A 144,179-nucleotide genomic window follows, 5' to 3' on the forward strand; every position below is an offset into this window, starting at 1 on the left:
AAGAGTCAATAAGGCTTTCCACGCGGCGTTTGATTGGTCAGAAGGTCAGGGTTCACATCGGTCCTATTGGCTGTTGCAGTGTCCTGTTCAGCTATTTCGGGAGCCGTTGTTGATAAGGCACATTGGCCGGCATGTTCGCCAAGTTATTCAAAATGGGCAATCACAGTGTTTTTCGTCAAATGTTGGGGTTCACAACTAAAGTTGGTCACTAAGAGCGTGGTACGCGCGTGAACAAGGTCGACAAGGGCGCGAGCAACGCAAACTTGCCGAGACAGTAGCAGCGACTTATTCGCTTCGGCAGTGCCCCGAGTACCGGAGCTGGTATCACACTGGACTGTGACAAACTTGCTTGCTCTCGGCGGTATCGTTGTGTGGTCATCAGAGATGCGTAATGGTGCTCTGTGCGGCTCGGGGTCGATATCAACGGCTCGCTGTGTCGAAAACGATACCAATTGCTCGTGCAGGTTGATGACCGCCCCATACTGTTTAAGGAAGTCCATGCCGAGAATCAGTTCTTTAGAACACTCTCGTAGCACGGCGAAGGAGCCAGTGAAAGTTACACCGCGGATCTTTATACGGCTGGTGCAGACGCCAACCGGCGTTACCACATGGAAACCAGCTGTGCGTATCTGCGGTCCATGCCAAGGCGTTAGAAACTTTCTGAGGGTTGCGGCTAGGTTACTACTCATGACAGAAAAGTCGGCTCCGGTATCGACGACTGCAGATACGTCATAGCCATCGGCGGTAACAAGAATTTCGGCGGCGGAAACAATTGTTTGACAATTTGTCGCGAGGTTTTTCATGCCGTCGACGATGGGGTCGTCGCTGAGGTCGTCGGTGATGTCGGCGGTGGGATCGTCTTTAAGGTCGGCGGGTGGGGTCGTCGCATAAAATCGTCGGATGGAGGCTGTTCACTGTCTGCGGCAGCGGCGGTCCTACCCCAGAGGACGCCGTCTTCAGTTTTCCCGACGTGGGGACGTACCTCTGAACTGGCCAGAGGATGACGGGCGGCCGGGCGAAGAGAACCGCCTTGGGGATGGCGATCGCGACTGGCGTCGCTGCAAGGTTGAAGATTGCACGTTTTCAGCCAAGTACTGTTCGATATCCCGTGGTCTTTCACCGTAGCGTGGTCGAGGTGAGTCAGGTGAAAACCCCCTTAAACCCATCCTGCGGTAGGGGCAGTGGTGGAGGATATGGCCAGGCTCTCCGCAGTGGTAACAGAGCGGCCGATTGTTTGGCGTACGCCAAACGTGCGCTTTGCTCACGGGGGGCCTGAACTCCTGCGGCACGGAGGGTGCTGTTGCGATTAGCTCCTCCAGTTATTGCACAGGAGCGATGGGGGAAAAGGCTCGCATCGCTGGCCCGGGACTTCGTAGCGCCTCGCTGTACGTCATAACGAAGGGCGCCGGGTGTGGAGCTGGGGATGGCTGCACAACTCGTCGGATTTCTTCGCGGACCACGTCCGTAAAGGCAGCGACGCTGACCTGTGGAGCTTCAAAGCGAAGTTTCGCCAGTTCCTCGCGGACCAGGCTTCTTACAAGTTCCCGAAGGTCCTCGGCGGGCAGCGACGTAGGCGTGTACTGGGACTGGGAAGATGCTGCTACAGTAGCCTGACGTCCGTACTGGGCGCCCCGTTCCTGTAAAGAGCGCTCGATACCCATTGCCTCCTTGGTGAAGTCGGACACTGTTCGTGGCGGGTCACGGACCAGTCCGGCAAACAGCTGCTCTTTTACGCCACGCATTAAATGTCGTACCTTCTGGGCTTCGGGCATAGCAGGGTCGGCCCGGTTGAACAGTCGCGTCATGTCCTCGATGAACATCGCGACGCCCTCGTTCGGCTGCTGTGATCTCGAGCGCAGAGTGATTTCCGCTTTCTCTTTTCTTTCGCTGCTGGTAAATGTCGCTAGCAGCTCTCGACGAAAAGCCTCCCAGGTGGTAAAGGAAGCTTCGTGGTTCTCAAAATACGTTTTGGCCGAGTCCTGCAGCGCAAAGTTGACGTTGCGCAGCTTGCGCTCGCCGTCCCACTCATTGAAACCCGCCACTCGGTCAAAGCTGGCCAACCAGTCTTCGACGTCCTCAAACCTGTCCCCGTGAAACGGTGGCGGCGATCGAGGTGCGTGAAGGACAAATGGCGGGGCACTCCCGGAGTGCTGACTTTATGGCTAGCCGCGGTGGATGTCATGGCCCTTACCGGCGCTGTCAGTTGGCCGAACTCGGGTTGTAGGCCTCGCAGGCGGCGGCTCGCTTTGTGGACGGGTGTTGTGTCCAAGCGTCGCTGATCAGCGTCAGAGTTGCCCTCGGGGTGAGCGTTCATGGAACGATACCCAGCACCTCCACCAAAATGTCGCCGACAAACGTAGGGCGGCACGAAAAAAGGTTTTTTTTTAATCCGAAGGCCAGAAACCCAGCAGCGCGCGTTCGAACGGGAACGTCCTCTTCTTCGCTCCCACACGAGCCCAGTAATGCCGCTCGGCCGCATGGCGGCGCTCGCAGAATGGGAGTAGTGTGGCAATATTACTTGGGAATGTGACAGAAATAAAGCATTCCATGGCTCAGAAAATCCGAATGCGGAGCAGTGGGAGAGTGTGCTCTCCAGCGGCAACACAATCCTCCAAAGAGGATTGGTCATCCATGCCCAGCGAGCGACCAACTCAGCGGTGCCCTGGAATATGGAATAGGGGCGCCGACCTCTGCAAGACGTAGGGAGACATCTGCTTGAAGATGAAGACCTCTGTCTGACTGAAAGACCTTGTTAGATCATTAAAGTGTGTCCTATCCTATTCTATCCTTTTGAATAACATTAACTGAGTGCCGCCTAAGGAAGTGCCACTCTCCATCGACTGGACGACCGCCCTGGTCACCTTGATCCTTTAAGCTGGCAAGGCCATCAATACTGACAACCTCCGTCCTATCTCTCTGACTTCCTATGCCGGCAAACTCGTGAAGACGATGGTATCTGACAGGTTGTCCGAATTCATGCAATCCCAATGTCTCTTCGCAGACACCATGTTTGGGTTTCCCCATGTATATCTGCGTAGTATGTCCTGCTACGACTCAGTTATGCTCTCCTCGACCCCGCCGAATTCCCCCACAATGACAAGGTCGTGCTCGCCTTAGATTTTAAGGGAGCATTCGACAACGTTATCCACAAGATCATTCTCACCCACCTGTTTCAAACTAACTGCGGGTAGGTGGCTCCGTGGTCAGGGCGCTCGGCAACTGATCCTGAGTTCCCCGGGTTTGAATCCGACGCGGCGGAACTGTTTTACTGGAGGCGAAACACTTAGGTGCCCGTGTGCTGTGCGATGTCAGTGCACGTTAAACATCCCCAGGTGATCGAAATTAGTCCGGAGCCCTCCACTAAGGCACCTCTTTCTTCCATTATTTCACTCCCTCCTTTATCCCTTCCCTTACGACCCGGTTCAGGTGCCCGCCGATATGTGCCATTTCCATTCCCCCAAAAAACATTTTCAATAGATGCGGGAATTTTTTACCCACTGACAATCTTCCATTCGAATACAGGATAAATAACATGATCCTTTTCATTTAGGAGCCAGGGGTACACCACAGGGCGCGGTGCTCACTTACCTGTTATTCTATTTGGCAATGCTGCACCTACCGACCCAGCTGGGCGCTATCGCCAGTGTGCAGCATGCTCTGTATGCCGATGACATCACACTGCGGGCCGCGCAGGGCTCCCTCGGAGACATAGAGGCCGACCTGCAGGAGGCGGCGACCTCAGCGTACCGTTATGCTTGCCGGTGTGGCCTCCAATGCTCTCTCAAAAAGTCTGAATGGTGCTCATTCGTGCACAATTCACACTTTCATTTTAAAAACCTTGGCTCAATTTATGTGGGTCAACCTGTATATTCGACATTGCCGACACATGGCGATTGATAATTCGACATTTTCTCGATGCATGGCAACAGTGAACGTTGTTCCGTACAGTTATCGGAGTGTTACGCTAATGTCCCTTTGGTTTAATTGATGGTTGTGTGTAATGAATCGGTAAAATATTCTGAGGCTATTTCGTTGCTTCGTAGTTCACAGATGCAGAGTACGATTCGTCATTCGCCGGAGACGGATTTGCTGAGAACAACGTGGAAATGTTGTCGACGTCATTTTGACGCCATTGTCTTTTTAAAATGTCGCAATTATTGCGCGTTGTAACACCGAATGCATTCCAACAGGCCTTCTAACCTTTGCAGTTTTCCTGAATAGCACAAGCTTCTCTTGGCGTCCCCTATGAGGCCGCCTGCGCTATATTTTCTCTCTAATCATCACCCTCATGTAAATAAGCCTGACTAATCCCAGTTAAGGACAACGGCTTCTCCCATATCCCTCAAACTATTCGTGTCCTTTGACAGGTTCGGCCACCTTATCTCCTTGACTACTTTATCTCATCTGTCCATCTGATTTTCTGCCGTCTGTTTCGCTTGATCCTCCTACGATCCTGTCACTTATGGCCATCGGTTATCGGCCTCCACATCACATGTGTTCGCAACCGCTGTTTGTTCTTGATTTCAAATAAGCTAAGATGTAGCCGAGTTTGTTTTCTGGCCAATTCTCCTCTCTTCCTGTGTTGGAACGTGGCATCTATCATGTTGATTTCTATAGTCACCCTGCATCCGCCAGGCGTCGCCACCTTCGGTTGTCGTGAAGCGCCACCGCGTAGCCGCTTTTGCGTTCGCTGGGGGATAGCTGCAGCAGACGACGCGCCTCACGCGGTGCAGCGGGATGGCGGTAAAGAACGTACCCGTTGTTTTATCGACGGGTTTCCTAGAAGTTCAAGACGTTGACGCTTTTTTCGCGGTGCAAACCTAAAAAAGGATACACTACTACTGAAAGATGTTTGTGAAGCTGTGCTTGCTCATGGCTCCGAAACCGCGGGAAAATGCATACAGGCGCGCTCACATTAGCGGGAAAACGCGCAACGCAAGATGTTTTCCGCGCGCCGCTTCCCGCACAAGTCGGTTTTTTTCCCGCAGACAGCCTCCTGTGCCGTGCCGCAGAGCGATGGGTCCGGTACCTATTTTTCCCGTGCCGCTGACGTGAACCGCCAATGGGCGCCGACCGTGAACCGTGACGTCGGTCCCAGTTCAGTGACCCCGTCGGAGGAGGCGGAGACTGCGCGGGTCCGGCCGGCCGGCCGGCCGGGCACTCGGCGGCTGCTTTGCCAGCATGGACATGCGACTTGAGACGGTGCAAAAGCAGCGAACAAACAAGTATAAGTACGATTACCGTAGCCAACAGCTCATCGTTCGAACCAGCCATCCTCGTGACAAAAAGGGCGAAGGGAGGAGAGCTAGCAGACGATCAAGACGCGCTTTATCACGTGACCATCCGCTTCTCTTTCTGCTCGTTCGCGTCCTCCCTCAGTGCCTCCTCTCTCCACATTCCAAGACAACCGCAGCGAGAAAACGCGCGCAGTGTGAGCGTCATTCCGAGGAGCTGCGAGGCAGCGTCAATGTTGACGCTTTGCCGCTGCGGGAAGCTTCCCGCTAGTGTGAGCGCGCCTTACCGCAGACAAGAATAAACGCAGCAACAAAATCCGCGACACATGAGGTAAGTTTCGTTTCTTCGAAAGCACTGTACAAGTGCTCTAAACAAATGTGAGATTCCAGATGCCGACTTACATATTTTTATCGCAGTACTGGTGTTTTAGATCGACGGAAGCCGAAGAATCCGCAGAGCTAGCTGTGACTGCCGCGGTGGCGTAGCGGGAAAATGTCAGCACACGGCGGCCGTTGCTCTCTACATTCAGCAGTACAAATGTAGCTCCTGCAGAAGCCAACCGCGACCTTGGGGGCCTTCCGTCATCGCGGAAAGCTTACCCCAAACTGTCCAAAGTTCATGGGCCGAGAAAAGAAAACGGTAACTTGTTTTCGTCACGCTCTCAAATGCGATCACCCCTCTCGTTCTTAAAGCAAGATTCCTTGATGATATTTGCGAATGTACATTAATGTAATCTTATTTTACGTTTAATTGTGTGCGAAAAACGTTGATGTCGGCCATGTGATAAGGTTTTTCGCGGACATCATATGTCCGTTGCCCGACATGCTTCGCGCAGAGGCACTACCCAACGACGAAGTTGCCCCAGCCGCTTCCGAATGCTCTGAAAAGGAACTAGAACTTTTTGAATGGCCCAGAAAAGGAGAAAGCTTTCACTGTTATGATTACAAGAAAGCAGAGACAGAATGATTTTTAAACGACTTAACTCTCCTGAGAGGTTTATGTAATTTAATTCTTAATTCAGCATGTCATTATTTACGAGTTAAGGAAACATTTTTTCAAAGACCAAATTAATATTTAATGATCTTGTATCAAGATACTGTTTAAACCATGCAGGCTCTTAGGCGTTCAGCAAAGAATATATCACCAGTGCATTATGGTGGATGAAAAGGACATCAGAGACATGCTCCAGAACAGACACCAGAGGCCTTTGGAGTAATGAGATTCTGGAGAATCACAGCCGCAAAGGTATATCAGTAGTGTTTAACTTCTCTTTTGCGCAGCACAGAACCTCTTCTGGCGTTCATGTGCATGTGCCAGTGCTAAAACAGCTTTGTTGTTTTCTTCTGCACGCACACAGGGTACTGACCAGCAGTGAAGAGCCCCTCTATGACCGTGCTCAACGCATTATCTCAGAAACACAGTTCACTGGTCCTGCATTACAATATGGTTTGGGAAAGGAGCCAGAGGCGAGAAAAAAATTTGAGGCTGAACATGGTACAAGGGTCTCAATTTGGCCTTGTGGTATGCTCAGATGATCCATGATTGGCGTGCTCTCCGGAAAGGATTTTAAAGTAAGCAGTTGCATAAACATGTTTTGTCGTTCACTAAAGAAAATGTGATTTCAGTGATCAAGATGGCGAAACAGTTCTGCTGAAAATAAAATTTCCCTACACCAGGAGAAACCAGAAGTTGACAGAAAGGCCCTCGCTAAAGTACCTATGTGGCGACAAAGACTTGCATTTAAGATGCGATCGCGCATATTACACACAGATACAAATTAGCTTGCATGCTCTTCGCCTCGAAAAGTGCTACTTCTATGTGTATTCACATCTGGACTCCCTCACAATTCCTGTTGTGAGGGACACTAGATTCTTGCTTTCGGCAGTCCCAAAGCTGCGTTAGTTTTATTTTCACATTTTTTGAAGGCAATATCCGAAAGCAGAAAAATGTGATATTCCCCACCAAGCAGCCCCTTCACTGGCCATAAGGCTGAGCAGTCGGTTATTACATGTGGATGCAGTACATTTTATTTATACTATTTACAATGGCTCCACTGCAGTCATTTTATAAAGTCGCATGTGTAGTACCACATTCCCCGCTGTAATAGTCTGTCAGTGCAATGAACAGTTGAACTCAAGTGCAATCCTGCGTTGTGTTTACTGTCCGTCTTCCAGCCTTTCCAGCAAGCTGAAGCTAAAAATTTGAGTTCATTGCAGCTTTTGACAATACAGTGAAGCATTGCCACGGCAAAAAGAAAGACATAAATCCTTTTTCTAGGCCCCTAGCACCACATTGCTGTCACATCACAATTAACGGTACAGCTTTTTTGCTCATTGCAACAGCAAACACATAACATAACAGTTCTACTTTGGAAAAAGAAAGAAAACGAGAAAAAACAGAAAAATAATGCATTGATCACAAAACACGCTGACAGTATAGTAATGAAACAAACTTAAAAGAACGGATTGGGTTTCGCTGTGCATGAAAGGTAACGAAAATGCACTCACTACTGAGACAGAAAAAATGACTTTGTTTCTGAAGCACAGACAAGCTGGCATTTCTGAAGCACAGACAAGCTGGTATACCGTTCCATTATTTCCATTAATGAACTATGGCGTTTAAAAGCTAAGGAACCTGCCACGATGGTAAAATTGTGCCATAGGTCGTCCTATTTTTTGTTTTCCTGAATATGTGTTAGGGCTCTTCAATATTGGTTCAACACATCAGTCACTGCAGTAATTTTTTGCGAAGATTCCAGGCTTAACATTAGTAATAACAGCAACCACGCGGAAGATGTCGTCAACATATCTAGCCAATTCATGTGGAATTCTGTTAGTTAAAATTTGAAATATCTTCAGTCGTTGTATCACTCGCTCTACATGGATGCGTACCGATGCTGTTTCATAAGTAGCATCTACTTCTGACTCGGTAAACTGACGACTTATTGCAAAAGGTGGCATTACCAAAGTTGCTTGCTGTGCACCAACCCCAGTTGTAATGGCTGGAAGCCCTTGTCGGCCAATATAACGTCACCGGGTTCCAGAAGAGACAATAATTTGCACTCAGTGGTGATTACTGAATCTGTGGTCCTGCCTCCAAAGCCCTTAGAAATGAATGTTATCAACCCGCTAGGAGCTATGCCAATTAGATATTTCAGTGTATACCGTCCTTACTAGTTAGAATATCACATGTTACGCTTCTCAATGCCTGGTGGCATTTCTGTTTCAAGTTGAGTTGAGTTGAGTGGTTGTAAACTACCGGTGGGATTAGCCTAGCAGTTGCTGCCGGAAATTGCTCCACCGTAGCGACACTTAAATAGAAATCACAGAAACAATGTCCGCAAAAAACCCAAATAGACACTCCTGAGGTCACCATGTGGAGGCCAAATCCGTGTCCTGCAGGTAAAGTAGAAGAAGGGAGAAGCATCCCTTCTTCTCGACTGGCTTCCGCGCGGGAAAACAATGTCCTGAAGAGAACTGTGAGGAACTCCTGCCTTCTTGAGGGATCCGAATAACACAGCCCGTTCCGCGTTGTACAAAGTACAACACAAGAGGTAATGTTCTATGTCACCACACACACCACACGTTGAACACAATGGTGACAACGATAGGCCAGTCTTATACATACACGCCGGCGTACGAGCATAATCCGTGCGAACGCGGTGCAGCAAAGTGGCTTGGTACCTTTTGAGACCATTGGTCACACATGGCTGATGAGGAGAGCTCCACAAAGACCTGAAGTGGCACAACACCACATCTCTGAACATTTGCTTGACTTCATGAGGGACTCCATGTACTGGAACCCCGGAGAGAGCTGTATGGGCGAGGTTGTCTGCTATCTCGTTGCCTAAGACACCTATGTGCGAGGGCACCCATTGAAAACGTATAGAGAAGCCTGTGCTACGTAGATTCTGCACCAAACGTAGGGATCTAAGACTCAAGGCATCAGAGGGGAACCCGTACTCCAACCTTTGAAGGGCAGATTTTGAATCCGTAATTATGACAGTAGGTTGAGGCGTACAACACCGTAGCTTCTTTAGAGCTGCCTCATTGGCAACGCTTTCGGCCATTGTGGAGGACACGACTTTAGTAAAACGAACAGACCAATCATACTTCAAAGACGGAATATGAAAAGCAGCTGCACTAGATCCTCTGACCTTGTCCACAGAGCCGTCTGTAAAAAATTGAAGATGACTGGCATATTCGGTCTCAAGATGTTCCAGTACGAGCGAACGCATTGCCGCTAAAGGAGAATTCCGCTTAGAGCGAACGTGGGGAATTGTCAAGGAACAATCGAGGCTCGGAAAGGACCAAGGTGGCTTCAACGTCTTAGGTCGATCTCGAAGGTCGAGACCCAGAGAACGAAGAGTATTTAAAGCCAAGTACGACCGGGACTCAGATCTCTTTCGAAGGCGCTGTAGAAGCGCTATGCCGGCAACAGTCTCTCTGAGGCGGCCAATTTGCAACAAAAGTCTTTGTGAAGCGGCTAGCCGAAGAGGTTTCGATTGAGACTCATACAGTACTGCATTGTTTGGAGCAGCCTGCGGAACGCCGAGAGCCCTCCTTAGTCCCATTCTGTGCAAAACCTCAAGGCGTTCGATACAGAGGGGGAAATTAAAGGGAGCTGGTACATTATGCGACTTGTCACCAGGGCATCGTGAAGCCTGATCATTGAAGCAGGATGGTTTCCCCATTGCTCACTAGCAACTCTACGAAGCACATTGAGACGCGAAGATAGTGAAGCCACAATCGAGTCCACAGCTCGTCGCCACTGTAGACGTGAGTCAAGAGTGACGCCCGAAAAACGTATGTGGTTAACCTGACGAAGGCAAGACTGATCAAGGTCTATGCTCAGCCGCGCATACCGTCGTCCCCTACCTGGAAACAGGACGAAGCCAGATTTTTCCACCGAGAGAGTCAACCCAACACCTTGAAGGTAACGTTTAACTGAAAACACGGCCTGTCGCGCTAATAGAGCTAAGCGTTTGTGTTGATATCCGGTTAACCAAAGACAAATGTCGTCTGCATATATCGACATATGGACATGCCTACAATGGTTTTGCACTTTTGCAGGAAGACCAGCCATGACAACATTAAAGAGCGTTGGGGACAGGACACTACCCTGAGGTACCCCTCGCGATACCGCCCGTTCGGAGCTCATTGTACTGCCAAACCACACTCGAAATTTACGATCACTGAGAAATGAGTGAATGAATGAAGCCCTGTACGCCTATGACCTGCAGACTATTCAGTATTGAGCTCTGGAGGACGCTATCATAAGCCTTTGATACGTCTAAGAAAATAGCTAGTGTTGAAAGTCCAAAAGCACTATGATGTTCAATGTGGCTTATCAAGTCCAGGACGCTATCTTGCGCGCTTAAACCTGTGCGGAATCCAGTCATGCATGTTGGTAGTGCCCTTCTATCCTCAAGCCACCAAAACAAACGCTTACTTGCCATATTCTCCATGAGCTTAGCCACACACGACGTCAGCGATACAGGACGATACGAGGCCGCGTCTGTCATCTCTTTGCTGGCCTTCAGCAGTGGGACTACACAAGCCGCCATCCATGAATGGGGAACGTCACCAGACTCCCACACTCGATTGAGATAGGTTAGGAGCATCTTCCGGTGTTCCAGAGACAGGTTCTGTAACATTTGATTGGTAATGCCTTCAGGACCTGGTGCACAGCGACGTCGCAGGCTGCGGAGCGCTGTCTGTAGTTCTCGAAGTGTGAACGGGGCGTTCATAACAGACGGAGACGTAGCAGGCAGAGCGCAGGGATGAATGCCTGGTCTGGAATTTACAAATACATCCGCAAATTCCTCTGCCAACCACAAGCGCCTCGAAAGGTTTACTCGGACGAGAGCCACCAGCAAGACTGCCAACGACACGCCAAATTCTCGTTATCGGTGAGAAAACAGTCAAACTGGCGCAAAAGGATGCCCACTGGGACCTACAGAGCTTCTTCGCATGACGTCTAATGGCAGAGTTGAGCCTGTTGAAAGTTGTCTTCAATGCTCTGTCGTCCTTCTTCCGCAACAGTTGTCGCTCCGCCCTTCTACGCGCTGCACAGAGGTTCCTGAGTTTTAAATCCGGAGTCGGAAAATGATCAGGTAGCTTGAGCGCCGTGGTAGCAGCCATCTTAGCATAAATCATTTTTTCTGTCACATCACCGGATACACAGGCTAAGTGCTCCCTGTATTTGTCCCAATTAACAACATGGCAAGTTTTAGGACCACGCAGATGGAAGTCGGCAGTAAACACAAATATCGGGTAGTGATCACTTCCCATTCGGTCAGCTCTAGTTGACCACTGCACACGGACGGCAGGTGAATGTAAGGTTAGGTCTATAGATGTGGGTGTGGTTGGAGGCCGAAAGAAAGTGGGAATTTCGTCATTGGCCACGCACAGGTCCAAACTGCAGATGACTTCTACAAGTTGGCGTCCGCGAGGATCTGTGTTCCTGTCACCCCAGGCAGGGTGGTGTGCGTTGAATTCACCACAGATGATTCTGGCTGCTAGGCAGCGGTCACAAAGTTGCTGGAGGAACAAAGCCGTATCGACCTTCTTCCGCGGGGACACGTATACTGATGCAATGGACAGAGTTCGGAAGGCGAGACGAATCCTCACAGCCACTACCTCAATACTGTCGGTGCAAAGATCGGTGACGTTCAAAGCCACATGAGGAATCTCCCTTCGTATGTAAAGGGCGGCACTTCCTGCGGGAAAAGACTATGCTGCAATTCTTGTGGGCGACGTATCCCGGTAAAGACCTCCCACTTGGCAAGCCAGCCTCCGAGAGGGCCAGTACTGGAACACAGGTCTCTTTCAAGAACAATTTTAGTTCTGCTAATCGACTTATAATCCCAGCGCAGTTCCATTGCATGATAAACGGCACTTTTCTAGGGTTTTTAGTTGCAACAGGTTGAAGAAAACTAGCCATCTAGGAGTTGAAGTTCTCTGCGAAGGCGGTGATCAAGGTCTCAAAGGAAAGCACCAGCTGTATAAAGTTCTTCAAAGTGCCAGGCTGCATCGCTTGGCTATATGAACGCAGGACATCAAACAAAACGCGTAGAAGGTCGGAGAGATTCCGGCTTTTCAGCTCCCTATTTTGCTGCATGCACTGGCGCAACACTTCGACAAAAGACGGGGACTGGGACCCACTCTTGGGCATGGTAGCTGGTGTCTGCATCTCTTTTAAGGCAAGGGGATGTCCTCCATGTTGTCGAGTCTTGCTGTGATCTGGTCGCTGAGGAACATGGACACTTTTTGCAGAAGCAGATCGAACAGCCAGCTCACCCTCGGAGGCCGTTGCCGACTTGCTCGGATCAGGTCGTGCAGCGACGTCGCTTGCTGCCACGTCCTGAGCTTCCGACTCGAGTGCAGGGAACTCTTCACTTCCATGTATCGGCTTCTCAGTAGGTTGTGGTTTGGGGCCACTAATGAAGGACTTGCGACGGTGTAAGGCGCTTGCACGGAATGTGCAGCCACTGAAACTCGCTGGATGGTCACCTCCACAATTAGCGCAAGAAAAATCTGCCTTGCACTCTTTGTAATCATGGCCACCACCACACCGCTTACAACGTTGATCTTTGTTGCAAACTCTCGCTACATGTCCAAAGCGTTGGCACCTGAAGCACCGGGGAGGAGTTTCAACGAACTCGTCAATTACTCCAGGGCGCTCGGTGTTTGGAGAAAACGTTAGCACAATAGAGTTTGTAGGCTTCGCTGCCCATTGTTGTTCTCCAGGCTCCACCCGGCACATTAACCGTCGCACGTACAGACCTCCTTGCGGTTTCAAGTAGTCAAGAAGGGCACTTTCCGAATACCACACTGGTACTCCCCTTATAACACATGTATTAGTCATGTAGGAGTGTGGCAACCGGGCTTGAACTCGTATGCCACCGATCTGAAAGCACCGCAGAAGAATGTTTACTTGCTCTTCCGTTGAGATATCTAGATGAAGAGCCCCTTGCGTTGTGAAGCGACTGCGAATCGGAGCAGATCCCAGTAGTACTTTAATATCATCGAACAGCCTGATAGGGTTTCACTCTCTGAAGTCAACACCTTTTTCTTTTGGCTGAACTATCACTGGGATGCCGACTGTCCGGTGCATCCGATGACTCACCACTTTGAAGCCATCGTTGTCCATTTCCGCCATGTCAGCCACTTCCTCGTCAGAGGCGACGATAGTTGAGTTGTCCCCACTGAGCGATGATGACACACTGCACTGCTGGACGTCCCTTATGACTGGCAGATCCCCGCCATGTGATGCCATGGCCGCCTTCCCCTTACAGGGCTCCTTCGGATGGCGCTGTCCCTTTAAGGGTACCGGCGCCGGAGCTGCCGTACCCTTCCCGTAGGGACAGTACCGCCTTAAAGACGCGGCCGTCTTCCAAGGATGGAAATAATCTAGTTAAGAACTAGAAAACAAGGCAAAATTACTGAGCTGAGGTGACAACAGATCGAGCAGCGTCGTCTTCCTCTTCGTCTTCCTTTCTGTTTCAAGTTCTGAGCAGTCAATAATAGCTCTACACATGGGGCAGTGCTCACAAAAGCTAGCTGGCATTGTTCGTTGTACAACTATCCGTGACGGCCAGATTATCCAGGTCTTTGTAGCTGTCTTGAGGTTAGCAAGAATTAATTTGAAAATTCCAGAAGCTGTCGTGCTGTGAATTTCAAGTAATGTTGCTAGAAAAGAAAACAAAAGGCCATGTTTTAACTTGATCAAAAACAAAAGGAGTTTGTCTTCAAGGGAAAGTTCATCCACCCGTTGTGTTGAGGCAGGAAGAACACTAAGCGAAAGGGCAAAAATTTGAAAAGACACTGCTGTTGATGACTGCAGTGTAGATTCATCATTACACAGCGCTTTAAACCCGCCGAAGTAGGGCTGCTTATGCACTGGGCCAGTGGCCTTGTCACAAAAATCGATATCACACACAGTTCCTTACCCCACTGTAGATGATGTCTTGTGGGATACAAAGCAGCTTGCAGTGCAAGTAGAAGTCACCGAGAGAAAGATGAGCTCTCCAGTAACGCACTCCGGTTGATCTTCTGTCATTGTAGATGCCTGCATTACAGAAATACCGATAAACACCACATAACACATTTTCATTTGTGTGGGAGTCCAATATGTATAATTCATCACTAGAGGAAAAGAAAACTCTTACATCAACTAGGCTACATTCCATAGGTGCAAATTTATTAGCTTGTTCTGCGGAGTAATCAATGGCAGGGACAGGTGAATCCGGGTGTGGGGCAGGATCCTGATACTTTCCTGCATTTTTATTCTTTTCCCTTTCCATTTGCCTACAAACATTAAGCAATAAAAATCACAATGACCATCCGCAGCCTGACTATAACTGGAACGCATTTAACACTCTACGCTTTAGAGGAACACGCGTGTACCTTTAAAATCGTCTGCTTGACCAGGAGTTTGTTTCTTCTTGTAAACAGACGGGAAGATGCTTGGATGATATGAAGGATCACCTTCTTCGTTGGCCTTGACATTGCCGACAAAATGCTTACTGCATATCCTTGAGTTTTTCGTTGGAAGCCAGCCCGTCCCATCTTCACTGCGCAGTACAAATGAAAAAAAAAGCTGGGTAGAAAGGCACAATAAAGGACTTCATGTTAGCACAGCAGCACGCTGACAGTGCCTAAAATGCAATAAACACAGTTCCCAGAGCCCGTAATATAACCTACAACAAGTACAGTAGGAACCCGAGTAACACGCAATGGCTGCCGCCGAAGCGTTTAACACGACCTCTTCAAACGTTTAGCGAGGTTTGGAATCTACGATAAAACAAGATGAACAGCATTTTAAAGATAAACTCTTTAAAAGGTCACAAGCGCAGTGGAGTGGAAACACGCATAAGGTCGCGATGCTAGCGTCGTTGTGAGAGCACCGCGCTTTCGTGTAAACGTTGCCAGGACAGACGTGAAGATAGTGTTCGGCCGCCTTGGTCTACTCGTGCGGGCGCTTCTACACTTACGTTAGACCTCGTTCACGGCACGACGATAGCAATCTGAGCTTCTTTCTTCATGCAGTGGCTTCAAAAATATATATAAAAACAAACCTGAGCGCCGATTTCCTAAGTATATTGTCAATGACAATAATAAGAACCGAAGTCTTACTTCTGATGACGAACTAGCTGTATCCAACGCTGGCTCTGTTCTCTCTCCCAGGGTCTCGATGGGAAGGAGAAAAACTTTATGCCTGGTGAGTTGCTGTACTTGCTGTTACACCCTACTACACAGCAATTTTTGTTGTTGGGACGCGGACCCATGGAAACGCAAGCGCAAAAACAAGGCTTCTCGACGAAACAGCGGCGGCGGTGCTACTCGGTCTGCGGGACTTGCTCAGGCTTGCTCGGCTGCAGCCCGCAGCGGACGCTCAGGCCGCTGCTAGAGGGGCCGTCGCCGACGCCGGAGTTACATCTGCAGGGTGCCTATAGTCCGCTAAGCTGTCCGCAACCTAATTACAAGGCATTCCGTAAGTATGGGCAATGTTTCCGCTTCATATATAAGCGCGGGCAAGATAAAAATGTTTAATGCTTTTGTCTTGAAGCATACTGGCAATGAGCTATTCATGACCTGAGAGTTGTTGCTAAATACTAGATACAAAATTAACTTTTTTTCCTGGTTATTTCCATCGCGTGGTCATAATGAGCGGCTATCTGCCCTTAGTAGATGCCTTCATGTTTTGCATACAAAAGTAACATACTCTTCCCTTTCGAGACAAGTGAAAAACAAAAAGCCGCCACCATCTGGAAGACGTTGGAATAACGAGCATTAGCTGCTTGGTAGCGCGATTTATTGTTCATGCGGTGTATTCCCACGTGATTAGGCTACTTTTCCATACATCACGGCTAGCGGGCGCCTTCAGCCTTCAAGTCGAATATTTTGTGACCAATTTGGGCCGAAAACGTTTTTCGACTCTTTGAAGTGCCATATTTCCTGACCTCAGGGAGGTTGGCGCCCCGAATGAATGAATGAATGAATGAATGAATGAATGAAAACTTTTGTTTCCACCGAGAAGAGCCCTCAAAACCGCGGTCCCTTCATGCTGGCCTGGGACGCGAGTAGGGAATCCTCCGCAGACTAAGGACAAGTGAAGATGCATTGCTTCTTTGCGGCCTCAGCCGCTAGTCAGGTGGCTTCCTGCTGGATGGCGGGGTCCTCGCTCCACAGTGAAACTTGTCAGGTTTCTGCTGTACTGTTGATGTTTAAGCCGGCGCCCGAGGAATCGGCACATTCCAGAATTATGTGATGAAGAGTGTCCCTTTCACCACAATTCGCCATGCGGTGCGAAATTGTGAGCTACCAAGTGCTGACGTCACGGCCGCCTTTTTAAGTCTGACCATAACTAAATATGAACGTAATTGGGTGATATGGATGTCGTACATGTACTCATCGAGCCTGTTACGAAATGCCATTAGTGCGATCATGACGTCATTGGTTAAATATTTATAAGCAATGAATTTATGCCTAACTATATTTGAATATTAACTGCATTAGCTAATTTTAGTGTCTAGCGAGTTCTACTCATCTATACGATTCCAATTTTCTAATTTGATTTAGGATGGCCTCATGAATTACCTGGTATAACTGAGTAACCATTGCCACTTGACTAGGAAATATGACGTCAAAAAATCAGTGACCTTACAAATCATTCACCAATTCGGTATACAAATGACGTCACCAAATCAATCATCCACTGGGTTGCTATATCAATTTAATCTGGGGGCCGCCATCTTCAATTTGTTGGCTTAATTGGTTTTTTGGAAAGGAAATATCGCAATATCTGCCTCATATATCGTTGGACAACCGAACCGCCCTGTAAGGAAAGGGATAAAGGAGGGAGTCAAAGAAGAAAGGAAGAAAGAGGTGCCGTAGTGGAAGGCTCCGGATTAATTTTGACCACCTGGGGATCTTTAACGTACCCGCCACGGTGGCTCAGGGGTTAGGGAACTCGGCTACTGATCCGGAGCTCCCGTGTTCTAACACGACTGCGCGGCCGCGTTTCGATGGAGGCGAAACGCTAAGGCGCCCTTGTTATGTGCGATGTCAGTGCTCGTTAAAGATCCCCAGGTGTTCGAAATTATTCCTGATCCCTCCACTGCGGCACCTTTTTTTTCCTTTCTTCCTTAACTGACTCCTATATCCCTTCCCTTCCGGCGCGTTTCAGGTGTCCAACAATATGAGGCATACTGTGCAATTTCCTTTCCCCCAAAAGCAATTATTATTTTACTATTATCTTTAACGTGCACTGACATTGCACAGCACACGGGCGCCTTAGCGTTTTTCCTCCATAAAAATGCAGCCGCCGCAGTCGGGTTCGAACGCGGCATCTTCAGTTCCTCGGACTTACAAAATTTCACGCCGAAGGCAGGTGGTAGCGGACCCCAAGAAATCGAGAAACGTGATCAATAAGAGCTAACGGTCTTAAAACTTTACACATCTTGAAATATATTGATGGGACACCTTTATACTTTGCCTGTCTGAGTACTCGATTTTGCTTTGATATTAGTCCCCTAAGCTACTTATCAAGGCTGTGTGATCAGCCAATCGCGAATTGCCCGGCTATTACCGATCAGTTTTTACCGCTAACTCTCCTCAGTCCACGGTCCTGAATACATAATTTTAACGCGCGGTGAGTAGTACTGAATAGACACTGTCGCCCTGGACTGACGTCGATTCTGACGAATTTTATCACTTTCCTCATTGCACCTAGAAGGTCGCTATAGTTGTATTTTTCAGCAGCTTTGCATATTTATCGTCTAAACACTGGAAAAGCAATGCCCACGGAACCGCTGGGGATTGAGAAAAGTGAAACGTTTTCTCCTACTATACGCAGGACAGTATCGGGGTTTCATTATATTCTGCGTGTATCTTTATCACCTGGTTAAATTGAAAATAGGGGCTACAGCCAACCGCCGTTAGGAAGGCCAGGCACATTTATTGGTCAACGAAAGTCTAAGATTCCTCAAACTTTTCAACCATTACATTAGGGAATACCTTGCATAATCATGGTGTGTTTGCTGATGCAAGCTGTGCTCCTCTTGCACCGAGAAATTCTTTTGTTCAGCTCATCCCGCTGTCTGTGGTATAGGAAATTCATCTTGATCTCTTTTGTTATCTGTAGAGTATTTCAGCACTCAGCGCTAATTTCGCGCTCTTTAATGCACGGGAGGCGTTGCAGTGAATTTTTGAACAAAAAGAAACAGTGATGATGATGACTGCCAGCGCCAAAACTCACAGAATTATTACGGACGGAATGGTGTTGGCAACCTCGAGGTAGTCGGAATTGTTTTACGATTCGGCGTGGTTTTATCCTTAAGTGCATAAGAACCACAACCCGGTTAAAAAAATAATTTGATTCACTTGTGGAATAATTTGAACGTTTGCCCGTAATTAAACGCTCGGATAATAATGGGACACCTTCGGAAGCTCCTCAAAACCTATCCGCGCCACTCACGCCAGACGTCCATGAGAAGTCATCGCTCGGAATAATCACAAAAATTTCATTTCGTGTGCCGTGTACATATCTATTTCTATTGTCTGCGCTTTATTCAGTGATTTTGCGCGGCTAAAAGTCCCGCAACAAATACGCATTTTTTTTCTCATCGCATTCCTATCGTTGCAAGATCAGACTGATTTCTGAAGCATGAAGAATGAAACAGGTGCATTGTCTTCACTGTAATTTCAGAATCGCCTAACTGCCAGCCTCGGAGGAGTAACAATCCAACAGCTGATTACTGACACTAAACCATTGAATTTGCCATGCCTAAAGAAATTAAGTTTCGAACCATTTTAGCTTGATGAACACAAGCCACGCAAGGGCAGATGGCATCTCGCATCTTGTGCTAGGCAGCTAAATTTGCAAGAAAAGAAAATTTCTTTTCATTCGTGGTGAACAACCCAGCTTCGATACATGCATTGTAGACGTTCAGGTTCAACAATTTTCATGAATGCAGGTTTCAATGAATAAATGAAGCCTTCGCATGATAAGCCCAGGATTATCTCGCTCACGTAGCAGTTGATGATTTTCGCTATATCTTTGTTGCTCCTTAATTCAACTGGTAGTAAGCAGCAATCCACGTGTCTAAACAACTGAAAGCTAATGTGAGATTGTCACAGGCAGGCACAATTTTAACGCGACAGCGTTAAGGAGCTCGTGTCGCAGAAAAGCCGGTGTGGTCGGCGTCCGCCGTGAGCAAAAAATCCCCCCTCCTTCTCCTCCTCCTCGCAATGTACGCCACTGCCCCAGCAGATTGCGCGCGACGGCAGCGCAAGGAAAGCAAGGGACGCCTGTCACATATTTCGGTGGGCAACCCGGACCGTGCCTCGAGGTTGGTTTTGGTTTTTTTTGGGGGGAAAGGAAATGGCGCAGTATCTGTCTCATATATCGTTGGACACCTGAACCGCGCTGTAAGGGAAGGGATAAAGGAGGGAGTGAAAGAAGAAAGGAAGAATAGGTACTGTAGTGGAGGGCTCCGGAATAATTTCGACCACCTGGGGATCTTTAACGTGCACTGACATCGCACAGCACACGGGCGCCTTAGCGTTTTTCCTCCATAAAGACGCAGCCGCCGCGGTCGTGTTCGAACCCGGGAACTCCGGATCAGTAGTCGAGCGCCCTAACCACTGAGCCACCGCGGCGGGGCTGCCTCGAGGGCAGGAAAATGCAATTAAAATTTATTTTTAAGGAAAGGAAGTGACGCGTCTTACGGATATCTAGTTTGAGCGTAGTGGGGCCGTGAGGGCACGCAGGAATCACGCGGTGAGCGGCAAAGAACGCCGCGCACATCCAAAACGCATTCACTATTATTATTTTATGGAGGAAAAACGCTAAGGCGCCAGTGTGCTGTGCGATGTCAGAGCACGTTAAAGATCCCCAGGTGGTCGAAATTATTCCGGAGCCCTCCACTACGGCACCTCTCTCTTCCTTTCTTCTTTAACTCCCTCCTTTACCCTTCCCTTACGGAGCGGTTCAGGTGTCCAACGATATATGAGACAGATACTGCGCCATTTCCTTCCCCCCAAAACCAATTATTATTATTATTATTATTATTATTATTATTATTATTATTATTATTATTATTATTATTATTATTATTATTATTATTATTATTATTATTATTATTATTATTATTATTATTATTATTATTATTATTATTATTATTATTACGAAGCTTGCGGCTTGCTGCCCATTCGTTCGGCGAGGAAGCTATGCTGGCGTTCGTGGCATCGGGTTTGTGCCAACGAACTACGACTGCAACTTTAGTCCCACGCGTTTCAGGAAGGCGCCTGGCAGCGCTTCTACGTGGTTTGCCGCTCCGCGCGTCCGTTTCACCGTACGTAGCAGCGCGACTTGTCTAACGGGCAAAGTGACGCGCTGAACGGGCAATGACGCTCCGTGGACTCCCTGGCAGTGCTGCAACACAGTGTCGCGTTCCACTTTTAAAGGCGAAGCTTAAGTGCCGTAGAAATTTTTTTACAATGTGAATATGAAGTGACGGTGACGAGGAAATTTGCTGTCCACCACGTCCACGAAGCTTCGGCCCTTCAGTGATAAGGGCACTCGACGCGATCACTTGATGAAAGTACACGCGATCAATCCAGTCGGCTGAGGCAGCGTTTCGATAGAGCTTAACCGCAAAGGCGGCAGTGTGCTGTGCGATGTCAGTGGACGTTAAAGACCCCCAGATGGTCGTAATTATTCCGGAGCCCTCCACTACGGCACCTCTTTTTTTCTTTTCTTAGATCCGCCTTTATCCTTTCCCTTACGGCGCATTTCGGGTGTCCACCCAGACATGTGAGACAGCTACTCCGTCATTTCCTTTCAAAAATGGTGGTGGTGGTAGTAGTGGTTTTATTAAAAATAATAGTAAAAAGGAAGGAGAAGATTTTTGCTAGCCCTGGCATCTGCCATCGATACTGAAGCACCTGAGCTGGGGCAGCGGAAATAAAGAACAGCAGGCAGAATGGAGAAATGAAAGAGGTGAGGGGACAGGAATAGAGGACAGGGGGAGAAGTAATATGTACAAACCATTTACACAATAAGAAATGTGTCCAGGTTGTGCGCGTGATTAGTTCATTTTAGAGGAATTAAATCACTCACGCGCACAGCACTGTGTTGGTTACAACTGGAGTGGGGCGCCCTGTTATTAATCGTTAAGGTAGAACTCGCGGAGCGTTCGGTCACTGCGTGTAACTACCTGACGGAGAACAGACGGGACGTCAAGCCCGTGTGTTCGAGGAATGCACAGAAGCTCACCAAAGTTCGCTCACGAGTGCGCGCACTGCCCTGTGGCCACAATAGCGTCTTGATGGAGTCTGGTAGTATGCCCTGCGCCATATAGGCCGCGAGCATATCGCGACGAGCATCGGCGAACGCGGAGCAGCGAAGGAGCAGATGTTCTAGTGTTTCCACTGCACCGCATCCGTCACACACATCACTCGTCGCGATTCCGTGACGCACCCGTCTTTCCCCGGGCCACACGCAGCCAATGCGCGAATTGTAAATCGGCGGCTGCGTTCTTATGGAGGGAAAACGCTAAGGCGCCCGTGTGCTGTGCGATGTCGGTGCACGTTAAAGATCCCCAGGTAGTCGAAATTATTCCGGAGCCCTCCACTACGGCACCTCCTTCTTCCTTCCCTCTTTCACTCCCTCCCTTATCCCTTCCCTTACTTCGCGGTTCAGGTGTCCAACGATATATGAGACAGATACTGCGCCATTTCCTTTCCCCCAAAAACCAATTATTATTATAATGAAATTGTTGTTGAGAAAGCGAAATGGCGCAGTCTCACATCTAGGCGGACACCTAAACCGCGCTGTAATAGAACGGATAAAGGAGAAAGTGACAGAAGGAAGGAAGAAAGAGGTGGTATAGTGGAGGGCTCCGGAATAATTTCGAGCACATGGGGATTTTTAGCGTGCACTCACCAATTTTTGTCTTCAGTTTTGCCGTGTTCTTGTAGTATAATGAAAATAATAGTTTATAGAAAAGACAAGGCGCTCGTTTTCTGTGCTGTTAAAGATCCATAAGTGGTCTTAAATATTCCGCAGCCCTCTACTACCGCAGCTCTTTATTTCTTCTTTCAACACCACTTTCCTTCTTTCTCTTACGGTGCGGTTGGGGTGCCCACCGAGATTAGACAATTCTTGCACCGTTACCTTTCCTAAAACAACCTATTTTTCAAAGGCCAATTTTCATTCTACAGCACACGGCTGCGTATTTTTTTTCCCTCTGCATTCTCAACAGAGTGAAGTAAAATGAAGAGTAACAATAATATCTCCGCTTCGCCTAAATCTCAGATTCCAATAAACATTGATTAAAACTTCGATGCAACACCGACAGTACACTATCAGCGTTGAAAGCAAGCAAGGGTTTCATTTAGACGTTGAATGTGTTAAGCAGAAGCGTCTTACTAAACCGCTGGTTTTTTTTGTGCGCTGAATGCGTTAGCTAGCGGTACCTAATCAACTAAGCACCGGCTCCACTTGCGGTTCGGATGCTCACGGATGATGGACACAAGCTTAAAGGCTGGTGTTGATATTGTCCCTGTCAGATATATTATGTGTTCACATGTGCCCTTGTTTGTGCACATTGATAGCTGTTATGGCGGTCAAATTCGTTTTCATAAACTTCATTGTTTAAGTTGTTCTTGCAAATAAGGCGCGATCGTGTTAAAGTTTCCGTGCGGCCGCTTGGGGATTTCTTGGCACGCTAATTCACAGATATCGGTAGCCTTTCACGTGACATCATATCCTGCTGTATTACACGTCATCGCACATAATCCGTGCCGCTAATTAGTGACACTTAAATCTAAGTTTTCCTTTAATGTCATTTGCACACACTGCTGTCCAACGTGCTTGTACAAATCGTCTGTTTATCCTCCTCAACGAACATCCTCATTGGAGAAGAAGTGGTGGCCGGCTCCCGACCGAAGGGACTCTCAGCCGCCTGCAATCTAACGGCCGCGGTACCCCACTAGTGCGGGAAATTCGCTCGCGCATCGAGCGCCTCGCGCAGAGAGGTTGTGCCGTGCGTGCACAGTGGGTGCCCGGTCACTGCGGCATCGCCGGCAACGAAGAAGCTGACGACCTCGCGACCGCTGCACACCAACTACCTGCCAGCGATCTGCCCCTTGCGCTGGTGGACGTGCGTGCGGCCATTCACGACCATCTCCTAAAGCAGCACCCCGACCCACGCATCGCGGGAGGTGAGCACATCGACAGTGTCACCGGCTGTCGCGCACTTACACGGTCGCAACGTGCAATGATCCTCCGCGCGCGCATTGGCTGCGTGTGGCCCGGGGAACGACGGGTGCGGCACGGAATCGCGATGAGTGATGTGTGTGACGGATGCGGTGCAGTGGAAACACTAGAACATCTGCTCCTTCGCTGCTCCGCGTTCGCCGATGCTCGTCGCGATATGCTCGCGGCCTATAGGGCGCAGGGCATACTACCAGACTCCATCAAGACGCTATTGTGGCCGCAGGGCAGTGCGCGCACTCGTGAGCGAACTTTGGTGAGCCTCTGTGCATTCCTCGAACACACGGGCTTGACGTCCCGTCTGTTCTCCGTCAGGTAGTTACACGCAGTGACCGAACGCTCCGCGAGTTCTACCTTGAACGATTAATAACTGGACGCCCCACTCCAGTTGTAACCTACACAGTGCTGTGCGCGTGTGTGATTTAATTCCTCTAAACTGAACTAATCTCGCGCACAACCTGGACACATTACTTATTGTGTAAATAGTTTGTACATATTACTCCTCCCCCTGTCCTCTATTCCTGTCCCCTCACCTCTTTCATTTCATTTCTCCATTCTGCCTGCTGTCCTTTATTTCCGCTGCCCCAGCTCAGGTGCTTCAGTATCGATGGCAGATGCCGGGGCTAGCAAAAATCTTTTCCTTCCTTTTTACTATTATTTTTTTTAATAAAACCACTACCACCACCACTCTGGATCACTTCCGCTTGACAACCTCTTAAAGCCAAAGCTTTACTATCGACGCGGCTCCGATTTCGCTGCGTCTGCGCGAATGACCGTGAAGAGGAGAAGCGGACCTGCGTAAGTAACCACGTGACGTACCACGTGACTCAACGCAGCTGCAGCCACGCGCTCCGCCGTCTTCTCGGCGGCTAAGCGCTGCTTATCCAGTGTCTCACTATGGACAAGCAAGTCAGCCGGAGCCGACGTCCTCGAGAGTGCGTACTCGCAGCCGTCGGGCCGAGCCTGATCATTGGTCCACATTGCCAACTGTGCTAATGATTTAGAAATCGATAGGGAGCGTAAACGCGCTAAACGGCCAGCCGAAAGCAACGAAGGGCGGGAGCTTCGCCTGGCTCGACGGCGAGCAAAAAATGCCGAATGAAGGCAGCGACGAGCCTCGTTAGTAGCCGCGGCGAAGACAGGCGAGCCGCTGGAAGTGAGTTCTCGCAATGCGGAACCCGCAACGACCCACGAAGTCCGTCTGTCTGTCAGACTGTGCTTCGGCCCCAAGAACTTTAGAAAGAGATCTCACATTTAATTCGTGCTTTCGCTTGCATAGCCAGGGTTAGCTAAGCTAAGCCAAGCCATTTTTTTTTTCTTTGCAGTGAACCTATTCTTCTACGTAACTACACCCATTCCACGATTTCGAATTTACCAGTCGCGCCGATGCGGGGTTTTCCGCCGAACGGGACCATTAGGTTTTTTGCTTTAATGGGTAATGCGTTGTTAGTCAGCGCCTTGATGTCTTCTAAAATCAAGATTGATTGATATCGCTCGTATTTGATGGCAGTTGACAGGCGTAAATGTATTTCGTGTATTTTCTTTATGCTACTTACTAGAACTAAAAACGTTGGCAATCCATTATTGTGAGATAACTTACACTGACCCTATAAAACCCAATTAGACGGCGGTACCTCTCTTTTTTAGTAGACATCGCAATGGCACCGTGAATTAAGTAAAGTGGAAAAGAACTGTATGTAAGTACACTCCGTCTACGTTGACACAGAACACAGACCATCGGACGCGATCTTGCTCTACCTTCCCTTCACCTACAAACCAAAGTTAAGGAGGTAGTCCCGTGGAACCCATACCTCGTAAATGGCAGGGAGTCCACATGACAACGCTCGATGCAATGTTGCAATACGTCACCGATGAGGACAACCTCGACGTCGCCGCCTACCTGCACTCCACTCTAAGCACCAATACGCATATATGAGAGTACGAAAGGGAGTATGCTTCTTAGGAAACTAGGCATAGGTAAAAACCGGACGTGAGCGTTAAGAGACAAGGAGGGCAATGCCATTAGTAATATGGATAAGATCGTTAATGTAGCCGAAGAGTTCTTCAAAAATCTATAAAGTAGCCAATGTAATCAGAACGGTAATGATAGAGACAGCAGCCCACAGCAACGCGACGAGGCCGGATAAAGAGCATTAAACGACCGGTTAAAAACGCGGAAGGTAAATATTGGACAAATTCAATGGAAAAGAAGCGCAGCGTAGAGTGATATTGATACTAGAAACAGCAGATCAGGAAGGAAGAGTTTCATGTTAACTCAAGAGACAGTGCCCTACTCTTTAAAGCTAGGTCAGGATGTCTTAATTAGAATGCATCACAGGTGTAAAAAGAACTTTAACGAAGAAGATGACACATTTGTGTGTGCGGTAAATCTGTAGTAACAACAGGACACCTCATACAAAAATGTGATGGTATCCATCTCGCTCTCGCTGCTGTCAAAGTCACTCTTCCTGAGGCCCTAGGGGTTAAAGATATCTAGTCATGGAAGTAAGTCTGCGGTGGACATTAGCAAAAAGTGATTAGAAGATTGGTGGATCAAAAGAAGAGAGTTGACATAAAGTTAAATGTGTAGGACGACGTATTTAAAGAAAATGACGAATTTTAATAACTTACAACAGAGTTAATGAAAAATAAAGGAAAAAAGCTGATCATGGTGGAAACTGCCATCACCCCGTTTAAAGGGGACGCTTCTACCTTCCGTTCATCCAACCATCCATCCAAGGCAAATGCAGGAGCCTACTTGTACCCCCTTGCTTAAAACAGCCTAAAACGGCCGTCATACACAGTGGGCTGCGATTTCTGGCCGCCATTTTGTTCCCCAACACATGCTATTGTACTGGCAGGGTAGCCGAGGGTGGAGTAAAGCCCCTCCGTGACGTTTTCTGTGGACCAGGCTTTAGGCTGGAGGACAAGCCCACAAAAGAGCACAAAGGGGATTGGGTAGATGGGCATGGGAGCATTCTGTAGAGGACCCTGTTCCCAGAAGAAAAAAAAGGAAAGCCTGAGTGCACTGCTGAGGGGGGAATTGTCTAAACACCCACGCCCATATCCAACACCCTCTAGAGAATTTGAGGCCTCAGTACTCCTCCCGTGACGTCACGAAAAGAGGCCCGCAGTCACCGCCACTTATGGTGGAATTTGTGGAATCGCGGCTGGGATCACCTAGCAGAAATAAGCATCCAATAATCAATCCACACTTTTTCTTCTGCTAAACGCTAGAATAAAGAGCAGGCATTTTACAAGACATTTATTTAGAGGCAATAGCCATTAACCAGCTGTGTAAAGGTTGCTTATAGATACTAATGTCAGCAACTCTGTCGCGTTGTCGTCTTTATCAGTAAACGTTTATCTTTGTATATTTCTCTAAATAAATTTGCCTCTGTTTTAAAACCTTTGCCTTTCTTATTTCTATACCTACAATTTTATGGAGCGCAGCTATACTGAGAAATGAAACACACTCTATTCGCTTCAAAGCTGCGTATGTAGTTTTATTGGGGGGCACATGTATTTATTATAATTTTGCTCACAAGATAAATATATACACTTCCGCCGTCCACCTAATTACAACATAGCAAGCAGATGTCTTCGTTTGCGCATTTGGGACTTCGACAGAGGCCGACGCGGCTGTTCTCAATGCTCATAAGTAGCTCCACCACCGATTTCTTGCTGTTTTGCTAGTGGAGAAATTGGTGCCCATTTTCATTATCTGTGTCTTTACAAAGTAAACTGTCATGATGAAGTCAGCTTTTACTGCAACTTCATATTTGATGCCAGGAGCTTGGTCTTCAATATTTGCAGTAAATTAGAGATTCATTTCCTTAGATAATATGCCAGAATTATCGTGCTGGTTACATATTCTGGAAAGTTAATAATCTTATCGACTTCCTGCTCTTTGCAGAATACTTCGGCAGACTCTCCAAGCGCTTTTTTCAAAGCAGCAGCCTCAAGACGCGTTCGCTTCGAGGCGAGGAGATCCCTTGAGGTGCATGGCTTAGAAAGAACAGACGGGCAATCTGGAAGCTTTGTTGGGATTGTGGCTGTGCGAATGCGGGGCAGTTGTGGTGCTCTCTGCAAGCTAGTCGATGTGGTGGCCGTCTCGAACGAGTGAAGTTCGCAAACCTAGAGGGAAGTTCAATTTTCTTTAAAAAGCAGCGGTAACTTATCAAGAGAGCTATCTCTTGAAATGCTGGGTTCGCTGCATACAACTGCAACAATATCATTCTGGTTTACAGACACTTTTCTACAATGCAGCGCTGTCTATGCTATTTTTCTGAACATGTCTATCCTATTTTTCAGAACATAGTATTATTTGGAAACGTTTCAAACATCTTACTTTTGCGGTGACGGAACGAAATTTCCTCGTGGCATAGGAGGTATTCACTGAGGCCGCGCTACCAGACGGCGAAAGCATCGCCGCGGCAAACGCGCCATGTTTGTGGTCGTTTCGCGAAAGCTCGCGCAGTGTCACGGTGCGCCGTGAGGTATCCGGCCTGAATTGTTGGTGATCCGTAACATCTTTGCACGTTGTTAAATGCGACAACGTTCAATTTTCTTTGTAGAATGCTTATTGTGCATAAAGTTTGCAGAAGAATTCTGTGCCGTGATTTAACTGAGCTGCGTGCCGCAACTCGGCAGCAAAACTGGCCGGCTGCATTGCACGCAAGAATGTAAACGACTTGCAGCTTTTAATATCAGTTCATAACTGTCAGCTACTCATGCAGCACACATAGTGGATAACACAGCACATGATTAATTACCCATATTCCTAAGCGGACGCTGCTGAAACTCATATTTCCAGTGGCTGTAGTCCGCGAACCGCCGAATACTCATTGTTTCAGCAAAAAGGCATATTGTGTCATAGCTGCTTAGTTTACGCGACAAAATGGTCGAGCAAATACTGTCATGCACTCGCAGCACGAATGGCAGACAGCAAGAATGTTTTGCAGGCTTGATTGAAGAAACGTAGCGTTGCTTCCAGTGCACAAGACCTGGAATCTGTAGGCCGGTTCGCAGCAACGCGATGTGCAGCAATTCCGCTACATTCAGTAGTAACATGTCACTTTCAGCAGACAGAGATGACAAGTTAAGCTAGCTAAACGAACATACACGTTTAACTACTCACCTAGGTGAAAAACGGCACTTCGGCCGTCGGCACCCTCCGCACGGATGTTCGGCTCGACCGCTTGTCAAGCAATTGCCCCCTCTCATAGATTTGCATACTTTAATTCTTCGGCCTGTCGGCAAACTTACGCCGTGCACAAGGCGGACCTCAATATCGACGAATTCAACGCACGGCAGCCGTCTTGTAGTACGTCGCACACCATGCCGGCACCTGCACATTCCTCCGGATCGACGTTTTCACAAAATATAACATTTTCAGCGTGCCTGCTCTTTCTGCATCGCGCAGTTCACGGCGAATCCACTCAGTCACACGGTGTTACGGGTAGGACAGAAATGATCTGCGGCGAGACGCTAAATATACTCACATTTCACACATCACAAGCCAGGTAAATGCTGCGGCTGCCGCGAGCGCGACCACCAACATGGCGAATGCCGCGCCGGCCACTAGCGCCCCTTGCGGATGACGTCATGTGAATACCTCCTATAGCCCTAATCCAGGCGTTCTATTCTTCACCCCGGGGCGACTGCAAAACATGGTTTTTGGGCCCCGATTTGCAATTAATCTGGCAGTTGGGCAGGCAGCACTTGTTAGGCATATCCTGGCAGGAGGGCAATCCACATTTCGCTCCAATGAATGCACTAGCACATCACCTCGACGGACACGCAACCGCAAGCGCAGCACAAGGTGTAGACTCTGCATGCACGGTCAGCGTACAGAAAAAAAGTGCGTTTGGAAGCATGTCGCGACGTGCCAAGACTTTGCTTTCCCCGAGGCAATCAAAAGGGTGTCACGTGTTTGGCGAACCGATCGCATTGTCGTCGCTGTCGTCGCCCACTCCGACTTCTCGGAATAGGTGGGGTTCGCCAGTGTATACCTTCCTGGCCTCCTCTGCAACACCCCCACATCGCTCGTAGCTTCGAAACGTGCCGCGCTGAACTTCTATGTAGGCCTCTTTTGCGTGACATAGTTCAGGGGAGGATGGAACAGCCAGCAGGCCTTAAGTTCTTTAGAGGGTGTTGCCATATCTCCCCTCTCCGGCCGCCCTCTGCCCCCCCCCCAAGCTTTTGTTAAAGGGAAGCGAATTTGGAAGCAAAGGATGCTGCAGCTAGAGGAGCTTGCAAGGCGGCATTGCGACTTTCCAAAGAGTAGCACAGCACAGCACGATGTCAAAAGCTGCTGGCAGCTGACCAGCGATCAGCCCCTCTTTCTCCTGCGCCATATCCCCAGGGCACACAAAAGTGGAAGTAACTGTCGGCATCCTATACAAGAGCAGCTCACTGTGCTATTCTAGTTGGGGGCCAACATGGCACGGTTTCTAAAAAAGCAGCAGAACTGGCAACACTGAAGTTTAGGGGGCATCAGCAAGGGGTACATCAAAGGATGTCCCCACTCTAAGTTAGGCGGTACATCAACGCGCCCTACAGTGGACCAGTAAGCGAGAAATGTCAAATGGCCTTGTCCCAGCGGGATTCAGCGACGTGCCGCCAAGGTGTGCACGCTAGGGCTGGCAACCAGCCCACTTTTATCAACGTTTTGGTAGGATGGCGAGAATACTTCCGGCTGCTGAAAATTTCTCTCTCATTGTCACCGATTTCTATGACGCCATGATTAATACGATTAAGTCCTATTTTTTCCTTATTCTATTGCTATCCCCTGCGATTTAACCCTAGCCAGTCTAATGTGACCGGTCTACGGAGAGAGGGTGAGAGTGAGTCAAGGGTGCACAGTTGTCAAGGGGGAAAATCAGATACCATCGGCCGGAAGGCCTCCTTTGAAAAGGCGTTTGACCATTGATTCTTGAGTTGTATGCGACTGCAGTTAGTTTATTGTTCGTGTTAGACGTGCTGAGAATAGAACGGGAGAAATTGGAGAGACGGGGGTTACCAGAGTTTGGTCTAGTAACATTGGGTCGGCAGGCGCGGACAAGAGCTCGTTTTCATCAGTTTCCTGCTTCCGAGCGTTGCAGCAGCTTTCCTTCACCCAGTGAGTCACCTGGCTTTTTGATCCACCGTGTCCGCTTACAACATGCTACCGCAGAACAGTTTGTACAGACGTGTGAACACGTGAGGTACGGGCCGTCGACCAATCGACCGTAGTGTGAACGGGCCTTCATACTAGCAGACGCCCTCCAAAAATTATCTTTCGTACGGCCGGTCTGCAAATGCCCGCCGCTCAACTGGTTGAAATCAAACCATCACCTCCTCCAGCGCATGCACAAAAGACAGATGACAACAGCTGTCAAACAAGCACGTAGCACGAAGATGGCGGAGTACTGATCTCGTGGAACCGGGTCTCGCCTACGTCACCCACATGCGTTTGCTTTGAATGAATTTTCTAGGCAGCGGAAGAGCCTTGCCTCATTCCTCCAAGCGCAGTTCATCTTGAGAAAAGAGCGGATTTTCGTCTCTGGCTTCACCGCGTTCATTGGCGTCTCAGGGAAAATCCCCGCTGCCACTCGCCTATCTCCCTTACCCGCTTCAGTTTAGTTCGGGCGCTGTGTCTCAGGTTGGAGTCACCGGCGATAAGCACGCGTGTACTCCCTTCCTCCATCTCACTTTCGTCCACCCTCTTGCTGTTTCCACCACCATTATGGCTTTGTCCCTTCTGAGACTCTTGGCTCTGACCTCATCTCTGGGCTTTTTACTATTAATCTCCTAGGTATCACTCCCTTCCTTATGAGTCACTTTTTCACAACCGCTCTAGATTCATGCCTTCTGACCTATTTTCTCTAAGAAAACTCGAGCCCATTCCGTGCTCGTGTTCTGCACTGGCATGTCCGCCATGTTCATTTACAGTGCCGGAAGCGGCCACGCTTTCCTCCATTTCTGGCCACCTTTCCCGGAGTATTCGGTTCTCTCCAGTCTCCCTATTCCAGCTACCTTTCCAGGGCATCCACACACGACTCTAGTGTGGGGTTTTCACTGTCTATCCTCATAAGCTGAGCACACAATACCTGCACTCCAATACTTCACAGTTTTGAACGAAGTGATTATTGCTACCAGAAAGATGAATAAAATGTGCACAGGCTCTGACACACCGCGTGAAAACACGTGGTCAGATAAATTTTGAAATGTACGTTCTTGTCAAGTAAGACAAACCACGAAATACATACGACGCAAGAACGTACTTTTTCAATCTATGAGCCAACTTGCCCTAACGAAATTAATAATCGATAAATTTGGTCATGGGCAAACGCTGACTCCCGCCTGGAAAACGATTAACTAATATTTGGGCATGCAATTTTGTCGGTTATAACTGCACAGCAGGAAATCGTGATGCATGGACTAAAAGGAAGCCTTACACTGGCGGAAAGAGTACAGGTGTGAGGCGCACAACAAATCATCCCAGGACCTGATGGAATAACATACAATGCGCTTCGTCATCTAGGCCCACAGGTAATGGAAGCCCTCTTAACATTGCTCAACCACTCTTGGGCCTCTGCCACTGTACCACAGCAGTGGAAAAGAAGCCGCATTGTGGCCTTGCTCAAACCAGGGAAATCGCCACTCACATTAACATCCTACAGACCAGTAGCTCTGGCAAGTTGTATTGGCAAGACGATGGAGCGTATGGTGCTAACCCGTCTAGAATGGTTCCTTGAAAAACATGGGCTATACCCTTCCACAATGACGGGTTTCCGCAAAGGCCGGTCTGCCATCGACAGTGTAATTGATCTCGTGTCAACGGTAGAACATGAAAAACGCCGTCACAGGTTGACTGCTGCTCTTTTCCTCGACATAAAGGGCGCATTCGATAATGTTCAGCATGATGCAGTACTAAATGCACTCGAAGAATGTGGTATAGGCGGACGTCTACAGAATTGAATTGCAAGCTATTTGACAAACCCGACAGTCTACATGGAGACTCTTGAAGGTGACACAGCAGATCATCATGTTGCTTGTGGTGTTCCTCAGGGAGGAGTGCTCAGTCCAACGTTGTTCAATCTCGTGCTCATTGGCCTTTTCAAACAACTACCGAAGACTGTTTCAATATCCGCCTACGCAGACGATATTTGCATCTGGACATCAAGTGTCACGCGTCCCCAAGTGCACGCAAGATTGCAGCGTTCGGTGTCCATTACGTCTGCGTACTTGCGCCGTCAGGGGCTTGAACTTTCGCCAACTAAAAGCGTAACATTGGCTTTCACACGCAAGATAATGGCGTGGTATCCGGTCACAATCGACGGGCAAATTGTTCCATACGTAACACATCACAAATTCTTAGGTGTTACGATAGACCGTGACCTGTCCTGGACGAAGCACATTTCTGTGCTCAAGAAAAAGCTCGACAGCTTTGCAAGCATTGTGCGGTGTATGGCAGGAAAATGTTGGGGTCCCTCTGAGCGATCTTTACTACACGTGTACCAGGCGCTGGTAGTCGGCCTTCTCAGATACAGTGCACCCGTTCTCTCGGGGGTCAGACTATCAGGCCTGCGTGTGCTTGAAAGCGCGCAGGCTCGTGCTTTAAGAGTATGCTTGGGTTTGCCATGTAAAACTTCTACATGGGGCACATTTTATGAGGCCCGCGCCTGCCCAGCACGAATTTATTTTCAACAGGAGCCACTTCGTGTGCATTTGCGGCATCTGACCAGGCATCGTCATCACCCCCTGACTAACATTAGTGCGGTGCGTCCAGATGCAGCCTTTTCAAGAGCCCTTTGGATGCAGCGCAATACGCTGCCTTCGAACTACGCGCCACACCAGATTGCGGAGGTGCCACTTTGGGCAGTACCAAAACCATCTATACGGACAACAATCCCAGGGATAACAAAGAAAACGCACATTCCAACAGTCGGACTGAAACAGCTGGCGCTGTCATACATTACATCTATGTATACTAACACCCAGCATGTTTTCGTGGACGGATCCGTTACGACCACTTCTTCAGCTGCAGCAGTGATAGTGCCAGGAAATGACTCATGTCACCGTTTCAGGCTCATGCACAAAACGTCCTCTACGGCAACCGAATTGGCAGCCATACGAGAAGCCGTCCTTTATATTGGTCACCAGCCAGCGCAGCAATGGACTATATTCTGCGACTCAAGATCGGCATTACAGGTCGTACAAACTTATCTAAAACCAAGAGCATGCGAGCAGCTGGTTCAACAGATTGTGCTTTTGTTAGCCGAGGCTTTCCACCGCGGCCATATCATAAAGTTTCAATGGATACCGAGCCATTGCGGCATAGCGGGAAACGAGCGTGCTGACTCCGAGGCTCGGATGGCACATAGTGATGGTGCTTTCATTGAGATAGCCTTTTCAAGATCAGACATTGGAGCCTTGTTGGCGCATTTAATGCAGGCGGCAATGCAGTCGCACTGGCATGATCCGAGTCATCAGCAGGACCGCGTGTGTAAGCTTGACGCTGGCTCACGATTACATTTCCCATCTGTGGTGATGCGACGTCATGGGACTTTACTCCACCGGCTACGGCTTGGCGTTGCCTACACCAAACACTATCTTCACAAGATCGGCATCGAAAGTAACCCAAATTGCGCACAGTGCAACACACCAGAGACTATTGGACACCTTCTTTGCGCGTGCCCGAAGTATACTTCTGAAAGAACAACATTGGAGGCGACCGTTAAAAACCTGGACTCTCGCCCTCTCTCTGAGGAAACTCTTCTGGGCGCAAGGACGAGACGTTCTGATTGGTGGCGTGTGACAAAAGCCCTGCTCAACTTTTTGTGTGAAACAGGCCTGGATACTCGTTTGTGACCGCCTGTGCACAACCTACATGGTTAATGACATGTGTCGGTGTTGTGTTGCAGACACCAGTTTTGAGTTTTATGTGTGTCCAGTAACCGCGATGCGAGCGCCAGCCAGTGTTGTGTGTGTGTGTGTGCGTGTGCATAGACATCACCCGTGAAACTCATTGTATTATGCCATCATCAGTCTTCATTCACACTTTCCTTTTCCTCCTCTTCCCTTTCCCCTGTGTGGAGTAGCAGGCCAGGGCCCTGTTACCACCGGCCGACCTCTCCGCCTTTCTTTCATTAAAATTCCCTTTCTTCTTCATCCCAGGATTTTTGAACGCGGTGCGTCGACAGTGGTGCGTCAGACAGCGGAGCGCTGCGCGTGCCAGCCCAGCGCTGCGTTGCACGTGCGAAGGGTGTGTGCGAGGCGACGGCGACAAAGAGCGTGGCGAGCTCGAGGAGCGGAGAGCTGACGTGTCAGAAAACGGAGGTGTGAAGGAAGACAGTCCATCGGAGATCGTGTCATTCAAGCGTGGCGGTGGCAACCGTCCGACGTAGGGTCCGTGCTGCCGTGGACTTTGCTTGGATCACCGACGTAAAGCCTCCTGCGTTCTCTGCAAGTGTGGAGGTGCCAGACGATAAAAACATGAGGGTCCGTACTGGTGTACGGCACTCTTGGATAGCCCGCATTAAGCCCCCGGCGATTCGTGACGCCGTCGACGCGACCTGGATACACTTGTTCTTCCTGCTAATGCCAATTTCTTCGGGCTGCTGACGGGAGTTCACCGGCGTGTCCCTGTGTTCCTCTCCGGTTCTACTACCACCTGCCTCCCTTCCGCCGCTTCCTTCGACGCATCACCAGCAACGCGTCGCACTACATCGACCCGCATTCGCCCGGTCTGCAAGGCATCCCACCTTCACATGGGATGCGCCACATCTGGTGAACTTTTTCCTTTTAATCTGTATTGTTGTACGCTTGTTGAGTGCGTGCTTTTCTTGAGGGCGTGTGTTTCTTATTAGCCCCTTTCCTTTAAATTATATATACGGCTTCGTTTTGTTTTGTTTGATCTCTTGTCTTGTTGGAACCTGCACGCTGCCAATTCGCGACAACAGGCTTTTCACTGTACACATTCCGGCTTATCACCAACCGCATGACATGTCAGCCTTCCAAGCTGCAAGGTGTTTTAGTGAAGGTGTGATAACAGCTCAATTCCCAGCAAAGCCCAGCCGCGTGGATGACCTGAAACATCTAGAAGGCTTACTTCGGAAGCAAAATAAGGCAAGAGATTTCTATGGCGTCTACGATAGACTACATTAGGGCGTCTACAAAAGAGGGCCACGCCCGAATAGGTGTGGCCGCTGCCTGCATTTCCGCGACGAGTGGCACCAACCAATACCGTGGCTTCTTTTCGTGCACGTGGTACTATGAGCCTAACTTTCCAAAACCGTCGCGCACCGGTCGGAAACGGCAGTGTCGAGACCAGTCGCTGTTGGTTGTGTGGTAGTGTGCATTGCAGCTTTGGAAAACGTGGAATCTAGATCGCGTTTTCTCTTGCTCGTGATGGCTCCTGAGACGACCAGCGACAAATTCCCCGACGTCGTCATCGACACGAATTCCCAGACAGAATACACCTGCGGCAAGTTCCTCGGCAAGGTATGTCACCTTATACAACGGGCATAGTGCCTTCTACACCGCAGAACGCGCAGGTACCCTTTTAGTGTAGCCTGATGTTAACAACACCCTGTGGAGGAAACCAGAATATTAATTGCTGCTGTCGCTTTGTCAGGGATCTCCCCGGAGAACACTCGGACCGAAAGAATCGACTAGGCGACAGGTGTACCCGCACAGAGGCACATTTATTACACCCTACGTGACACACACACTAGCACATAAAACTAACAAAACAAACACAAAACACAAAGATTATAAATACACGCGACCCGGGAACACAGCTGCTAGCGTCTGCTACTAGAGTTCTACTGTTAGCGGTCGGCGTTCGTGCTCACGGTTGCTTCGGTTCGGATGCGGCGTTGTATGGGTCTAGTAGCCGGAGTCGAGATGCCGTTCGACGTGCTTGGGCTGGCGTCGCTGGCGGCGTCGTTGGCTGCGTCGTACAAGCTCCCGGTCCAAGCGCCCGTGGAGTTGATGCCGGTGTTGTTGGCGTTGGGGCACCACCCGGATGGGTGGCAACAGCGCTGGAGACACCCCTGGCCGTAGCAGGTCGTAGCGGTCTCAGTTAACGCCCCGGAACGGGCTCAGGAACGACAGGAAATCCCCGATGCAAGGCCGTAGAACGAGAGCTCACTGGAGCAGTAGCCGGCGTCACTCTCATCCAGCCGCAGCGTCCCTGACCCGCCGGAGCCTCCGCTTCTCTGTACTACCCCCCCCCCCCCCCCATCCACCCCACTCCTTGCCTCGCTCTTCGTCGCCCTTTTATAGCTTAGGCGTTAGGTAGGTAGGTAGGCCTCAGACACTGCTGGCACATACCCACTGCGGGGGAGTGGCCAAGACACAGGCAGTTAATTGCTGGATACAGGAAAGTTTTCACGGGAAAAAGAGTGGTAATAGTATGCAGGCTGATTGATTGGAAGACGCAAGGACAGGGGTCCTGTTAACTTGGAGATCTGAGACGGGACAATGGCTTAATATGCATAATATTATACAATGCCTGTAATGTTTCAATGTCGTACTGAGTGAGAGCGGGAAAAAGATATTACAATGGGAGCCGCTGCGTTTCTTGAAGGAAATTTTGCATAAAAGAGCGCACACTACTGTCGCTTCGTCCATGCAAAGAAGTGCCAATGGAAAGAAACACGGCGCAGGACACAAGCAAACCTAGTTGATGAAATGGAATTTGCAAAAGGCACTTACTTAAATGATAGAAGCGGCGGAAGAGAAGCAGGAAGTGATCTATCGTCTCAGGTTCGGTGCAAAAAGGGCACAATGGGGAAGCCGCCAGGTCTGATCTGTGTAGGTAGAAATTTAGAAGGGGAACCCGGGCACGCAAACGCGTGCAACAACCTCTAGTCTGCGCGAGCGCCAGTCTTTGCTACTCCAAGGATGCAGAAGGTGCTGATATTCAGGAGAATATGTAAGAGCCGATTCACCAAATTCCTGAAATATTGTGTACCTGCGGAACCTCACCGCAGCTGTATATGCGCATGTTGGCAGGACAGCAACAATTCCGCCGCAGAGTAGGCCTTTGCTAAGTAATCTGCAACCTCATTTAAGTCAAAGCCCATATGACCTGGTACCCAAATCAAGCTTACCGAATTTAGATGGAGCGGAAGCAGGAACTTAAAGAGGCGTAATTCCCGAGACTCAGTGAGTGAGGATAATGAAGAGCAAATGGACAGAGAATCCGTCATAACAACGACCCGGGAAACGGTAGTTTCAAATTTTCCTAAGGCTAAGATTGCTGCTAATAATTCAGCCAGATAGATTGGAGTGATGTCAGGAAAATGGAGAGAAAACGACGAAAAGAATGAAGGCAAAAAAATTCCCACACCTGCCTTTTCGCGATCATGCGAGGCATCCGTAGCAATAAGAACATGAGAGGGAAAGGACCTTAGGGGGTACTGCAAAAAAAAAAAAAACCCTGAAGAAGCGGAAAAGGCTGCAGCTTTGCATCCGATGAGGAAATGTCACCGAATTCAATCTGGACAGAAGATGAGTTGTTATACATTTGGCGGACATCTGTGAAATGAATGTTTATGGTATCAAGGAGGGACTGCAGGAAACATATCTGCGGGGTATGAAGACGAGACCAGGCGGCATTAAATAAAACGGAAGGTTGACTGAGAAATATTTTACTGGAAGCATGAAGAAGTGAGTCGCACAATTTTAAAAATGTTTCAACTGTTAAAAGGCGAAACCTAGGTAATAACCATGGGATTCGCGCCTCAAGGTACAGAAAAGCATTGGCGACATATTTTGCAAGCCCCAGACAGAGGCGCAACGCCTCACGCTCCAAGAGCACAAGAAGGCGAAGTTTATAGGCAGGAGCTCCTGAGAATAAAACACGCCCGAATTCAAAATTGGGCGGACGTACATTTTATAAATCATCAGAAGTGTATGCCTTCTCATGCCTGACCTAGCATTACAAATCCTGCGCTGGATGCCAATGGCCCGAACTCCTTTTACTGAACATTGCTCAGTGTGTGGCCTCCAGTATAGAGTAGAGCCGTAAATTACTCCGAGATAGTTCACCGTCTGAACTTGAGGAATTATGTTCTTTCTAGAGACCAAACAGATATTTACAGGAACAAAAACCGGAAATACTAACAATGCGCATTTCTTCACATTGAGTGACACATGAATTTTTCCTAACCAGTTGTCAAGAACATTGAGGTAATTTTGCAGGGTTCGATAAAGAGTGTGAATGTCACCTGCTGATGCAAAAAATGCAATATCGTCGCCATACACCTAAGTTTTTACATTTGAATGCTGCAATTGAGCTTAGAAAAATGTTAAAAAGAACAGGTGAGAGAACTGATTCTTGCGATACACCTCTTGTCTGTTGAAATCTCCATGAGGAACCACCATTTTGGCAGCAATAAAATTCTCTATTTTCCAAGAAAGCAGAAATCCTGGCTACAAAATAGGTCGGGAATTTGAGGTCCTGCAATCTGAGTAACAGAGTCGAGTGCTCCACGCTGTCGTATGCTTTACTGATATACAAGATGACAAGCGCTGCAAGCAGTTTTCTATTGCATGCTTATTTAATACGATTCTCTAGGTCAGAATGAGCACACCAAATTGAACAACCCGGCCTGAAACCAATTTGACACGGATTCAAGAGAACATTTTTCGAAATGAATGACATGACACGGCTGAGGACACTTTCCACCAATTTCACTAGGCTTGATATTAATGAAATAGGGCGTATGTTGTCTAAAGGTAAGCCCTCTCTTTGCTTTTTAAGCAATGGAATTTTTTCAGCAAGACGCCACTCATGAGTTATCCAAGGACCTATAATAGAATGGTTAACTAGAGCCTATAGGTCTGAAGGAGATTCATTGAACAAAATTTTGATCATAGATGAACCGACCTTATCGAGGCCAGGAGCGGCTGGGGATAAGCGCAGAACAATTTGAGACAGCTCAGGCATAGAGACCTCAGTGAAATCACTTGAGGTGCATGTGAATATAGCAGGAGAAGGTATAGCAGATGTAAAGCAAAGCGCTAGGCTACACGCAGTATCCTCTAAGGCCTTTGCGATGTCAGCAGCAGTCTGAACGAGGGATTAAATGTTGACAGCCGGTGGAATCACCTTGTTGCGCCTCATGAAATAAATAAAGCTCGTGTATTTCCTAATTTTGAAAGAAAATCATAATGTTTTGTTTTATACCCCTCCTTTGCACGGGAGACAGTGCGCTTAAATATTGCTGCAACATACTAATAATTCAACCAATTATTTGAAGACGGCCCGGAAATCGAGCATATCTATTTTATTATGATACTGGGTTGACAATAAAGCGTTGACGTTAGTAATGCCGTTATAATACAGCGCTGGCCACTTCCGAAACGCCCTCAGCGGCGGCATCGATGCGAAATTACCGATGCTTAACAACGACTAGGCAATCAAGCAGCAGACAAGTTTGTCGCCCGTGGGTGGGGTCGTTGCCGAAAGCTCGGCTCTCGTGCAGGGCATGCTGCCGTTGCTAGAACATAGCTGGAAGTACTTGTGACTTCCTTCCTCCATAACTGCGACTCAAACAATTTTGATGCCACAACAGCTTTGCAGCGGCCGCTGCTGCCGTGGCGGCAAAAATTAAACAATATTTTAATTTTATTATGAGATAATGCTGTGAACAGCTGAAACGATGTCACGACTACGCCGTTTATTGTAGCACAGGCGACTCACGAAGCGCCGTCCCATGCGGCTTCGATGCGAAATAGGCCATAGGCCTAGCGACGACCAGGACAGCCATGCAGCAGCGCCGTTGTTTTCCCGACGACCCCGCGGGTGGCGCCTTTGCTGAAACCTCGCTACTTGCGCAGGCATGATTTGTCGCTATTCGAATATAGCAGTCTTTCTGACAGCAGTGCTATTTTGTCTTTTCTGGGCGGATGTGAAGCGTATACACCGAGACAGTGCTGTGCGATGTCAAGCTCACACCGGCTGCGGGCGGACCTTTAGAGAAGCGGCGCGCCGGCGCTCGCCGTTCCGTGTGTCCTTGCTAGAAGTTGGGTGGTGGTGAAAAGCAGTTTTTAATCTAAATGTACAGAGAGGTGCTCGGGTAGAGGCCCCTAGTGGGTCTCCCGCCTTACAATCGAAGGCGGAGTCCTTCATTCCGGGACCCCGTTGGTCCTGACCGCTGCGCAGGTCCGCCGAGCCAGGGCCTGTTGGACCGATAGTTCTTGGCAGCCTAGCAAAGCCACCTGCCAGTCCTCTCGGGTAGGGGATGGGGTGATGGGGGGGGGAGAGAAGGATTTCGCCTGCATGCTCAAACCATGCGAAAAGTGTCGGCTACCTCCCCACAGTATAAGCAGCGGCCGTCAAAAGAAAATTCAAAATCTTGAGAACCGCCGGGCACAGCAGGGTGTTTGTAAAGAGCCTAAGGAGAGTTCGTTCGCCGGCTTTACCCAGGCCCTGCATAGGAACCGGGAAGCGGCGGTGTTCGGCACGATAGTGCTCATTAATGTCTTTAAAAGAAAGAAGAGGGCTGTGATCTGGGTTAAGGTTCTCCCAAGAAGCGCCTGGTGTCCGGTAAGCCAGTGCGCGGGCTGCCTCTTCGGCGGCTTCGTTACCTGGCATGCCTTGGTGGCTGGGTACGCATATGATTGAGCGATGAGTTGGATCGCAGTCGCGACTACTCTGGTGAAGAATTTGGTGAGCAAGTGGAGTGATCCAACCGAGCTCCAAGTTACAACAGGCTCCGCGAGAGTGTGTGAGTATGAATTTAGAGTCGGGATGATAGGCTGCGAGGGCGTTCGGTACCCCCTCCGCATGAGTTGAGCTGGGTGCTCTGAACGAGAGGCCGTCCAAATGTTTTCCCTCGTTTATGACTGCAGCCGTGTACCATTCCCCCCTGGAGTGGTAGGGGCCTTCAATGTCGACGTAGAAGACGTGTTTCTTTGAGCCATAGTGGCGGTGCAGGGCACCCGCCCGCGCCTGGCGCCGGCCATTATGGTCCTCCTTATTCATCTTAGTCGGAAGGGGTCGAACGTAGAGGGCTCGTCTCCGCAGTTTGGGTACTCGAACCCGTTCCATTGTATGATGGTCATGTTTGATGTGTAACCGGTCCAAGAGGCGGCGACCGGACACGGTCTGGGCTGGACGCGTGTATTGGCTAACGAGACGCGCCTCGCGAAGTTCCCGTTAGGTGTTCCCCATCCCTAACGCTAGCAGTCTCGCGTTGCAAGTGGAGATATGAAGTTAGAGGACTGTCTTGAAAATTTTGCGGAGTACAACCTCCAAGCAATATTCGGCATATTTCCGTAAGCGGACTTAAGGAGTCGAGTATTGTACTCGACCAGTTACGAAGGCATGGGCGAGCCGCATAATTACTTCGCAATCGTGCTCGCTTGATGGAAACGCGGCGAACCATTCGGCCCACCTGGTCGTCGACTTCGCGGCGTTTGGCAAGGGTCATGTCTGCCTTGCGATGCTGATTAATGAAGACACCGTGTATTCGCAGCTGCTGCTCTTCACGGATTGGGCCGCAGCCCGAGAGAGCTGAACGGACATTTTGCTTTTCGGAGTATGTCGACTATGCACGAATTCATACTTGGACGGGGAGCACTGGAGGCCGCATTATGTAGCATAGTTTTCTACTGTGCTCAACGCTGCTTGCAGGCATTCCTCCATCTCTCCTATGTTTCCCGTGGTAGCCCAGATGGTGAAGTCATCGGTGTACAGTGCATGCTGAACACCGCCGACACCCGCCAGCTGTACCGGGTGGTTCATCATGGCAACATTAAAGAGAAGCGGGGACGACACAGCACCTTGTGGTGCGCCCCGCGTTCCCATCTCAAACGGGCCGTGCTCGGTCTCTTGTATGCGCTTATAGGCCAAGCGGTCTGTTAAGAAATGTTTGATGTAGCTGAATGTACTTGGGCCGCAGTTGGCCTCGCTGAGATGTTTTCATATGACGCCGTGTTTAACATTGTCAAACGCACCCTTCAGATCGAGTGCTATAGGCCTATCTTGCCATTTTTGGCTGTTCTATGGGTTCGAGAACCTCGAGATGAAGGTGTCAAAGTTTGTCTTGTGCGGACCTATGAGGTCGGAAGCCGTACATGGTATCGGCCAAGGTGTTCTTGCTCTCGAGATAATCCGAAAGGCGGTCACGGACCATAGCTTCCATCAGTTTCCCAACGCATGAAGTGAGAGAGATGGGCCGGAGGTTGTCTGTGTTTACCGGTTTCCCCGCCTTCCGGGTAGAGGTTACCAATGATGTCTTCCAATCGCGTGGCAACGAAGTGTCCCCGGTCCAAATAACGTTGATATATTAAAGTAGGGTTTCGTATGCCCGATCGGGAAGGTTTGCCAACTGTTTGACTGTAACCTTATCCGTCCCGGGCGCCGTTTCCCTGCGGATTTTGGCAAGAGCCGCGTGAAGGTCCTGAAGCTAGAAAAGTTGATCCAGTTTCGGATTATCGCTGCCTGCATGCGAATAATCCTGCCCGCGCGGATCTTCATCTTGACTGAGGTACTGTGAGCGTAAGACGTTCGCTAGCTTCTCTGGGTTTTCTTGAAAATTATGTATCGCTTGTGCGAGGTGTTTCTGGGTTTCCGAGCGTGTTTGTGTAGTGTCTATTATACTCCTAAAGAGCCGCCAAAGTAGTGCGACTCGACACCTGTCTTGCTGCGCTGTGGCATCTATCTACCCCGTTATTGTCAGCGAGCTGGGCAGCATACTCGGTACCTTCCTGGGTGAGGTTAGAGATGCGAGCGCGGAGCTTACGATTGTGTTTCTGCCGCCACCATATTTTCGTTTAATCTGAGGCGAGTTTCACAGAGGTGCATCAGGTGGTTATTCACGTCCGATGCACGCTCCTTAAGCTGGATCTGCTTTTCGTGTGAACGAAGTGTTGGCACGAGTCTGTGTGCCCAAGCTGAGTAGTCTTGCTTCAAGAGATAAGTTACTAGGAGCTCCTGGCGGAAAGCATTCCAATCGGGAAGTTTCGCTTGTGCAAGGGGTCGATGTAAGGGTCGATCGAGTGTAAATTACAGTTTTCAGTATCCAGTGGTCGCTACAGAGGGTGTCCTCAGTGTTGATCCACTCTGCGTGCCGGATGTTTCGTGAAGGTAAGGTCGGGGCAGGGGTCCGAGTGACGAAATTCCCTACACGTGTCGGTTGGGCCGGGTCGGTTAGAAGAGTGATGCCCAGCGGCTCTTCGTTGCGATAGCCCCACATGGGACAGGGGACGTTAAAATCTCCCAGTATATAAGGGGGCCGTGACCCGCGATCCTTAGCGCTGCGCTAAATATGTTTGAAACACTGATGTTTTTAAGTTTCGGGAGGCAGTATATATTGATGATGTGTGCGGGACTACCGGTACGCCGTAGAGGGAGGACAAAGACCATCACGTACGAATATTCCAGATTTAGGTCGAGATTAACCTCCTGCGCTGTGTAGGCGTTATGGACTATATAGACAGGCGAACGTGTCTCGTTGAAAAGTGCTATAGCCCGAGAGCTTGACCGCATCCCCGGTTTCTTGCAACGCAAGGACTGCGGCGGGGTGTTCAAGGTTTTCAATGTACGACCTTAAGTTGGCGCGTTTGGTCTTGTCTTTGAAACCCCGACAGTTCCACTGTACAAGGAAAAGAGCTTGCTGTGTTTGCGGGGGGCGGCGCCCTCTAGGGGGTTGGTCGGGAGGGGACGGCGCCATGCTGATTTGAAGAGAGATTGCCTTGGAGAAGCGGAACAAGTGCCGTCACCTGTAGCGGGAGCGGTTCCGGCTCCTCCGAGAGTTCGGTTAGATCAATGGGTCGGTTGAATGTTGATGAGCGGTTCGCTTCTTTGAGGGGTTCCATTCGAAGAGGAACCCGCGGGTTTGACTCTTGCCACGTCTTAATGTTTGCTGTCACGGCGGCCGTAACTGTGGTCGTCACTGCCTTGAGCCATTTGTCTTGAATTAGGGCCAAAATTGGATATCTGAGTTTTTAATTGGGCGAAGGCATTTTCGAGGGCGCTGAAACGCATGTCAGAGCTAGACGGTGTCGGGTCCGCCGGCACTTCTTGCATCGGTTCCGGAGCTACCTGGGCAGTGTGCGGGGAGTACCGAGCCGTTTTCAGCGCATGATTTTGGCGTGGAGTTGAGCATTTTTGCCCGGAGAGTCTCGAGCTCGCGGCGGAGGTCCGCGACGTCAGGGTTAAGAGAGGGGGGGGAATATTTGGTGGAGAGGAAGGTAGGGGAGGCGGAGGAGGCCCATCTTGGCTGCCTACCTTGGGCTGTGATGTTTTTGGCGCGCCAGGCGGAGGGCCCACGAGAGGCGGGAAATCCCCGTTTTGGAATGCGGGGGCACCTGGATCACGTGACGCCTTCTGATTAGTTGATCGCGGAGGCTTCAGGGCACGCCCGGGCAAAGCGCCCGCCAGTGGCGCTTGTCCGATTGCGCCTCGCACTATCTTGTTGCTAGGCGGAGGGGCCAGGACCCGGGGCCACTGCACTCTGGGGTTGTTTTCTATGACCGGTCGTGTTGTCCGCTTGTTGCAGCTGTCGGAATTTGGCTTTGCAGTCTTGCGATCCCGTAAGATGGGCGCCACCGCACACGATGCAGGAGGGTTTGCACTCGCGGGACGCCATGTTGCCGTCTTCGAGGACTGCGACCGTTTGGCCGCAGTGTCCGCAGCTATTGTCTTGAGGATTCGAGCATAAGTCCGCGCGGTGACCGATGCCGCATCGGAAACACGCGGGAATAGTCCGCTTATATTCGCGCCCCACCGTCACCACACTCTTATAGCGCACGTAACGCGGTGAGCAGGGCAATCGTCGATTTCCCCAGCTTGCTGTTGAAGGCTATCTCTCATCCGCGCCACAGGACTTTAGATTTGAGGGTGGTAGAAGTTTCCTGCTCATGGACCGCAATAATCCCCCTGCAGACTTCACCATCGACATTGGCGTGGCCGACCATCGGAATGGAGACATTGGAAGATTTAGGAGAAATTCGCGAGCAAGCGCGTTCGCCGCATTGACGTCTTGAGTGGTGGCGATGATGATATTCTGGTCCCAGATGGGCCGGATACTAAGCGTGTCCACCGAAGAGGCATTTACATAGGCTGAGAGCAAAGCACCAAGCTCACCGTTCTTCAGGACCGTCTTCAGGGACATCGTCTCTCTAGGCTTGATGACGATCGCGAAGTCTTTTTGCTGAGTCGAGGAATAGCGGTGGGCCGCCATTTCTTCGATACCACTGTTTAAGAGAGCTGAGGGTTGGAGCTTGCAGTATTCGGATGCACAGAAACAGCGGTCCTCACGGAGGGTCCGTTGACCGCCGAGGTGTTCAGGCGTTGCTGGTGTTTGCGAAGTGCCACCAACGAGAAGAGACCTTCGTCCACTATCTCCTTAGTCGGAGTGGAAGTTTCACGCTGAGACAATGCGCCTGCGACGACTTATGTACATGCTGAGCCCGCCGTGGCATCCGCGAAGAACGCTGGAGACTGGCTACTCGGCCTTCGGCCTAACTGGAACTTCCACAGGGTGAAAACATAAATGGGCGTAAAACGCCCAAAACTTGGTCCACTTGGTCGAGAGCGGCATCTTTGGCTGCCGGGAGATGTTATCCGCCTAGCAGAAGCAACATTTCCGCGTTCGTATGGAAATTTTCGGTAATCCGGACAGAATTTGCGGAGCCGAAATCAGGCGCATCCGCTCGAGACGCGCTGCTGCAGCGTTCCTACCGGACGGCGCGCCGGATATGTGTGCCCTGTTTTAGGCTGACCGAGAAACTGTAGATTTCAGTGGTAGAGTAATGCCTCCAGTATACGGCTCACAATCAAATTCCGTTGTTTGATTACTTTTGGCACGGACAGCTCTTGTAGAGGTCAGAATACGGTTGCTTTTCCGTTAGAAGTCCTGACTATGGGTTGCTGTTATCAATGAAATTCGTTAGTTCGACTCTTCAATCGAAAGATCATAAAACAGTAGGACAATGCATCTTTATGCAGAAGAGCGCTTTTTACTAAGAGACCGGCTCGCCTCAACAGCACCGTAGGGAAGAGGGTGTAAAAGGGCGCAGGGATAATTTCGATCACGTGGGACCCGTATCTCATAGGGGATAGGTCCGCCTTATTCTGAATCTTCCTTTTCCTAAAAGCAAGGGGTTAAGGGTTCTCCCCACACAAGTCGTTCTCCCCAAGTGGCCAACCTATGTAAAATCCTGCCTAGGTTATATATGTTGCACAAAAGAAAGTGAAGTGGCGGTGTGTTCGCTGCTGGAGGGACTCCTGTGAGGGAAATACGCTGTTTCTTCCTGGTGTTGTACTCGAGTTGTGTCTTTATGTAGCATATACAGCAACGCTACACAACGCGGGAGCGGAGAGCCGCCTCTTAAGAGCTGTTGTGAGGGCACGTACAGTCGCCTGAACTCTCTTCTCGGCCTTCCCCCTTCTCATTTGGGAAGACTGGTTATCCCAAAAGAGGAAGATTGGAAAGAGGTTGGACACCTCAACCGCGCAATAAGAGAAGGCAGGAGGGAAGGAAGGCAGAGATAAAGAGGCGCCATTCAAGAGTGCTCCGGAACTTTCCACCGCCTAATTATTGAATTGGTCAACGTGGGGTTCATTAACAGGCACCGACGTCCCTCAGCATACGTTCGCTGTTTGCGTTTCGCCTCCATTGAAACGCGGCTCCCGCCGCCGGATTCGAAGCCGCGAACTCCGTCTTAGCAGCAGGGCGCTATAACCATGCACTGAGCCCGGGGCTGGTTCCTCCATTGCGAGGCGGACGGAGGGTAGGTCGTCATGTGGACCTTACGACCACGAGGTAGCGAAACCGGGGGAACTCGGGTACAGTTATCGTAATTTTGCGAAAATTTTTCATTTGAAAGTCATATAACTCAGTTTATTATTTAATGCGATTCTCCTGTTTTCTGACGTCCTCTACTATAAAGACATTACTGTGCCAATAAAAGACATCTTAACGCCTCAGAAAGTCTATTGTGAACCGCTACTTAAGTATTCCGCTGAAAAAATTTTACTTTTGCGCTTTCCACGCGAATTTGTAAGGGCTGCCTCCAAATTATTTCTGTCTGCTATGCGTTGTGAGCTGAATCATACCTTTGAAACATACCTGCTTTCAGGTTGTATTAGTCCCAGCAGCCTTGAATTTCGTGCTGTGGTCTATTTCTGCACTTAGGCATCAACCCGATTTCGCATTAGAGTGAAGGAATCCACTGCTGTGAGTGTTTCAGTCACACAGTGCGACAGCATTCGCCCGTCATTTGGATGTCCATGCAACAAGGCTGGCTTCACTTTTTCAGGGCGCACAAGGGCAATGCTACGAGCTCATGGAGAAAAAAGCGAACGTCGTGTACGCAGGCAAAATCGTCTCCAAGAGCCATCTTAAATCGGAGATGCATCGGCAATATGTGAGTTCCTACATCACTCTGTCTCTTCACTATTTGAAGATTTTTTTTAATTGGACACTGAGGACAAAAATTTGCTTTTGTGGATTTTAGAGTGAGAGCTCTGCTCCTGGGAGTACAACTTCCGATTTCAAAGTGCATCAGGCAATCACTTTCAATGCCTCACAAGGTAAAACCGCACTTACCTCCGCCGTAGTATGACCCAAACTATGGTAGTATGACCACTGGATCATAAGAGTACGGCCATTGGGTTCCTTACCTTGATCCTGACTCTTGATTTGACACCACGTTGAACCCCAGCCATTTTTTCTGGCGACGCCGGCGCAGCGAGGCGGGCAGCTCACGAATCATACGACAACGAAAGTAATGAAGGTTGAGCTACGGCATAGGATTCGCGCGCAAGTTCAAAATGAGTAGCGCCCTCCATCGAATGCAAATGAAAGATTGTGTGATCGCGGATCGGCTGTTGTCTCCCCCTCGTCCACCTAGAATGTTCGCCCTACCCACGCATACATTAAAATAACTAGACGTCAAAGCCTGCCGGTTCCAAGCACAAACGTTTCGTGGATTTTTGCCCTGCGAACGTATTCTATTATGCTACACAATCCACTTTAGATATCGAACCCGCCTAGTCCTCTTACATGTAGGTCAGTGTTCTTTAGTCATGCTCTGCGGCTTTCAAGCGTCAGAGGTAAGCAAAAAACAAACCATTGGCTATTACATGGTGAGATCCGGTCCCATATGATATATGTCAAGATTCAACTCTAGTGACCGATTACCCTTGCCATCATTAAGGCTTTTGTCATTTCAGCGAAAATCTTTATTAATCATAAGTACTAGCTTCTTAGTCCACCACTTTACTTTCTTTTCTTCATGCTTAGTACAATCTTTTGCGAGTTTAGTAAATAATTTGTTGTCCACAGCTCGAAGACGAAATCAACATCCACCGAATCCTGTGCCACAAGAACGTCGTTCGCTTCTACAGCCACTTTGAGGACGCCCAGAACGTATACATCATCTTGGAGCTATGCACAAGACAGGTCTGTTAACATTCCTCCTTCCGGTGGTATATATTTCAAATTAATTTCATTGCGTACTTTCGAAACTGTGGCTAATGTCATCAAGGTTCGTTTTCATTTCGTTTAATGGTGCTTAAAGGGACACAGAAAGCGTTGTTTGAGCTTGGCTTTAAAATGCTTGCATTCTGTAGAGTACAGGCCCCCGTCCCTTCATGCCACGTTCGAGACCTCAAAAGCGAGGGGAAAATTTATATACTTTTTTTAAATTTTCCCGTTGTCGCACCTCGCGGTAACGGGCGGTGCGGAGCTTTTGCGTGAAAACCTGGCAGACGACGTCACTCCTTGCAAATGACGATTGCCGCCTGGGGTAATCATTGGCTCACAGCGCCAAATGCTTTCAGACGTCACGCGCTACCGCGGCCGCGGCCACTCTGCGCGCGCCGCAGCCGCCGGAGGTAGGGGAGGGGCCGAGTGAGTTGGTCCTGCGGAGGAGCGTCGCCGTTTTGGCGCGCGAGAGGAGAGGGAAAGTCGCGAAGACGCGGAAGTTAAAATTTTGTCTGCATATAGCTCGGCTTCCACAAAACGCACTAAAATAATTCATGCTGTGGGGTAATTAAAACCGTCGTCTTTTAACATCCCGGACATATCGCAACTTTTTTGAGACCCCCTTTCTTGGCCACTTTAACTTCCGATAACAACACAGGTTGCAAATGACGCTGTAGTGGAATAATTTCGGAATAATTTAGGCCACCTTGCAATCTCTAACGGTTACTGACTTCGCACAGTACACGGGCCTCCTGCATTTTACCTCAACCGAAATGCGACTGTCGGGCACACTTTGGTTCTTGTAGAATTGCGAAGGAAGGCTAATTCTGGGGCAAGAAACTTGCTCTACATACCATAGTCCAGGCAGTGCTGACGTCAGCGCCAATTCCTCCTGTAGTGGGCGGCGGAAATCCAACTGGAGCGTCGTGGTGTTTTCAGGGCAACGAAATGCAGCTGAGAGAGCTTTATCCCCGAGAACGACTCGAACCTGCGACGGCGATAAGAAAGCAGCTTCGTTCCCCGATGCCTCCGACAATTCAGCCACCGACATTAACTTGTCATGCTGCGTGGATATCCACGATTTGTTCTGTTTGTTTGTTTGTTTTTTACATCACGTTTCCTTCAGCCACCAGGTGCGCTGTTGTAGTTGAAGCCGAAAGCAAATGAACTTTCCTACACTTGATGAAGAGGCCTTTAGCTTTGTCATGTCCTTCTTCTCAGTGGTCGGTTAGGAGCTCAAAATCTTTTTAACGCGACAGAGTTGAGGGTGCTGTTCGGAGGAAAACCCAGCCTACTAGTTGGTGTCGGCTGAATCTCATCACCTTGCTGGTGCAACAATCCGTGAAGTCAGTGGCAGATGAAAAAGGATAGTCCAGTCCCTACAGCTCCATAGTCCGGGATAGTCGCCTCTGCATTGTGGCGTGCGCCGCTTCCTGCATTGTTTCGCATACATCGAAAAAGCGAAATGCATTCTGAGTGGCAACATCAAAAAACGGCTTCTGCACGGGTTAACATTAAGTACATAAGTCAGCCTCAGTGCAGCCGGCCTGCTTACATTGAATGTTACTATTTGTAACACGCGCTGCTCCGTTACTGGTATCTTGCGATGCGGCCCTTGCAGTGTGTTCAACATGGATCCCTATACAGGCGGATTTTAAACCGTTTGGAATGACGCCAGCTAAGCTGCATATCAGAAACATTTCTGTGAATTCTACTACGACTCGTTATACATCAATGTGGCCTTTCAGGCATGTGTACAACTTCTTTGCACTTGGCCCTGTGAAACAGAACTCTCATTGTTGAGAATCATCAGCTATTGGTTCGCGTGGAAGACTGTTCTACAAGCGCACACATTCCCAAGCTTCCTTGATTTTTTTCTACTCGTACCTATTGTTTACGTCGTTCTCTTTGTGTACGAGCAGAAACTTGCGGATCGCGACAGGTCCTCGTTATCTTTTTAATAATAATAATTGGTTTTTGGGGGAAAGGAAATCGCGCATTATCTGTCTCATATATCGTTGGACACCTGAACCGTGCCGTAAGGGAAAAGATAAGGGAGGAAGTGAAAGAGGAAAAGAAGAAGGAGTTGCCGTAGTGGAGGGTTCCGGGATAATTTCGACCACCTGGGGATCTTTAACGTGCACTGACATCGCACAGCACACGGGTGCCTTAGCGTTTTTCCTCCATGAAAACGCAGCCGCCGCGGTCGGGTTCGAACCCGGGAACTCCGGATCAGTAGTCGAGCGCCCTAACCATCTTTTTTCCAGAAGTGCTAATCACCACGCCTAGCTTATAGGATTGATATATCTCCACAGCCCCTGATTGCTTTTCGCCCTCTCCTTCCAGGGCTGCTTCCTCCACACATGCCTGCCTCAGATGGAGGCACTCAGCACCGCCCAGGACTCAACCCACTGGAGACACGCGTGGGAGAAAAACGAAGGTTGAGCTGAATCGGACTGCGTCTACCATTGAAAATGCCCACACGGGAACAGCTGCAAGTAATTAGTGCTTGAGCAGTTCTAGATTTTTTTCTTTTTCTGCGTTTGTAACTGTTATTGTAACCGATGTTTTATTTGCTCAACCCAAGATTTAGGAAGCTTTTGTTTTCATTCAATCTTCAAGGCCATTTTTTTTCATGTTGACATGCACTGTTAATTGTGTGTCATTGGAGCACATGTATAGATTATTTTTTTTTGAAAATGCCTCTGCCGTTACTACCAAGGCTGCGATAGGACACCAAATGCGATTGCATTGAATCAGTTCTCATCTCTGCAACGGCTGTAATGCAATTTTAAGTTTTAACAGTGGACTTTTCAATAAACATTTTATTATTCTCTGTTTGGTGTACTTATTTGCACCCACTGCAGCTGTTGGAAGAACAATCTTTGTCGTCTCACAAAGAGAAAAAATTCAGCGGGCACTTTGTTGACCTAAAGTGCTGTGAGGCGAAAGCCTTCATTGCGGTGTTACTGCTTGTGTCACTGATGTGTAGGTAAGATTTTAATTAAGTACTTGCTTTTGTACGCATTCTGAGACTCCACTGAAGCGAGCGCTAGGAGTGAGGTTGCGCGGCACCCGGCTCGGTCGACAGCTGCGAGCCGCCTGGCGCGGACGTAGCGCTTGCGCTGGTGGCGCCGCGTGGAGCATGCGTAGTGAACTACCAATGTCGAAACAGTGCCCCCGAGATTATCCGCGTGCGCTAGCGCGCTGGGTGACCTCGAAGGCCATGGGCGCAAGAGAGTAACGGACGGACGCAACATGAGCCAGTAAAGGCTTTCGCCTTAAAAATGATAGTAGGTGGCAGAGATTCTAACACCAACTGCGGAATCTCGAATCGAAACTTTGCAGCGGCTGCGTTTTTATGGAGGAAAAACGCTAAGGCGCCCGTGTGCTGTACGATGTCAGTGCACGTTAAAGATCCCCAGGTGGTCGAAATTATTCCGGAGCCCTCCACTATGGCACCTCTCGCTTCCTTTCTTCTTTCACTCCCTCCTTTACTCTTCCCTTACGGCGTGGTTCAGGTGTCCAACGATATATGAGACAGATACTGGGCCATTTCCTTTCTCCCAAAACCAATTATTCTTATTTCTGACGTGGCCACTTCGTGGTGGTTACCAGATGGTAGCGCCAATTATGAGCAGTACAGCCAGCTTCCGGTGGTGTCCTAAAACTTTTGCATAGCTTGTTTTTAGTTATTTTTAATCCAGCAGCCCCCTTTCCTGGGTCCTACAGCTGGTGGGCATACATAATTTCTAGACTTAGCCCCAAGCTACATCGGGAGAAGAAGCGTAAGGCGCAAGCACACGGCCGGAAGAAGAAATACCTGATCAGAGTTCAGTTACAAATAAACAGTGAGGCCATGGGGGAGGATTAGGAAAACTTTTATTTCTATTTACAGTGAGAGGTCGATGGGGCGAGCCGGAAGGGCCCGTCCCTTACAAACACTAGGAGGGAGCCCTAGTCCGGGATCCCTGTAGCTTCCGCAGCGGCTCGGGCTCTAGCTACCAATGCCTGTTGGGCATGGAGTTCGGAGCAGCCGCGCAGGGCAGCTTCCCAGGCCTCTCGAGTGGGGTGGAGGTGGGGTGGGTAGGCAGGATTGGAAGGGCATGCCCACACCATGTGGTAGGTGTCCGAAAACTCCTCCTCACAGTGTGGGCACGCGCCCGAGAAAGAAGAATTGAAGTGCTTAAGTACTGCCGGGCACAGTACAGTATTGGTATAGAGGCGGAGAAGCCAGCGCTCCTCCACCCTGCTGAGGCCTTTACAGGGAGGGGGATAGAGACCATGAAAATTTTGATAAAGAGAGGTGATCTCTTTAAAGGTGATGGCCGGATTGAAATTGAATTCCGGATCAGGCTGCGGATGAGGCGACGCCCGGTGAGTAAGCGCGCGGGCGGCAGCGTCGGCTGCCTCGTTCCCCTCAAGACCCGCATGAGCCGGAGCCCACACGATGGTACGATGGGTCGGAAACCCTGTGTAATCGCATGCGTGGAGAATTTTGAAAGCACGGTCTGGAATGTACCCTTGCTCAATATTGCGGCAGGCGCCCCTGGAGTCCGTAATAATGACTCGGGACTCTGGATCTGCGGCGGCCAGTGCAATGGCGATCACTTCCGCAATGTAATGTTTGGGGCACGGAAAGTAAGGCCCTGAACTGTAGTGTTTTGGTGGATGACGGCCGCCGTGTACCAACCCCCATGGTGTGGGCCGGCCGCATCCACATAGAAGACACCTGGCTTGTGGCCATATTGTTGAGAAATAGCCTCCGCCCGCGCGAGACGGCGACCATCATGGTGTCTGCAGTCATGTTCTTCGGAAGGGGTCGCACCTGGAGTGCAAAGCGCCAGGCTTCAGGGATGCGCACCCGTTCTTCTGTATGTGTTGCGTAGGAAATGTGTAAGCGGGTTAGAAGGCGGCTCCCCGCAGGTGTTTTGCTTAGGTGCAAGTATTGATTGTTAAGATGAGCTTCTCGTAACTCCCCAAAGGTGTTGGTCATCCCCAGACCGAGGAGACGCTTGTTGGACGTCGTTATGGGGAGGTCGAGCGCTCTCTTATAAATCTTGCGGAGAACTACCTCTAAGGCATTCTCATCGCATTTGCGTAGGTGGAGGTAGGGAGCCGAATATAAAATCCGGCTGGTCACGAATGCATTGGCTAGCCGCAGGGCATCTTTGCATCGTAGTCCCCCCCTTTTATTGGACACCCGGCGGAGCATCCGACCCACCTGGTCCCCCACCTTACGTAACTTGTTTAGGGTAGTGTCTATCTTGCGCCTATGATGAATGAAAAGCCCCAGTACCCGGATCTCCGGCGTGTTCAGGTATCGGTCCGCTAAGTAGGGGAAAGGGCAATTTTGGTTGTGCACTTTGAGTTGGGGCGTATGTGCACAAATTCAGATTTGCTCGGGGAGCATTCAAGACCACAGCGACGAGCGTATTCGTCCACTATAGCTGCCGCTTGTTGCAGGCTGGTCTCAATGTCTCCAACCGATTGTTGTGTTGCCCAGAGGGTGATGTCCGCATACAGAGCGTGCTGCACACCGTCGACCTCCGCCAGCTGGGTAGGGAGCTTCATCATTGCCAGATTAAATAGTAATGGCGAGAGGACAGCTCCCTGTGGGGTCCCTCGTGTACCAAGTTGATATGGGCCATATTCTGTATCTTGTAGCCGGATATAGGATTGGCGATCTGTAAGGAATTGTTTGATATAATTGAAAGTATTGCGCCCACAATGTGTTTGCGACAAGTGGGATAGGATGATCTCGTGGGTCACATTGTCGAAAGCCCCCCGCAGGTCAAGTGCGACGACTACTTTATCATTGCTGGGGTGCTCGACGGGGTCGAGAATCTCCTTGTGAAGTTGCAACAGGACATCTTGTGCGGACCGGTGTGGGCGGAAACCGTACATGGTGTCTGCGAAAATGTTTTGTTGTTCCAGGAAAGCCGACAATCTGTCGCGGACCATAGTCTCCATCAGCTTCCCCACACACGAAGTGAGGGAGATGGGCCGGAGGTTGTCGGTGTTAATGGCTTTACCTGGCTTGGGAATGAAAGTTACTAGTGCCGTTTTCCAATCTATGGGGAGTGGTGTGCTTCCAATCCAGATAGTGTTGAAGTAATCGAGGAGAGTTTCGTAGGCGGGATCTGGGAGGTTGGCAATAAGCTTCACCGTCACCTTGTCCCGGCCTGGTGCTGTACCTCGCTTCATTTTAGCCAGGGCTGCTTTTAGGTCATGGAGCTGGAACGGTTGATCCAAATCCGCGTTCTCGGAACCGGCATACAAGTACGCCTGACCACGGGGATCCTGGTGTATACTCATATATTGGTCGCGGAGCGCATCGGCCAGTTTGGCCGTGTCTCCAGTGAAGGTATGTATAGCCCTTTGAAGCTGTTTTTGTGTCTCAGTACGGGTTTGTGCCGGATCAATAAGAGCGCGGAAGAGGCGCCACGTACTCCGACTCGACATTTGCCGAGCTGCAGTGTTGCATCGGTGCACCCAATTGGAGTCGGCGAGTTGGGCCGCGTATTGTGCCGCCTGTTGGGTGATATCCGCAATTCGAATTTTGAGTTTCCGATTGTGTTTTTGACGACGCCAGCGGCGGACTAGGCTGTGTCGTGCCTCCCAGAGGTGGAGGAGGTGGTTATCCACCGCCGGGCACGCCTCTGAGAGTTGAACATTTTGCTCGACTGATTTCAAGTGGGATACTAGGTGTTGGGACCACGTTGAGTATCCTTGGGCCATTATCGATTGAGGATTGGTGTAACTGTTCCTAAATTTGGTCCAGTCGGGTAGTTTTGCATTGGCCTGTGGTCTTGTGAGTGGCTTGGTATGAATTGTAGTGGTAATTATGCAGTGGTCACTGCCGAGGGATTCCTCGGTGTTCCTCCAATCTGCATAGCGAATATTTTTCGTAAAGGTGAGGTCCGGACACGTATCGCGTGTAACGGAGTTACCTACACGAGTGGGTTGAGCGGGATCCGTGTGAAGAGTAAGGCCCAGTGTGGAAACAAGCTCCGCCAACTTGCGTCCGCGTTTCTCTTCACGTGTGTACCCCCATAAGGTGCTGGGAGCATTAAAGTCCCCAACGATTATGAGGGGATCCCGATTCGCGACCTTCAAAGCCCGGCTGAAGATATCTGCGAATGTAACATTTGGTAGCTTTGGGGGACAGTAAATGTTGAGTATGTGCAATGGGGAGTCCTGTTTGCGTAGCGGAAGGATCGTCACTATTACATAGGAGAAAGTAGCGCTAAGATCCAGGTAAACCTGGGAGGCCGTGTAATTTTTATGTACGCAGAGGCAGCTATGCGCATCCTGCTGGTACACCGTGTAACTGGCAAGGGTGGCGCCATTTCCTGGCTCCTGAAGGGCCACCACAGCAGGTAATTCTGGGAACGTTGTAAGGAAAAGGCGTAGATCGGCTCGCTTTGTGCGTGCCTTGAATCCGCGACAGTTCCACTGTACAATTTAAATAGGGATCGAATTGCGTCGCGGATGCTTCCTATTTCTAGGGGCGCCCGCCATGATCAAGGGTAGAGTTGTCAGTTTGGAGAGAGGAGGCTTGAGAGCCAGTGGCTCCAAAGAGAGGAGCGTTCTCTGTACTGAGGATGGCACAGGGGACCTGTTCTTCTCCGGCGATTCGACGCCTAGACGCTTTGAGCTGCCGGCCTGCGGAGGTTTTGAGCGGGCCAGCGCGCTTGGGAGCGCGGGTGAGTTGAGCGAACTGAGCGGTTATGAGGTTCGGGATAGATGCCGCAAGGTGGCTAATTTTGTTGAGTGCCGCCGTAAGTGTGGCATTGATTTGCGTTTCCAATGCGGATATTCTGTTGTTAACTTGAGTTTCGAGCGCGCTCACTCTCGCCTCGAGTGCCGTGAGGGCATGCGCAGCCTGTCCTGAAGGGGTTGCGTCGCTTTCCGTTGCCTCTGCTGCGGGTGAGGCAGAGGTGTGGTTGGGGGAATTTTGGCGGGCCTCCGCTATTGCGAGGCGCTTTTGAAAATTTGCAACCTGCTCGCGGAGAGCAGATATTTCTTTTTGTTCGGCAGAGATTGGCCGTTGTTGGGATTGGGAAGGGGGAGCGAAGGGAGAAGCTGCCCTGCCGGCGCCGCTCACCTGGGAGTGTTGCTTGACAACGTTTGCCCACGTCTTGGAGCCGCCGTTTTGGGGAGGTCCGAGGGGCTTCGCTGCACCGGCTTGAGGCGGCGGTGGCGCAGCTGGAGGTTTCCCTTGGCTCCCAGTAGAGGAATTCACAGGCTGGTCCATGGCTTGGTCGGCAGCCTTGGCCTTCAGCTTGTCCGGGGGACGCTTGCCACGCTTGCGTCGGTTTCGCTTCGATTTACGCCCGCGCTCGGCCTGCGTGGGCTGGATAGCGCGATATTTAGCAGTACACGCTAGGCCCCCCGTGGCATGGGCCGCGCCGCACACTGAACACTTTGGGTTGCACTGGTGAGGGGCCCGCACCCCCTCAACGAGTAGAGCCTGCTGTCCGCACAGGCCGCACCGGTCCAGCCTCTGGCCGGGGCAGGCGTCCACGTGGTGGCCGACCACACCGCAATGTCGGCAGGCTGGAATGGTTCGCTGGTAAGGCCTAACTTGTACAAGCTCCGAGTCGTAGTGCACGAAACGTGGCTTCTCTGTTCCGGCGAAAGTCAGTCTCGCTTTGTTGGTTGTCCCAAATTTTCGCACTTCCACGATGGTGCCGAAGCGCCATTGGAGCCTAGTACGGAGCGAGTCCGTAGTTTCAGAGTTACGGACGGTAATGACGCCGTAGCAGACGTCCTTGTCGTCTTGGCGCAGGTGCCCCACAAGGGGGACCTTCCCGTCGGGTCCATTAAGTTCAAATTCGCCGATGATACGGTCGGCTAGCTCAGGTTTCGCAGTGTGAACAATAATGAGGTTTTGTTCTCTTACCGGTATTATGGTAAGATCTGTTGCGGGTTGCGCGCCTAGGAGAGCCGTGAACGCCCGGCCGTAGCCGGTCGCCTGGAAAGTCTCGTACAACGAGACGCGGGTCCGGGGCTTGATGACGACGACGTAGTCGTCTGGAGCAGGCTTGGGAATAACAGGCGGTTTCCACTTCGTGAGCAGTCGCCGACTGCGGCCCGCCGCGCGCGGGGCGGGTGACTGCTGGTTTCCGGCGTGAACGCCGGCCGCGTCTACGGACGCCGGCTTTAAGGCTTGGTCTTTCGCTCGGCGCAGCACTGCGGCGTTCAACGCGGCGCTGCGAAATCTTGCCGAATCTGGGCCTCCGGGTGCCGCTGGGGTAACCGTTGCCGAAACTGGGCCTTCGGTTTCCGCTGGGTTAACCGTTGTCCAGTGCATGTTCTCGGGGTCGTAGCCTCGGCAGGAGATTTGCGTAGCAGCCATACTGGCGTCAGTGGCCAGAGGCCCCGATGTGCCGGGTACCGGTTCGGCCGTTAGGCCTAGGCGCGCCACCGGCCCGATCGGGCCATGTGTTGCCCGAAAAGGGGGTTTAACCGGGCCCACCTCGGAAAAAACTGCTGTCCAGATGTTCCCGACAGCTTTCGGTGCACGTTGGGGATGATCTTGCTAGGGTCAGGCGGAAACTTCCGCTGCTCCGGCTGAAAAATTGCCGGAGCCGACGACCAGCACGTCTGAATCCCCCAGGCCATGGGGGAGCGGGTTAGATATATACTCAACACAAAGACTCGATGCAAGAAAAATTATAAGACGAGCAGTAGCAATAACAACAATATAAACATATTTAAAAATTTGTACAGACGTATCTCTACTTTGCTTGGTAGTTTTCAGAAAAACGCTAAGGCGCCCGCGTGCTGTGCGATGTCAGTGCACGTTCAAGATCCCCAGGTGACCGAAATTTATTTTAGAACCCTCCACTACGGCACCTCTTTCTTCATTCACTACCTCCTTTATCCCTTCCCTTACGGCGCGGTTGAGGTGTCCAACGATATATGAGGCAGATACTGCGCCATTTCCTTTCCCCCAAAACCAATTATTATTATTATTATTATTATTATTATTATTATTATTAATATGGTAGTTATCGCGTGACACCTGGGGCGCCGTCTTTGGGCGCAGAGTCCAGATTCCGTACTCTACGCCCGGATCCCGTAGAAATATAAGCGGATCAGAAAAATTACCATGTTTTCGCCGTTCTGGTTTCATATATTGCGGAAATATGGGGGACAGCCTTCCGCCCCGACTCCCACTCCGCGGATGCAGTGTTCCCACTGCTAACTGCGGAGGGATTCGTGCTCGAGGGAACAAATTAAGTGACGACAAAGCGTGAATATTTATATGCTGTTTATTACAGTTGCATTTAACAGACAGAGCGGGCCAGCCAGCTACGGCGCCCAGCACATTTTAAAGATTCACAGGTGGTCGAAATTATTCCGGAGCCCTCCACTCAAGTAGCGATTGATGATTTTCGCTATAGGTTTATTGATCCTTAATTCAACTGGTATTAAGCAGGAATCCACATGTCTAAACAACTGAAAGTTAGTGTGAAGATGTTAGAGGCAGACACAATGTTAATGCGACAGCGTTAAGGAGCTCGTGTCGCAGAAAAGCCGGTGTCGTCGGCGTTGGCCGTGAGCAAAAAGTCCGTCCTCCTCTTCCTCGCAATGTACGCCACTGCCCCAACAGATGTCGCGTGACGGCAGCGCAAGGAAAGGAAGGGACGCCTGTTACACATTTCAGTCGACTACACGGACCGCGCCCCACGGGAATGAAAATGAAATATAATTGGTTATAATTGGTTTTTTGTGGGAAAGGAAATGGCGCAGTATCTGTCTCATGTATCGTTGGACACCTGAACCGCGTCGTAAGGGAAGGGATAAAGGAGGGAGTGAAAGAAGAGAGGAAGAGAGGAAGAGATAGGTGCCGTAGTGGAGGGCTCAGGAATAATTTCGACCACCTGGGGATGTTTAACGTGCACTGACATCGCACAGCACACGGGCGCCTTAGCGTTTTTCCTCCATAAAAACGCAGCCGCCGCGGTCGGGATCGAACCCGGGAACTCCGGATCAGTAGTCGAGCGCCCTAACCACTGAGCCGCCGCGGCGGGTCAAAATGAAATGAAAATTGGCTTTAAGGTAAGGAAGTGAGGCCTGTATCACATATTTCTGTGTATACCCGCACCGCGTACCCGCACCGCGCCGTAAGGAAAGGAAAATGAAATGAAAATTGATTTTCAAGGAAAGGAATTGACGCGTCTGACATATCTCTAGATTGGGCGCAGTGGGGCCGTGCGCGCACGGAGGAATCACGCGGTGAGCCGCCAACAACGCAGCGCACATCCAAAGCTTGCGCCACGAAGCTTGCGGCTTGCTTCCCGTTCGTTCGGGCGGAAGCTATGCTGGCGTTCGTGGCATGAGTTTGTCGAGAACTATGTGCCGACGCATTAAGACTGCAACTTGAGTTCCGCGCGTTTCGGCAAGGTGGATGGCAGCGCTTCTACGTGGTTTGCCACTCCGCGCGTCCGTTTCATTTTAGGTAGGAGAGCGATTTGTGTAACAGGCGAGGCGTCGCGCCGAACTGGCGATGGCGTTCCGTTGACTCCCTGGCACTGCTGCAACACGCGGTCGCGTTCCACTCTTTTTTACAGTGTGAATATGAGGCGACGCTGACGAAGAATTTTGCAATCCATGAAGTCCACGAAGCTTCGGGCCTTCAGTGTAAAGGGCACTCGACTACTGCGCCAGAATACACGCGATCAATCCAGTCAGCTAAGGCAGCGTTTCGATAGAGCCGAAACGCAAAGGCGCCCGTGTGCTGTGCGATGTGAGTGTACGTTAGACCCCCAGATGGTCGAAATTATTCCGGAGCCCTCAACGATGGCACCTTTCATCCAATCTTAGTTCCTCCTTTATCCCTTTCTTAAGGTGCAGTTCAAATGTCCACCCGGACATGTGAGGCAGTTACTGTGTCATTTTCTTTTTTAAAAAATGTAAATAGTAAATTGGTTGTTGGGGAAAGGAAATGGCGCAGTATCCATCTCATATATCGGCGGACTCCTAAACCGCGCTGTAAGGGAAGAGATAAAGAAGGAACTGACAGAAGAAAGGAAGAAAGAGGTGCCGTAGTGGAGGGCTCCGGAATAATTTCGAGCACTTGGCGATCTTTAACATGCACTGAGCAATCTTAATAACTAACAACTGGTTTTTGGGGAAAGAAAACGGCACAATATCTGTCTCATATATCGGCGGGCACCAGAACCACGCCGTAAGGGAAGGGATAAAGGAAGAAGCGAAAGAAGAAAGGAAGAAAGAGGTGCCTTAGTGGAGGCTCCGGAATAATTTCGACCACCTGGGGATCTTTAACGTGCACTGACATCGCACAGCACACTGGCACCTTAGCGTTTTGCCTCCATAAAAACGCAGCCGCCGCGGTCGGGTTCGAACTCGGGAACTCCAGATCAGCAGCCCAGCGCCTTAACCACTGAGCCACCGCGGCGGGACCCTGAGCAATCTTTGTTTTCAATTTTGCTGTGTTCTTGTAGTACATTGAAAATGATAGTTTATAGAAAAGATGAGGCGCCCGTGTTCTGTGCGGTTAAAGATCCACAGTTGGTCTAAATTATTCCGGAACCTTCCACTACTTCAACCCTTTATTTTTTCTTTCACTTCCACTTTCCTCCTTTCTCTTGTGGTGCCGTTTTTGTGCCTACCGAGATTAGACAAGTCTTGCGCAGTTTCAATTCCTGAAACAACCTATTTTTCAAAGGCCAATTTTTATTGTACAGTACACGGCTGTGTATTTTTTTTTTGCTCTGCATCGTCAACAGGGTAAAGCAAAATGAAGATTAACAATAATATCTCCGTTTCGCCTAAATCTCAGATTCTAATGTGACATTGAATAAAACTTCGATGCAACGCCGCCAGTACACATTCAGCGTTGAAAGCAAGCAAGGGTTTCACTTAGACGTTGAATTTGCTGAGTAGAAGCCTCTTACTGGACTACTGATTTTTTTGTTCGCTGAATGCATTAGCTAGCGGTTCCTAATCATGTAAGCAACGGCTTCATTTGCGGTGCGCAAGCATTCGTCTTCCCGGACCCGAGCTTAAATGCTGGTGTTGATGTTGTCCCGCCCAAATATAATGTGTTCCCATGTACCCTTGTTTGTGCACATTGATAGCTGGTATGGAGGTCAAATTTGCCTTTTTGTATTTAATAAGCGTGTGCAGCTGTGGCTAGCCAGCTCGTCTTCATAAACTTCATTAGTTAAGTTCGCCCTGCAAATAAGGCGCGATAGTTTTAAAGTGTCCGTGCGGTCGCTTGGGGATTCTTTGGCGCAGCACTACGCAGACATCGGCAGCTTCTCACGTGTCATCACATCCTGCTGCATTACGCGTCATCGCACAAATCCGTGCCGCTGATTAGTGACCCTTAAAACTAAGGTTTCCTTTAATGTCATTTGCGCACACTGCTGCGTGACGTGCTTGTACAAATCCACTGTTTATCCTCCTGAACGAACATTCTCATTGGTGATGCAGTTCCCGGCTCCCGACCAAAGGGACTCCGGTTCACTTCCGCTTGAACACCTACTAAATCTAAAGCTTTACAACGGCCGCTCATTTGCAACGCACTTTGTGCCATTGAGCGGCAGTGGCTTTACTATTCACGCGGCTCCTATTTCGCTGCGTCTGTACGAATGATCTTGAACAGGAGGAGCGGAGCTGCGTAAGTAACCACGTGATGTACCACGTTACTCGCAGCAGCTGCAGTCACGCGCTCCGCCGTCGTCGCGGCGACTGCGCGCTGCCTAGCCACCGCCTTGCTATGGACGAAGCATGTCAGCCGGAGCCGACGTCCTCGAGGGTGCGTACTCGCAGACGTCGGGCCGAGTCTGATCACCACGTCGACATTGCCAACTGCGCGAGGGATTTAGCAATCGATAGCGAGCGTAAACGCGCTAAACGCCCAGCTGAAAGCAACAAAGGGCGGGAGCTTCGCCTGGCTCGACGGCGAGTGAAAAATGCCGAATGAAGACAACGAAGAGACTTGTTAGCAGCCGCGGCGAAGACTGGTGAGCCTCTGGAAGTGAGTTGTCGCAGGGCGGAACCCGCAACGACGTCACGTGGTCCGTCTGTCTGTCAGACTGTGCTTCGGCCCAAAGAACCTTAGAAAGTAACCTCACATGTAATCCGTGCTTTCACTTGCATAGGTAGGGTTAGCTGAGCTAAGCCACAGCCATTGTTTTTTTCTTTGTAGCGAACCTGGTTTTCTACGTCACTACACCGATTCTACGAATGTGAATTTCCCATTCGCGCCAATTCCGGTTTTTCCGCCGAACGGGACAATTAAGTTTTTTGCTTTAAGAGGTAATGCGTTGTTAGTCAGCCCCTTGATGTGTTCTAAAATCAAGAAGTATTGATATCGGTCATATTTGATCCCAGTTGGCACGCGTAAATGTTTTTCGTTTTTTTTTCTTAATGCTACTTACTAGTACTAACAACGTTTGCAATCCACTCTTGTGAGATAACTTACCCTGGCTCTATAAAACCCAATCAGACGGCTGTATCATTCGCGTGCCGTACACCTCTCAATGGCACCCTGTTGGGCTAAAGTGGAAAAGAACTGCATGTAAGTACTCTCCGACTACGTTGACACCGAACACAGATCGTCGGCCGCGATCTTGCTCTACGTTCCCTTCGCCTACAAACCGCAGTTAAGGAGGCAGCCCCGTGGAACCCATACCTTGTAAATGGCAGGGAGGCCGCATGACAATGGTCCACGCAATGTTGCAGCACGCCACCGATGAGGACAACCTCGACGTCGCCGCCTACCTGCACTCCACTCTAAGCACGAGTATGTCTATATGAGAGTAAGAAAGGGAGTATGCTTACAAGGAATTTAGGCATAGGTAAAAACCAGATGAGTGGGTTAAGAGACAAGGAGGGCAATGCCGTTAGCAATATGGATAAGATCGTTAATGTAGCCGAACAGTTCTACACAAATCAATACAGTAGCCAATGTAATCAGAACATCAGTGGTAGTCACAGTAGCGCACACCATTGCGGCATCCCGCCAGTAACGAAAGAAGAAGTAAAGAAAGCATTAGAAACAGTGCAAAAGGGAAAAGCAGCTGGTGAGGATCAGGCAACAGCAGATCTGTTGAAAGACGGAGGGCAGATTCTGTTACCAACCTAGGCACCGTGTATGACCTCGACCGTACCAGAAATTTGGAAGAATGCAAACATTATCTTAATTCATATGAAAGGAGACGAAAAGGACTAGAAAAATTACAGATCGATCAGCTTACGGCCCGTTGCCTACAAGGTATCTACTAAGGTAATCACTAATAGAGTCAGGACCACCTTAGACGTTAATCAACCAAATGATCAGGCAGGCTTTCGTAAAGGATATTCAACACTATATAATATTCACACTATAAATAAGGGGATAGAGAAATGTACAGAATATAACCAACCCCTATATATAGCCTTCATTGGTTATGAGAAAGCATTTGACAAGTGGAAACATCAGCTGTCATACAGGCATTCCGGAATTATAGTGTATAAGAGCCTTATGTCAAAATACTGGAAGATATATACAGGAACTGCACAGCTACCATAGTCCTCCATAAAGTCAGCAATAAATTTCCAACAAGGAAGGGCGTCAGGCGAGGAGACACGATCTCACCGATGCTATTCACCGACTGTTTACAGGAGGTGTACCGTGGCTTGAATTGCGAACGGTGGGAATAAGAGTTAAAGGAGAACACCTAAATATTTTGCGATTGGCTGATGACATTGCCTTGCTGAGTCACTCAAGAGATGAACTGCAAATCAAGATAATTGAGTTACACAGAGCAGAACGGTGGGTCTAAGATAAATATGTAGAAAACAAAAGTAATGTTCAACAGTCCAGGAAGGGAACAGCAGCTCACTATTGGAAGCGAGGTGCCGGAAGGGGGTAAAGGAATACATCTTAGGGCAGGTATTGGCAGCTGATCCGGATCATGAGAGGTAACTAGAAGGGTAAGAATAGGGTGCAGCGCATATGGAAGGTCCCCCTCAGATCATGATTAGTAGATTACCAATATCCCCCAAGAGAAAAGTGTACCACAGCTGTATCTCACCGGTACTCTCCTACGGGGCAGAAACTTGGAGACTAATGAAAATTGTTCAGCTTTAATTAAGGAGGACACATCGACCCATGGAAAGAAAAATGATAGGTGTAACGTTAAGTGACCGGAAGCGGGCAGAGTGGTGGAGGAAAAAAAACGCGTGTTAATGACATCCTAGTCGAAATCAAGAGGAAGAAGTGGGCTTGGGCAGGGCATGTAATGCGAAGGCACGATAACCGCTTCTCCTGAAAGGTAAGGAAGTGGATTCCAAGAGAAGGCAAGAGTAGCAGGGGGAGGCACAAAGTTAGGTGGGCGGATGAGATTAGGAGGCTTGCAGGCATAGGATGGGCGCAGCTGGCAAAGGAGAGGATTAATTTGAGAGACTTTGGTAAGGCGTGTGCCCTACAGTGGGTGTAGTAAGGATGATGTCGAAGCTGCCCTCTGGAGCACTCACTCCCTTTTATAAAGGGAGTGTGCTAGAGGTCACCCGACGACATTTCAGCACCGTTATGTTTACATCGTGCAGTCCGCAGAAGGAGAACGACGTCATGCCTGGTTGCGTACTCAAGACGAGTGGCGCACCGATCGTTGACATTGCAATCTTCGTCGGCGCCACGAAGAATACAAGCCAGCTGGCTGAGAATGAGTTTGGACATCCATTTGTCACCATGGAGTGAGTGAATACGTTTTCGCCGCTACTGCGGGCCGTACGAGATGATTCGCCTGCTATGTCAGCGGGACTCTGAAGAAGTTCGTGATGGAGTGACAAGATCCGAGCGACGCCGAACCCGAGGAGAAGTAGTGCGTGTCGTGGGTCGAAGGCATTTTTTGAACGCTAATATAACAATGTGTTCCTGCTCATGCACTTCCCGTAGAAAAAAGTCCTATGGGCGTCTATGGAAAAAGCTTTGTCCGTCTATGGCCTTTTATGAACGTCTATAAGCACCCATAGAGGTGCTTATTGACAGCTATTGAAAAATCTATGCCACTAAAGCTATAGCTTTGGAACCATACAACTGTCTTAAGCTCTCTATAGAAAAATATATCAGCCTGTATAGACAGCTTATAGACAGAAATAGGAAAGGTCTATAGCTATTTGGGCCAAAATTCTATAGCCGGCCATAGGGCATTTTTGTATGGGTTTACTTCAAGGCGAAAGCTTTATATGTGCCATTAGTTCAAAGATCGTAGTTGTCGGTGTGTGGGCACATAAATCGGGAGTGCCATGGAGATGGCAAGAAGTGTAGAGAGAAAGAAGCGGACACAACTTTATTTGCCTCCGGTGCCGGGAATTAGAGCAGGTGGGTCCTGTGCGGCCCGCAGGTGGGGGCGACGTACTGGGCCCATGAAATGAGTGCAAGTGGCGTGGTCTTATCTGGCTGGGTGAGGAGTTGGTCCCAGCATTCCGCAGAGGGAGCTGGCAGGAGGGCCGGAAGCCGAGGGTAATTTTCGCACCCGCAGAGGATGTGCGCCTGAGTGGCGGACAATCCGTGTTTGCAATTTGGGCATGTGGGGTCGTATTCCTCATTAGTTATCAGTGATAGCCTGGATTGGCTGAAAATTGAGTGCGCCTGCAATCTTCGGAGCAGGTGGCTTATGCTCTGTCGAGGTCGGGTTGGAGAGGCTGTAAAAGGCGTCACGTCTATTTATGAACATTGGTGATGTCGGCAAAAGTCTGGGGGGATTCAGCGAGAGCTTCTGGATCCGTGGGGCGGCGCCGGGATTTTTAATCATCGGGCAAGTTGGCCGGCCTATTCTTTGCTGGACTTTTATACGTCAGTGGTGCAGGCAGGGGATTATTTTTTTTCAATATTTTTAGGTTTCCCCAACCTAATATATGTCCCTTCGTTACCACAGTTTCCCTCGTGAGCGGGGTACCACGATAAGGTTAATTTTGCGGTCGGCAGTGCAGCCGCGCAGGATGCGTGCGGCGGGAATGCATATGCAGCCTGCCGAGTAGTTTAGGATTGCTCGTTTTGAGTCACTGAGGGCTCTGGGCGTACGGCTGTCAGCGATGGCCAGCGCTATCGCTGTCTTGTCTGCTGCGGCGGGGCGGGGGCGCACACCGCGGCGGCGGAGATCAGGGTACATCACTGTGTGGTTGCACGGACCACGTAGGTTGCAATTTGCCTGGTCGCGTCTATGTGTGTAGTGTGTTCGTCGGCACGATAGAAATCATCCAGTTCTCGGGATTTGTGCTAAAAGAGCGCGTCGTGTCGGCGACGTAGCCGCTTCTTCGGTAGCGGTTTGACAAAAAGACGGCTATGTAATACACATGGCAAAAAGTGGAGAGGGAAGCGACTGGAGCAGGTTTCGAGCGTGGAACCATTACCGGAGAGGGCGTCGCAGTCGAAATAGCACTTCAGATGGCGGAATGCGCCGGAGCATCGGAGGCAGCAGGTGCGAGCATCAGACCACTTGCTGCATCACTTAGTCGCCAGTGCCCACGCAGTAGGAGTCATAAGCGTCTTTGCGAAGGGTTTCGCGGCTGCGCGCGTCACTGTCTCTTCAGACTCCCCTGCCGACGGTGTGTGTGGCAATGCAGTCAGTGTTGGCGCTAACGGGTTACAAGTAACGGCGTTACCCCAACGCTTTATTTTTTCGGTAACTTAGTAACGTACCCGTTACCATTTCGAAACTGTAACGGCTAACGTGTTTACGTTAACATTTTTCGGTAACTCGAGGTGTTATGTTAATGGTTACTTTTTAATACAGATGTCCCCCCCTCCGCCTGTTTTTTTTTTTTAAATGGAAAGCTCGGAGTGCCTAAAGTGATGTTGCAGATAAACAAAATGCACAGGTGTTCTCGACAACCCTTGTTGCGGCTCGCGTGCATGCCAGAAACACGTGCCTTTGACGACGCACCCAGCTGCTAGAAAACGACAGAATACCCATAAAGCACGAAACACGTGCATGAACACGCATCCACACCTGTATTCACCTACCTCCCCTTCCCAAAGCACTGCGCATACACAAATTTCTAAAGAGTGGAAGCATACCCGGCATGTTGTAACATCACAATGTTCAAAATTAATGTAATTTTGCGGAGAGTTCAGCGATGTTTTCTTTGGAAATTTAGAATTGATCCTGAAGCTTTATTTTGTGTTTAATGTCGCGTTTAGAAAATGGCTGCTTCATATTCCACAATGTCTGAGGCCATCACATACATATAACTCTGCAGGCAACTTTAGGCCATTCTAACGTAGCTGTGCTCGTGCACATATGTGTAAAATATTCTCGTAAATCAAGATTCCGGGTAAAATCGCTGTTTTTTATAAGTTTTATGTGAAATATAACCTTTATAAAATTTTTATCGTTAGTTCTTGCAGCGAAGACTCACTGAATAAAATTCATGGCGATCCAGTAACGGAAAAGTAAGGTGCGGTACTTTTTTGCGGTAACCGTAAGGCGTTACATTTTTTTTTGAAGCTAAGATAGCGCAGTAACGCGTTCTTTCTTTAGCGTAAAGAGTAACGTATTTAGTAATTTTTTTCGGCAACTCCTTCAGTACTGGGTGCAGTATGATGGAACGGCGACGACATCAATGTCTGTGGCCTGCGAGGCGACCGCGTCTACGGCAACGGGAAGACTAGGGCGCCCACAAAGGTCCCAGCATTCTTGCATATTGGTTGCAAGATTCCAAATTTAACAGCCGTCAAGATTCCTGAGCATCCTGTGTTAATTTTCTGCGGCCCAGCTGCCGTTTTGGTTCTTAGGGGGTTCAGTTCAGCCCTAACATTCCCGAAAGTGATGGGACTGTCTAATCCCGGGTTTTCCGAGCCAGCGTATTCAGGGAGACTCTCAACTCCAGAACTGGAAAAGAAACAGTCCCCCTTGCAAGGGCTGTGCTATTACTGCTTTACATTATTTTGGTTATCTTTACTGTGCACTCACATCGCACAGTACACGGGTTCCTTTTGAGTTTCGATAATTATCGAAAGGCGGCCGCCGCGTGATGGGTCTCCTCGAACCTGCCGCAACTTCCACCTTTAAATTCGTCGTCTGTGTGCTGGCATTCTTCCTCATTCAGCTGCACCTCGTCCTCTATGCCGGCCTCATCCCCTTGATCACGCCACGCAGATCCATTGTGTGGCATGAACCAACATCTAGTGGCCACAAGTTATGCTCAGCTGGACGATGGACTTATTCGATGTTTCAGTGCCACTGACTGGCGTTTTCTTAAAGCGTGGACTTTTTTTCATTTCTCTTAAAATCCAAAGTGCACATTGCTTCCTCCGGCTTTGAGATAGTCACCTTCGTTTTATTAGATACCTTTAGCATAGCACTAGCGCTCTCGCTTAAGGAGCCGCGCTCCTGCGCACGTGCAGATCACCCTAGGAAGTTACATGGCGCAGCGTTTTCGTCAACAGCGTGCAAGCATGCCGCGTCGGAACCAATCACCGTGTGGGTATTGAGGGGCGCAGTACATGCTCTGCTAAAAGTACTTACGCACTTCCCCCCGCCCCCCCCCCCCCCCCCACCGAGACTAAAACGTTGTGGCGAATCATACAAATATATTTCTACACTTCTGGCGTCCGCCACAGGAGGAGGCAGTTTATTTTCATTATATAGGGTGAAGAAACCAGGAGTGCACTGAGAGACTTATTCAGCGAAGATGACCTCTTGGGTTTGGCAGTGAAGAGCTCCGTGCGTAGTTTGCGGTCGAACTGGAGAGTACACAGTCTGCCGGCGCAACGGATATCGTGGTTGAAATGACGCAATCGCCGGAAAAAGCTACGATGCCTTGAGTTGACCCATTTCTGAGCCTCTGGAAAAGGCAGTTGGCGACTTGACCGCGACCTACATTCTGGTATCACGACACCGCCGTATTGGAAAAACAGGAAATTTTCGTGTCCTACCTCCATTGAAGGATGGGGGGGGGATTGAAACCCCACTTCTTCTGGATCAGTAGCCGATTGCCGAAGCCACTCACCTCTGGCGGCGGGTACATTTATTATATCAAAGCTGCGGTGATACGGCATAGAAGTTCCAGTTTCAGAGGATGGACTTCCTGCGCACTATTCCAGTAATTCTACAACCGCACACATGAAATTACTCGGAAATAAACCCAAGATATCCTCGAACATATATAGCCGCAGATCTCATTGAAAGACTATGTGTAAATGGCCCCAAAATATATCTTATAAGTGTGGCCAAAAATTTGTCTACCCATCTCTTTTAGCAGCCCGGTTCCGGCAGCAACTGGAAGTCGTTTTTTTTTTCGCCCGAAATATAGCAACGGTTTCCTAAAAAAAGTGGAACCGAAGCCACTTGTTCGCGAGTGAGAAAGAATTTTTGTTAAGGTTGCCTAATTTTACATCTTAAAAATGCTGCGCGCAAAATTTTGGTGTTGCAAGTAGCGTAGTGAACTTATGTAATACACGGACGATCATTATAGGCAGGTTACACTTCTTGAGATGATTGCACGCGCAGGGAAATAGTTACAGATCTGCAAAAATAGCAATAAGAGAGGAGATTAGTCTTAATATAGAACATGATTCTGGGGAATAAGGCCGCCTCTCGTATCTTGTTCGTTTGCACATAAAAATGTGCGTTCACAAGTAAAAGCTTTTAAATGTGCGCAAGACCATACTGGTAATTCAAGGAAATGCACCTTGCAACTAAATTCTCGGCCTGGGTATCTGGTTTCATGGTTATTTATTTACTTTTATTTAGAATTACCCCAAAGGGTCATAGTTTATTTAGAATAAACCAAAAGTAATTGAGGTGTACGTTGGAGTGCAATACTAATAAGATTAAGAGGTAGAAAGAGGTAGTCAACAAGCTTTTACAAAAAATACGCGGAGTAGAAAATTGTGATACAAATCTTTGAAAGACAGTAAAATATGCAGGACATACAGGAGTACGTTGAAAGACGCGCGCGCGCACACACACACGCATACACGCACGCACAAGCGCGCGCACACACACACAAAACTATTGTAAATGTACAAGAAACAGAAGTGCGAATGAAATACATTTAAATTGCCCACGCTATTGTGTACCATTCTATGAAATTTAAATGCAATATGTCCAGTGGTTATGTGCGCCACTATGCTGTTCCTGTCGATAAGTATGCGTGGTAAAAATGACTTCGCAAATTCTGATGACCGACACGAGCCGCGCCTAGTTTTTGCGTGCGTAGTCGGGACGGCGAAGGAAAGCCGACAATAACTGGAAGAAACTATGCTGAAGCGACAAATGGGGGTGATAGAATTTATCTAAGGGTGTTAGCCATCAAAATTTTATCCAGTGTTAGTCTTCTAAATCAGCCGGCTTTTAGGACAGTGCCGTTGAATGTCTGAGAGTTGTCTGAGAATAAAATGAAGATATTGTAAGGATTTCGGAAGCGCTAAACAAAGTTTTATACCACATTTCGTACAACTTGTAAGAAAGAAAAACTGCAGAGGGGTAAAAAAACAGGCATATAGCAGGAATTGCTGTAGGTGGTACACGTTAGCTATTTTTACCGAGCTGTACGTGGGAAACATAACAATTCTCGAATTCAAACAGTTTCAGCCCGCTTGTCCAGTCGCATAACAAAATAAGTGCTCGAATATTTCTAAGAGAGGTTATTGAAATGTGTGAACATAGCGTACAGCGCACTATCGCTTTATGTCACAAACGTTAAGTTTAATCTGTGGGAGTTTAACAGTATATATATATTGGTACCTTGGGGGGGGGGCGATTTTTACTGGTTAGCATATGAGGTGTTTGGATCCTAACGAACCTCTTCTCCATTAAAAAACCATAGGGTGCTTTCAAGCAAAACAGAAGTTTGAGCTTCTGGCACACTTCAGTTAACCGAAGACAATACGTTTACCTTTGAACACCTTACAGACGCAGCACATTGTATACTAGCAGCGTTCTCTGCCGATATATTTGCGTGCCTTTTATGTTCGCATTCACAAGTTAATAAGCGGTGCTAACTTGACATTGACGCCATCATTGAAAGTACAGCACCTGGAAACAGTGCCTCTGAAATGCAAACAAGCAGTAAGAGGAAATAAATAATTCTTCTTGCACTTAATACGTTGTCGTTCGTACTCACGGTATATTTAATCATTTCGCTATTTATACGTACAGGGGTGGTCAAAAGTTCTTAGGCCACAGGGTCTGCTTTTGAACTGTGTACTCGTGCAATTGCAATATCCTCGAAGCTCTGAGTCTCAGTACAGGGAAGGAGAAGTATCGTTCTCACCTCTGAGAGCCTTGATAGCTTTAAGACATCCTAAGTGTGAGGATATAGTGCTGTAAAGCAGAATCTTGACCTGGTATATTTTGACCAACCCTGTACATGGTGAGTCCAAATTTGTTAGGCAACAAATCTGCCTTTGAGCAGTGCAGTCGGACATATACAACAAATTTAAATTTGAAATTCTGTAAGGCGATACGACATGTGTCGTTCTCACTTGTAAAGAGCTCAACACTTTCACAGGTGTCGCAAGTGTGCAGAATGAACTGCTGAATACTACACCATCTGGCCTGGGAGCTTTTGGGGCAACCTGTACATGACTCCCCAAAGACGCAATCGCTTCAGAAACATCACTGCAGTGCATACCATGCAATAGAAATCTCTTCACACTTGTAGCAAGCCGGATTTTAAGAGCAAACGCCACTCCATTATTTGGCAAGAAAGCGTGGTTGGTTCACGAGGGAGTGTTCCGAGAGCGCATGACGGAACTTCACGCCGCCAGGATCCTTATCAATCGCCCTCTTTACCGTCTGTTTTAACACATGTGTGCGCAGGAAATCTCATATTGGCCAAATATATTATTGCATTAAAAAAAGGAATGTTGCCGAGATAGCGGGTACGGCTAGCTTCTGAGTTTTCAGTTTGGTTATAATCACAAGGCTTCTAATCGACCGTCTCATGAAGAGGTAGTGAGTCAGTGCGTGTTGGTACAGATAGGCTTGCATCGATATGAATTATTCATAATCGCTTCTCATTCAAACCGGAGCTCACTTATTCAATCACATCTGGGCGTGTTTCATTGCACTTTTTACTGCATATGCACTCCTTCGATCCATAATTCATAAAGGATGTATATATGACGTTTTCTTAATGACGTCTTCGTGAAAAGTGCCATGGTTGGGAGCCAATACATGTTGACAGAAAATAAATACCCACCAGCCGTTATGATTCCCGATCCAGAAGCTAATATATCATTCACCAGTAACATCGGAAAGGCTCCTTTTTACCTAATGAAATAAAGTTCTGACTTTTATCTTTATTCAAGGATTGCGAGGATCTTGGTGGTGAAAACTTTAATGGACACAAGGGAGTTTAGGACACGCAGGTCCTTGGGCCCCCGCACGGGCCCACTGCACTCAAATTTTCATGTCCCGGAGGCTCATGACGCTGGGAGCCTAGCCTGCGGCGATGGCTTGCTTGGACGGGTATTGGGAGCGCAGTAGGGTCTCCCAACCCTCCCAAGTGGTAAGGTACTCCAGGCCTCGAGGGGGAGGATCCCCTGAGCAAAAAAAAAAGGATATGATCGAGGGTGGCTTTAGGGTGGTGGCAGAGGGTACAGGAGGGGTTTGTGTGGACTTGGTGGTACCGTGAGCGTATATAAGGGGAGGGTAAGGTGCATGTTTGGAGCCACTCCAAAGTGTCTGGTGATAATTGTAGAGGGAAAGATGGGGTGGGGGTAGAGCCTTTTGCAGGCCTGCGTCAGTTCTCTAGATGAATGCATGCGCTAACGTGAGAACCCTAGATCGGAACCGCCGGTGCGCGGTTGAGAGAACTTCGGGCAAAAGCGTTGGCAGCCTCGTTAATTTTGGGTAACCTATGAGCCATGGCGCTCGTCTGCTGAGCCGGAGTACCCGGATGCGAGCCCAAACGCGGAGGTCGCGTTTCAATGGAGGCGAAACTCACAGGCGCCGTGTGCTGTGCGATGTCAGTGCACGTTAAAGACCCCCATGTGGTCGCAAGTATTCCGGAGTTCGCTACTACGGCACCTCTGTCTCCTTTACTTCTTTAACCCTTCCTATATGCCTTGCTTACGGCACGGATAGGGTGTCTACGAAGATATGTGAGAGTTACTGCGCCATTTCCTTTCCTAGAAAGCCAGTTTTCATTTTCATTACCGATACTAGGTGACGCCATGGACGCTTGCTACTGGGCATGTAGTATGCAGTCTGCGGCCGTCATCGCCATATTATTTCCGATGGCGTCGGGAACGAAACCGCGCTCTTTTTAGGACGCAGGCGAAATTCAGCGAAATGGCGGTGGCCTTTTCCCTACTGCAGCAGCATTAATTGTTGCAATTCATCTACTATTTTTCTCTCTGCTTCGGCAATTGTGATCAACAGAAGACTTCCTGCACTAACTGCAATGGAGCATTGATAAAGAAAATTTATCAAGCACGAACTAAATAAGCCGCCTTAGTTCACTTTGAGGATTCAGCAACCCAGCGAGAGAAATCGGTTGGAAGCGAACTACTCATCTCGTCGGGAACAATGGGCCATCTCGGGTGACCATGTGTCTGTGGAGAATCGTATTTGAGGGATACTCGATACCCCTCCTAAGAAAAGGAGAGTGATTTAGGGATTTTTTTCCTACACCAATATTTGGCATGGCCTTGAAGTTGCTCGAATTTCTTTTATAAATACGGATGAATTTAAGATTTTGCTTGTTGAGGGTAGAAAAAAATTCTGAAATAGCAGGAAATTTGCCATCTGTGTTGCATGGCTGTGTTGCATCCATATGCAACACAGCTGTTGAATTGTATATTTCGTTTGGCTGCCATTTAAGCTCTTAAGACCAAAAAGAATTGGTCATGACCAAACAAAAAATTGCCTAAAATAAAGAAGCGTTGCAGCATTGCGTGGGATAGACACTATGAGTTAGTTCTTTTTGTATCATTTGTAGCGAATCATGACGGCCGCGCCTGATGCCGACTAGGCAGATCACTGACAAAGCGCCGATGAAGAAGCAGAAGACGAAGAAGAAGAGATCGCTTCGGTTGGACAGACCGTGTTCCGTGCTGCCCGCCGTTTTGTGTCGCCAGCCGTGAACTATATCCCCCGTTTTATTCAATCCCCTCCATCGTAGCCAGCCGAAGCAATGTTCGATGAGCCACCCATTCCCGAAAGGTGGATTCGAAATGTTCAGCAACGTATGAGTGGCCGAACAGTTGGAAGGTACGACGTGTACATCTTCAGCCCGCACGGGCAAAACTTTCGATCCCGCAAGCAGCTGTCAGAATACCCGACGCGTACGAAAACCTCGCCGACAATTTCCCAGTTCGAGTTTTGTGCTGCCAGCGAGTCGTAAAGTCGCCAGGCAGGACCAGTGACGCGAGCGCCGGCTCGGCATCGTGCATCGAGTGCGTCCAGCTCCAACGACGCTCCGAACGAACCCAAGGTTTGAAACCAGGGGGCCAACGAACGGGCCTTGCAGCGCCGCTGAGTCGGCGCCGTCGTCGTCTCCTTTGTGTGGCTCGAGATCGGCGGGCCGGCGTGAGTGCCACGTCACGGCGTCTGCTGTGCCTTCCGGGGGCCCGCAGAAGCAGCAGCCTGGAAGCAGACGCTAGGGGGACGCTCGGGAGCGTTGCACCAGTTGATGGCGACGGGAACGCTGACGCCGGCGAGTGAGTGCCGACGAGAGGAGTCAAAGGACATTCGCCAGTAACGAAAAGGCGCTGTGGCCGTCATGGCTCGCTACAGATTGTGTCTTGATCTTTTCGCGGACAAAAAAGATTGATTGATTGATTGATTGATTGATTGATTGATTGATTGATTGGTTTTTTTTTATTTTATTTATTTTAAATACTGCGGTCTTGAACAACAAGACCATCGCAGGTGGGTACATAATTTGTGTATCACAAAAGGACAAAAAAAAAGGAAATACAGCAGACAAGGCGTCACAGCAACGAAATTAGTACATCACACTGTACTGTATCGTTTCACAACCTCAGAATATATATACTGCAGTCATAGAGCCAAGCATATAATTAAGTAAATCTCAACAAATTACTCATCGACCGAACATTCAAAATTTCGTCACTTGTTGCAGCAGCGCCTCAAAATGGGACAAATTATTCTCTTCGACTATATGACCAGCAAGGTTGTTCCATTCGGTAATAGTTCTAGGAAAATAGGAATATTTGTAGCAGTTCGTTCTTGTGGATAAAGGTTTTACGGAAAGAGAATGTCTCAGGCGTGTTGCATAACCACAAGAGTAACTAACAATTTTCGAGATGTCAATTTTGTATTGCCCATGAATTAACTGGAAAAAGAATTTCAAACGACAGATACGGTTTCTATCAGTAACGGATGGTAAGCCACTCTTTTTAATAAGATTAGTGATAGAAGTGCGACCATAGGAATTATAAATAAATCTTACTGCTTTCTTTTGAGTCCTTTCTAATTTGTTAATGTTAATCTTGGTATATGGGTCCCAGATCATTACGGCATATTCTAAGATTGGCCGCACAATAGTGTTATACGCAAGGAAACGTGTTTCAGGAGTAGCGAACCGTAGTGCACGCCTCAAGAAGAATATTTTGCGCAGAGCATTTGCCGAGATGGTATCAATATGTTTGTTCCAGGAAAGATTATTGGAAATCCATAGGCCGAGATATTTGTAGCATGTTACCTCTGAGAGTGCACTATCGGAAGTACCATACTGGTAGAGAAGAGGATTCCTTTTAAGCGTTATTCTCATATATACTGTTTTATCAAAATTTATCACCATTTGCCTATCACCATTTGCCACCTATCACACCAGCGCATTACCTTCCGAAAGTCATTATTTAGCCTGATTTGATCTTCACTTGAGTTAATTCGTTCATAGAGGACACAATCATCGGCATATAACTTAACATTAACAGAGAGATCTTGGACGATATCATTAATATAAATAATAAACAAAAGCGGTCCAAGCACAGATCCTTGAGGAACTCCCGATTCAACTAGAATGCAATGTGAGCGGGCACCATTTAGTGTAACAAACTGGCGCCTGTTTGTCAGGTAAGCCTTAATCCAGGTTATTAGTTTATCGTTTTTTATTACAGAACTCAATTTATATATTAGCTTGTTATGAGAAACCGTATCAAAGGCCTTGCGGAAATCTAAAAATATTACGTCAGTTTGTTTTCCTTCGTTTATGGCTTTCGTTTATGGCCTTCGTTTTGTTTTCCTTCGTTTATTCGTTTATCGATCGATCGATCTATTGAAACAACTTTTATTTCCATCAGAAAAAAGGCGCCTCCCTCCCCGCCCATTGCACCGAGGCCTGGGAAGACGGAGAGTCGTGTGCCCGCGGATTAGAGGCTGGCTGGCAGCCTTAGGATGGTTGCGGACTCTTCCGCCGGATGGATGGTGCGTCGCTGGATGGAAGGATCCGTGCTTTGCAGCAAGGTCTCCAAGGCTTCTCTACTTACTGTATTTTGTCCCACCCCTGGTGATTGTAGGCACGCCCAAATTATGTGGTCAATGGTCCCTGTCGCCCCACAGTGTTTCCAGTGATCGTTATCCCTAAGTTATGGCAGCGCGTGAAACGCCCAGACCATCCGGGGCCGCAACATAGAGACTGAGGAGGGAGTTGCGATAGCGCTCGCTGGTGTAGGAACGGAAGCCAAGGTTAAATTTAGCGACAGAAAAAACAACCGTCCAAAATTTTGGAAAGGGGAGGATGTCACTGGAAGCGGCCAAAGTTCTCACCCAAAGAACGTTGAATAGGAATATTCAGTTAATTTGGACACCCACGCAAGTTGCCGTCCCACGAGGCGGCTCACGAGCTATCGCTAGCTAACTTCCGGGTAGCCGTCGGGCCCCCCGCTCACTGGGCATACGACGAGTGCCAGCAAAACGGAGGGCAGATCATCGAACATTGTAAATTGGGAGGTAGACTGGTACCCCCCGCTAGATGTTGGCCTAAGTAACAGGCAAGCTGTCGCGTGGAGGCGGCTTCAATATAATATTTCCTGCAAACGCATATGTAGTTCGCTCTGGCTAGGACGCTGGAGAGTGTGGGAAGGCGTCGAACCAGACGGATGTCTCCCGAACGCCCTCCTGTGTCTTCAGCATTCAAGATTCACAAACAGTTGTGTCCTTAAGATCTTAACCACACATAAGTGACAAAAGCAGCAACAACGCGCTAAAGGCTTTAGCCTAACTAACCTCCCCGACTAACCTCCCCGACCTCACCCCTCTTCTCTCTACGTACGGCGAGCGCCTCCTCGTTCTCCAAGCACAAAGACAAGTCTATCCCCCACCACACCGTAAGCTAACGGCGGCAGAGGCGAGCGAATGACGACAACTACAGACGAACACCTTTCCTAACCTACACAAGTACCGAATCATCTTCCCCGACAGATATGACAGCATCTGCCCCTGGTGTTGCGGAATTCCAACAACATATCATGTAACATGGGGCTGCTCCGGTCCCAAGCCCCCCGAACTAGACAAACATCGCTCCTAGGAACAGTGGGAGTCTGTCCTGCTCAGCTCTGACTTGGCGACGCAGCGAAAGCTGATATCCCAAGCAAGAGCAACTGCGGTGGACATTGAGGTCCTGAAATAAGGACTCCACCCAAAATCTGTATTTTCGCCTCTTTATCACCCGCCGCGGTAGCTCAGTGGTTAGGCCGCTCGACTACTGATCCGGAGTTCCGGGTTCGAACCCGACCGCGGCGGCTGCGTTTTTATGGAGGAAAAACGCTAAGGCGCCCGTGTGCTGTGCGATGTCAGTGCACGTTAAAGATCCCCAGGTGGTCAAAAATCATGCCGGAGCCCTCCACTACGGCACCTCTCTATTCATTTCTTCTTTCACTCCTTTATCCCTTCCCTTACGGCGCGGTTCAGGTGTCCAACGATATATGAGACAGATACTGCGCTACTTCCTTTACCCAAAAACCAATTATTAATATTATTACTCTCTATCCTACCTTTTTAATAATAATTGGTTTTGGGGGAAAGGAAATGGCGCAGTATATGTCTCATATATCGTTGGACACCTGAACCGCGCCGTAAGGGAAGGGTAAAGGAGGGAGTGAAAGAAGAAAGGAAGAGAGAGGTGCCGTAGTAGAGGGCTCTGGAATAATTTCGACCACCTGGGGATCTTTAACGTGCACTGACATCGCACAGCACACGGGCACCTTAGCGTTTTTCCTCCATAAAAACGCAGCCGCCGCGGTCGGGTTCGAACCCGGGAACTCCGGATCAGTAGTCGAGCGCCCTAACCACTGAGCCACCGCGGCGGGGCCTACCTTTTTGGAATAAATGTTTTCTACTACTACTCGCCTAACTGCACTTTAGTTCAAAAATGTGGGCCCCTGAATTTTTATTCTAATCCGGTATCCTAGTGTGAATGTTCATGTATCGCGTTGCTGATTGAATTGCACGTGTGCAAATAAATTTTTGTATAGAAAGCTACACTACGCTAGCCAGCGGCGCAATTCAGTTAAGCGTCACTTGTGTACTGGGCATACGCCACTCGTTTTGACGCTGTTCCAGCTCTTTTTTAAATTAAAATGTCGGAATTATTGCGTTTTGTGACACCGATTGCATTCCAACAGGGCTTCTAACCTCTGCAGTTTTTCTGAACGGCACAAGCTTCTCTTGGATCGAGTCCCCTATGAGGCCGCGTGCGCTATATTTTCTCTCTAATCATCACCCTCCTTTAAATTAGTCTGACTAATCCCAGTTCAGGACAATGGCGGCTTCTCCCATATCCCTGAAACTAATCGTGTCATTTGACAGGTTTCGCCACCTTATACACGGAACTACTTAATCTGATCTGTCCATCTCATTTTCTGCCGCCTGTTTCGCTTGCTTGCTCCTACGATCCAACCACTTATGACCATCGGTCATTTGCTTTCACATCACAGGTGTACGCAATGGCCGCTTGTTCTTGATTTTAAATACGCTACGATGTAGCCGAGTTTGTTCTCTGACCAATTCTCCTGTCTTCCTGTGTCGTAACTTGGCATCTATCATGTTGATTTCTATAGTGCGCTATGCTGCCCGCAACCTAATTACAAGGAATTACAAGGATCTCCGTATGTATAGCAATGATTCCGGTTCATATTTAAGCGCGGGCAAGATAAAAATGTTTAATGCTTTTGTCGTGAAGGATACTGGAAACGAGCCATTCATGACCTGAGAGTTGCCTGTAAATAAAGGACACAAAAATTATTTTTTTTTATTTTCCTGGTTATTTCTATCGCGTTGTCATAACGAGCGGCTATCTGCCCTTTGCAGATATATTCATGTTTCGCATACAGTAGTAAAATACTCTGCCTTTCCGAGACGAGGGAAAAAAATGTGCCGCCACCGTCTGGAAAACGTTGGAGTAACGAGCGTTAGCTGCTTGGTATCGACATCTATTGTCCATGCGGTGTAATGCCTCGAGAATAGGGTACTCTTCCTTACGGCGAGAGGGCGCCTTCCACCTTGAGGTCGGGTGTTTTGTGATCAATTTGGGCCGAGAAAGTTTTTCGACTCTTTGGAGCGTCATTTTTTATTACCTCAAGGCGGTATGTGCCCCGAATGAATGAATGAATGAATGAAAACTTTATTGTTCACCGAGCAGGAGCCCCCAAATCCGCGGTCCCGCCGCGCAGGCCTGGGACGAGGGTAGGCCATCCTCCGCAGACTAAGTGAAGATGTATTCCCTGTTTACGGCCTCAGCCGCTAGGCGGGTGTCTTGCTGCTGGATGTCGGGGTCCTCGCTCCGCAACGAAACTTGTCAGGCGTCTGTACTGTCGATGATGTTTAAACCGGCGCCCGGAAAATCGGCGCATTCCAAAATTAAGTGATGAAGATTGCCCCTTTCACCACAATTCGCCATGAGGTACGAATTTGTGAGCTACCGAGTGATGACGTCACAGCCGCCTTTTAAGCCTGACCGTAACTAAATATGAACGTAATTAAGCTATACCGGTGTCTTACAGGCTGTACTCACCGACCCCGTTACGAAATGCCATTAATGCGATCATGACGTCATCGTTTATATATTTATAAGCAATGAATTTAAGCCTAACTATAACTAAATTTAACTTCATTAGCTAATTTTGGTGCCCAACGGTTTCTACTCATCTAGACGATTCCAAATATCTAATTTGTTTTTGGATGGCCTCATTAATTACTTATTATAAGCGAGTAACCATAGTCACGTGACTAAGTAAATATGATGTCACAAAATCAGTGACCTTACCACTTATTCATCAATCCGCTATACAAATGACGTCACCAAATCAATCACCCTCTGGGTTGCTATATCGATTTACTATGGGGCCGCCATCTTCAATTCCTCGGTTTTACGCCAAAGGGAGGTGGCAGCAGACCCCACGATATATAGAAGCGTCATGAATAAGAGCTAACGATCCTTAAACTTTATAAATCTTTGAAATATTTTGAAGGGCCATCTTTATACTTCTCCGGTCTGGGTACCCGATTTTGCTTTGCTATTAGTCTCCTAAGGTACTTATCAAGGCAGTGTGATCAGCGAATCGGGAATTGCCAGGCTATTACCGATCAGCACTCACCGCTAACTCTTCTCAGTCCACGGTCCTGAATGCATAATTTTTACCTGCGGTGAATAGTACTGAATGGACATTGTCACCCTGGACGGACGTCCTTTCTGACTTGGATTTTATTACTTTCCTTACGAATGTATATTGTACCTACAAGACCGCTATAGTTGCATTTTTCAGCAGCTTTGCATATTTATCTTCTAAACACTGGAAAGGCAATGTCCACTGAACTGGTATGGATTCAGATAAGTGAAACGTTTTCTCCTACTATACGCAGGATAATATCGGGGTTGCTTATATTCTGCGTATATCTTTATCACCTGGTTCAAGGTGTAAATGTGGGCCACAACCACTCGCCGTTAGGAATGCCAGCCACCTTCTTTGGTCACGAAAGTCTGATTCCTGAAACATTTCAAGATTATCTTAGCGAATACCTTGTATGATGATGGTATATTTGCTGATGCAAGCTGTGCTACTACGGCATCGAGAAGTTCTTTTGCTCAGCTTATCCCGCTGTCTCTGGTACAGGAAATTCATCTTGAACTCTTATTACCTATAGAGTATTTTCAGCACTCAACGCTAATTTCGCGCTCCTCAATGCGCGGGAGGCGTTGCAGTGAATTTTTGAACAAAACAAAAGTGATGATGATGACTGCCAGCGCCTAAACTCAGAACAATATTACAGACGGAATAACAATGGTCGTACCCTCGTCTTAGTCTGAATTATTTTACGATTCGACATGGTTTACTCCTTCAGTTGAGTAGTACCGCAACCCGGTTAAAAAATAATTTGATTCACATGTGGAATAATTTGAACATTTGCCAATACTTAAACACTCGGATAATCATGGGACACCTTCGGCAGCTCCTCGAAATCTGCCCGATCGACTCACGCCGGACGTCCACGAGAAGTTATCGCTCGGAGTGTTCACGAAAATTTCATTTCGTGTATCGTGTGTATCTTAATTTCCTTTGTCTGCACTTTGTTCAGCGCTTTTGCGCGGCTAAACGTCCGGCAACAAATACACATTTTTTTCTTATCGCGTTCCTATCGTGGCAAGATCTGACTGATTTCTGAAGCATGAAGGGTGAATGAGGTACATTGTCTTCAATGTAATTTCTAGAATCGCCTAACTGCCAGCCTCAGCGGAGTAACACTCCAAACAGCTGGATACAGGCACTAAACCATTCAATTTCGTCATGCTTTAAGAAATTAAGTTTCGAGCCATTTTTTGGATGAACACAAGCCATGCAGGGGCAGATGGCATCTCGCGTCTTGTGCTCGGCAGTAAAATTTCAAGTTGAAGAAATTTTCTTTTCATTCGTGCCGACGCACCTAGCTTCGCTAAATGCATTGTAGAAATTCAGGTTCACTTGCAAGAATGCAGGTTTTAATGAATGAATGCAGCATTCGCATGGTACGCTCTGGATTATTTCAGTTGAGTTGAGTTGAGGTGTTGAATGCTACAGGTGGTGTTAGCCTTGCTTTATCTGCCGGCAATTGCTCCAGCGTAGTGTCCCTTCTGTATTAATAACGTCCTAAAGCCTGTCGCATCTACCCCGCTATGCGCACAGTCTCTTATAATAGCACACATTCTCTCGCGCAGTCACCATCTATGCACACAATCAATCCACAGAGTCTACATCACAGTCCGCTCCAGAAGTCACCATCTATGCACATATTCAGTCAGAGTAGAACATAGGCCATTGCAGTGCCACAATCCATACACACATTCACTCACAGTATAACGTAGTCCACTCCGGCAGACACCATCTACGCACACATTCAATCACAGTAGGCCATAGTGCGTTCCTGCTGTCACCATTTAGAAACATGATCCATGTCCTGCAGAAATGTTAAAAGAAGGCGTGCAGCCTCCCTTCTGCATGTCTGGTTTCCACTCTGGTAGACAATGTCCTGAACTGTACTGTGACGGGTTCCTGTCTTCTTGAAGGAAGCGGACATCACATACCTTTCCGCGTTGTACTCTGGGCAGTCAATAATATAATGTTCGATATCCCCGCACACACCACATAAAGAACAGAGCGGAGAAGATGCTATGCCCGTCTTATGCATCCAGGCAGGAGTGCGAGCAGAGGCCGTGCGAATTCGATGTAGTAGAGTCGCCTGGGATCTTCTCAGTCCTTTGGTCACACATGTCTTGTGCACTCCGCAGGGTACTGAAATGATCGAGCACCGTTTTCCTGTAAAGATATTTTCATCTTGAGATACTTTTTTTATGGACTCCTTGAGAGAGCTTTATGGGCGAGTCTGTCTGCCATCTCATTACCGTTGACTCCTGTGTGAGAGGGCACCCATTGGAAATATAAAGAAAAGCCTCTGCTGTGTAGATTCTGCAACAAGCGCAGAGATCTTAAAGACAAGACATCAGTAGGGAATCCGCGCTCTAACTTCTGAAGGGCAGATTTTGAATCAGTTAGGATGAGAACAGGTTGAGCCGGACAAGACCCTAACTTCCGTAAAGCCGCCTCAATAGCAACACTTTCAGCCGTTGTGGAGGATACGACAGCAGTAAAGCGTACGGACCACTTACAGTCCAAAGAAAGAATGTAAAAAGCCACTGCGCTAGCTTGTTTGACATTGTCCACAGAACCATTCGTGAAAATTTGATGATGGCGGGCACACTCTGCTTCCAAATGTTCAAGTACAAGCGAACGCGTTGCTGCCAAAGGAGACCTGCGCTTTGCGCTCACATGGGGAATTGTGACCTTACCGTCGAGGTTCGGAAACGACCAGGGGGGTTTCAACCGTTTGCTTTGCCTTCGGACATTAAAGCCTAAAGAAGTAAGAGTATTGAGTGCCAAGTAAGCATTCGACTCATATCTCTTGCAGAGCCGCTGGATGAGGGATCACCCAGATACCGTCTCTCCTAGGCGGCCAAGATACATTAGTAGTCTCTGAGAAGTGACAAGGCTAAGAGGTTTCGATAGAGGCTCATGAAGTACTGCCTCATTCGCAGCCGCCTGAGAAACTCCAATGCCTCTTCTTAGGCCCTTTCTGTGGACAACTTCGAGACGTTCAAGTTGTGATGCCGAGGGTGAAATTAAAGGTGGTTAATACATTATCCGACTGACCTCCAGCGCTTCAAAAAGTTTGACCATTGAATAAGGACGTTTTCCCCATTGCTCAAGTTCAATTCTACGGATCACATTGAGACGCGAAGATATAGATGAAACAATCGCGTCTACAGGTTTTCGCCACTGTAGACGGGAGTCAATAATTACGCCCACTAAACGCGTGTGGTTGAACTCACGGATGCCAGAGTGACTGAGGGCTATCTTCAACCGCACGTGACGTGTTGCTACACCTGGAAACAGAACAAAGCCGGATTTTTCCGCTTACAAAGACAATCCCACTCCTTGAAGGTAAGCTTGTGCCGAAAGTAGAGCCTGTTGAGCTACCAGGGCTAATTGCTTATGTTGGTAGCCAGTAATCCAAATACAGATGCCGTCAGCATATCTTGACATAGGCACTTGCCTGCAACTTTTTTTCAACGAATCGGGAGGGCCAGCCATTACGACGTTAAAGAGCGTGGGGGAAAGAACACTTCCGTGCGGCACACCTCGTGATAGAACACTTTCGGTGCTTAACGTACTCCCTAACCGTACACGAACCGCACGATCACTTATAAACTTGTAAATTAATCTTAACAATGGCCCTGTATGCCCATGCCTTGCAAACTGTTTAGAATTGAGCTCTGAAGCACGTTGTCGTAAGCTTTCGCAACTTCAAGAAAAATGGCTAAGGTGGAAAGGCCGAAAGCTCTCTGGTGTTCAGTGTGACTCAACGAGTCTAAGACGCTATCTTGGGCAATAAGACCTCGGCGGAATCCTGTCATGCATGTTGGCAGTGCCTTGCTGTCCTCAAGCCACCACGATAAGCGTTCATTTACCAGCTTCTCCATCAACTTAGCTACACAGCAGGTCAATGACACAGGGCGATACGAGGCAAGGTCTGTCATGTCTTTGCCAGGGTTCAGTACTGAAGCTACATTTGCCACCTTCCATGACGGAGGAACATCGCCAGTCTCCCAAACTCGATTGATGAAGTTGAGAAGCTCCTTCCTGAGTTGCAAGGGTGGATTATTCAGCATTTGATTGGTGATGCCGTCGGGACCTGGTACACACCGGCGGCGCAGACCACTGAGCGCAGTCTGAAGCTCACGAAGCGTGAACGGGACGTCCATAATAGACCTGGAGCAAGCAGGTGGTGTACATATATATCTATTCCAGAATTAGCACGTACGAGTGCGCCTGCAAATTCCTCTGCCAAGCACGCAATAGGTTTTTCCTTGCGTAGTGCAAGACCTTCAAAAGACTTCCAAGGACGAGATTCTCCAGCAAGGCTGCCAATAACTCGCCATATTCTCGTCATCGGTGAGAACACACTCAAACTAGCGCAGATTGAGGCCCATTGCGACCTGTACTGCTTGTTCTCGTGGCGTCTAATGGTAGAATTCAGCCTATCGAAGGTCGTCTTCAGTTTCCTGTCGTCCTTCTTCCGCACGAGTTGGCGCTCCGCCCTTCTCGCTGCGCAAAGGGTCCTGAGTTTTAAATCCGGGCCCGAAAATGATCACATAACTTGACCGTCGTAGTTGCTACTAGCTTACTAGAAATCATTTTGTCAACAACATCACCAGTAACACGTTCAAGGTGCTCTGTGTACTTTTCCCAGTTTACCACATTGGTAATTTTAGGACCATGCATAAGAAAGTCGGCAGGAAACAAAAAATCGGATAGTGATCACTTCCCATGCGGTCAAGCGCTGTTGACAACCTCACGCGGACGACAGGTGAATGCAGTGTCAGGTCTACAGCTGTCGCTGAAGCTGGAGACCGGAAGAAATGGGGCTTTCGTCATTTGCAACACACAGGTCCAAACAGTCAATAACGTCTGCGAGTTTGCGTCCACAGGAATCCGTGTTCCTGTCACCCCAGACGGCATGACGGGCGTTGAAATCACCGCAGATGATTCGAGGAGCTGGGCAGCGGGCGCAGAGCTGCTGTAGAAACAAATCCAATGCTACCTTCTTCCGCGGCGACACGTCACGGATGCAATAGAAAGGTTTAGAGAGCCGAGCTGTATTCTCACAGCCGCTATCTCAATTTCATCCGTGCAAAAATCTGCAACGCTTAGAGAATTATTTCACTCACGTAGCGGTTGATGATTTTTCCTATAGGTTTATTTCTCCTTAATTCAACTGCTATTAAGCAGCAATCCACATGTCTAAAAAGCTGAAAGTTAATGTGAGGACGTCCGTGGCAGAAAGTATGTGAACGCGACGGCGTTAAGGAGCTCGTGTCGCCGTAAAGCTGGTGTCATCGGCGTCGGCCGTGAGCGAAAAATACTTCCTCCTCCTCCTCGCAATGTACGCCACTGCCCCAACAGTTAGCGCGCGACGGCAGCGCAAGGAAAGGAAGGGAAGCCTGTCACATGTTTCGGTGGTCCACCCACACGCGCCGGAAGGGAAAGAAAATGAAATGAAAAATGGTTTTAAGGAAAGGAAGTGAGGCCTGTGTCACATATCTCTGTGGACGCCCGAACCGCACCGTAAAGAAAGGAAAATTAAATGAAAATTGATTTTTAAGGAATGGAAGTCAATTTTTAAGGAATGGAAGTACCCGCCGCCGTGGCCCAGTGGTTAGGGAGCTCGACTACTGATTCGGAGCACCCGGGTTCGAACCCAACCGCGGCGGCTGCGTTTTTATGGAGGAAAAACGCTAAAGCACCCGTGTGCTGTGTGATGTCAGCGCACGTTAAAGATCCCCAGGTGGTCGAAATTATTCCGGAGCCCTCCACTACGGCACCTCTTCCTTTCTTTAACTCCCTCGTTTAGCCCTTCCCTTACGGCGCTGTGTATGTGTCCAACGATATATGAGACAGATACTGCGCCATTTCCTTTCGCCAAAAAACTATTATTATTAAGGAATGGAAGTGACGCGTCTGACATATCTTTAGTTTGGGCGTAGTGGGGCCGTGAGGGCACGCAGGAATCACGCGGTGAGCGGCGAACAGCGCAGCGCACATCCAAAACGTGTTCACCACGAAGCTTGCGGCTTGCTGCCCGTTCGTTCTGCGAGGAAGCTATGCTGGCGTTCGTGGCATGACGTGTGTCGAGAACTATAGGCCGACGAATTGAGACTGCAACTTGAGTCCTGCGCGTTTCGGCAAGGCGCCTCGCAGCCCTTCTACGTGGTTTGCCGCTCCACGTGTCCGTTCCGTTTCACCGTAAATAGCAGAGCGATTTGTCATACGGGCAAGGCGTCGCGCCGTACGGGCGATGGCGTTCCGTGGACTCCCTGGCAGTGCTGCAACACGCTGTCGCGTTCCGCTCTTAAAGGCAGCTTAAGTGCCGTGAATTTTTTTTACAATGTGAATTTGAGGTGACGGTGACGAAGGAAGGAAAGAGGAAAACGTTTGTTGAGCTCTAGAGAGTAGGTGAGCAATTTGGCGGAATCAGACGGTGTCTTCCGTCTTCTTAGCAATGGGCGTCTGCGCCTAGTCCAAGGCTCCGCTGGATGCCGCTGCCAGCTGTGCTCACCGGATTAGCCCAAGTTGGACGTCCTGACGGTCGCTGGAAAGCATTCCTTCCCATTTCTCCGCACTCGGGTTTGGTATTTTTGATGCCACCTCTATTATCTGGCAGGCCCACGTTATGTGGTAGAGCGTGGGTGTTTAATGGCACCATGGGCATTTGTCTGTGTATTTTGTGGGTTGTATTTTGTTGAGTGTATTCAGATTCGGGTATGAGCCCGTCTGTAGCAGCCTCCAGGCGACGGCCTCTTCCCTGGAGAGAGATTTATGTGGTGGGAGTACCGTTTCCTGCAGGCTTTGTAGTGGTTTAAGATTGCCGAGTAATCTCTAGGGACAGGTTCGGCTTCCTCGAGGTCGCCTGTGGGGGGAGCTCGGTAAAAAGTGTGCCCTCGAGATACCCTGTCGACCGCTTGGTTGCCTTGGTTGCTCTGTGACCTATTCTGCCTAACATGAAGTTTCGGCGTGCCGTTTGAGAGTCGGTTAGTATTCTTAAGGATCGCTTTGTCGGGTAGCCCTCCGCTGCCGCTAGAGCGACGGCCACTTCACCCTCGACTACCGTGCAGTCCCGTAGCGACGCGCTGATGATTTCCCGCATGTCCGAGTTTATCAAAGCCGCTACCGCATTGGGGTTGTTTCGTCCCGTCCTTCTGGAGTATGTGGCTGCGTCCGAAGAATTTTGCAGTCCACCAAGTCCAAGAAGCTTCGGCCCTTCAGTGACAAGGGCACTGGACGGGATCATTTGACGAGAGTACACGCGATCAATCCTGTCGGCTGAGGCAGCGTTTCGATACAGTCGAACCGCAATGGCGCCGTTGTGCTGTGCGATGTCAGTGGACGTTAAAGCCCTCCAGATGACCGAAATTATTCCGGAGCACTCCACTACGGCACATATTTTTCTTTTCTTAGTTCTGCCTTTATCCCTTCTCTTACGGCGCAGTTCGGGTGTCCACCCAGACATGTGAGACAGTTAACTGCGTCATTTCCTTTCTTCAAAAATGTGAATTGTAAATTGGTTGTTGGGGAAGGGAAATGGTGCAGTATCTCACATCTAGGCGTGGGCCACACAGGTCGCCGTCAGCCATGGGTTGATGGCCATCTGACACGGAAACGTCCACACATGCTCTCTGACGAAAATAGGGCGGACACCTAAACCGCGCTGTAAGGGAACGGATAAAGGAGGAACTGACAGAAGGAAGGAAGGAAGAGGTGCAATAGTGGAGGGCTCCGGAATAATTCGAGCACCTGGGGATATTTAGCGTGCACTGACAAATTTTTGTTTTCAGTTTTGCCGTGTTCTTGTAGTATAACGAAAATAATAGTTTATAGGAAAGACAAAAACGCGCTCGTGTTCTGTGCTACTAAAGATCCACAAGTGGTCTAAAATATTCTGGAGCCCTCCACTACCGCAGCTCTTTATTTCTTCTTTCAATAGCACTTTCCTTCTTTCTCTTACGGTGCGGTTGGGGTGTCCACCGAGATTAGACAAATCTTGCACCGCTTTCTTTCCTCAAACAACCTATTTTTCAAAAGCCAATTTTCATTCTACAGCACACGGCTGTGTATTTTTTTCTCTGTGCGTCGTCAAAAGGGTAAAGCAAATTGAAGAGTAACAATAATATCTCCGCTTCGCCTAAATCACAGATTCTAATGTGACATTGATTAAAACTTCGATGCGACGCGGCCAGTACACAATCAGCGCTGAAAGCAAGCAAGGGTTTCGCTTATAATTTGAATTTGTTGAGCAGGAGCCTCTTACTGGACCACTGATTTTTCCTGCGCTGCATGCGTTACCTAGCGGCACCTAATGAAGTAAGCACTGCCTCCATTCGCGGTGCTGGTGCTCTCAGCAGCACGGACACATGCTGGTGTTGATGTTTGGCTCCACTTGGTGTTGTAATTGTCCCGGCCAGATATACTTGATTATTGGTCTGGCGGTCAAACTTCCCTTTTGTGTTTAATAAGCGTGTGTAGCTATGGCGAGCCTGCCCGTCTTCGTAAACTTCAATCTTTAAGATCACCTTGCCAATAGGGCGCGAAAGTGTCCGTGAGGTCGCTTGGGGATTCCTTGGCGCACCATTACGCTGTGATATCGGCACGCTTTTCACGCGACATCACATGCAGCTGTTTTACACGTCATCGCACACAATAATACGGGACGCTGACTTGTGGTGCGTAATAGTAGGTTTTCTTTTAATGTCTGTTGCACACACTGCTGTGCGACATGCTTGTACAAATCCTCTGTTTATCCTCCTATCAAACATCCTCATTAATGAAGAAGTAGTGTCTGGCTCCCGACCGAAGGGTCCCCGGTTCACTTCCGCTTGACAACCTTTTGAAGCAAAAGCTTTATTAGCCTAGCGGCGCCGATTTCGCTGCGTCTGCACGCACGACCTTGAAGAGGAGGAGCGGAGCTGCGTAGGTAACCACGTGACGCACCACGTGATTCACCGCAGCTGCAGTCACGCGCTCCGCCGTCGTCGCGGCGCCTGTGCGCTACCTATCCAGTGTCTCGCTATGGACGAAGCAAGTCAGCCGGAGCCGACGTCCTCGAGAGTGGCTACTCGCAGACGTCGGACCGAGTCTGATCACCCGGTCGACATTGCCAACTGTGCGAGGGATTTAGCGATAGATAGCGAGAGCAAATGCGCTAAAAGGCCAGCAGAAAGCAACGGTGGGCGGCAGCGTCGCCTGGCTCGACAGCGAGATAAAAGATGCCGAAGAAAGACAGCGACGAACCTTGTTAGCAGCCGAGGCAGAGACTGGCGATCCGCTGGAAGTGAGTTCTCGCAGTGTGGAACCCGCAACGACCCACGTGGTCCGTCTGTCTGTCAGACTGTGCTTCGGCCCGAAGAACATCACAGAGGGACATCACATGTAATACGTGCTTTCGCTTGCATAGCCAGGGTTAGCTCAGCTAAGCCGCAGCCATTTTTTCTTTGTTTGTAGCGGACGTGTTCTTCTACGCCACTACACCCATTCTAGGGATCTGAACTTCCCAGTCGCGCCGATGCCGGGTTTTCCGCCGAATGGCACCATTAAAGTCTTTGCTTTAGTGGGTAATGCGTTTTTAGTCAGCGCCTTCATGTCTTCTAAAATCAAGAAGGATTGATATCGGTCGTATTTGATGGCAGTTGAGAGGCGTAAATGTATTTCGTTTATTTTCTTAATGCTACTTACTAGTACTAACAACGTTTGCAATCCACTCTTGTAAGATAACTTACGCTGACTCTATAAACCCCAATTAGACGGCTGTACCTCTCGCTTGCCGTACACATCTGTATGGCACCGTGAAGGGGTAAAGTGGAAAATACCTGCATGTAAGAACACTCCGTCTACGTTGACACCCAACACAGATCATTTGACGCGATCTTGCTCTACGTTCCCTTCGCCTACAAACTATTACATGTTAAGGAGGCAACCCCTTTGAACCATTACCTCGTAAATGGCAGGGAGGCCACAGGACAAAGCCTGTTTCAATGTTGCAGGACGTCACCGATGAGTCGCCGCCTACCTTCATTCCACTCTAAGCACGAATACGCCTATATGAGAGTAATAAAGGGAGTATGCTTCGTAGAAAACTAGGCACAGGCAAAAACCAGATGTGTGCGTTAAGAGACAATGAGGGCAATGCCATTAGCATTACGGATAAGATCGTTAATGTAGCCGAAGAGTTCTACACAAATCGATAAAGTAGCCAACGTAGTCAGAACGTTAATGATAGAGACAGTAGCGCACAGCAACGCGACGAGGCCGGAGAAAGAGAGCATTAAACGACAGGTTAAAAACGCGGAAGGTAGATACTGGATAAATTCAATGGAAAAGAAGCATAGCGTAGAACGATATTGATACTAGAAACAGCAGATCAGGAAGGAAGCGTTTTATGATAACTCAAGAAGCCGTGCCCAACTCTTTGAATCTAGGTGAGGATGTCTTAATTAGAATGCGCAGCTGTAAAAAGAAATTTAACGAAGAAAACATATGTGCTTTGTGTGGTAAATCTGTAGAAACAATAGGACACCTCATACTAAACTGTGATGGTATCCATCTCGATGTCGATGCTGGCATAGTCACTCTTCCTGGGGCCCTAGGGTTTAGGGATAACAATAGTCATGCAAATAAATCTGTGGTGGAAGTGAGCAAAAAGCGATTGGAAGATTGGTGGATCAAAAGCAGAGATGTGACATAAGGTTAAAAGTGTAGGAAGACGTATTTAAAGAAGTTGGCGAATTTTAATAACTTACAACACAGTTAAAGAAAAATAAAGGGAAAAAAAGTTGAGCATGGTGGCAACTGCCATCACCCCGTCTCAAAAGGGACGCTTCTACCTTCCATGCATATAGCCATCCATCCAAAGCAAAAGCATGAGCCCACATGAATGTACCCCCTTGCTTAAAAGAGCCGAAAACGGCCGTCAGACATAGTGGGCGGCGATTTCTGGCCGCCATTTTCTTCCCAACACCTGCTATTGTATCAGAAGGGTAGCCTAGGTTGAAGTAAAGCCCCTTCATGATGTTTTCTGTGGACCAAGCTCTAGGCTGGAGGACAAGCACGCAAAAGAGCACAAAGGGGATTGGGTAGATGGGCTTGGGAGCATTCTGTAGAGGACCCTGTTGCCAGAATAAAAAAAAAGGAAAGCCTGAGTGCAGTGCTGAGGGGGGAATTGTATAAACACCCACTCCCTTATCCAACACCCTCAAGAGAATTCGAGAAGGCCTGAGTAGTCCTCCCGTGACGTCACGAAAAGAGACCCGCAGTGTCCGCCACTTATGCTGGAGCTTGTGGAATCGCGGCTGGGATCAGTTAGCAGAAATAAGCATTCATTAATCAATCCAGAATTTTTCTTCTGCTAAACGCTATAATAAAGACCTGGCACTTTATGAGACATTTACATAGAGGCAATAGCCATTAGCCAGCTTTGCAAAGGTTGTTTATAGATACTAATGTCAGCAACTCTTTCGCTGTGAGCCACTCTTTCGCTGACAGGGTTTGCTGTACCGCCCCTATCATCTCGCCTCTGGATTAGAGGTTCGACAAGTAGTACTTCCCAAGTCTTGCCGATGACAGGTGTTAAGGCTCGCCCACGATAGCCCGTTGGCGGGGCGTCAGGGCATGAAGAAGACTACAGATTGAGCTCTGGAAGAATTCTACTGGCCAGTAGTGCAGGAGGAGATTAACAGGTACGTCAGGTCGTGCGACACGTGCCAAAAGACATGCCCGAAAGGCAAAGTAGGGAAAGCTCCGTTGGGACGCATGCCTCTTATCGACACTCCATTTGATCGGGTCGCTGTCGCTATTGTCGGTCCGCTGTCGCCCACATCGGTGAAAGGGAATAGTTATATTCTCACTCTCGTCGATTTTGCCACGCGGTATCCTGACGCCGTGGCTTTGCCAAAGATAGATTCAGCAACCGTGGCTGAAGGTTTTGTCGAGATGTTTTCCCGAATATGTTTTCCGAGAGAGATCCTCTGTGATCAGGGCTCCTGTTTCACTTCCGAGATGATGAGAGAGCTCAGTGATCTCTTGGTGAAACATCTCAGCACGATCCCTTGCCATCCAATGTGCAATGAGATGGTGGAGAATTTCAACGGCACACTCAAGCAGATGCTGCGGAAGCTTAGTCAGGAGCAGCCGAAAACATGGGATCATTATATGGCTCCGCTTCTGTTCGCATACAGAGGGTTACCGCAGCGAGTCTGGGATTTTCTCCGTTTAAATTGATATTTGGACGACATGTGCGAGGACCGCTCGCAGTCCTGAGAGAGCTCTGGACAAGGGAAGAGCTGGGAGAAGACACGAAGACGACATATTGTTACGTTCTCGATCTAAGACAACGTCTCGAGCAAACTGGGAGAGCGGCGTATCAAAATTTGTTGCGTGCCCAACATTCTCAGATTAGATATTATGATAGAAACAGCAAAAAGCGCCATTTAAGGGTTGGAAATCGTGCCCTAATACTTTTGCCGAGTAGCCACAATAAACTGCTATTGGAGTGGAATGGTCCTTTCGTGGTTCGTGGCAAAAGAATGGTGTGGATTATTGGATCGACTTGGGCCACACTATGAAGCTCTTCCACATCAATATGCTTAAGCGATACGAAGAGCGTCCGCCCCAAGAGACCGGCCAGGTGTCATCTTTCGTTGCAATCGGAAAAGGTTACTCAGTCTCGGAAGACGTAGGTGCTGTTTGCAGGAGTCATTTGCAAGGTGCCGGAGGGTGATGCCCAACGTACAGGGCTACTATCCGGTGTTTGCAATTGTTGAGTGTGCAAATGTAGCGTGGTAGTGTTTGTACGGTATTTTTTCCTTCGTTCTCCGGCAATGGGTTATTCAATGTGTGCATGTTCACCTTTGTGGTACAGGCCTGTTTAAATATTGTGTCTGATGTATTCCATGGTTTTAGTTCCGCTTTTGCCAGATGTATACTGGTGTACCACATCCCATGTTCCCTCTGAGCGCGTTACCTTGTGCCTCCATGTGCCACTGTGTAAAGTGCCTTCAGTGACTTCGGCGGCGTCTAACTTGTCTGTTTATTATGTGAACATTATTGTTCGTGCATCAACAGCGTTTGTCTACTTCCCACATGAACATAAGCTTTGTGTTCACCAACGGAAGTTTTTTTTTCTGTGTGAAAAATCTTTTTCGAAGGTGGCCGCATATGTGAGGTGCACAACAAATCATCGAAGGATTTTTGAACGTGGTGCGGCGACAGGGGCGTGTCGGACAGCGCAGCGCTGCGCGTGTGCGAAGGGTGTATGCGAGGCGACGACGAAAAGAGTGTGGCGAGCGCGAAGAGCGGTGAGCTGACCTGTCAGAAAACGGATGTGTGAAGGAAGACAGGGCAGCTGAGATCCTGTCATTCAAGCGTGGAGGTGGCAGTCGTCGGACGTCGGCTCCGTGCGGCCGTGGACCTCCCTTGGATCACCGACGCAAGCCTCCTGCGTTCTCTGCAAGTGTGGAGGTGGCAGCCGATGGACTCATGAGGGTCCGTACTGCTGTAAGGCACTCTTGGATAGCCCGCTTTAAGCCCCCGGCGATTCGTGACGCCGTCAACGGGACCTGGATACGCTTGTTCTTTCTGCTGATGCATATTTCTTCGGACTGCTGAGGGGAGTTCACCGGCATGTCCCTGTGTTCCTCTTCGGTCCTACTACCACCTGGATCCCTTCCGCCGCTTAATTCTGCGCATCGCCAGCAACGCGTCGCACTACATCGAAACGCGTTCGCCCTGTCTGCAAGGCATCCCAGCTTCACATGGGATGCTCCACATCTGGTGAACTTATTCCTTTTATTCTGTAGTGTTGCACGCTTGTTGAGTGTGTGATTTTCTTGTTGGCATGTGCGTTTATTAGTAGCTTCTCTCCTTTAAATTATAAATACGGCTTCGTTTTGTTTTGTTTGAGCTCTTTGTACTCTCTTTCGAACCTGCACGCCATAGCGTTTCCATTCGGAAAGTCGGGGGCGCGCTAGCAATCCGCGACAACAGGCTGTTCACTGTACACATTCCGGCTTATCACGAAACGCATGACATGTCAGCCTTCCCAGCTGCAAGGCGTTTTAGTCAAAGTGTGATAACAGCTCAATTCCCAGCAAAGCCCAGCAGCCTGGATGACCTGAGGCATCTAGAAGGCTTACTTCGGAAGCAAGATAAGGAAAGGGATTTCTAGGGCGTCTACGATAGACTACATTAGGGCGTCTACAAAAGAGGGCCACGCCTGAATAGGTGTGGCCACTGCCTGCATCGCCGCGAAGAGTGGCGCCAACTAATACCGTGGCTTCTTTTCGTGCACGTGGTACTACGTGCCTAACTTTCCAAAACCGTCGCGCACCGGTCGGAAAGAGCACTGTAGAGACCAGTCCCTGTTGCTTGGGTGGTAGCGTGCATTGCAGCTTTGGAAAGCGTGGAATTTAGATAGCGTTTTCTCTTGTTCGTGATGGCACCTGAGACGACCAGCGACCAATTCCACGACGTCGTCATCGACACGAATTCCCAGACAGAATACACCCGCGGCAAGTTCCTCGGCAAGGTTTGTCACCTGATAACAACGGGCACGGTGCCTTCTACACCGCAGAACGCGCAGGTACCCTTTTAGCATAGCCTGATGTTAACAGCACCCCGTGGAGGAAACCAGAATATTAATTGCTGCTGTCGCTTTGTCACGAATCTCCCCGGAGAACACTCGGACCGAAAGAACTGACTAGGCATCAGGTGTACCCGCACAGACGTACATTTATTACACTCTACGTGACACGCACTAGCACACAAAACTAACAAACCTAGCACAAGACTCAATACACACGACCAGGGAACACTGCTACCAGCGTCTACTACTAGCGTTCTACTGTTAGCGGTCGGCGTTCGTGCTCACGGTTGGTTCGGTGCGGATGCGGCGTTGTATGGGTCTAGTAGCCGGAGTCGAGATGGCGTTTGACGTGCTTGGGCTAGCGTCGCTGGCGGCGTCGTTGGCTGCGTCGTACAAGTTCCCGGTCCAAGCGCCCGTGTAGTTTATGCCGGTGTTGTTGGCGTTGGGGCACCACCCGGATGGGTGGCAACTGCGCTGGAGACACCCCTGGCCGTAGCAGGTGGTAGCGGTCTCAGTTAACTCCCCGGAACGGGCTCAGGAACGGCAGGAAGTGCCCGATGCAAGGCCGTAGAACGAGAGCTCACTGGAGCAGTAGCCGTCGTCGCTCTCATCCAGTCGCAGCGTCCCTGACCCGCCGGAGCCTCTGTTTCTCTGTTCTCCCCCGTGCCTCGCTCTTCCTCGCCCTTTTATAGCCTTGGCGTTAGGTAGGTAGGTAGGCCTCAGACATTGCTGGCACATACCCACTGCGGGGGAGTGGCCAAGGCACAGGCGGTTAATTACTGGATACAGAAAAGTTTGGACGGGTAAAGGAGTGGTAATAGTATGCAGGCTGATAGATTGGAAGACGCTAGAACAGGGGTCCTGTTAACTTGGAGATCGAAGACGGGACAGTAGTTTAATGTGCATAATATTATACAATGCCTGTAATATTTCAATGTTGTACTGACTGAGAGCGGGAGAAAGATATTACAATGGGAGCCGCTGCGTTTCTTGTAGGAAATTTTGCACAAAAGAGCGCACACTCCTGTCGCTTCGTCCATGCAAAGAAGTGCCAATGGTAAAAACAACCGCGGAGGAACCAGGCAAACCTAGTTGATGAAATGGAATTTCCAAAAGACGCTTCCTTAATTGATAGAAGCGGCGGCAGAGCAGCAGGAAGTGATCTATCGTCTCAGGTTCGGCACAAAAAGGGCACAATGGGTAAGCTGCAGGCCTGATTTGTGTAGGGAGAAATTTAGAAGGGGAACCCGGCAAAGCAAAACGCGTGAAAGAGACCTCTAGTCCGCGCGAGCGCCAGTCTTTGCTACTCCAAGGATTAAGAAGATGCTTATATTCGGGAGATGATGTAATAGCCGAGGCACGAAATTCCTGAAATAATGTGTAGCTGCGAAACCTCGCCGCAGCTGTATACGCGCATCTTGGCAGGACAGCAACAATTCCGCCGCAGAGAGAGGCCCTTGGTAAGGAATCTGCAACCTCATTTAAGTGAAAGCCCATGTGAGCTGGTACCCAAAGCAACCTTACTGAATTGAGATGGAGCGAAATAAGGAACTTAAAGAGGCTTAATGCCCGAGACCCAGTGTGTGAGGATAATGAAAAGAAAATGGACAGAGAGTCCGTCATAACAACGACCTGGGAAACGGCAGTTTCTAATTTTCGTAAAGCTAAAATTGCTGCTAATTATTCAGCCAGATAGATTGAAGTGATATGTCAGGAAGATGGAGAGAAAAAGACTAACCCAGTGAAGGCGAAAATATTCCCACACCTGCCTTTTCGCCATCCTGCGAGGCATCGGTAGCAATAAGAACATGAGAGGGAAAGGAACTATGGTGGTCCTGCAAAAAACCCTGAAGAAGCGGAAAAGGCTGCAGCTTTGAATTCGATGACGAATTCAATCTGAACAGAAGATGAGTTATACATTTGGCGGACATCTGTGAAATGAATGTTTATGGGATCAAGGAGGGAGTGCAGGAAACATATCTGCAAAGTATGAAGACGAGACCAGGCGGCATTAAATAAAGCGGAAGGGTGACTGAGAAATATTATACTGGAAGCGTGAAGAGGTGATTTGCACAATTTTAAACATGTTTGAACTGTTAAAAGGCGAAAAATAGCCGATAATGATGGGATTCGCGCCTCAAAGGTGAAGAAAAGCATTGGCGACATATTTTTGGAGGCCTCAGACAGAGGCGCAACGCCTCACGCTCCAAGAGCACAAGAAGGCGAAGTTTATGGCCAGGAGCTCCTGACAATAAAACACGCCCGAATTCAAACTTGGGCGGAGGTACATTTTATAAATCATCAGAAGTGTATGCCTTCTCATGCCTGACCTAGCATTACAAATCCTGCGCTGGATGCCAATGGCCTGAACTCGTTTTGCAGAAAATTTCTCAGTGTGTGGCCGCCAGTATAGAGTAGAGCCGTATATTACTCCGAGATAGTTCACCGTCTGAAGTTGAGGAATTATGTTATTTCTAGAGACCAGGCAGATAATTACAGGAACAGAAACCGGAAATACTAACAATGCGCATTTCTTCACATTGAGGGACACATGAATTCTTCCTAACCAGTTGTCAAGAACATTGAGGTAATTTTGCAGGGTTCGAAAAAGAATGTGAATGTCACCTGCTGATGCAAAAAATGCAATATCGTCGGCGTACACATAAGTTTTCACGTTTGAATTCTGCAATTAAGCTTAGAAAAATGTTAAAAAGAACAGGTGAGAGAATTGATCCTTGCGGTATACCTCTTGTCTGTTGAAATCTCCATGAGGAACCACCATTTTGGCAGCAATAAAATTCTCTATTTTCCAAGAAAGCATAAATGCAGGCTACAAAAGAGGTCGGGAAGTTGAGGTCCTGTAATATGAGTAACAGAGTCGAGTGCTCCACCCTGTCGTATGCTTTACTGATATCCAAGGTGACAAGCGCTGCAGACAGTTTTCTATTGCATGCTTATTTAATACGATTTTCTAGGTCAGTATGAGCACACCAAATTGAACAACCCGGCCTGAAACCAATTTGACACGGATTCACGAGAGCATTTTTCGAAATGAATGACATGACACAGCTGAGAAGGACCCTTTCCACCAATTTCACAAGGTTTGATGTCAATGGAATAGGGCGTATGTTGTCTAAAGTTAAGCCCTCCTTTTTCTTTTTAAGCAACGGAACTATTTCAGCAAGACGCCACTCAGGAGGTATCCAAGGACCTTTAATGGAATGGTTAACTAGAGCCAACAGGTCTGCAGGAGATTCATTGAACAAAATTTTGATCATGGATGAACCGACCTTATCGGGTCCAGGAGCGGCTGGGGATAAGCGCAGAAATATTTGCGACAGCTCAGGCATAGAGACCTCAGTGAAATCACTTGAGGTGCATGCGAATATAGCAGGAGAAGGTATAGCAGATGTAAAGCAAAGCTCTAGGCTACACGCAATATCCTCTAAGGCCTGTGCGATGTCAGCAGCAGACTGAACGAGGGATTCAATGTTGACAGCCGGTGGAATCACCTTGTTGCGCCTCATGAAATTAAATAAAGCTCGTGTATTTTCTGATTATGAAAGAAAATCATAATGATTTGTATTATATCCCTCCTTTGCACGGGCGACAGTGCGCTTAAATGTTGCTGCAACATACTTATAATCCAACCAATTATTTGAGCATTGATTGATGAGAAGTTTCTTCCAAGCTGCTTTCCGTCGTCTATATGCAGGCGTGCACTCAACATTCCACCAATTGTTCGCGTTTGCACTCTAGGTTCCCTTAACCGAAAATTCATACTTTTGCCTTGCATGGTCCAGTACTGAACATAGATGTGTAGCCTTGCTTTTGGCTCACCGCAAGGGTCTGAAGTGATTTGGACATCTGATTTTATCGTGTCTTTAAAGCAATTGTAATTTATTAACGTGCGCTGATGTCGCTCAGGAAGAGTTAATTTACACGCAAACTTGAAACTAATCGGCAGATGATCACTGTTTGTTGCACAGTCAACAGGCGCCCAAGATGTAACAGAGACTCCTGGGGAATAAAAAGTTGAATCCAAAGCAGAGCGGCATCGACTCCGAAAAAACGTAGGCAGTCCGTAATTTTTACAGATCAAGTTGTTATCAGAAGCCCCAATCAAATAGTCTAGAACCAAATCTGTTGGTTTTAAACCCATGGCGTTAGTCCACGTAAGCCTTGTCGTCGTCTTCTCCTTCTTCTCTTTTTCGTCAATCATCTCTCTCCAACTCATCGATTGCTTCTTCATCTTAAGTCTTCTGTCAATCCACGTCGTCATCTTCACACCTCTTTACTTCATAATTTTAATTTAGACTCTGTTATACTTGACACGCTTCGTGCGTTGGGTACAACGCAAATAAAGCTTGAGGGCTCATACGCTGCGCGAGTAGGCTAATGTGCAGCTTTTGGCAAACGTAACCATGTCACCGAAGATAGGAGTGCGCCGCAAGAATGGCGCCCCATAAGCTCTGTGTATAGGGTGTTTAACCTAAGACTTTAGAGAATTTTTTTTTTAAATAGGCTTTTTCATTTGGAAGACCGCTTTTGCGGCATAGCATTGTGAGCGCCGCAGTACACCAGAATACAGCTAAGATGTGCGAATTACCAGGCTGGTTAGCCAATACTGAATAATGTACTTTTCAGCTTTTGCTGTCGGGTTCTATAATTATTCAGAGACATGCCCGCCTTTAGCGATATCCATGCTAGTTTTTAGAATTTCGAAAACGTGGTTACCGTCTGCGCCAATAATAATAATAATGGTTTTTTGGGAAAGGAAATGGCGCAGTATCAGCCTCACATATCGTTGGACACATGAATCGCGCCGTAAGAGAAGGGACAAAGGAGGGAATGAAGGAAAAAAGAAGTGCTGTAGTAGAGGGCTCCCGAATAATTTCGACCACCTGGGATCGTTAACGTCCACTGACACCGCACAGCACACGGGTGCCTTAGCGTTTTGCCTCCATAAAAACACGGCCGCCGCGGTCGGGTTCGTACACGGGACCACCGGATCAGTAGCCGAGTGCCTTACCACCGAGCAACCTCGGCGGTTTCCGTCTGCGCTCTGGCCGAGAAAATTTTGGATACATCGTGCCTAAACACATACGTTTTCGAGAAGCTTCCAGGCAGGGTAACCTCTCCAGTTTACGCAACTCATCGAAATAGCCAAAATTTGTTGGGCCACAGCGTGGACGGTAACGCGATTTTCGAAATTCTAAAAACAGAAAATAATGTTACTTACGATGGGCTACGCACCTCTCGATAATTAGAGCCTTATGATAATAGGTAAAAGTTAACCACTGAATATTAGTTAACCAACCTGCTTTTATGTACCTCTCAGCTGTATTCAATGTAGTAGACCACCAAAAAAAGTCTTCCTAAAAATGCCTCAAAAAGCTGTCTTATAACTCAAAATACATATCTTTAAAAAGTGTGTAAAGTCGTAGGTCGAGCACCTTGGACGTGTGAGGTGAGGACCACCCTTAAGGTGATCGCCAGACCACAATGTCTGGTGAGAGGACCGAATCCGGTCCGGCGGCGCCGTTCCGGCCAGCCGGCGGGTGCCGGATATATCATAATGCGTAGATGAGTGCGTCCGGCGAAGGTCTGGCGTGCCGCTCCGGCTGGAAGCGGCCGCCAATTACAGCGCGGAGAGCGCCAACGTCATGATGACTAAGGGTGCTTTTATCGGGGCCGGCCTGGAATGCCGGCTGCCGGCGCCTGAAAAATGCGCTCATATTGTTTGTTCACGTACGGCCGGTCTCTAGGGGCACGCGCGCTCTTTCATACGGCCTTCGCATTCGCCGCGGAAGCAATGCGAGTTTTCTCCGGGAGTTACGCCGCCTTCCGCCGCTAGAGGCGCGACGACCCCACCGCTCGCTCCTCGCCTGCATCTGCGGTGGGGAGTGGCTTTTGCCTGGTTTCGCGATGTAGCCCGCTGGTTCATGGTGAGCGCAACACCGAAATAAAACAAAATGCAGATGCTTAAGCTTCGTATCTGCAACAAAGTCAGTCCACATGTGCACAGATTCTTCGTCACAAACTTTGCTCGATGAAAACATTTAGAAAAGGGATCACTCTCCCATTCCTAAGAACTATGCCGAGCATTAGTGGTTTTAAATCCAGAAGGAAATACTCTCATCGTTTCCTCTCGTGCTGGGAATAACAGCGCGTAGACGAGGGACAAAGAAAGAAGACGGCAAGACCGGCGCTGTCTTGTCTTCTTCTTTCTTTGTCCCTCGTCTACGCGCTGTTATTCCCAGCAGTATGTACCAACTCGCTCAACTCTCCGTTTTATTTCCTCTTGTATAAATCATGGTCCGTGATTAAATGACAGGTTAATGCTAAGGGGAAGATAATGAAAACTCAGAGAACGAAAGTTTTGTGCTCATCCAATAAATATGTACTATATCGCGGAAAAAATTCTCTACGACGCTTGAGCCTTAAGTCCGTTAGCACGGTAGCTGGTGGCTTGAGGCCATACTTGAGTCATTGAACTGTCAAATAAATTGCAAGATTGCTGGGAGGTGTAAATAGTACTTAATTACGCCGATATCGCTTTTCGCACGTCCTGAATGAGATTTTCACCTTCATATACGTCACAACTTTCTTAAACGAGTTGCCTGTATCGACATCTCAAAAGAATGTTAATTACAAATGTGCGAGAAAGTGTCAAGAAGCATTGCAATGAATTGTTCTCTGCTCCATCCAATGGCCCACGGCCTTTCCACTTTTGTTGTCCAACAAGAGGCCACCAGATTTCTCTGGAATGACTGTAGCCTCGTGCAAGTCTCCCTTCATGTTCAAAATTGTTCTAAGCGCATTAGGCGTGTAATGATTCAAGTTCCTGGTCACGTTTAAATTTTGCAATGCCGAGAGCGACTGTCATTCTGACTTTCGTTGACCGAGAACTTGTTTTATAGCTGCGCCACAGAATTGCATGCTTTCTGTTTGAGGACACGTAACAGAACGTAACAGGAACGTAACAGAAGCAACCAGTGCAAGTTGCGTATGCTACCACAGGTATTGACGCGTACTGAGTATTGCAATTTCAGAAAGTATGTATGTCCAATGAGTGACTTCAGCTACATTAAAGAGCGCCAATTTTTTTGTTGTCCACGTATATTCAACCAGCGGCGTGTCCTGAAACTGCCTAAAATATTTGGTTTAAATATCATTGTAAAAGTCATCTGATCATGCACTTGAATGCTCAATGCCCTCTATTCTCTTATATTCAGGGACTTTTACTAACATGTAAGCGCTGCAAATGTTCATTTTTAGTTCCTTACATTGTAAGCTAAGCCAGCTGGTATAACGCGCATTGCTGTGAGGTTTAGCGGAGCTACGTTAAGTTGCCGAAAACTTCATTTCGTAGTGCTACTTTGTTTCCTGTATGACGTGAGGAAAGTTCATGCTCACGGGAGGTTTATCGAAAGCGATGACGAGGATACAGATATGCAGGAGAATAATGCAAAGCTGGTAGTCATCGCCTCTCAGATAAGTCTGCTCGCTCGTAAAGGCCGATTTTATTAAGACAGAGCGCAGTTCCTAACTTTGCTTTGCTGGCAGTTAGTTCATGCTTGCAGTTACTGTAAACAAGTGACTTAATTTTCGCGTTGTCATTGGGTAGGACGGGCGTTCTCGAGACGCCGCCAAAGTTAAAACGCCTTTCCAAGAGGAAATCTTGGACCTCGCGTGCTTGCAACATGCTCTGCTGCAGCAGCCAGGGTTGGGTTCCGTCTATAACTGTTCGTTCGCGAATGACATAACGTGTTTTCCTGTGTAGGACCATGAATTCTTGCTAATGTTGCTGTTGCGGAAACTTAAAGCAGCTGCACTTGAAATTTTAGTAGCTATAATTGCTCTGCAGAATCCTTTACTCCTTTGAAACTTGTCGTCCATGTATTACTTGCCGCATATCATTCTACACAATCATAAACAACCTGCCGGAAGACGAACTATAGAAGCTGAAAGCCTTGCTTTTTAGCCAAATATAAGGGTAGAACGTGTTGACGTCTGTGCTCGAAGCATACGTACGACCATGCACAGTCGATCTCAAGGAGAGAGCGCGCAAACGTTAATCCGTTGTTTCTGATTTCTCCCATGGCAAAGGCGCTGACTGCGCGGTCTTTGCGTAAAGCGTAAAGGGCACAATATAAAGGCTTGACGGTTACCACTGACGCGGGCCGAACTGGGAGCGAGCGCGCGTTTTATTTCGGAGTGAACTGCGGTCGCAGTGGCGGAGCGGTTAGGAGCGGTGGGGCAGTGGTGACCCCACCGAGGTGCGGCGGGAGGCGGAAACAGACCCCATTGCGAAGGCCGTAAGAAGAAAAGCGCGCGCTCCCCTGGAGACCGGCCGTGGTTCACGTTCATCACAAGCCCTGGGATAGAGGAATGCCACAAAAAGGTTATTTTTCACGGTCATTGGTTAATAGCGAGGCTGGTGGAAGTGATAACTGCGATACAAGCAGATTTCTTCCTCTAGCCACTTCGCTGTTGCTGCTCGCCTTGCGTCTGCTGGCTCCTAGGCTGAAGGCGGCCCGGAAATCGAGCATATCTTTATTTTATTATGAGACTGGGTTCACAATAAAGCGTTGGCGATAGTAATGCCTTTAAAATACAGCGCTGGCCGTTTCCGAAACGCCCTCAGCGGCGGCGTCGATGCGAAACTGCCGAGACTTAACGACGACTGGGGCAGTCAGGCAGCAGACAAGTTTGGCGCCCGCGGGAGGGGTCGTTGCCGAAAGCTCGGCTCTTGTGCAGGGCATGCTGTCGTTGCTAGAACATAGCTGGAAGTACTTGTGATTTCCTCCCTCCATAACTGCGACTCAAACAATTTTGCTGCCACAACAGCTTTGCAGCGGCCGCTGTCGCCGTAGCAGTGCGGCTTGCCTGGCGTTCGCGAGGTCCGCTACTCATACCGACCATATTTTAATTTTAATATGAGATAATGCTGCGAACAGTTTAAACGATATCACGACTACGCCGTTTATTTTAGCACAGGCGACTCACGAAGCTCCGTCCGGTGCAGCTTCGATGCGAAATAGGCTATAGGCCTAGCGACGGCCGGGGCAGCCATGCAGCAGCGCCGCTCGTTGCCCGACGACCCCGTGGGCGGCGCCTTTGCCGAAGCCTCGCTGCTTGCGCAGGCATGATTTGTCGCTACTCGAATATAGCAGTCTTTCTGATAGCAGTGCTATTTTGTCTTTTTTGGGCGGACGTGAAGCGTATACACCGAGGCAGTGCTGTGCGATGTCAAGCTCACACCGGCTGTGGGCGAGCTTAAGAGAAGCGGCGCGCCGGCGCTCACCGTTCCGTGGGTCCCTGCTTGAAGTTGGGTGGTGGTGAAAAGCATTTATTAACCTATATGTAAGAGAGGTGCTCGAGTAGAGGCCCCTAGTGGGTCTCCACCTTACAATAGAAGGCGGAGTCCCTCATTCCTGGACCATGTTTGTCATGAACGCTGCGCAGGTCCGCCGAGCCAGGGCCTGTTGGACCGATAGTTCTTGGCAGCCGAGTAAAGCCGCCTCCCAGTCCTCTCGGGTAGGGGATGGGGTGATGGGGGGGAGGGGAGAAGGATTTTGCCTGCATGCTCAAAGCATGTAAAAAATGTCGGCTGCCTCACCAAAGAATGAGCAGCGGCCGTCAAAAGAAAATTCAAAGTGCTTGAGAACCGCCGGAAAGCAGGGTGTTTGTAAAGAGCCTAAGAAGAGTTCGTTCGCCAGCTTTACCCAGTCCCTGCATAGGAACCGGTGTTCGGTACGATAGTGCTCATTAATGTCTTTAAAAGAAAGAAGAGGGCTGTGATCTGGGCTAAGGTCCTCCCAAGAAACGCCTGGTGTCCGGTAAGTGAGTGCGCGGGCTGCCTCTTGGGCGGCTTCGTTACCTGGCATGCCTTGGTGGCTGGGGACGCATATGATTGAGCGATGAGTTGGATCGCAGTCGCGAGTACTCTGGTGAAGAATTTGGTGAGCAAGTGGAGTGATCCAACCAAGCTTCAGGTAACAACAGGCTCCGCGAGAGTCTGTGAGGATGAATTTAGAGTCGGGATGGTAGGCTGCGAGGGCGATCGCTACCTCCTCCGCATGAGTTGAGGTGGGTGCTCTGAACGAGAGGCCGTCCAAATGTTTTACCTCCTTTATGACTGCAGCCGTGTACCATTCCACCCTGGAGTGGTAGGGACCTGCAATGTCGACGTAGAAGACGTGTTTCTTTGAGCCATAGTGGCGGTGCAGGGCATCCGCCCGCGCCTGGCGCCGGCCATTATGGTCCTCCTTGTTCCTCTTAGTCGGAAGGGGTCGAACGTTGAGTGTACGTCTCCACAGTTCGGGAGGTCAAATCCGTTCCATCGTATGGTGGTCATGTTTGATACGCAACCGGCCCAAGAGGCGGCGACCGGACACTGTTTTAGCGAGACGCGTGTATTGGATAACGATATGCGCCTCGCGAAGTTCCCGTTAGGTGTTCACCACCCCAAAAGCGAGCAGTCTCGCGTTATAAGTGGAGATAGGAATTTCGACGGCTCTCTTGAAAATTTTGCGGAGTACAAATTCCAAGCAATCTTCGTATTTCCGTAAGCGGAGGTAAGGAGTCGAGTACAGTACTCGACTAGTTACGAAGGCTTGGGCGAGCCGCACCGCATCCTTACTCCGCAATCCTCCTCGCCTGTTGGAAACGCGGCGAACCAATCGGCCCACCTGGCCGCCGACTTTGCGGAGTTTGGCAAGGGTCGTGTCTGCCTTGCGATGCTGATTAATGAAAACACAGAGTATTCGCAGCTCCTGCTCTGCAATGATGGGGCCGCTGGCGAGAGAGAGCTGGACGGAGATGTTTTATTTCGGAGAATGTCGAATTTTGCTCAAATTCCGACTTGGACGGAGAGCACTGGAGGCCGCAATACGTAGCATAGTGCTCTACTGCGCTCGCCGCTGCTTGCACGCATTCCTCCATCTGTCCTATGTTTCCCGTAGTAGCCCAGATGGTGATGTCATCGGCATACAGTGCATGCTGAATACCGCTGACACATGCCAGCTGTGCCGGGAGGTGCATCTTGGCAACAATAAAGAGAAGCGGGGACGACGCAGCGCCTTGTGGTGTGCCCAGCGTTTCCATCACAAACGGGCCGTGCTCGGTCTCTTGTATGCGTATGTAGGCCAAGCGGTCTGTAAGTAATGTTTGATGTAGTTGAATGTACGTGGACCGCAGTTGGCCTCGCTATGATGTTTTAATGTGACGCCGTGTTTAACTTTGTCAGACGCATCCTCCAGATCGAGCGCTAGGCCTCTCTTGTCATTGTGTGGGTGTTCTGTGGGTTCGAGAACCTCGCGATGAAGCTGTAAATGTATGTCTTCTGCGTACTTATGAAGTCGGAGGCCGAACATTGTGTCGACAAAGGTGTTCTTGCTCTCGAGATAATCCGAAAGGCGGTCACGGAGTATCGTTTCCATCTGTTTCACTACGCATGAAGTGAGGAAGATGGGCCGGAGGTTGTCTGTGTTTTCCGGTTCCCCCGCCTTCGGAGTAAAGTTTACCAATGATGTCGTCCAATCGGGTGGCAACGAAGTGTCCCCGGTCCAAATGGCGTTGATATATTAAAGCAGGGTTTAGTATGCCCGATCGGGAAGGTTTGCCAACTGTTTGTAACCTTATCCCGCCCGGGCGCCGTCCCCCGGCGCATTTTGGCAAGAACCGCGCGAAGGTCGTGAAGCTAGAAAAGCTGATCCAGTTCCGGATTATCGCTGCCTGCATACGAATAATCCTGCCCGCTGCGGATCTTCATCTTGACTGAGGTACTGTGAGCGTAAGACGTTCGATAGCTGCTCTGTGTTTCCTTGAAAATTGTGTATCGCGCGAGTGAGGTGTTTTTGGGTTTCCGAGCGTGTTTGTGTACGGTCTATGAGACTACTAAAGAGCCGCCAAGTGCTGCGGCTCGACATCTGTCTTGCTGCGCTGATGCATCTATCTACCCAGTTATTGTCAGCGAGCTGGGCAGCATACCCGGCAGCTTCCCGGTGAGGTTGGAGATGCGAGCGCGGAGCTTACAATTGTGTTTCGGCCGCCGGCATCTTTTATTGATGCTGCGGCGAGCTTCCCAGATGTGCATCAGGTGGTTATTCACGTCCGATGCACGCTCCGTAAGTGGGATCTGCTTTTCGTGTGAACGGAGTACTGGCATGAGTCCGTGTGCCCAAGTTGAGTAGTCTTGCTTCAAGAGAGAAGTTGCTTGCAGCGCCTGGCGGAAAGCATTTCAGTCGGGAAGTTTGGCTTGTGCAATGGGGCGATGTAACTGTCGATCGAGTGTAAATTACAGTGTTCAGTATCCAGTGGTCCCTACCGAGGGTGTCCTCAGTGTTGATCCACTCTGCGTGTCGGATGTTTTTCGTGAAGGTAAGGTCGGGGCAGGTGTCCCGAGTGACGGAATTCCCTACACGCGACGGGTGGGCAGGGTCGGTTAGAAGAGTGATGACCAGCGTAGATATAAGTTCCGCCAACTTACGACCACGCGGCTCTTCCTTGCGATAGCCCCACATTGGACACGGGGCGTTAAAATCGCCCACTATAATGAGGGGGCCACGACCCGCGATCCTTAGCGCTGCGCTAAATATGTTTGAAAAACTGTTGTTTTTAAGTTTTTGGGGGCGGTAGATATTCCGGATGTGTGCGGGACTACCAGTTCGCCGTAAAGGGAGGACAGAAACCATCACGTACGAATTTTCCAGATTTAGGTCGAGATTAACCTCCTGCGCTGTGTGGGCGTTATGGAATATATAGACAGGTGAACGGGTCTTGTTGAAAAGTGCTATAGCCCGAGAGCTTGACCGCATCCGCAGTTTCTTGCAACGCAAAGACTGCAGCGGGGTGTTCGAGGTTGTCAATGTACGGCCTTAAGTTGGCGCGTTTGGTCCTGTCTTTGAAACTCCGATAGTTCCACTGTACAAGGGAAAGAGCTTGCTGTGTTTGCCGGGGCCGGCGCCCTCTAGGGGGATGGTTGGGAGGGGACGGAGCCATGCTGATTTGAAGAGAGACTGCCTTGTAGAAGCGGAACAAATTCCGTCATCTGCAGGGGGAGCGGTTCCGGCTCCTCCTAGAGTTCGGTTAGATCAATGGGTCGGTTGAATCTTGATGAGCGGTTCGCGTCTTTGAGGGGTTCCATTCGAAAACCCGAGGGTTTGACTCTAGCCACGCCATAATGTTTGCTGTCACGGCGGCCGTAACTGTGGCCGTCACTGCCTTGAGCAGGTGGTCTTGAATTTGACCAAAATTGGATATTTGAGTTGTTAATTGGGCGAGGGCATTTTCGATGGCGCTGAAACGCTGGTCAGAGCTAGACGGTGTCGGGTCTGCCGGCAGTTCTTGCATCGGTTCGGGAGCTATCTGGGCAGTGTGCGAGGAGGACCGAACCGTTTTCAGCGCATGAATTTTGGCGTTGAGTTGAGCATTTTGTGCCCGGAGAGTCTCAAGCTCGCGGCGGAGGTCCGCGACGTCAGAGTTAAGAGGTGGGGGGGGGGGAGATTTGGTGCAGGAGAAGGTAGGGGAGGCGGAGGAGGCCAATCTCGGCTGCCTACCTTGGGCTGTGATGTCTTCAATGGCACACCAGGCGAAGGGCCCACGAGAGGTCGAAAATACCCGTTTTGGAATACGGGGCAACCTGGATCACGTGACGCCTTCTGATTAGTTGATCGTGGAGGCTTAGGGGCACGCCCGGGCAAGGCGCCCACCTTTGTCGTTTGTCCGATTGCGCCTTGCACTATCTTGTTGCTAGGCAGGGGACTATCAGAGAGGGGCCAGGACCCGGGCTCACTGCACTCTGGGGTTGTTTTCTATGACCGGTCGTGTTGTCCGGTTGTTGCAGCGGTCGGAATTTGGCTTTGCAGTCTTGCGAGCCCGTAAGATGGGCGTCACCGCAGACGATGCAGGAGGGATTGCACTCGTGGGACGCCATGTTGCCGCCTTCGAGGACTGCGACCGTTTGGCCGCAGTGTCTGCAGCGATTGTCTTCAGGATTCGGACATAATTCCACGCGGTGACCGATGGTGCCGTATCGGAAACACGCGGGAATAGTCCGCTTATATTCGCGCACCATAGTCACCGCACTCTTATAGCGCACGTAACGCGGTGAGGAGGGCAATCGTCGACTTCCCCAGCTTGCGGATGAAGGCTATCTTTCCCCGGCGTGGTGGAAGTTTCCTGCTCAAGGACCGTAATAATCCCCGTGCAGACTTCACCATTGACTTTGGTGTGGCCGACCATCGGAGTCGAGACATTGGAAGATTTAGGGGAAATTCGCGAGCAAGCGCGTTCGCCGCACTGACGTTTTTATTGGTGGCGATGATGATATTCTGGTCCCAGATGGGCCAGATACTAAGCGTGTCCACCGAAGAGGCCTTTACATAGGCTAAGAGCAAAGCACCACGCTCACCGTTCTGCAGGACCGTCTTCTGGGAGATCGTCTCTCTAGGCTTGATGACGATCGCGAAATCTTTTAGCGGAGTTGAGACATAGCGGTAGGCCGCCATTTCTTCGATACCACTGTTTGAGAGAGCTGAGGGTTGGAGCTTGCAGTATTCGGATGCACAGAAACAGCGGTCCTCACGGAGGGTCCGTTGACCGCCGAGGTGTTCAGGCGTTGCTGGCGTTTACGAAGTGCCACCAACGAGAAGAGATCTTCGTCTACTACCTCCTTAGTCGGAGTGGAAGTTTCACGCTGAGACAATGCGCCTGCGACGACTTATGTCCATGCTGAGCCCGCCGTGGCATCCGCGAAGAACGCTGGAGACTGGCTACTCGGCCTTCGGCCTAACTGGAACTTCCACAGGGTGAAAACATAAATGGGCGTAAAACGCCCAAAACTTGGTCCACTTGGTCGAGAGCGGCATCTTTGGCTGCCGGGAGATGTTATCCGTCTAGCAGAAGCAACATTTCCGCGTTCGTATGGAAATTTTCGGTAATCCGGACAGAATTTGCCGGAGCCGAAATCAGGCGCATCCGCTCGAGACGCGCTGCTGCAGCGTTCCTACCGGACGGCGCGCCGGATATGTGTGCCCTGTTTTAGGCTGACCGAGAAACTGTAGATTTCAGTGGTAGAGTAATGCCTCCAGTATACGGCTCACAATCAAATTCCGTTGTTTGATTACTTTTGGCACGGACAGCTCTTGTAGAGGTCAGAATACGGTTGCTTTTCCGTTAGAAGTCCTGACTATGGGTTGCTGTTATCAATGAAATTCGTTAGTTCGACTCTTCAATCGAAAGATCATAAAACAGTAGGACAATGCATCTTTATGCAGAAGAGCGCTTTTTACTAAGAGACCGGCTCGCCTCAACAGCACCGTAGGGAAGAGGGTGTAAAAGGGCGCAGGGATAATTTCGATCACGTGGGACCCGTATCTCATAGGGGATAGGTCCGCCTTATTCTGAATCTTCCTTTTCCTAAAAGCAAGGGGTTAAGGGTTCTCCCCACACAAGTCGTTCTCCCCAAGTGGCCAACCTATGTAAAATCCTGCCTAGGTTATATATGTTGCACAAAAGAAAGTGAAGTGGCGGTGTGTTCGCTGCTGGAGGGACTCCTGTGAGAGAAATACGCTGCTTCTTCCTCGTGTTGTACTCGAGTTTAGTGTCTCTATATAGCATATACAGCAACACTACACAACACGGGAGCTGAGAGCCGCCTCTTAAGAGCTGTTGTGAGGGCACGCAGGCGCCTGTACTCTCTGCTCGTTCTTCCCCCTCCTTGATTGGAAAGACTGGTTATCACAAAAGAGGAAGATTGCTCTGACATCTCGGTGGACACCTCAACTGCGCAGTAAGGGAAGGCAGAAGTGAAGGAAGGAAGAGATAAAGAGGTGCCATTCAAGAGTGCTCCAGAACCTTAAACCACCTAATTAATGAATTGGTCAACGTGGGGATCTTTAACAGTCACCGGCGTCACTCAGCACGCGTTCGCTGTTTGCGTTTCGCCTCGATTGAAACGCGGCTGCCGCAGCCGGATTCGGACCCGCGAACTCCACCTTAGCATCAGGGCGCTATAACCATGCACTGAGCCAGCGCGGCGAGTTTCTCGTTTGGGTCGCGGACGGAGGATAGCACGTCATGTGCACCGGACGACAGCGACTGTGCAAAACCGGGGGAACTCGGGTACAGATATCGTGATTGTGTGAAAAGTTTTCATTTGAAAGTCATATTACTTAGTTTATTAGTTCATGCGATACTTCTCTTTTCTGATGTCCTTACTATACAGGCATTACTGCGCCAATAAAAGGCATCTTTCCGCCACAGAAAACCGATTGTGAACAACTACTGTAGAATTCCGCTGCAAAGCTTTACTTTTGCACTTTCCCCGTGAATTTGTAAGGGCTGCCTCCAAATTGTTCCTGTCTGCTGTGCGTTCTGAGCTGAGTCATACCTTTGAAACATACCTGCGTTAAGCTTGTATTAGTCCCAGCTGTCTTGAATTTCGTGCTGTGGTCTATTTTTGCACTTAGACATCAAGCCGATTTCGCATTCGAGTGAAAGAATCCACTGCCTGAGTGTTTCAGTCACACAGTGCGACAGCATTCGCCCGTCATTTGGAGGTCCATGCAACAAGGCTGGCATTACATTTTCAGGGCGCGCAAGGGTAATGCTACGAGTTCACGGACAAAAAATCGAACGTCGTGTACGCAGGCAAAATCGTCTTCAAGAGCCATCTTAAATCGGAGATGAATCGGCAATGTGTGAGTTCATATATCACTGTTCTATATTTGATGAAATTTTCTTAATTGGACACTGAGGACAAAAAATTGCGTTTGTGGCTTTTAGAATGAGAGCTCTGCTCTCGAGAGAGAAATTGCTATTTCGATGTGCATCGGGCAATGACTTTCAATGCCTCACAGGTCAAACCGAACTTAACTCCGCGGTATTGTGCCGCTAACACTGATAGGATGACCACGGGATGATATGATTATGGCTATTGGGTACGCCACCTTCACCCTGACCTTTGATTTCAGACATTGGAGACCATGCTTAACAGCGGTTTCGCTCTTATAACAAGGTTCAAACCGCGTTCAACCCTAGCCATTTTTTCTGGCGACGCCGGCGCAGCGAGGCAGGCAGGCGCACCGAATTACATGGAGACGAAAGTAACGTGGGTTGAGCTACGGCATAGGATTCGTGCTCAAGTTCAGAATGAGTGGCACCCTCTAGCGAACGCAAAAGAAAGCAGGTGTGATCAGGATTGGCTATTGTCTCTCATTCGTACTCCCAGAAATCGCCCTGCCCACGAATACGTCAAAATAACGAGACGTCAAAGCCAGTCGGTTCGAAACACAAATGTTTCGTGGGTTTGGGCCCTGCGGTCGTATTCTGTTATGCTATAAAAGCCACTCTAGATTCCGAATCCGCTTAGAGTATTGCGTATAGGTGGCTGTTGTTCAGTCAACCGCTGCTGCTTTCAAGCGTCAGTGGGACGCAGCCGAACCGTCGGCTGTGATACGGTGAGAACCGGTCCCATATGATATGACATGTGAAGATTGCACTCTAGAGACCGATTACCTTTGTCATCATCATGGCTTTTGTCATTTCAGCGTACGTCTTTATTAATCTTAAGTACCACCATCTTAATCCACCACTGGACCTTGTTTTCTTCAATGCTTAGTACAGCCTTTTCCGAGATTACTAAGTAATTTTTTTGCCTACAGCTCGAAGATGAAATCAACATCCACCGAACCCTGCGCCACAAGCACGTCGTTCGCTTCCACAGCCACTTTGAGGATGCCAAGAACGTGTACATCATCTTGGAGCTTTGCACACGACAGGTGTGTTAACATTCCTGCTTTAAGTGGTATATATTTTCACTTAATTTCTTTGCGTTCATTCGAAAATGTGGCTAATATCATCAAAGTTCGTTTTCATTTCGTTTAATGGTGCTTAACTTCTCAAAACAACTGAGGCTGTAAGGGACGCTGTAGTGGAATAATTTCGGAATTATTTAGGTAACCTTGGATTCTCTAAATTTAACTGACTTCGCGCAATGCACGGGAATCTTGCATTGGCGCCACCATCGAAATGCGACCGCCGAGCACACTTTTGCGTAGGAGACGTTTTGTCTCTTACGCAACCGACGGCAATTTACAGTTATTTTTGAAGGCCTGATGAGAGGATATTTAAGGTTGTCTATGTTCCAAACTACTTCTATGAAATTAGCTTACGCGAATATGTGCTTGGTCATTTATTTGTTGCGGCAATTTTTGCGAGAATGGCCACATTGTGTTCTTGAATCAAACTTTAGGGCGCAGTCAAGAAATGAAAACTGCCTTCGTTGTTTTGAAAACTGTCATTTAATATTGTGTTGTGGACACTGTATTTTGTACAACGGAAAGCAATTACTTCAATCAAGCTTTCTTCAGACTGCCGTGATTTCAACAAATGTGCTGCATATGTGCCTAGCTAAATCCTGAGGGACCCCATTTTCTTTATCATGTTCTTAAGCGCGGCTAGCCTTCAAGGGTCTTCCCCAGGCTTCATTAGTACATTTATTCCGCGGGCTCTTGAGCAGCACAAGTGCCGTGAGACGCTGACGGAGCCAGAGGTGCGGCACCTCCTGCGCCAGCTGCTCCTCGCCTGCGAGTACCTGGTGCAGGAGCAGGTCATCCACCGAGACCTGAAGCCCGGAAACCTGCTCCTCACCGCAGGCTCGCAACTCAAGGTGGCCGACTTTGGACTCGCCACCTGCGTCTACTAACCGGGGCAACTCAAGAGGTCCATCTGCGGCACACCAACTACATGGCCCCCGAGACGCTGACCCAGAAGGGCTACAGCTACGAAGCGGACATCTGGGCCATCGGGTGCATCATGTGAGTCTCACCTGATTGCGCAGAACTGTTTGCAACTGGGTACTACGTTAATGCTTGCAACGACAGCTCGCAATACCTACCGTATATCGTATATCGTATATGTTTACCCGCCCGTAAATGTATTAAAGGGAGAGTATGCTTTTTGAAATGTGGATATAAAAACTGGCAAAACCTTGCCTGTCTTGCCTTGGGGTGACAATAACGAGGGAAGAAATCATGGCCATGGCATTTATATATGTATTCTGAGCTGGTGAAGGAAGTCGGGCTAGAGTTAACGGTGGTGATAAGTTGTTTTCAAATTTCGTAGTTCTGCTCGCAGTCGGGTTACGTCGAGTCAGATGGATGTGAATTTTACTAATGAATTAGGCGCAATATACAAATGGTTAATTTAATTACAGCAAATTGCGGGCGCCTTAAGTTTTTTATTTCAACTAGCACTTTCCAATATCTGTAATATATATCATGATCCTTATTTTTTATTCGTTTTGGGGACCAATGCTTTTCAACAAAAAATACAAATTGACTTCTCGCTCCTTTTTCTGTCTCCCTCGTGCCAAATGCTACGGGGAGAGAAGGTTTTGCGATCGCACTGAGGAGACTGCTATCCAGTGTCGCAGAAGGGATTCTGCAAGCACCTAGAGGCAGAAAATATGTCACAACCATATCAGAATAAAGGAAGCTGTACGCGGTCATCCCATGCATTAATGGCATTTCCCACAGTCTCAAAAGGGTAAGAGCAAGAGCTGGTATAAAGGTGCGGATGTCAGCGCACAACAAGTTAAGGAGCCTCTGCGCCAAAGTCAACAGCGAGCAAAAAAAAAATCAATGCAAGAAAAAACTCCTGAAAAAACATGTGAAAGCGTGAAAAGCGGGGTTTATCAAATAGTGCCTCAGTCATGCGGACACACATACATTAGGAAAACAGGGCGCTGTTTGAATAAACGGCTTCGAGAGCACAAAAGATCCCTAAAGGGCGCCATCAGCAGTGAATTAGCAAAACATTGCAGTGAGCATGAATGCGCTCCGAAGCTTATCAACACAATGTTCATCCCGTCGTATTTCGATCAACGGACAAGGGAGATTGAAGAAGCCTTGAACATCCGACCAAAAGCGACATCTGCGTCTGCATATCTTCAATAGCGCTTCGTGACAGAGAAATTGATTATCAGCGTGCGATGTCTTAATATTTCACCACGTGTACATCTTATGCGTTTTTCGTGCTTCTTTTTTTCCCTTGTTATACGAGCGAGATGTATATATTCGACGAACGTGCATTAAAAATCTGGTTGTTATTCAGCGTCGTGTCCCGCCTCTCTCTTTGTCTCGTGCTGCGCTGCTCCCGTCAAAATATCATGCACCAAAGCCCAAATTTTCACCTTGTTCAAGGACATTTCATGTAAACAGGTAAGTCTGAATTGCCTAGCCAGCAAGCACTCAAGTTTGCAGATGTATTACACCACTTGTAACGTAAGCATGTGCTTGAAATTTGGCACATATGTGCGCTTAGGTGCCTGAAGTCTGCTTGAAGAAGAAAAAAATAATTTTATTTAGCCAGAGCCGAGAAATCTAGCATTAACCTTTTCGGGCTGTCCCTGGGACGCACAACGTTTTGGACACGGCTAGTTGTGGGGACGTTTTTTGTACGTCTTCGGGAAAAATGAGAACCTCCTGGGGACGTTCCAAATGTCCTGATGGGATATTTTAGGGAGATTTTGAGGAGGTTTTGTGTTTGTTGGGAAGGCTCTTAGATAAATGCGAGCTTACAGTAATGGTTCTGGTAGAATTGCGAAGGAGGGCTAATTCAGTGGCAAAATTTGCTCTACATACCATAGTCGAGGCAAAGCTGACGTCAGCACCAATTCCTCCTGTAGTGGGCGGCGGAAAGCCAACTATAGCGTCGTAGTGTTGTCATGGCAACGGTATGCAGCTGAAATAATTTTATCACCGAAAACGACTCGAACCCGCGCCGGCGGCAAGAAAGCAGCTTCGTTACCCTGATGTCTCAGAAAATTCAGCCACCGACATTAACTTTTCACTCTGAGCGCTTGTTCATGAATAATTATTATTTTATTCTTGACATTAGGTCTCCTTCAGTCACCAGGTGCACTGAAGTAGTTGAAACCGAAACCAAATGAAGGTTCCTACACTTGGCGGAGTGACTTTTAGCGTTGTCGTGTCCTTCTCAAGGATGGGTTAGGAGCTCAAAATCTCTAACGCGACAGCGTTGAGTGTGCTGTTCAGAGGAAAACCGAGCCTACTAGTTGGTGTCGGCCGATTCTCATCACCCTGCTTGTGCAACAATCCCTGGAGTCAGTGGCAGATGAAAGAGGACAGTCCAGTCCCTGCATGGTAAGGGATGGTCGCCTCTGCATTGTGGCGCCGCTCCATGCATTGTCTCACATGCAGGATGATGAAAATGGACCGACGCCACTGGTCGGAAGGGGGCTTCTCTGACGGGGAAAACCTGCTTTTCTATTGACTTGTTTCCGACTATAACAGGTCCAGAGTTATCCGTCAAAGGCCAGATGGGGATAATCGGTGAAGGTGGAGAATCGCTCGATACCATTGACTGGAATGGGGCTCCTTTGAGTGGCATTTGTTTCTTTGTTCTATCTTTGTATCCGACTATACCACATGTGCTGAATCAGCGCCAATGAGCCGCTTTTTTGTGGGCACAGGCTTAATGAGTAAACTGAATTCTCCCCCGCCTTTCTTGTTTCTGTGTATGTGCAGAGGCTTGTGTGCGCTTATGCCTCGCGCACCTGACACTACGTCTACCCGTAACATGACGCACCGATCATTCTTAACTCTTGTGTAAGCAAATTCGCAAGAACACGAAATTATTTAACTGACTGCACTAGTTCGTGTCAAAATGAAACATTGTGTCTTCCTACGCGCCATTGCCAGAGCTATAAATTTCTCTTTTCGTGCGTAAGCTCTTACCCGACTGGTACCAACCCCGAGCAGAATGGTCCGTTCCCTGTTGCCTTGTCTGTTCCCAGCTGGCCTAGGGCGAGCGCTCCGTCTCTCTTGTAGTTGTTGTTGTTGTTCTTGTTGTTGACCTCACACAATGGCACATACCCACAAGGGGGATTGGCCATAACCAGGCGGTGACTATTTAAATGACCAGTTGCATGTGGCAAGCATGGGATGACCTACCAAAATTTGGATCGCACGGTTTTCGTAGCCGAGAAGGTTGCAGGAGGTTAGGGGGGTCATACAAACTAAAATTTAGGCAAAGAAGGGGAAGGGATTACTATAAGAGGTTGTAAAAACCGAAATACAGAAGCTGATAATGGGATGGGCAGGACGAAAGCTCATGAAGGTAGACGTCTTGATTCTAGTAGATAATTTTGAACGGCAGAGCAAACATTCCCATTGGTATGGCCAAGCATAGAAGCGCCAAGAGACAGAACAACCGCAGAAGACAGGCGCAAACTGAGATTCTGTATTGGAACTTCTATTAGTCGCCTCCTAATCGATGAGTAGCGACGGCAAAAAAGAAGAATGTGCTGTATTGTTCCCGGCTCCGCACAATACGGACACAATGGGGAGATCGCCAGACCAGGCCTGTATAGGTAAAAATTTAGTTGCGGCACTCGGCAACGAAGCCTCGTGAAGGAAACTTCAAGATTGCGCGATCGCCAGACTGAGCTTCTCCATGGGAACAGTAGGTGCTGGAAGCCGTCCAAGGAAGTAAGCGCTGATGGGCCCAATTCGTTCATTACAGTGTACCGTCAAAAGCGTGCCGCCGTGATGTAAGCAGTTGTTGGAAGCGGGTCAACAATCGGTCCACTCAGGGCTGCCTTCGCTAAAGCATCAGCTGATTCATTTATTAGAAGACCCCTGTGCCCAGGAACCCAAAGAAATCGAATTGATGCGATGTTTGGAGGGATCAGGAATTTTAGAATCCGAAAGAGCTGCGGTTCAGTGGACGCCGAGAGGGAAGTGCATAAAGATAACGAGTCCGTAATTATTATTACTGCTGATAAAGAAATTGGTACCTTGCGCAGAGCGAGAACTACTGCTAGAAACTCAGCCAGATAGGAGTGAAATCTTGGAGACGGAGAGAAAAAGACCTGTCAAGGGACTGGGAGTAAATACCTACACCTGCCTTTTCTGCACACACCGAGCCATCAGTCGCAATTGCAACATGTGATCTGAAGGTCGACAAATAATCCTGCAACATACCATTTAACCATGAGAAAGGCAGTAATTTTGCATTACGTGGATAAATGTCATCGTAGATGATAGACACATTTGCAGGGATGGACCGCACCGGAACAATTTCAGGTATTCGCACGTTGAGTGGGCCCAGCAAAGATTCAACGAAACAGATTTGGGGAGTTTGAAGGCGAGACCATCCGACACCCAAGAACTCCGCTCGCTGCCCTAGGAAGATCAACTCGGATGCATGCTGCTCCGAGTCGCAAAACTTTAAAAACGTTTGTACTGTAAAAAGGCGAAACCTTGCAGTAAGAGACGGCACCCGCGCTTCCAGATACAAAACATTGTTTGCCACGTATTCAGGGAGACCCAAACACAGGCGCAGAGCTTCTCGCTCTAAGAGCAGAAGTGGGCGCAGTTTGTATGCAGCTGCTCCAGAAAACAAAACGCAATCGAATTCCAAGATTGGCCGGATATACATTTTGTAAATAAGCAGAAGAGCATGTCTGCGCATACCGCAGCGAGGGCTACTCATCCTTCGCAGAAGGCCTACCGCCCGAATCCCTTTCGCAGCAACCTGACCTATATGTGACCGCCAAGAGAGAGAGGAGTCATAAGTTACCCCGAGATACTTTTAGGAACATACCTGAGGAATGACATGATGACGATAAGACAATGAAATGTGTACCTGTTGAGTAACCGGGAAAGGTAACAAAGCGCACTTGTTTAAATTAAGACTTAAGTGTAATTCAGATAACCATCGGTCAAGGGAATTTAAATAGGACTGTAAAATCATATACACAGAATGTAAATCACTCGCAGCAGCAAAGAAAACTATGTCGTCAGCATACACGTATGTAGTCACGTCAGGGGAAGTCGGAATCGAACTGAGTAAGAGGTTGAATAGAACAGGGGAGAGAACTGCACCTTGAGGCACACCTCTAGATTGATGAAATTTCCTTGTAGAAACTCCGCGTTAACAACAATAAAATTCTCTGTCAGCCAGGAAAGCTGACACCCATTCCACAAAATAACTTGGCAAGCCCAGAGCACGTAGTCTGTACATCAGAGGCCCATGTTCGACACTGTCATATGCTTTCGAGATGTCTAGAGTTACCAGCGCAGCATACTGTCGACGCCGGCGCGCTAGTCGGACACGGCTTTCGAGGACCAGTATGCGCACACCATATAGAGCACCCAGGCTTGAAACCAATCTGACAGGAGTTAAGTAGTCCCTTTTCAGCAATAATGGGCATGACTCGTCCATACATCACGCGTTCAACCAATTTCACCAGATTCGATGTCAATGAAATTGGTCGAATGTTGTCTAAGACCAACCCTTCGCCTGGCTTTTTAAGCACCGGGATAATTTTGGAAACACGCCATACATCCGGGATCCACGGGGTTCTAATAGAGTAATTTACCATCGCCAATATAGCATTTGGGGATTCGTCGAACAGTATTTTAATCATCGCAGAGGTGACACGGTCAGGACCAGGAGCTGCAGAAGGTAACCGATTTATCACCTGGGAGAGCTCAGAAACCGAGACATTAAGGAAATCATCATAGTGATTCCCAAGCAGTTGTGGGCGAGAGAGCGCAGCCGATAAACGGTGTTCCAAGCCTTTGCCAATTTATTCTAATGACCTGGCAAGCTCTACTGGAGTCAGCACATTAGAGGGAATGTTGTTAGGCGGTGGCAGCCTGTTCCTTGACCTCAGAAAGCGAAACAAGGCTTGTCTGTTATTAGATTTTGATAGATGGTCATAATTATCTTCATCATATTTTTTTTGCCCTAGCGACTGTGTGCTTGAAGGTAGCTGCAAGAAACTTATAATCGATCCAATTCCGGGGACATTGATTATGGATAAGTTTCTTCCAGGCTGCCTTGCGCCGCCTATAATCCTTTGAACATTCTGCATTCCACCAAGGGCTCTGAGAAGTGCCTATGCTATCGCACACTGTAAACTCTGATTGCCTCCGTACCCGATCTAAAATAGAGCATAAGCCTAACACCCCGCTCTCCTGAGACAAATTCGGCAAAGAGTGTAGTTCTGAACTGAGTGAACTTTTGAACTTGTTGTAATCGACTAGGGTGCAACTGAATCCGCCGATAGAAGTCATCGGACACACAATGTCAAAAGTGAGTGGGAGATGGTCACTGTTTGTTGCAGAGTCAACCGGAGTCCAGGAGGAAACTGCTACCCCTGGGGTTGAAAACGTTAAATCCAATGCTGATCGGGAGTGCCCACGGAGAAAGGTCGGAAAACCCGAGTTATGACAGTTTAGGTTATTCACACAAGCCCAATCCCATAAACGCAAACCGCACTGGTCTGTTCGAAAACCCCAAGTCAAGTGATGCGAATTGAAATCCCCAACAAGCAACACATGTGATCTGCTGACAGAGAGTAAGGAATCTAATGGCCGTGTGTCATGAACCCCAGATGGAAAATATACATCTGCGACAGTAATGGGATGGAAACCAGGAACTGAAAGATCCACTGCCTGAATTTCGCAATGAGCGTCCACCCGCTGAAACACCAATCGTGCCTTGTGACAGAATCTGGATGAAACCAGCAGAAGCAAACCGCCCCCCCCCCCCCCTTGATGGGCGGTCCATTCTAAAAATTCGATAATGTTCCATTTGAAATGAAAACTCTTTCGACAACCAGGTTTCTTGAAGCGCAATGACGTGAGGAGAAAATCGATTTGAAAGAGTTACTAAATCAGTGAAAGCTGATTGAATGGAACGGCAGTTCCACTGCAGTACTAAAATCTAAAAATTTACCTACTAGTATACTACCTACTACCTAAAGCTAAAAATCGGCCTACTAGTATAATAAATGAGCTTATTGATGAGTACCTTGATAATTTTCCTAACCATTCTGCCGTTTATACAGACGCCTCCCACAAAATGAAAAGGCAGCCATTGGCATTTACCCAATGGCTCTTGATTGGAGTTATTTATTTCCTGCCCCTGACTATACCCCTATTTCTGTCGCCGAGTTTCTGGCCATTGAGTTGGCCTTAATAAAGATTCCCTGCAGTCTCTTTCAGGTTATTACACTTTCGGACAGCCTTTCCGTCTGGATAGCGCTCGAGAAATCGTGGGATACTCCTATGAGCCGTTCCCTTAGATTTTTTATTCCACCACATATAACAGAAGTACGTTTCCACTGGGTCCCCGGGCACTTTGGCATTGCTTCTAATGAGAAGGCTGATTTTTTTATTAAGTTCGCCCTTCGGGGACCTATAGTCCCGTTGGTTCCTAATACCGTATTCTTGACTGCAGCACGCTTCCAACGGTTCCTGCGCTTTCAGTACTTGAGCCACTAGCCTCTCCTTGCTGTAGTGGATTTTAAACACCTGGCATTTCCTTGTAGTGTGCAGATGTGCAGTTATAGGAAATGTGAGGTGTCCATGACCCTCCTGCGCTGCAGAATACCGCGACTAAATGTGTATGTCAATCAGGCTTATCGCTATCCAACCTCTGTGAGTTTTTGACGAAATTGAGTCAATAGATCAATTTTTCGTCTTTTGCCGGCGGTTCGCTTCTCTCCGTAGAACATACTTGGAGATCCCCCTCGCTCAACTGCCGCTACCTCTGTCTATTCCGATCCTCCTCTCCTTTGAGGCAAGTGCCAAGGGATATGCCTTGAAACCAGTGTGCGATTTTATTCAAAGATATATAATTGCATCAGATAGACTTTTACGCTAGAATGTTAATTCACAGCTTTTTCATTTCCCTTTTTTATCGCCTTCTTTAATCAAAATTCGTGTCTTCGTCACAAAATTATTCATTTACTCCTTTCCTTACCCATGTGTGCGTTTGTATCAGAATTGCAGCCTGGCCAATCACACGCCGTGGATACGTGCCATTCAGCCTGAGGACGTCATCAACATCATCATCATCATCATCTATCACACGTCGGCAAGAAGAGATGCATGATCAGAGTTGAGTTACAAATAAGAAACAGTGAGGCCTTGGTGGAGCGGCTTAAATATATATTCAACACAAAGAGTCAATGCGAGAAAATTATAAGACAAGTAGTAACAATATCAAAAATGAAAAGAACTTTAAAATTTGTACAAACTTGCTTTCTATTTTGTTAGGTAGTTTTAACGTGACATCTTGGGCGCCGTCTTTGGGCGCAGAATTCAGGTTCCGCTCTCTATATCCGGATCACCTGGAAATATAGGCGGATCAAAAAAACGACCACGTTTTCCGCACGCTTTCTGGTCCCATATATGGCGGCAGCCTTGACGCCACGCAAATTATGGGTAAACTGCGTAGATAGTCATTTCCTCTCTCTATCTCAAGGCCTTGCATTATCACGCTTGTCGGATTATGAGAATCTGCCGAGGGCATTAGCTGGAAGCGGGTTCTTTGAAGGAGATAAGCCGGTTTGTTCTCGAACGAAGGGGGCAAATTCCACTCAAAGCAGATTCTCCAACCAGCCGCGTCGACCGATTCTCCCTTTTCTCAACCTTGACAGATTCGTTTGCACCTGCTAGCCTGAAATCGCAGGAGTGGCGGCAGACATACAAGATTGAAGGCAACAGCCACCGAAACCAAGGTGCATAGGCGATGTTTTTTCTTTGTTGAAGACCATCACAAAACATTACAAATTAAAAAATAGAGACGTCACCTATGTACCTTGGTTGCAGTGGCTGTTGGCTTCCGTGATTATCATCATCGTCAGCTGGACATTGCCGACTGTTGGCCAAGGCCTCTGCCATCTCTCGCCAATTAACTCTGCTCTTTGCCAGCTGAGCCCACTGTATATCCGCAAACTTCTTAATCTCATACACACACCTAACTTTCAGCCACCCGCCGCTACGCTTACCTTCTCTTGGAATCCACTCCGCTACCCTTAAGGACCAGAAGGTATCGTTCCTTCGCATAACATGGCCTGCGCGAGCCGATTTCTTTCTCTTGATTTCGACTAGGATGTCATTAAGCCGCGTTTGTTCCCTACCCACTCCGCCGGCTTCCAGTCTTTCAAGATTACACCTGTCGTTTTTCTTTCCATGGCTTGTTCCGTTGCCTTTAACTTAAGCCGAACCCTTTTCGTTAACCTCCACGTTACTGCCCCGTAGGTGAGTACCAGTAAGATACATCTGTTCTCTTGATGGATATTGGTAAACTGCCATTAATGATCTGAGGAATCTGCTATATGCGCTCCACCTCATTCTTATTCTAGCTATTTCCCTCTCATGATCCGGATGAGCGGTCATTACGTGCCCGAAGTAGGCATGTTCCGTTACCACTTCCAGCACCTCACTACCAATTGTGAACCGCTGTTCCCTTGCTAGACTGTCGAACATTACTTTGGTTTTCTGCATGTTAATTTTTAGACCGACCGTACTGCTCTGCCTGTCTAACTTATTGATCATGATTTGCAGTTCACCTCCTGAGTGACTCAGCAAGGCAATGTCATCAGCGAATCGCAGATTATTTAGGTATTCTCCATTAGCTCTTATCCCCAGCTGTTCCCAATTCAGGCCTCGGAATACCTTCTGTAAACTGGTGGTGAACTGCTTTAGCAAGATCGTGTCTCCCTGCCTGACGCCCTTCCTTAGTGAATTTTTTTTTCTGACTTTAAGCAGGACTATGGTAGCTGTGCAGTTGCTATATATGTCTTCCAGCATTTTGAAATAGGGTTCTTCTACACCCTGATTCCGCAAAGTCTGTATCACTGCTGAAGTTTCAACTGAGTCGAATGCTTTCTCGTGATCAACGAAGACTATATAGTGGTGTTTATATTCTGCGCAGTTCATTATCACCTTATTGATAGCGTGAATATTATCTATTCATACGGCTTAACCGGATCAACCACGTCATGATAAGCAGTCGACGCCATTGGCAGGAGGGGCTCTTTTAAAAGACATCTGCCGCTTTGTTCTTAGTTTATATCGGACTACAGCGTGAGATCGCAGGGGATAGAAGGGTGAGTGGGGAATAACAACACCTTAATCGGATTAATACAGTATTACGGAAATCTGTCAACGCCATTCTCTGGAAGGTCTGCTTAGAGAGACATCTGCCACTTTGTTCTTAAGTTTTATCTGACTACAGTGTCACATTGCGAAAAGGTGTGCGTATGCCTGTAGAAGCACCGCCCCTAGGCCACGTCCCCACCGCACCCACATACAGCTATGAGGAGTTGCCCACCTTCCACCAGCCTCTATCACTCGCCACAACCCCGCCTATCTTCACCCTCTAAAAGCCCCATCGATCAACCATCCACCTCTACCCTCGATAAGGAACACTCACCACCAAGCCAACAACGACCTACTTTTGCCCATTAGGGGCCCGTGCAGCAGAGGAACGACAAAGCTGCCGCGAAATGAAATTGAAGGGCCATTTCACCTCCCCAACTAGCTATGGCGTTACCCAACCGCCCATCGCCACTTTCGACGTCCTTCAACCTTCAGCTCTATAGTCGTGTACAACTCAATAAAGAAGCGGCTGTCCCCGACAAAAGACGCCCTTTCAGCTAATGGCGTCGGGTTCTTCCCACGAGCCATTAGCCTGACAATGTAGGGAGCGGCGCCATTGGCTAGAATTGGAATTGGAGAGACATGGGAGAGGAATTTGCCCTGCAGTGGGCATAGTCAGGTTGATAATGATGATGATGATGATGATAATAATAATGGTGATGATGCCACGCGACTAACCGAGCCTTGCCGCAGCTTCGCGTTGACCAGAGGGCACTCCCTCACCTGGCACGTATCGAATCACGTGACGCTGGGGTGCGGAGCCGACCGCACTCTCGCAACTGCCGGAAATTGCGTGACGCGCCATTCGCTATATGAAAACGTGAGGCGTGTGATTCCGTCATGTGATTACCTTAACTGAGCTTTCGCCCGGCTTGCTAGGTTCAGCCGGGTTGAACCGCAGCTAACTTTCTGGAGCGAAAATCTCCACTTATCGATTGCAAACCTGAAGATCAAATGACGCATGGCTTTGAGTTCTGGCTCGCCGCACGTGTGGCTGAGACGTCATAACACGTGACTAGTACCGTTCGTTCCACCGCTGCGCTGACCGCGGTTCAGGCCAATCGCTCTCACAAGTTACGCAACGTGACTAACCACGTAATTCGCTCTTGCTGATTAAAGGCCAGAGCTCACCGCCTAGACACCCCCCCCCCCCCCCCAACCACAAGTGTGAGCCCGTAAAGCCTGCACTAGCAACAGTCGCAACAACAACAGACACCACAGAAGGCGAGGTGGCTTCCTGGCCCTACGGGAAGGGAATCTATAGGAGCTCTCACCAATCTGGCGAGGGCTCCTTGTGACCGGGTGCATCTGATGCTAAATCGTCGTCGTCGCTTCAGATGACGCGGTTGTTGCGACTGCCGACGTTTCTTTCAATCTTTCCTCTCACATATCACCAAAACTTGTTGGGCTAGTTGGTCAGCCATTATTTCAGAAGAACCAGCGCCAACCAATCGTCCTCTTTCTTTCTTGTTCGTTGTCCTTGATTGCGTTGGGTGTTCTGAACTCTCACATCTCTTTTACCTCTCCTACTGCCTGCACGTGGCAGCAATTGTTGCTCAGCTTGAGCCACTGGGAAGTCCCGTGCACTTTCCTTTCTATTCTTCCAGAAGTCGCTACAACAGACTAAACACCGCGGTGGGGATTGGGGTGGTGGTGGTTACAACTTTGTTGCCACGAAATCAAATGGATTCGTAGGGGCTGGGGCGAGTCCAGGCTCACCTCAGTCGGGGGCGACCTGTTGAGCTCGCGTGATGAGGGCCAACTGCGTTGTTTTTCTCGAACTGGCCAAGATCTTGTCCCATTCCCATTGCTCTGCCGAGAGCGCTGGCAAGAGTGTCGCCGCGGTGAGTTTGCGAGCGCATTCACGTATTTTATGGTGTTGCGGGGCGTCCGTCCCGTCACCATAGCGCGGGCATGCATGGTCGTATTTACCGTTTGTCAATAATCGGCAGGGGCTAAGAATGACCTTTGTAGACGTCTGAGTGATCTGGCTTACACCCTGTCCAGGTCTGCGTGAGGTGTGGGATAGTGCATCTTAGCTCCCCCGCCGCGGTGGCTCAGTGGTTAGGGCACTAAACTACTGATCCGGAGTTCCTGGGTTCAAACCCGACCGCGGTGGCTGCGTTTTTATGGACGAAAAACGCTAAGGCGCCCGTGTGTTGTGCGATGTCAGTCCACGTTAAAGATCCCCAGGTGGTCGAAATTATTCCGGAGCCCTCCACTACGGCACCTCTTTCTTCCTTTCTTCTTTCACTCCCTCTTTTATCTCTTCCCTTACGGCGCGGTTCAGGTGTCCAACAATATATGAGACATACTGCGCCATTTCCTTTCCCCAAAACCAATTATTATATTATTATTATATTTATCGTGCACTGACATTGCACAGCACACGGGCGCCTTAGCGTTTTTCCTCCATAAAAATGCAGCCGCCACAGTCGGGTTCGAACCCGGCATCTTCAAATCCTCGGACTTAAAAATTTCATGCCGAAGGCATGTGGTAGCAGACCCTAGGAAATCGAGAAACGTGATCAATAAGAGTTAACGCTCTTACAACTTTACACATCTTTCAAAAATTTTGAAGGGACACCTTTACACTTTGCCTGTCTGGGTACTCGATTTTGCTTTGCTATTAGTCCCCTAAGCTACTTACCAAGGCAGTGTGGTCAGCCAATCGCGAATTGCCTGGCTATTACCGATCAGGTTTTACCGCTAACTCTCCTCAGTCCACGGTCCTGAATACATAATTTTAACGCGCGGTGAGTAGTACTGAATAGACACTGTCGCTCTGGACTGACGTTGATTCTGACTTGAATTTTATCACTTTCCTTATCTTACCTATAAGATAGCTATAGTTGTACTTTTCACCACCTTTGCATATTTATCGTCTGAACACTGGAAAAGCAATGCCCACGGATCTGCTGTGGATTCAGATAAGTGCAACGTTTTCTCCTACTATACGCAAGCAATATCGGGGTTGCTTATATTCTTCGTGTATCTTTATCACCTGGTTCAAGGTGAAAATAGGGGCCACAAGCACCCGTCGTTAAGAAGGCCAGGCACCTTCATTGGTCAACGAAAGTCAAAGATTCCTCAAAGTTTTCAACGATTACCTTAGGGAATACCTTGCATAATCATGGTATGTTTGCTGATGCAAGCTGTGCTACTCTTGCACCGAGAAACCGAGAAATTGTTTTGTTCAGCTCATCCCGCTGTCTGTGGTATAGGAAATTCATCTTGAACTCTTTTATTACCTGTAGATTATTTTCAGCACTCAGCCCTAATTTCGCGCTTTTTAAGGCATGGGAGGTGTTGCAGTGAAAGAGCACACGCGGCTACGTGGCCGCAGTAGCCATTTTCTATTAAATTGCAATTTTTATTATTTTTAACAATAAACCACTACTAGCAACTTTGTCCAGAACAGTTGGTAGTCGCTTGTGCAATGACGAAATTCGCGTTCGAAGTCACCACGAATAACAACAGGACGATCTCGGTGCTTTCGCAAACCACACATCTCACCCTTTTACCCAAGTCTGATTTCTTTCGTGGTGAAATTATCAACAGCGAAGGAGACATGAAACGAAGTATTTCAGCAGTAATTTAATTACTGAAGTTACTATCGCCCATAAATAAACTGAAAAATTCGGCGACGCCGACAGCAACAAACATGATCGGTGGTCATCGAAGAGGAACCTTCAAGATAAGGGGCTAAAATCCCACTACAACAACCCAAAATATTGTCGAAATAGTTGCACCTGGCTGCATTCCAATTAGATAAAGCTGATCGCATCTCGCATAACAAAGTGACATTCCCGCGCGCCAACGGTTTTGAACTCGAACAAACAAGTAGTACAACAGATTCGCGGCATTGCTTTTGTCAAAGAAGCATCGGCTGGATGCGTAAACAAAAAGTGATCTCAACAGCAGCAAATGCATTGTTAAATAAACACTGGCAGCGTAAACAATGAGAGCGCAAAAAGCTTTTCACAGAGTCCACGTCGTCGAATTGGCGTCCACACTCGTACACGGCCGCCAGGCTTGTATTGCGTGTGGCGACGGAGGAATACGCGGAATACGGAATAGCCGGCTGAAGTGCGGAAGGGGAGGTGTTCCCAGGGTGTGTCAAAAGATGACTTGCCTATTCTGGTTAGGCGAATCCAACACTGCTTCTAACTACAGTCTGTATAATCAACCCTACCATTGTAAATGGTTTATGGGGGTTTAACGTCCCAAAGCGACTCAGGCTATGATGGACGCCGTAGTGAAGGGCTCCTGAAATTTCGACCGCCTGGGGTTCTTTAACGTGCACTGACATCGCACAGTAGACGGGCCTCTAGAATTTCGCCTCCATCGAAATTCGACCGCCGCGGCCGGGATCGAACCCGCGTCTTTTGGGCCGGCAGCCAAGCGCCATAACCACTCAGCCACCGCGGCGGCACAGTAAATTAGGTGTCGCGGTAAAATTTACCCACCTGGAGGGGAAACAGAAGTTCCCTCCTTTTTGTGGTACTTAAGTGCTGCCATCTATCGACCGAAAAAAACGGCCGTGGCTTAGCTTGGTTAAGCCTGGTGATTGCGAAGCAATAGTGTGTTATTCTCGGATCTGCTGGGGTGTTTCTTCAGCACGCTGTTTTCTTCGCTTTTCGTTTTCCTTCTCTCGAAACGCACGTTCCTTCTCGAGCCGCTGCTGCCGCTGTTCCGGGGTTTCTTGGACACGCCTCTGCCGTTTAGTCGCGTTCCAGCGTTCTGAACTAGTAGAAGGAGACTCACTGTCGGAAAAACTCATAATTTCTTCCTTTGCTTCTGCTGTTTCCACAGAGGAGGTTGCACGTTGTCGCCGAGCTGCATACTGGGCACGCCGCGTAGAAAGTAGTTCTTCTCGTTCTTCTTCCGTCTCAGTAGCTCGCTGATGCTTCCTCTTTGCATTCTGCCGAACTGCCTTGTTCGTAGGCACCATCGTAACATCTGGCTGTATGACTGCCTTGGCGAGAGGAGCGGAGCTGTTTTATACAGCTGGTGTGAGGTCACTCTGACCGTAGCGCCTCTGGAGAGAGGAGCGGGAGTTAGGCCGCCGTTGGTGGCTACCGCCTCGCCTGGCGACGGCGTGAGATGGGGCTCCGTTTTTACACAGCTGGTGTGACGTCACACCGACCGTAGCGCCCCTGGTGAGAGGGGCGGGAGTTAGGCTGCCGTTGGTGGCTACCGCCTCGCCTCGCGACGGCGTGAGATGGGGCCCCGTTTTTACACAGCTGGTGCGACGTCACCCTAGGTTAGGTGGTGTGACGTCACGCAGCAAGGTCACGCTAAAGGTCAATGGTGCCTACCACCGCCTCGCCACGGAACTGGCTGAAGTGCGACCTAAAGTAGTATTGCTTCGCAATAAAAGTTCAAATCTGAGTTGCCTCGTAGCTGATGAGCCCTCTTAAGGTGTGATGAGATCACCCAAAACAGCTCGATTCCCAGGAAAACACAGCAGCCTGGATGACCCGAGGCATCCAGAAAGCTTGCTCCCGAAGCAGTATAAGGGAAGGGATTTCTAGGGCGTCTGCAATAGACTACAATAGGTCGTCTACAATAGGAGGACAACGCCCGACCTAGGTGCGGCCACTGCATGCATCTCCTCGACCAGTGGCGCCAACCAACAGCATGCCTTCCTCTCATGCACGTGGTGCTATGAAGCTATATTTTCAAAACCGTCGCGCACCGGTCAGCAACGGCACTGCCGAGACCAGTCGCTGGTGCTTGTGTGGTAGTGTGCATTGCAGCTGTGGAAAGCGTGGAATTGAGATAGCGTTTTATCTTCTTGATGATGGCTGCTGGCGGAGAGATTTTGACTAGCACTGTGACGACCAACGACGAATTTCCCGATGTCGTCATCGACACGAATTCCCAGACAGAATACACCCGCGGCAAGATCCTCGGCAAGGTATGTCACCTTATGACAACGGGCATGGTACTGTCTACACCGCATAACTTGCAGGTACCCTTTTGGCATAGCCTGATTATAACAGCAACTCGTGATAGAAATCAGAATATTAATTGCTGCTGTCGCTTCGTGCGTTGGGTAAAACGCAAATAAGGCTTGAGGGATCATACGCTGTGCGAGTAGGTTAATGTACAGCTTTTGGCAAACGTAGCCAGGCCCCGGAAGTTATCAGCGCGCAGCAAGAATGGCGCCCCATAAGCTCTATATAAAGGGTGTTCTATGATTTCAGACAATTTTTTAAAATAGGCTTTTTCATTTAGAAGACCGCCTTTGCGGCATAGCATTGCGAGCGCCGGAGTACTCCAGAATACAGCTAAAATGGGCGAATTAGCAGGCGGGTTAACCAATACTTAATAGTTTACTTTTAGCTATCGCTGTCAGGTTCTATAATTATTGACAGACGTGTAGCCCACTGTTAGCAATATTCATAGTATTTTTCAGAATTTCAAAAACGCGGTTACCATCTACGCTCTGGCCGAAAAAATTTTGTATAGATTGCGCCTAAACAAACACATTTTAAAGAAGCCTGCAGGCAAAGCAACTCCTCCAGTTCACGTAACTCATAGAAAAAGCCGAAATTTGCTGGGCACGGTGGTAAAGGCATTTTCGAAATTATAAAAAACTGATAAGAACATTACTTACGGTGGGCTACACACCTCTCGTAATTAAAGAGTCTTACGATAATAGGTAAAAGGTTAACCATTTTTATCAGTTAACCAGCCTGCTTGTTTGCACCTCTCAGCTGTTTTCGGATGTAGTAAAACATTAAAAAAAACGACTTCCTAAAAATTCTTCAAAAAGCGGTCTTCTAACTCAAAATGCATACTTTTAAAATTTTTGTGAAGTTGTAGGTCCAACACCTTGGATGTGTAAGGTGACGGCAACCCTCAAGGCGGGGTCACATGTCCGGCGAGTACCGGATGCTTCAAACCGCGATGATATGCCTGGCGCACCGCGTCCGCCGTGCCCGCTCTGGCCGGAAGCGGCACCCAATGCCAACGCGGAGAGCGCCAACGTCATGATGACGCAGGGGTGCTCTTCTCGGGGCCTGCCTGCCAGCGTGCAATGCCGGCCGCCGGCGCCTGAAAAGTGCGCTAGTATTGTTGGTTCACGTTCATAACACGCCGTGGGAGAGAGGAATGTCAAAAATAATTTACTCTAGACAATCATTGGTTAATGCCGAGGCCGGTGGAAGTTATGACAGCGATACAAGCAAATTTCTTCCTATAGCCGCTTTGCTGCTGCGGCTCGCCTTGCCTACTGCTAGCTCCTCTGCTGAAGGCGGCGCGGAAATCGAGAATATCGTTATTTAATTACCAGACCAAGTTCACAATAAAGCGGCGATGATAGTAATGCCTTTTAGTACAGCGCTGGCCATTTCCGAAACATCTTCAGCGGCGGCATCGATGCGAAACTGGCTAGGCTTAGCAACGACCAGGCAGCAGACAAGTTTGTCGCCCGCGAGAGGGGTCGTTGCCGAAAGCTCGGCTCTTGTGCAGGGCATGCTGCCGTTGCTAGAACATAGCTGTCAGTCACTGTGAGTTCTTTCTTTCCTTCCGCCATGAGTGCGACTGAAGCAACTTTGGTGCCACAACAGCTTTGCAGCAGCCGCTGCCCGCCATGGCGGTGCGGCTCGCCTAGCGTTCGCTAGGTCCGCTACTCATAGCCAGCCATATTTTAATTTTATTATGAGATATTGCTGCGAAGAGCTAAAGCGATGTCACGAGTAAGCCGTTTATTGTAGCACACGCGAATCCCGAAGCGCCGTCAGGGGCTTAGCGACGATCAGGCCTAGCGACGACCAGGGCAAGCAGGCAGCAGCGCCGTTTGTTGCCCGACGACCCCGCGGGTGGCGCTTTTGCCGAAACCTCGCTACTTGCGCAGACATGATTTGTCGCTGCTCGAATATAGCAGTCTTTCTAATAGCAGGGCTGTTTTGTCTTTCATGGGCGGACGTGAAGCGTATACACCGAGGCACCGCTGTGCGATGGCAAGCTGACACCGGCTGTGGTAAGAGTTTGAGAGAAGCGGCGCGCCGGCGCTCGCAGTTCCGTGTGTCCCTGCTTGCAGTGGGGCGGCAGTTCGTTAGCGGCGACCGAAGAGGCGCGCCGGACATGTGTCCCCTGCTTTCGACTCACCTTTCGAGACGTTACAGATTTTAGTGGTACAGTATTGTCTCCACTATAGAGCTGAGAATCAAATCGCATTGTTTAATTACTTTTGGCACAGACGGCTCTTGTAGTGGTCAGAATATGGTTGCTTTTCCGTTAGAAGCCCTGACTATGAGTTGCGGTTATCAATGAAACAGGTTAGTTACGCTCTTCAATCGATCGATCATGAAACAGTTGCACAATGCATCTTTACGCAAAGGAGCGTTTTGTACTAAGAGACCGGCTCGCCTCAACCACGCCGAGGAGGAGAGGGTGTAAAAGGGCACAGGAATAATTTCGACCACGTAGGACACGTATTGGTTAGAGGGTAGGTTCACCTTATTCTCATAAACCCTTTTCTTAAAAGCAAGGGGGTTAAGGATTCTCCACAAAGAAGGTGAACGGCTCCTTCAGGAGAATGCCGCAAGTCGTCCTGCCCAAGTGGCCAACCGAAATATAATCCTGCCTGGGGCATGTATATATGTTGCTCGAAATAAAGTGAAGTGACGAAGTGTTCGCCGCTGTAGGGCCTCCTGTGAGGGAATTACGTTGCTTCTTCCTCGAGTTGTAATCGAGTTTAGTGTCTCTGTATAGCATATAGAGGAACACTGCACAAAACTGGAGCGGAGAGCCGCCTCTTGAGAGCTGTTGTGTGGGTACGCAAAGGCGCCTGTACTCTCTACTCGGCCTTCCCCCTCCTCGTTTGGGACGATTGGATATCCCAAAAGAGGAAGATTGCTCTGACATCTAGGTGGACACCTCAACCGCGCAATAAAGGTAGGCAGGAGTGAAGAAAGGAAAAGATAAAGATGCGCCATTGAAGAGTGCTCCAGAAATTTACACCACCTAATTAATTAATTATTCAACGTGTGGATCTTTAACAGGCACCGATGTCGCTCAGCACATGTTCGCTGTTTGCGTTTCGCCTCGATTGAAACGTGGCTGCTGCAGCCGGATTCGAACCCGCGAACTCCATCTTAGCAGCAGGGCGCTATACCCATGCGCTCAGCCAGTGCGGCGGGTTCCTCCTTTGGGAGACGGACAGAGGGTAGCTCGTCATGTAGACCGGACGACCGCGACTGTGCAAAACCAGGGGAATTCGCTTACAGACATGGTGATTTTGTGAACAGCTCTAATTTGAAAGTCATATTACTCAGTTTATTATTTAATGCAATTCTCCTGTTTTCTGACGTCCTTACTATACAGGCATTACTGGGCCAATAAAAGGCATCTTAACGCCCCAGAGGGCTTATTGTGAACAACTACTGGAGAATTCCGCTGAAAAACTTCACTTTTGCACTTTTCCCGTGAATTTGTAAGGGCTGCCTCCAAATTATTCCTATCCGCTATGCTTTGTGAACTGAATCATAACTATTTTTATTTATTTTATTTTGCATTTATTTCAGTCATGTACAATGGCTGAGGAGAAAGGAAAAAAAGCCGCGCACGCGGCTTGACAAAGCTCCCATCTCCCGTAGCGGCTTGGCACAGCGATGACAGGCAGCAGTAAAACAATAACAAGAGAATGCATGAAATAACAAATATGTACAATATCTTCATAACAGATCACCAGAATAGTCTCGGTACTGTTACACACACGCAAATGATAGTTTATTCACAGCACATGGATACCCAGTCAAAACGCACTACAGGATTCTAAGACAGAAAATTTCTGTAGTCTGTAGTCTTGTCGTATTTTGGGCATGTCTTGTGTAGTCTGTCTTGTCTTTTGTAGTCCTGTCTTCTGTAGTCTGTCTTGTCTTTTATAGTCTGTCTTCTGTAGTTTGTCCTCTCTTTTGTAGTCTGTCTTGACTTCTGTAGTCTGTCTTGTCTTCTGTAGTCTGTCTTGTCTTCTGAAGTTTGCCTTGTCTTCTGTAGTGTGTCTTGTGTAGTGCTCGTACACTGTGTAACAGTCGTTACTGTCACCTGTCAATTAACACAGGATTTGTGTTCTGGAGTAGGCTATGCACAAAAATGCACAGCTTGTTAATGGTCGCCTGTCCATTAACACAAGCTTTGTGCATTCCAGAGTAATTCGTGCACAAAACCACTAGAATTGAAATGAAAATGATCAATATTTATTTACTGTTTCGTGCTTTTTTTTCGAGCTTGCTGATGCATGCTGTCCAGCGTGGTCCTGGCCGCAGGTTCCTAGATACATCGCCCATGAGCCAAGAAAAATGGTTTTTGTCTTGGCTGAAAAAAACAAAAAATAGAGATCACCGCTGCTACCTGCACAAAAAAAATGTGAAAGCGTTGATGCTTCCTCGACACTGGTCGCCTTTCAAATTTGGCACCATGGTTGTTTTCTCGTTGACTTGATTAGTTATCAATTAACTCTTATTTTACCCTCATTTCATTCCAGCAACGATTTCGATTGTTAAAATTTCCCTCCACGTATTGTTCCTGCCCACTCACTGAATACCCGCCCAGTCTGATCACGCGTTCATTGCCTTTCGCATCTCAATAATTACCTAATTGCCTCTAATTTATCATTATTTTTCCTATCTCCTGGTTAAGTATAGGACACTTATCACTGGTCACGTGATTGCTCATTTCGAGTTTTCAAACTTGGCGCCAAGCTTTGGCTTTGTCCACACTTCCAATTTTTCAAACTTGGCACTACGCTGTAGCTCCACCTACTTTCAGCGTTTTCAAATTTCGCGGCACTTTTTCTCTGGCCCAGCCACTTTGTGGACATTTTTGGCTGTAAATAATTATCCGATTATGAAATTTTCTTTTCGAGCAGCATCCTCACATCATCCTCTGCCAATTACACAACCAATCGTATGACGCTATCTCTTCTGAGTTGCCCACAACTGCTGCGGACACGATCCCCGGCAACATAGCCTAGTAAACTTCTCACTTTATTCAAAATGTTGTAATACTGAACAAGGCTTATGACTGGCCGAGTTGGTACTGACTCACCTTAAAACCAGCCAGAACACACAAGAAGACATGAGCTCAAGAGGCGGGACTAACAAAAATTTAATTGAAGATTTTGAGTATTTGATTTGTGATGGTTTAATGTCCCAAAGCGACTCGGGCTATGAGGGACGCCGTAGTGGAGGGCTCCAGAAATTTCGACCACCTGGGGTTCATTAGCGTGCACTTACAACGCACAGTACACGGGCCTCTAAAATTTCGCCTCAATTGAAATTTGACTGGTGTGGCCAGGATCGAACCTGCGTCTTTTGGGACAGCAGCCGAGCGCCATAACCACTGAGCCACTGCGGCGGCATCATTGAAGGAAAGCCGCAAAAGGAGACCCGCGAAGAGATACAAGCGCACAATAACCCAAAGCAGTGAAAGGGTGAAGTGCAATCAAAGGTCACTGGCATAGTAATGAATCATCTAAAAAAGCAAATTCCTTACGGTGAAGGTTTTCCGATGGCTTAGCCACATGTGTCCTTAGCCTTACCGATGTAGTAAGCCTCAACTATCTACCGACAGATTTATCCGTTCCATAAACCACTGATGTGTCGTGGAAATTAGGCGTGCAAAGAGACATGTCATCCTCAGATTTGCATTCACAAGATTAAGCATACAGTGCCAGATTAGAATTTGCCTTCCCCCTATAGAGTGAAAGTGCTCAGTCAAGTGCAAATTCAAATATCTGCCTGTCTGCCCATATTAGTTGCAGCCATAAGGCAGTGGAACGCAATAAACTCCATTACTTTTGCAAGTGGTGAACCTTTTTTGTGACACTGTCCATTGTGGAGAAGTACCCTGTTTTATCAAGCCTTTTTAATGGCGGCGCAAAGGCCTCCTGTTTTGCACTTCACTGTTAAGACAACAGCAGCATTACGCTTTCCCGCCACTTTCTTGAGACTGTGAAATACTGTGGAGGTAAGGTGTATCAGCATCATCGGAGTATGTGCTCCTTACCCTCGAGCGAGTGAAAACATACGACAGGTTGTTGAGATGGGCAAGTGGGAACCCAGCTGCTGGGAAACCTGCTACAAGAATGCGTCCTCAGCAGTGATGGCATGACTTATCTAAAGCTGATGTCATGCACACGATTGCACACCCATCAAGTGTTTCCATCTTTACTGACCTTAACCAGCGACAAATACACCTCTTCACCATCCTTCCTCAACAACGAGTGGTCCGACTCGTAGCTAAAAAGAGCCTTCCCCGATCTTTAGCTGTAGCCCCGACAAACATATTCGTCCACAAAGCGCAAGTCTGCATCAAGAAACTGCTAACGGTTCTGCTTAGACAATTCTGATGTAAAAGACAGGCCTTGACCGCATGCCTTAAAGACTCCTAAAACATCTTGTGCCAACTTATCTGAGCCTTCTATGTCCAGAAAAATTACAGTCATGAACATAACGAAATGCTACTATGCCAAGGTCTTCCAAACAGGGCTCTAATGCCTTATTGACTTTAGACAAAAAAATGTTGCTGAGCAAAGGTACGACTGCGTGTAAATACCGCCCTGCCAACTGACAAATGCGGATTTGCAGTAAAAGGACAACAGCCCCAAGAAGCCAGCAACCGAAATCACGCAATCATCTGTAAAAGCATGTACATTGTTCACCCTGATGCCGTGCTGCACATACCTCAGAGGTCTATCATGTGACAATGAATAGTGCAGGCCCGCCATGTCGATGCTCACTGCAGAGCACCTGCCCAGGTTGCTGTCCACAAGAAACTAGAACTCCACAGAACTCCACTTTTGTGAGTTGGCAAGGCGGTATTTACATCAGAAATCAGGCATATGCAGAGGGTCCCATGTTGCACTGTTCCTCCGCGACATTCTTCTGTCCAGAGTCGATACCGCATCAAAGCCCTGTTTGGAAGGCCTCAGCATAGTAGCATTTCGTTATGTTGATAGCTACCTAATTTTTTTGCACAAGGAGGGCTCAGATAAGTTGGCACAAGACGTTTTAGAAATCTTTAGGCATGTGGTCAAAGCCTATCTTTTAGGTCTTAATTTCACTAAGCATAACCGTTTGTAGCTTCTTGACTTAGACCTGCGCTTTGCGGACGACCACATATGTTGGCGCCAAAGCCCAAGATCAGGAAGCCTCTTAGCTACGAGTTGAACCACTCGAGGCTGGTGAAGGACAGGTTGGCAATCACATGCATTACGACTGCTTTATGGAAGTCATGCCATCACTGTGTTTAGAATGCATTCTCAGAGCAGGTTTCCAAGCCAATGGCACCTGGGTTCCCACTTGCCCATCTTGCGCACCTGTCAGTGTGTGTTTTTACTCTCTCGAGGGAACGGAACACCGTTCGCATGATGCTGACGTAGTTGAGCAGCACAAAAAGACGGGCTCTATACCTTACCTCCACGCCATTTCGCACCATCCCAAGAAAGTTGCACCAAAGTATGATGTTGCTGTTGTCTTGACTGCTAAAAGTAAGGTATGAGCCCTTTGCTTCTTCGTTCAAAGTAGGCTTGATACAACTACGGGTAATCGTCCGCTATGCACAGTGGCAGATAAAAATGTTCACCACTTGCAAAAGTAAACCGGTTTTTTGCATTCCACTGCCTCGTAGCTGAAACTACTATGGGCAAACAAGCAGATATCTGAATGTGCGCCTGGCTGAGAGCACTTTCACTGTATAGAGAGGAAGGCGAATTTTCACCTGACACTGCACGTTCAATCTCGTGAATGCAATCGGAGAACGACCTTTCTCTTTGCACGCCTGATTTCTGCGGCACATCAGTGGTTTAGGGAAGTGATAAATCTGTCCTGATATAGTTGAGGCTTACTACATCAGTAAGGCTAGAAACAAGTGCCTGGCTAAACCGTCGGTGAACCTTCACTGTAAGGAATTAGTTTTTTAGATGGTTTACTAGTATGTCAGTGCCTTTCGGTTATTTATTGCCTTCTCACTGCTTTGGTGTCTTGCGTGCTTGAATCTCTTTGCAGGTCTTCTTTTGCCACTTTCCTTCAATAAAATTTCAGTTGTTAGACCAGCCTCATCTTGTGCTCATCTCTTCTCCTGTTTTGTGTCTTCCGGCTGGTTTTAAGATGTAATACTGAATGCCGAAAGAAAGCCATTTTAGAGTCAAGTGCACTTATAATGGCCACAGCTATAATGAATGTTCATTTATTACAAAAAATAGTGCTTACTTCATTAATTTATGCATGAAGTATATGACACTGCATCAAAATAAAAAAAGGACTAAGCCTCTAACCCTCATGGCCAAACTGCAGTTACAGCAAACAAAAGGACACCATAAACCTGCCCCACATGCAAAAGCTTGCACTACAGGCCAATGCAGAAATAAGATCAGATTACTTCCCAAACTGCATGACACTGCCACGCAAAGTAAAGATTGTGACAGGCAATAAAGGAGCAACAAAAAAGCAAACTGTAGGTAGCAGCCAATCTCATGCAGACAAGCTACAAGGTCAGGCCAACATAGACGTGGAAGAAATTTGAAAAAAAGGCCACAACAAGCACATATATTTTTTAAGGTTTTCACAGCCCTATAAATGGCAAATACTTTCCTGGAAAAACATAACAGAAGCGGCAATTTTTTTTCGGCAATCAATTTTTTTCATGTACTTCATTATTCTTGAAGCATGGGCGGGCATAGAGTAGTCAGATTAGTGCATGCGTTCCTAAGCAATGCCATGCCAAAAACTGTACTTACAGAAAAAGCTTGCCTTACTGAGTGAATACCACTGGCCATCCACTAATTTCCCAGCCTGCTCCAGGTCCCTGGCAAAAATCACACGCAACTTGGTGGCTTGCACAACTTCCATGCAACTCTTGGTCTTTAGCTGGAAAAAAATTGAGGGATCAGTGAGATATAAAATTTTACATGCATTGCTTTGTTTCAATGACCAACTAAGAAAGAAACAGCGGTTTCTGTGAGCGCAACTGTTTCTTCACACTAGCTTTCTACAGTAAACCATGTTTATCGCGATCTAATTCACACTGACTTGCTGCACGGCCCCAGAACTACTGTGTATAGCTCTATGGTTTCAAATGCTTGTTAGCTCTGAGCCCTTGGGCTTGCACTCGTTAATGCAGAAAACCTCGGAAAGGGCAACCAGAGCTTCGAGCTTTAAGCCATAGGTATTCAGAAGCTCTGTGGACTGTGGGAGAACTTTTGGCTGGGTGACACAGTAGCAAATGCTGCTCCAGCTACTTTCACTCCATTGCAAAAAACTCGCACAGCAGAGACCTGTCTTCCATTTTGCATTGCAGAAAGAATAACTGAAATTCAAAGCACGCATACTAAATGCACACCAACCTTCCAACACAGCTTCATAATAATGGGTATAATTATTGGAATGAAATACCAGTCAGTACAAGTAGCTTTCAGTTTATCCAAAAATTATAAGCAACCGACAAACATTAAACATTAAAAGAGAAATAAAATAACCAGAATTGTTTAAAAAATCTGTCAGAAGAATTATGTGACATCCACAACACTCCAGCAGTTCTTCGGCTTTGTGCACCTTCAAACAACACTTTCTTACAGGCACATTTGCACAGAAATTGGGTTGAACCTGATCTTTAGGAATCTTTTTTGGTGCAAGAGTAGGAAGAAACCAGGTTTTACCCAAAAACGAAGCACCCTACACATTGCATCACAAGCCCAGATGGTGCACTTGAGTAGCCTCTTATGCTTATGCAAGAAACAGGAACAGAGATATCTTGACTAAATCAAAAAAAGAGGAAGTGCAGTGCATGTGTAATGCAGAGAAGATATAAGCAATACCACACTAAAACACTGGGAGGATTCCAAGAGTAGGTGAATGCATGAATGGGTGGCAATCAGGTTGCTAAATGAGATTAGGAAATTTGAGGAAAAGGGTGGTGGCATGTGGCACAGGAGACAGTTACCTAAAATGAACTAGAGAACCATTGTTCTGTACTAATTTTAACAGCACATTCACACGACAGACAAAATCACTAACTCCAGGAACAGACTCAGCATCATGCAACTCAATGTCAATCACCATTGCAAATGGCACCAGCACCGCAGACTGCACATGAGGAAAAGTAGACATATTTTTGCTCTCAACTTTGAGCAGCAGTCAGCTGCGCTTTTAGGAGCAAAGCTCTAAAGTACGGCAACATTGGCACTTTGTTTTACTGACATGAGGGTGCTTGTGAGCGTGCAAGTCCCATGTTTGTTTTGCACCAAATGTGTTAATTGCGAAGTATGTTTAACTAAAGAGGGGCATCTAACATGGGCATCAGCTCTTCATTACTTCCCTTCTATATCCCTCCCTTATATCATGGTTCAAGTGTCCACCAAAATGTGAGAGAGTTACTGTTACATTTCCTTGAATTTTCCTTCAACTAATTTTAAATTTTTCAAGTATACAGCTTTAAAAAGGTAGAGGTACAAACTGTGCAGTATAACCATATGCTATGGCAATAAACCAGCAATAAATCTGTGCTGACAGCAGCTTGCCCAGTGCATTGCAAGGATGCTATACCATACAAGGATTGGTGTCATCGTGCAATGTTACATTACTGACTGACAATTTGGTCTCTGTGTCAGAAATACTGGTAAACCATCATTGTAGAGCACAATGTTTTTAAAGGGATAAATGAACATATAGGTCCTTTTCGAGGACACATATGCATACCAGGCAACAGGTGTGCAATGTCAAGGCACGTTTATGTTAACAGCAGCTGCGTCAAGAGCTACATCAGCGACTATATTTTGTACAAGTCTACAGTTCCGGTAATTATAAGCTAAGGTACTGCTGTGAAGTGCATGTAGAGTTTCATGCATTTCTAAACCTAGCTGCAAGCCTATATTGAAAATAATTTTCTAAATAGGCAGCTAAGATATGCATCACTGAAAAAGAATAACTACCATGAACGGATCAGTACGGATGACGCAGCCGAAGGCAGGAAGCACACATGGCCCAATAGATGCTGGCCGCTGGCAACTGCAAATTAATACATCCAGAGCAACAGCTGTCAGTGGCTGTAGCCATGTCATGAATGACAAGAGAGGAAATCGTCTACTGGTTTAAAAACTAAACTTAGACGTTATATAAGTAAATAAAAAACCAATGAGCTAGCCCATGACAAAACAAATGAACAGATTTTATGTAATGCACCCATATACATTCTTTGAGAAGAGTCACAATGACTGTTATAACCACACTGAAAGATGAGCTGGCTGAAATACCGCACACCAATTTGAATATAGGATGTGCAGGTTTTCATTAATTCCTATCATGGTGCCTTGCACCAATGTCTAGGTATTAAATTGAAAGTTGCAACCAGTCTGCCTTGGTTAAATGAGAAGAGAGAATGGAAAAAAGCATGGCTTCACTAGCAAGAAGCTTGATATCTCACAGCACAGCTTGGCATCATAGAAAAATTGCTAGCGCATTTAACAAATCTGCATACAATTAAAAGCTGCACAAATTTGTCGACTGGCAATGCAAGTAAAGGCAAGAGAAACAAAAAAATACCGATGAACACTCGTGAGTGCGGCGAAGGGAGGTCTGTGGGTAGGATCCCGTGCCTGGGAAGAGTTCCGAGCTCGGAGAATCGCCGGCACCACAGCTGATGGCACGCAACCAAGAATAAATAACAAAGTGAAAATAAGTAAAAAAAACCATCCACAATGGCGAACGACTTGAATGCGGGCCACAAAAGCGAGGCATATAGCAAAAAGGTAGAAATCCTAAATAATTGTGCAGTTGCATATCCGACAGCTCGCAGTGCTCAGAAGGAGAGGAAGCATCAACGTTTACAGCTCAGGAGACGCAAGATTGATCTAACTTTGACATAACACTGCCTCAAATCCTGTTCCACTGGGGAAGCACTGACAAGTTTACAAATGACAAGGCGATGAATATGAACTAGCCTTTCGCATGCGATCACTGTCTCAAAATTTAGCATGACGCATATTAAGGCACAAGCACTAATCCGATGAGTACTAACCCTGAGCAAAAATAGTGCGGTGTCCGATCGCAGCTGGCCTAGCGCGAGCGCTCCGCCGCGCGGCACTTCTCGCTCATCGTCTTCTACGCAGTGCAAATCCATGCTTTTGCACCGAGTGTCGAAGCGCTAGCAAGCGAAAGCGTAACTCTGTTGTGATATCTGGTGCCATTTTTATTTAACACGGCACGCGAGTAATAAATGCACATAAAGACAATGAGAACAACACTTGTCATGCAGGATATAGGCCCTGCTTTTTTGGCGACGCATTATAGCTGCGGCAACCGCAGGCGGACTGCCTCCACTCACATCCCTATATAGCCGCATACAAATAGCGCGTGTGAATACAAATCATCAGCAAAGAAACGCGGAGCGGGACTCACCGGCCATGCGATTCATCCAGGCTTAGTAAAACGGCGCAGGAGTCTTCGTTCCCCTAACAGATGAAAAGACGTCGCAGCACTCTTCATGGCTTACCCGTTGAAACTCGCCAATGTTGACAGGCCGAAATCCTGGTCGTTGGCTTCCAAAACACACTCCTGCTCACCTTCCTATTGAATGAGTTCTTCACACGTGTCCGCCGTACAAGTACTCAAGCAATGCCTCACAGAGGCAAATAATACAAAACACGCGTTGTCGGTTGCGCTGCAATGGCGCCGACGGCTGCGCTTTCGTGTCGGTGAAAAATTACAACCGACAAAAAAATTTGTTTTTTAAACCATGAATACGTATATTATCTTCACAACAAAGACACTGCATTTATTTTAAATTAATTTTAGATTATTTAAGAATACTAAAGCGCTTTCAGTTACTTTTTCTGGCATGTCGTTAGTAGAAGCTGCGATCCTGTGATCCCCTGAAGTGACCCGGATGCACTAGCAGACGACGGAGCAGACGACGGTGTTGACAGAATGCAATTTCGTTTGATGCCAGATAAAATCACTAAGTTGCGACAAAAACAGCGAAGAAAAGCGCCGTATATCAAGCTGCCGAATATCGTGGATAAGTTGAACGCAATTGGCACGATGGAG

General features: G+C 48.5%; 2 protein-coding genes across 2 annotated transcripts; one reads left to right on the plus strand and one right to left on the minus strand.

The window, feature by feature from the left end:
* The first annotated feature begins 35,916 nt into the window (after positions 1 to 35,916).
* Positions 35,917 to 114,842, plus strand: LOC144109735 (serine/threonine-protein kinase PLK1-like). The gene is made up of 3 exons (XM_077642530.1): positions 35,917 to 36,009; positions 113,800 to 113,916; positions 114,657 to 114,842. The coding sequence occupies exons 1-3, from the start codon at positions 35,917 to 35,919 to the stop codon at positions 114,840 to 114,842; spliced, it is 396 nt and encodes a 131-aa protein (XP_077498656.1).
* A 20,486-nt stretch (positions 114,843 to 135,328) lies between these two features.
* LOC144109736 (uncharacterized) lies at positions 135,329 to 143,856 on the minus strand. Its single transcript, XM_077642531.1, has 5 exons — positions 143,532 to 143,856; positions 142,677 to 142,770; positions 142,067 to 142,142; positions 139,877 to 140,006; positions 135,329 to 135,453 (listed from the first exon to the last, which is right to left on the minus strand). Exons 1-5 carry the CDS (start codon positions 143,545 to 143,547, stop codon positions 135,329 to 135,331), a joined length of 441 nt encoding a protein of 146 aa, XP_077498657.1. The 5' UTR covers positions 143,548 to 143,856.
* Between the last annotated feature and the right edge of the window lie 323 nt (positions 143,857 to 144,179).

This window comes from Amblyomma americanum, chromosome 11, assembly GCF_052857255.1.
Source record: "Amblyomma americanum isolate KBUSLIRL-KWMA chromosome 11, ASM5285725v1, whole genome shotgun sequence".
NCBI classification, from domain to species: Eukaryota; Metazoa; Arthropoda; class Arachnida; order Ixodida; family Ixodidae; genus Amblyomma; species Amblyomma americanum.

What these genes read in the sequence shown, in the direction of transcription:
- LOC144109735 (XM_077642530.1), top strand. Translation starts at nt 35,917, where the DNA reads ATGGCTCCTGAGACGACCAGCGACAAATTCCCCGACGTCGTCATCGAC. An exon ending in GCGGCAAGTTCCTCGGCAAG is followed by an intron (nt 36,010 to 113,799) that starts GTATGTCACCTT and finishes TTTTGCCTACAG; the next exon opens with CTCGAAGATGAAATCAACAT. An exon ending in TGGAGCTTTGCACACGACAG is followed by an intron (nt 113,917 to 114,656) that starts GTGTGTTAACAT and finishes GCTCTTGAGCAG; the next exon opens with CACAAGTGCCGTGAGACGCT.
- LOC144109736 (XM_077642531.1), bottom strand. An exon ending in GCACTCACGAGTGTTCATCG is followed by an intron (nt 142,143 to 142,676) that starts GTATTTTTTTGT and finishes ATTAATTTGCAG; the next exon opens with TTGCCAGCGGCCAGCATCTA. An exon ending in TCCGTACTGATCCGTTCATG is followed by an intron (nt 140,007 to 142,066) that starts GTAGTTATTCTT and finishes ATTTTTTTCCAG; the next exon opens with CTAAAGACCAAGAGTTGCAT.